The 137,770-nt window shown below is 40.7% G+C and overlaps 3 protein-coding genes and 1 long non-coding RNA gene across 6 annotated transcripts; 3 read left to right on the top strand and 1 right to left on the bottom strand.

The window, feature by feature from the left end:
* The first annotated feature begins 13,075 nt into the window (after positions 1–13,075).
* On the top strand, positions 13,076–53,699 carry FAM124A (family with sequence similarity 124 member A). Its single transcript, XM_066177446.1, has 4 exons — positions 13,076–13,134; positions 23,930–23,961; positions 39,984–40,723; positions 49,944–53,699. The coding sequence occupies exons 1-4, from the start codon at positions 13,076–13,078 to the stop codon at positions 50,739–50,741; spliced, it is 1,629 nt and encodes a 542-aa protein (XP_066033543.1). The 3' UTR covers positions 50,742–53,699.
* An 18,450-nt stretch (positions 53,700–72,149) lies between these two features.
* Positions 72,150–89,070, top strand: SERPINE3 (serpin family E member 3). Its single transcript, XM_066177445.1, has 9 exons — positions 72,150–72,231; positions 73,078–73,372; positions 76,038–76,265; positions 76,921–77,118; positions 81,456–81,654; positions 82,716–82,816; positions 84,888–84,974; positions 86,940–87,023; positions 89,030–89,070. Exons 2-9 carry the CDS (start codon positions 73,114–73,116, stop codon positions 89,068–89,070), a joined length of 1,197 nt encoding a protein of 398 aa, XP_066033542.1. The 5' UTR covers positions 72,150–72,231; positions 73,078–73,113.
* Positions 89,071–90,590: 1,520 nt separating this feature from the next.
* INTS6 (integrator complex subunit 6) lies at positions 90,591–129,820 on the bottom strand. Of its 3 annotated transcripts, XM_066176117.1 has the most exons (19): positions 129,769–129,820; positions 129,295–129,455; positions 128,980–129,057; positions 128,105–128,254; positions 112,744–112,833; positions 105,579–105,762; positions 104,491–104,616; positions 103,496–103,650; positions 100,545–100,697; positions 100,278–100,410; positions 99,685–99,779; positions 99,181–99,291; positions 97,363–97,578; positions 97,128–97,254; positions 95,748–95,890; positions 94,950–95,184; positions 93,861–94,232; positions 93,318–93,411; positions 90,591–91,165 (listed from the first exon to the last, which is right to left on the bottom strand). In XM_066176117.1, exons 2-19 carry the CDS (start codon positions 129,403–129,405, stop codon positions 91,072–91,074), a joined length of 2,667 nt encoding a protein of 888 aa, XP_066032214.1. In that variant the 5' UTR covers positions 129,406–129,455; positions 129,769–129,820; the 3' UTR covers positions 90,591–91,071. The 3 variants fall into 3 exon arrangements, with proteins under 3 accessions (XP_066032214.1, XP_066032213.1, XP_066032215.1); XM_066176116.1 differs by lacking the exon at positions 129,769–129,820 and having other exon boundaries at positions 129,295–129,738; XM_066176118.1 differs by lacking the exons at positions 97,363–97,578; positions 129,769–129,820 and having other exon boundaries at positions 129,295–129,738.
* On the top strand, positions 129,779–132,275 carry LOC136285216 (uncharacterized). The gene is made up of 2 exons (XR_010719393.1): positions 129,779–129,944; positions 131,124–132,275. It is a non-coding gene; the product is annotated as an uncharacterized lncRNA (long non-coding RNA).
* Positions 132,276–137,770: the final 5,495 nt, after the last annotated feature.

Here is a 137,770-nt window from a genome sequence, read left to right as displayed (position 1 = left end):
CAGAGGGATACATGTCTCATCCTGGGTGTCTAAACTTCCTCACATGGACAGCTTGCTCATGAATCTTCTCCAAGAACCTCTGCTACACGGGAGAGAGGGAGTTCTCCCAACACACAGACACTCTGGTGCTGTTCAGGGCAGCAGATAGGCAGCCCACAGCCAAGGGTCCAGCTGCAACAGCCACAGAGATGGTCCATCCCTTGTTCCCTGGGCAGGGCACTCAGGATCAGGGGAGCTCCTTTCTGTGCAAGGGGTTTTTGCCAAGCTGTGATGCAGAGGAGTGAGGGCTGGACTTCAGACATTTCTTAATTGAATGGAAAAAGAAAAGAAAGCCAAGTTGTAACTGAGAAGCAGTTCTAAAATTAGTTCAAATAGCAGTATGATGAATATTGTGGAAAGGTTTCCTCTTATAACCAGACCTGCACAAATACTAAGAAAAGCAAATTACAGTCTCTCTTGCTATAGACTAAGTGAATATCTGCTACTGAAGATGCTGTAGAAAGCTGAGGGCCTCTTTTTTCAAATAAAAATATCAGATTAGCAGCAGGATTCATACTCTTCTAGATTTCAGTAACATATGCAAAACAACAAAGACAACATTCTTGCAACTCTTCATATCTTCTTAGTACTGTGTAAATTTTTTAATATGGCTTCAACAAAGCCATCGACTCTCTCAATGCCCCGGAAAATTTAAATTTTAATGAAGCACATGCTCTATGGGAAGGTTGGCTTCCCTATGTCCAGCCTTTTGCCTCCCCTACAAAGTAAATAGATACGCCTGTGAGCTTTGGTCACTCACAGTAGAAGAGGAACTACAGCAGATAAAACCACAATAAAGTTACTGGACAGTAAACCACTGCTATTTTTTTTTATTGGCTGGACAAATATTCCAGAGCTCACACTTGGTTCCCTGAGCCATCTACTACACTTTCCACAGCCATTGGAAAATTAGTCACAAGCTACACTATAAGCTTCCACCATTATCACCCATTAAAATTCTTCCTTACTTACAGAATGTTTAAACACATGTTATTATATCATGGCTGATATAATCATGGCTGACAATGTGGGTGAGGAGGTGAATATGACTTTTTTGGTCCATTTACCTCTTCCACTGCCCAAAAACTTTGCCAAAAACACAGGAAAGGAAGCAATCACTCAAACAATCCAATAAACATTTTCTTCATGTGGGTGATCTCATGATACTGCAACCACAGTAACTATAGTAGTTACTAAATGAAACTTTTCTTCCTCAGATAAATTATCTTATCCCACAAGAAATGTTTATCTAGCAGAAGTAGGCAGTATCCTGAGGTAGCTACATTCACTGGAGTTTTTAGGTAGTATTATAAGGGTCCTTCAAGAATAAGGAATTTTGAAGTATCTGTAGAGAATACTATCATAAGCCTGGACACAGTTTCCCTACCACCCACGTGTAGGTCTCTTCTTTAATTATTATGAGAGCCACCGTACAATGCAAATCACCCTGAAAGTGCCTGTCTTTCGCCATTAACTAAGGCAGGCAGATGTCCGGGTCTGCTTAGCTCCTTCACGTAAAAGTGCTCAGAAAATGTCTATTATTAAGCAAAATTCCTTCTGTCCAATACTTGTTCGGTAAGGTCGCTGCTTACCTTGTGTGCAAAATGGAGCTGCACACACACCTTCACTCAGAGAATGGCTCCCTGCTTTCACAGACAGAAAACTTCTCTTCTTCTCTTTCAAATCTTCTTTCAGAAAAGTCATTTCCTTTAAATATTCTCAAAATGTAGCCTACTCCATTATCTTGTGCTTGTCCTCTGGGCTGGTGATTCATGCCTCTCATTTTTACCTAGAAGTTAACACTATTTGGTTCTTTGGGCAAAACCTGCCTGTCTGTCTCATGTGTTCAGCACAGATTTGTGTAGAGGGAGAATGGAAGAAGAAGAAGAAGGTGACACAGCCTTTGCTTATAGAAGTACAGATTGTCCCCTTCTCCAGCACTGCCTTATGCTCAATATTCTCTAAACTTCAACTGACTTTATGAGGACAACATGCAGATGCTGGAACTCTCAGTAAGAAGTAATTCTGCTGTGCCTTCCTGAGAGCACCAAAAAAACAGTGGAGTTTTGAGGAAGATGAACAAATAGGGTAGAAACACTGAAGACGAGATAAAGGAGGCAAAGGTGTGGCAGTTTAAAAAAAGGGATATTTGTAAAAAAAAGTAATCTTCTTAGGGCCACAAGTTAATATAAAGAAGAGAAGATAGAAATCTATGTGAAAACTGGAGGAAGATAGAGGAATGGTGAAACCTTTGATGGTATAAGAGCATTCTCTGCTTTTCTATCAAGCACTCCATCCCTTTCTCACATGCTCAATAGCTTCCTTGTCCACTGCAACCGACATTTGAACTAAAGGCTCATATTGCTCATAACTATATGAGCAATAAAAGAGATGCAGATTTTGAAGACTACTGAGCGTCTACATTGTCTGTGGACAGCAAGCACTGAACATCCAATCAGTTTTATGTGGGAACCTAAACCCAGATGTAGACACCTAACTTTAAATGGATGAGACTGAAAGTGATTGTCTAAATGTAGGATGAGATTTTACTTGATAAATCCCAGATGAGTAAACTTGGCATCTTTATCATTACTCTATGAACAGAATTGCTGAAGAGTGTGTATGAGAACAACTTCTGGACAAGCTGAAATAACTTGTAAAACTTATTTTCACATCCTTTAAGCAAAGGCAAGGGCTTAAAATTATCTACTTGACTTTTTCCTTTGGCAGACTTGGAATAAAATATTTATAAGTTCTTGGACCTTTTTAGTCTTAAAAAAAAAACTTAAGACTTTTTGTAGTCTTCATATCTACAGCATTATCATGGAAAATATCTGGAAAATAAGTGTTTATGAGATCAGTCCTACAAACACAGAATGCTGTTCATACTACACAGCAGTACTATTTTCTGAACAGATAAAAGTAATGAATAGCTTTGCCTTAGAGTTGAGATCAATGTTACATTTTCAGACAATGAACGTTAACTGTTCCACTGGTTTAATGAAACTCTGTTTCGTCCAGAATCCATATCTAAACCATTTCATGGAAGTCACACACCATTTATTTGGGTATAAACAACATTCCTCAGAATGGGACATGCTGATCAGCTTCCTTGAATATCAAGTTAAAGAGAGATGATGAATTCATTCCCTATTCTCCATGGAGTGGCATTTTTTTTACATGCTGACATGCTGTGATGACTACTTTATGATGCATAGCAGACTGGCTCTAATACCACTTGATCCTTCATAAATTAAGAGGCAAGAGGCAGCAGCCTATCATGTAACTCCATTACTGGGGTTTAGATTAAGAGTGTCTTGCACATGTTATTGTCCTTCTTTCAGCTGCTACATGTTCAGTGCCTTGAGAATAACTTTTGGAAACCTTTTCCCAAGTCATCTTTTTACTGCCCATCTGGGCTCTCTGAAAGGATCTATTTGCCACTGAGCTCCATGGGCCCAAGCCTGGGGGGAAATCCAGGAATCAGCAGAGAAAAGGACTAAGTTCAGAAAGAAACTTTCCTATTTCATGTCCATCTGCATTGCAAAACCTGATCCTGACTAGTAAAGTAAATGCTTTTATTTGCATCATTTTTCTAAGTTCACCTGTAAAGATTTTACCTGTTATACTCTGGCAGTGTCTGTTTTCACAGGAGATCTGTTACAGTAGGTATAGCAGCGGGCACAATTACAGTCAGACCTTTCCCTTTCATCCCTGAGAGTTGGTGTGTTTTAAAAGCTTGAATGCAGTTTGCATTCTCCTGAGCTGTGGAGGCTTCCTCTGGGTTCTGGAGGCTTTCTGTGGGTTATGGGGCTTTCTGTGTCAGCACACCCCTCCCAGCTTGGGTCACACAGCCGCTGCACATCTGGCACACTGGCCATGTGAAACTTTATAGAAACCAGTAAAATAACTGGTGACCAGGGAAATGAGTGTTTAGCCCTCCTCCTCCTTTCTGCCACAACAGAGGAGCCAGACTGATACTGTTATTGCAGCTGTGGCCCCAAGGGAAACCAGGCAGAGGGCCAGTGGGACCAGACGGGCTGTGCAGAGCCAGGCCAAATCCTATAGCATGGTGGGGAGAGGACACATTTCAATCTTACTGTCATGAACAGGACCTTCTTCTTCCTGAAAGACAGAACATTTAAATACAGATGCATTTCCTTTCACTTTGATTTGTGCATCGAACAGCTTGGAGATGAGAGGTGCAATCAGCAGCTTTGATAGTTGGATGTTGCCTCTGATGTCTTTTCTGTGATGATCTGTGTACAGGATGATACCTATAAATCACTGGAGGACAGCTCCAGGCAGCAGCAGTGCCAGTCATTGGTGTGGAGGTTTTGGCAGATTCACCAACAAATTTTGCTACATCAAAACCCCTGACTAAGGCACATCAGAGCTGAGGACAGCAGCCATTAAGTGCTCCATCACCTACACAGTGCAGAATTCCATGGGGAGTGAAACCACAGTGTAACTGCTACCAAGACACCTTTCTTGCTTCATTAGGATTTTTTTTCTCACCACTAGTTACGTGATGCCCCTAGAATGCTGCTAGGATGCATAGTAATCATAAAATCAGTCCCATTTTCTCATAGGCAAACTGCTGGATGGTAAGAAGTAGGATAAGTTCTAATCCACTTTGTACATTCCTATGATCCCAACATATCAAAGGGGCATCTGGAGATAAATCACAGAAGTGCCATTAGAAGTGTGTCCTGTCCTTATGCTTTTCTCAAATGCCTGCTTCTGACTACTAGATGAGATAGATGCTGGGCTAGATGGATCTTGGATATGACCTAGGACAACTATTCCAATGGTCTCTAATAAAAGAAGATTGCAGAGCAGCCAGGGAATACAGGAGGCACTGCAGTTTGAAGGAAAGGCACTCATGTGCTTCAGCGATGGGCAGCCATCCAAAGCACTAAGGTAGATGGAAGGCAATAAACTCTGGAGATAAGCAGATGGCTCTCAGGCTACAGAATGAGTTTACAACCAATACTAATGGTCTTAAGCTTTTTTATGAACTTCTTGCAAAATACCAGAGCCAGCTATTACATGTCTGAGCTTCTTAAACATCAAAGATTATTTTTTTAAAGTTGATTTACACAAGCCAAAAAAACTTATGTAATTTTCAGTTAAAACTTGCAGACCACAGAAATAGCATCCAAATTTCTTTCCTAATAATCCTTTATGGCTAATGGGTTTTTGGGCTAAGTTTCTGCCCTTTATACTTTTATTGGGCCCAGTTGCAATTCTGAAAATCTTTCAGTGCAGTTTGAGAGCAGCAGCTGAAATAAAATTGAATCTGGGCTGCTGGGGTCCTGTCCTCTACCTTGGAGGAGCCATGCACTGCCAGCCATGCTTCTTTGTCCCTCTCTTTTGTCTTGCTGCTGGACTTCGTGCAAGGAGAAGTTGAGTCTGTCCAGGAAAGTGTTGTGTCTGAGGATAAACCATTTCTTTCTCTTGCTAGGCTGGTTTTTAGTCAGATCAGCTGCTTCAAATTCTCCAGGTGGTGTGGAGATGAGAAGGTGCACATGCACAGCCAGGGACAGAAGAGAAGGGCAGATGTGCATCCTCCCTTTATCTGAGCGTTAGCTCCTGAGTGGCTTTGCTGCACAAGAATGAGAACTCCTGGCTCTGTGGATCATTGGATGATGCAGCTTGGAGGTTTGGTTGAGACCTTTAATATGACCCATAAACTCTCAGAAAAGACCATCCTGATACAAATGGATAAACCAGAAAACTGGGAAAGTTTATTCTTTCAATGATTTACTGGCTCTGATAAGACATTGACAAAATTGCCTGGCCCATATTTTGGGGCAGAGTGTTTCTATTTCAGTCCCAATGATTTTCTTCCTAGGGTTCCTGCACAAGACCCTGCTTTCATTCCTTGACAGGTTTTGGTAGAATCATTGAAATCTTTGGGTTGGAAAGGACCTTAAAGATCATTTAGCTCCAACCCCTCTGCCATGGGCAGGGAAAACTGCCACTGCACTAGGTTGCTCAAAGCCCCATCCAACCCAGCCCTGAACATTCCATCATTGTCTTCTAATATTCTCAGCACAGGCAGAGAGATCACATACTCAAGGCTTTTTTCAGCATGAGAGAAGGGATATAGCAGTCACAGCCTCAGTCTAAAGTGGGAGGGGAAAGGAAGGCTGCACAAAGCCACTGGACACAGGAGCTCCTACACCAGCCAGAGCAAGTGGGACTTTAACATCTCCCTCTACACCAGTAAATCTACTCCTGCTTACAGATCTCAGAAGTAGAAATAGAATCAAATATCTTCTAGCAAAAATTGCTTACCTTTTATTTCAGTGATCTACTTCAGTGTGTTTACCATTGTGTAGATTATGCATAAACCAGGCATTCTTCATGTTGGTTTGATAAGTCAGTGGCTAAAATTCACAGCTACTGGATGAAAGGTTTTAGTAAAAACATTTAAACCTAGTAGAACCATCTGACTGCCAATCTTACAATTAAAAATTTGTATTATGGGTAATTCAAAACTTATTTTCGTAAAATGTGGTAGAGCAATTAGGAAATAAAATCTCCCTTGGAGATCCAACAGTGTTTTAAATGTAGCTGCTTTCCAGAGTAAAAAGTTTTACTGTCATGAGCAGCTGCAAAGGAAAAAAACCCTGAAGATCATTTTCAGTTACAGAAGAGTCTACATGTAAAAGCTGCTGTAATATTTACTGCTGCTACCATAGGGGCTTAATCTTTCCTCTTTGAACATCAATGGGTACAGGATTGGTCCTTGAAAATAAATGTTTTCTCTGCCTTGTAAATCACACAGTTTCATGAAAAAAACTTCATTTAATAGGAGTTGTCATGGTTACCAATATAGGAGTGCTTTTCTGAATATAATAATCATTCACTGAGTATGTGCGACAGGTTCAGGACACTCACCAGAAGCCAGAACTGTCTCACTGACCTGATAAAAGTGACAGCGAGTCCATTGCTGCTTTCCTGGTATACTTTTCACACATGTGGCACCTCATGACGCTGGCTAGCACTTCTTTAAATGTGTCAACTGAAACATTTCCACTGTGCTTTAGTAGTGGATGTGTGTCAGTACACTCTTAACACTTCCAACAACAGAGACACAAGGCAAACACTCAAGCATCACCAGACTCATACTCTGGCTCAAGCATTGCCTCCCTACCTCAGCAAGTCCACAGAAGTCATCTCCATACTCTGTCAGCCAGCACAGATCAGAGTGGTCTCTGGCCAAATGGGCTAAGAGTACCTGGAAATGTGCACATTTTTTAGGCCTTCATCCGTCCACTGATATCTTGATAGCACCTCTCTAGTCGTGGAGAAGGTGGAGATGGCTTTGTTTGGATTGTGTTGGTGCTCTCTCTTCTTGCAGAGCACCAAAGAAAAGGTGCAGAGTAACACTATCAGCAGGTGACCAGCAAAAGTGGAATTCAAACGCATGACCTCCACCTGCCTTCACACAACCATGGCACATAGCTCTTGTGTACTGAGATTTCCACCTTCAGGGCTGCCCAAACTGGTGCTAAGCCCTTCTAAGTTCCCTCACGCCAGTAAGGGCTGGGTCCGAGTTTACGGTAAAGGTTAACCTCTCATGCTTTATCTAGGATATCAGGACTGGTCAGTGCACTCGCCGAGCTTGGGGACTGATTCAACATTGCCTGGCACAGAGCCACTGCCCTAAGGTCCAGTCCTGAGTTCTGATCCTGGCATCCACAAACAACAAACCGCTGATTTCATCCACCGGAAGGATCTGCTTGAATGGGATGGTTGCAGTGTGAGGGCAAGATTAATTCCTAATGTCCATAATACAGTGTCACCTCGACTCTGTCCATAATACAGAGTCACCTTTCCCCTGGAAAGGGCTTTTTATCACCCGCATTGGTCAAACCTCCAGCCAGAAGCCTGAGCAGGGATGGGGTGCAGCTCCACTTCCTTTTGTATTCCCATAGAGTTCTGGGCTTAGGGATGATACTGAAAAGGACTCCAAATAGTCAAGTTTTTATAGCAGCCGTTGCTGAGTGCTAGAAGTTTTCCATAAAAAAAATTAATATACTAGAATTCAAGTTAAAAAGAGCAATTTGCTTATAAAATGAGTATTTGTTGTACTGTACCATGAATTTGGGTAGGAGTGTGTGTGCTACAGTTTTTAAATGAAACTTAAAAGAGTGGGACCAGGGAACCAGGCCCCCTTAAACTTCACTGAAAACCCTTGCCTTGGTGCTTTGAAGAAATAACTTTCTATTACATAGTTGTAAGTTCCCTCAAAATTGTAGAATTTTAGGAGGTTGGGTGTCTGGCTTGAGACCTACCACAAATGAAACTGACCTTATCATAACCTTTAAAAATCCAAACAACCCAACAGTCTATGTGAGAAACTGCCACAACTATTTTGGCAACATCTACCAGTCTAAAAGTCAGCCTTTTAAGGCTGACCTAGCATGAAGAGTGAGCCACATGCCAAGCCATAATTTTCCTCCTCCTTCCAAAACTGCAATTGTCTCATTTTTTTTCAAACCACAACCCAGTGTCCTAAGTCCAGCAGTGAATGTTAACAAAGCCTTGACCTGCAGAGGGCTAATTTCCATGGGGACCATTAAAGGAGAAAAACTTTTCTATAAATGCCAGATTCTGTAAACTGAGAAGTTCATCACCACAATACCTAGAGTAGAAAGCGCCAGGAATGGAATCCAGAACCCCTTATTAGAGGGTGAGATTTTGCCTCCAGAGTCAGGTAGCAGAGGGTGGAGACAACACGATTTGAAAGGTTTTAGTTGGGAATGAAAAATCCCATCCTTTAGCGTCTTTGTTATTTCTTTGTCTATGGTAGTAAATACTCTGCTAGGCTAGGTTCTTGGTCTGTCCCTCAAAAGCTAAGAGGACTCTCTAATTTATAGCATAATGCCAGAAGGAACTGCAGTGGCATCTGTCCCCTTTTGCTTTGGAAATGCACAGAAAAAGGGAGAGATCACAAATGCTGCATGAAAAGAAAATAATTGAGTGCTCTTTCCCCCAACAGAACACCCCTGTCACTGGAATTTCAGTTCCAATTAAAAGGGACACATTTTTCTCCTCTCTCCCTACCCTGCTACACTCTTTTGCTTGCCTTCCATCCTCCCGGCTGGTGACAGAAAGATGATACCCCAGCAGACAGAACTCAGGGAGCAGAAAAGATATTGAAATTTGAATCCAAGTGAGGATTCATCAGGGAAATGGATGCTTTTCCTTCCCCTTCTTTTAGTCCCTGTATGATCCAATGTCGTTCATCTTTCAGCTTTCCAATGTGCCTTTCCTTGGCTGGAGGCTGCAGCTATTGCTCTCCTGCACCGTGCTCTCAGTTACTGAGACCACTGTGTGATGGAGGAGGATCTGCTGTCTGTATTTTCTTCTGCGAGGACAGAGATTATAGCAGATGGAGGTTGCAGTTAGGTGGTGCTTAACTTTGCTGATACAAGCTAAAATGGTTAACCTTGGGCAATTTGCACATATAGCCCCAGATATGCTGCAAGTGTCCTTTGGAAGGTAGACACCTCCTAATTACCCACAGTGTGGGACTTACCATGATAACAGATTTGAACACAGTCATAAAAATTGGCTTTACATCCTCTTTTATGTACCATAGGTCCTATTTTAGGATCTAGGCAAGTAGGAGCAAGAGAACTTCCTGCAGAACTAATGTTCATTTCGCATCCTCAGTGTTTGGTCTTGACAACAGAATGCTTTGATTTTTTGGGATCTTTAAAGATCCAAGGTCTCCTGTTACTTTTGTGTCTGGGTTCTTAACCACCACTGCTATTAAATGAAAGGTTTGAAATTTGAGGAAATTTATATTAGAAATATTTTCACTAATATCTTTTTCTTTAAACTGATATCACAGCATCATAAGTATAATAAAGTAATTAAAACTTAACTTCTCTTTTTTCAAGAAATAGTAGAGAGGACAAAATGTGAAGTACAGGTAACAGAGAAAACCTAATTAAGGGGCAGGAGTTAACACCTCATTCATTAAAATCTTTTAAATGCTCGGAATTTAATGCAGAGAAGTCTCCTTTTCACCATAATTATGTGAAAGACCAGAATAAAACAGAGTTAAATGGGGCAAATATATAAATAAGAGAACCTACAGTTTGTGGTAGCTTTACTTACTATCTTAATTATATATTTCCTTTGAATGTTTCTTTTTTCCCTCCCTGGGACAGATGGAATAAATTAATTTTAAATGCAGCATAAAATCTATTCCAGATCCCCTCATATGCCAGTGTTTAAACAAAACTAACTAGAATAATAAAAGTCAGAAATGGAAAAGATCTATTAGCTGACCACCTAAAATTTTATATACAGAAATGTATCAATTTAACTAAACCTATTTCTAAATATTTAAGGAGGTTTGGTTACGTCTTAAATCAGTTCAACGGTGGCTGGAGTAAGTTTATTTCACTTTGAAACCACTCCTAAGAGCAAATAAAATTGACCTGCTTTTAAGCACAGTTGCACTAGCTAAATAAATGCATGTGTGTAGGCTAAGAACCAGAGAGACAAGCAGGCCTGTCCAATCCTGGTAAGAGAGACTGCCAATACCACTTTTGTGGGGCTCAGGGTCGTCTGTGGCCATTGCAATGATGGAGAATAAAATATTTACCCAAAACAGAGCCCTGAGCTGGGAATCAAGAATTGTTGTCTCAGTTTTGCCTCTGTCTAGCCTTGGGGGAATCTCCTAATGACATGGTTTATCTGAAAATATTAATGCCTCCTACCTGAATGTGGTGATTCAAATTTTAGCAAGCTAGAAACCAAACAAGCACAGCATTTTGGTCCCAGGCCTAAAAGAAATTGTATTAATTTCATTTTGTGAGTAAATTGTTTTGGATGGCAGTTTACCAGTCACAAAGCATAGAGAGGTTGTTTCCATATGTTCTGAATTACTGTGTAGGTGCCTGCACAGGACTGTTCTGTATGAGTCCCATTTATAGGATTTTGTCCAAACTAGCTTTTAACAACTTGCTGGGGGGAGGATGGAAGAGGTATTATTAAGGGGGCTTATTCCATACCTAAATCCTTATATTTATGGTAATGTTAATGTGAAATCCTCCACATAAAATGAGAAATCATTTAACCACTTTCAAAATGACATGCAGCCTTTACCAGATAGTCAAAACAGATCAAACACTGACTTTCCTGTACCACATTTTTTCCCCTAATTCTTGATGAATAGTAGATGCTGAAAGTTTCCTCTAAAAATCTTTGAAGACGCTCAGTGGGTTGACCTTTTGTGATGCTGGGAGGGAGTCCACAGGATAGCACTTGAGTTCAGCGTCTCTCCAAGGTGGAGCAATGGGAATTCACCAGTTTCATAATAGGCATTTTGGGGTTTGGTACCGACTTGTTGTTCCTTCAGCATGGCAACACCACCCTGACAACTCTCCCCAAGGTGTTCTCCTCTTCTTTTATTTTGCAAGAGTCCTATCCACACCCAGATTATTTTAGAGAACCGGGACCATGTGCTATTGGAGACAATAGTAGCTTGAAATACACGCAGCCTGTTGAACCATGCTAGGTGTCATTATTAATTTGTGCTGCCACATACAACTTGAGAGACCACTGGCAGGCTTGAAATCAGGGACAGCAGTGCCATGCAATGTAGAGATGGATAGATATAAAAGTATTGGTGGAAAACTAAACCAGTTTAGCATTTCTTAGACTGACGGAAAGTTGTTTTGTGGGGTATGTTTTTACATTCTGTTCAGTTTTATGTCTTTAATGTCAAGATTTTCACTATTTTTCTTCTTTCTTGTAAGACAAATATGAAAAGGTATAAGAAAATAATTTTTTATTGAAAACCTTTCTTTTAAATTAAATTATTTTTTTATTAAAAAAACCTTTTTTACTTCCGATCATTTCCGGCAGCTGATAGAAATTTGGTGATTGTTAGAGATTTTTGAAGAGAAAATTCCAACTCTTCAAAGCATTTTCCACAAAATATTAAAGGAAGAGGCCTCCAGCGATGGGATAGGTTTAATTATCTCACAATATCTAAATTGTGGGGAACACAGAGCACACCATCCCAGTTTTGTGCTTGAACTTGATTCAGAAGAGACAAAGAGCTGGTCTCCCAGGTTAGAGAGCTGAGCTAACAAATCAGTTTTGCCCCCTCCTCTGGTAAAATCTGCCACAGACTGAATGGACTCAGTGGGTTGAGGGAAGACTTGGGTTTGTTTGGTTTTTTGTTGTCGTTGTTTGGGGGTGTTTTTTGGATGGGCAAGATCTTGGTTTACACCTACATGGGTGGATATTTGTATTTCTGTAAGTGATGGAGAAAGAGAGAGGTGTTCAATTCCAAATACAAAATAAGTAGGCATGCATGACATGATACAGGAGCGCACCCACAACTTTTCCCTTCACTCTCACCTTATAGACACTACCACTCAGCTGTCCTACATCAGCATTTCCTCACTGGTAGCATTCAAAATGCTTCTAATGCTCCTTTTGCATCATTATAGAAATTCTCATCAGGTTGGAAATCACCCCTTGCCCGTTTCTGTGCGTAATTTCAAAGTTATTGTATTCGATGTAATGAACAAGTTCCAGGCAGCTCTGAGGGAGGCTGGAGAAAGCCCAGCACAGTGAAAGACTTCAAATACAAGGCTGTAACAGCGGATGTTCCAAGACCGGATGGATAGTGAGGACGTCCACACATCCAGCAGTCTCTCTTAACTTCCACTGGACATGGGGCGCTGCATGCACCTTTAGCCCTGGAAACGCTGAAGTGCCCCGGCGAAGGTGCTGAAGCGGTTTCTGAGCCAGCAGCCGCCGCTCTGGGTGTCCCGCACGGCGGGCAGGTTGTGCCGGGCGCGCTGGAGGCAGCGGGCGGTGCCTCCCCCGGCGCGGGGCGGGGGCCGGGCCGGGCCGGCCGAGCGGGCGCTGCTCTCGCTGCTGTCGCTGTCGCCGCTGTCGCCGCGGCACACGGCGGGCGGCAGAGGCGGCAGCGCCGTTCCCAGCGGGCGGCAGGGCGGGCGCGGAGCCCCGCAGCCCCGCCGCCGCCATGGAGAAGCAGCCCGGCGGCGAGGACGAGTGCGTGGACTCGGGAGCGGAGACGGGCGGGTGAGTGCGGGCGGCTCTCCCGGGCCGGCGGCGCAGCTCCCGCCCGCCCCGCGGGGCTGCACTTGTTGCCGGCGGCCGCCGCCGAGCGCGTCCCGGCCGCGGCGGGGCTGGGGCTGGGGCTGGGGCTGGGCTGAGGCGGCGGCTTCGTGTCCCGGGCAGGGCTTCCCTCCGGCAGCGAGTACCGGCGCCCCGGCAGCATCCCACTCAGCGCCGAGTCTCCTTGCCTTTCCCGTCCTGTCCTCCTGCCGTCCTGGGACTCGGTCCGGCGTGACCCCCGGAGTGGCATCACCCTGCTCCGACTGGCCCGGGGAGTTCGCGTTCGCCTTGGGTAAAGCGGTCCCCACCGTCCTCCTGCTACGCGCGGGGAGGGACACAGGGAGAGGTCGTGTCTGTGGCTTTAGGTTCGAGCTCCGAAGCGAGCAGTGATGGCTCGGCGGTGGCGCCCGCGCTCAGCTCCGTGGGCTGTAGATGCGCTGGTCAGGGCTTGGTGCCGCACCAACCCTGTATCCCAAGAATTGTGCGGCTTAGGATAGTCTGCAAGCGTGTCCAGGACCTATCCTCTCCTTCTGGCAGTGACACCCAGACAGCATCAGGCAGAGAGAGCTGATTCCTTAAAAGGACCATGGAGAGCCATCTACAAAAGCAAGTTAGATTTGTAAGCACCCTACAAGTGGGGTTGCTGCTGTCATGGTTCTCATTGTGATACTCACCACGCTAGCCTGTGAACGAACTGCTGTAAACTTTGCTGGTAGTGTCACCTCAGTCAAGGAGACGTTTTTCCCCCTGACTTCATGACCCTGCCGCCAGAGGCATGCTGTGTTTGTTAGCTGGATGACTTCTCCTAAGTTAATGGAGCTGCAAGGATGATCCATGGGATCTCCCACCTTTAGCCCATCTCTGTGGGAGAGAAAGGGAAGTGCTTTCATGCCTGTCCTACATGCTGCTGCCATGGTACCTTGTCAGGAGTGGCAGTGACCCTCTGCTCCTCCTCTGGCTCCAAAAAGGCAAAAGGAGGTTGCATACTCCTGCTAAGGCTGTTCTTTCCTCAATCTTCCTTGTTCTCACTCCTTCCTCCTCCAGCTATTTCTCTCCAAGCTCCTTGCCTGGTGCATCTCCTTTGGCCTCTAGTCTGACTCTCAGAAAACTGTAAAGCTAATTCTTTGCACAGTGGTGTCAGGTGAACAATACCGAAACTGAAGTAGCAATATTACAAATAAAAATCTAAAACGTGAAAATGGCATATGGTATTCTTTTTCACACATCCAGCTAGTAATTCAAATGATTTTTTTAATCTCTTCTGTAGTCTGAGAAGTTAAGGACTTTTCCCATTACCCTATATTGTGGGTACACCTAACAGTAAAGGCTTTAAAATATTTTATGTGACATAAGTTCAAAGGAAAAAAATCCAGGCCTCTTTTCCAGATACAGGTTAGTCCCCATTAGGGATGTGGGTAAAAGGAAGACGAAGTAATCGGTGAACTCATTCCTGGTTCAAAGCTCAAAAACCCCTTGATTGGTCAAGTCACTCTTAATTTGCTGTATTTATCTGGAATGGAAAAACCTGTGTTTCCTTGGGACAGGCACTTGGAAGGATTTGACCCAGCTGGTGACATTAGCCTTTAGACCTCAGGGACCGCGTGACAGCTGCTTGTGTCTGGTGTTGATGAGGTGCTAAAGCTGATGATTTTATGAAGCATCTCTGTCCCATGCATGACACAGGAAAGTATAGATTAGTGGAAGAGTCTGTCTGAGGAATTTGAACAATGCCATATGGCAATTAATAACTGCAGTGCTTTGCACTGACGTTTATTTTGAAAAGCAATGGGTCTCTGCATTTCAATTATTATTTTTAGTTTTGTTTAGCAGCTATTTCATTCTGATAAACATGTTGCGTATGTCTCTTTCACAATGTTTATATTTCAGCTTTCTCACCAAACCAACTGTTCACAGCACTTGCTTTCCCCTGTTACTAAAAGATCTGCTATTTGCTTTGTCTCAGGCCCATCACAGCTATTGCTAAATTGAACTGTATTCCTTTTTCTCCAATTACTCAATGAAAAAAAACAAAAACTATTCTGAGCTTCAGCAATCGTCCTCTGAAAGAATAAGGAGGAACAACTGTCAGAGTGATTCAGTAACAGTTTTGCATGGAGTAGTCCCTTTCTGTCACTCAGGGAACAATAGTGGATAGTGACTGTAGTAAATCCAGGCACTGCACACCCTTGTCATCTCAATGATTGTATGTAATGATGTGTGAGCTCTTACATGGAGCCTGGGCTGCTGAAGCTGTTTAGAGCAGCTAACAAATTGAACACATCAAGTACTCTACAGGGCATATGTTGCTTAAGGTTTTGTTGTGGCTGCCAGCTACAAAAGCAGGCAAAACTCTCTGCTAAAGGCAAGATCAATTACAATTCAAACCCTTCATTTTCCTAATCCTTTGGAAAATATGTTCCTCTTACTAAATTTGCCTTGGTAAATAGGGTTGGCAAAGAGTCTGCTGAACAAAAATAGCATATTTGGAGTTCCCGAATCCAATAAGAATGGATTGAGCTGGTGCTGTCAAGTACCTAAATAAAGGGTGTAGAACATATAAGCCAATTAGTTTATATTGGCTGTTTATTAGTGGGATTTGAAATAGTTTGACCATCCTTGATCTGAGAGACTTTGCCTATAGAAGTTGTATCTTCTCAGGAAACATATTTTGGGATTTTTAGTATAAAAAAACTAAAACTAAAACCTTGTTTTATCTGCTACTGAAAACTTTTAGTCCAGAAATATGGGACACAGAGCTTTCTCTGGTAATAGTTATAGTAATGGACTTGTACTATAAACCTGACATTTTAGGAAGAATAAAATAGTCTTTCTTTGGTCTTTTGTTAGAAAGAAAACAGAGAGGAAAAACAAGCAGAAGAAAGACTGAAGGGAGGAGAAATGTGTACGTTTACAGAACTGTAGTTAAATGGCAAAGAAAAACAAAAAAAAAAGTGAGAAAAACAACAGTTACTTAAAATGAATAGTGGAACTATTAATTTTAACACTTTCTTCATTTTACAAGCCTGTTTACAAACTTGTCTTCATTTTACAAATGCTGTTATTTCACTGTCTTTCAACAGCAGAGCAAAGATGACAGACTAAGACAATTTTGGAAGTTGTTGGGCATGCCTGATTTTAAGGCAACATGACAGATTGGCTACCACTGATATCAAGGACGAAGCATCAGCTTAATTCACTGCATTCAGGGCTGATATCCCAAGTGAATGTGGAAAAACAGGTAGTTTCTCAGTTCTAAACATCAATATTCTAAACACTCCAACATCTATGACAGTTCCCGGCAGAAGTTTACTTGTTCACTTAGACAGCTGTAAGAGCCCATTCTTAAAAGGTTCACACTTCATTCATTAACTTATTGTCTCAAAGTTTGCCTAAACATGTAGGTTTTTTTCCATGATTTGAAGTCATTTAAAGTTTTGAGAAGTTCTAACATTTAATTTATTTGAATTTGCCATTTATCCACTTATATTTCAAATAAATCATTAATCTTTTTAGAGAAAGTGGGGAGATGTTGCTGAAGTACCAGGTGGGAAGGGGTTTTTTGTATAAAAAGCTTAAATTGTAAATATTGATGATGCAAACTGAATTAAACAGTAGTTAATTTTTGAGTATTGGATGAATTTTAGGAACGAAAGGTATAGTATTTTTTGATAGTAGGCAACTCCAACAAAACAGCTCAACAAGATTGAGAGAAATCCATTGCAAAACAGAGAATCAAGATGTTTGACGTTTATGACACTACCATGCAGCAGCTATTTGTAACATATATTAGCAAAATCCATTGCTGTTTGGTTACAGTTAATTTTCATGGTGCTTATTGCCTCCTTTACATTTTCTCCTGTCTCTCATTCCTCAAATTAATTTTGCAGAGTTTATGTTCATTTTCAGAGTGTGCTGTACTTGTTTGTTGGTTTTCCTTTTGGCTGCCTGTGTGATCTTAACTAAATCACAAATTACTTGAGCCTCTGTTAACTTATCTCTTAAGCAGATCAAAAAAGCCTTTATTTAATTGTTGCAGTTCAGTAAAAAGCGTGAGGTTCTAAAGCAGGAAATACTGTTGTTAATAGAAGATAAGGCAGCCTGTATATTTATATATATATATAATTGTACCCCACTTAGAGGTAAAATATCAAGAACACTGTAATCCATTTGTGTCCTCAGTCAGAGTAGGTCACTTAAATTATCAAATGAATAGTTGAATGGTTTATTGGGGTGAGAGGTTGCTTTCATGTCTCATGCTTCTGGCTTTAAGGAATTTAACACTGACGACTATGTATGGCAGTCCTTCAAGCTGACATGTCAGTCTCTTGTCACATATTTCATCCATCTGTGAGAAACTCTCAGGAACAAAAAACACTGATGTTGAAAGCTGTTTTAGGGCCTATTTTTACCTTGGGGCTGTTTTGTTTTGTTTTGTTTTGGCGTTCTGGGGGTTGTTTTGCTGTGGTTTGTATTTTGTTTTGTTTTGTGGGGGTTTTTTGTTGTTGTTTTGGTTTTGGTTTTTTGGGTTTTTTGGTTTTGTTTTGGTTTTTTTTGGTGGGGTTTGTTTTGGTTTTTTTTCCCCTGACACTTTCACTTCATATAGAGACCCATCAGTCCAGATATGTCATGATACTCAGGTTGTCTCTGATTTGACATTCCAATAATGTAAAGTTGAGCAGTTTGTCTCAAACTGGGGTTGAGGCACCATTTCCAACCAGATTTACTCAGTGAAGCAAAGCTGTTTGGTTGAACATCAGGGTGGGCAAGACCTGCAAGTGCCAGGCACTGGAGCAAGGCACGGAAAGCAAGGTTGAAAGAGACTTTAATTCACATTCTGGAGGCCATGAGCTCTGTGCTGATATCCGTAATTTTTAGGTCCCAGCAAGCAGCGAGGTTCACCTCAGCTAAATGTAGCTGTGTGAAGGTTTGATATTTGGTATAAGTCAGGCTTCTTCTGTTGTTAATTAAGAGAACCAGGACCTCAGGAGAATAAGTCAGCCCCTGGCCTGGGATGGGTGGATACGTGACACCTGATATGTCCCTTTGGGAGTGCTCTGTGAGGGAGTGGTGAGCGGGGTGTGCAGCCAGGTGTGCTCACTGGAGCACAAGGTGGTCCTTCCTCATCAGGTGCTTTCTGGAAGATGACAAACAACTCTTCAAAGCTTATACAACAATCGTGTCTCTCACGTGGGGTCTCAAACGTTGCTGTTGGTAATAAGCTCTGGAGTGTAGTGGTTAGAGCTGCCTAATGGGGTTCCGTCATCTGTCCTTGTCACTCTCCTAGAAATCCAGAGCAAGGAGTTTAGAGACAAGTTGCTGTGAGTAATTCCATTTCAATCATCTTGACTGCACTAGCAGAAGTACCACGAGGGTAACAGATCTGTGCTATACTGGTACTAGTGAAGCAGATTGTAATCTGACCTGTAGGAATTTGGTAAGAAGAAACCCAGGATGGAGCTATAAAGCCAAATTTTCTAATTCGTGCCCGGGGCTTTATCTGCTATAAAATGCTCCCCGTGCCCTGTGGAGCATTTTCTGAGGGAGGGAAGTAAAAGAAGTTGTTAAATACAGTACTTAATATGAAACAGTGAAATGTGCTACAGCTCTAGGTAGGGAAGGTGTGGGAAATGTGAATCCACCAGGTTCCATTCCATCAGTCCTAGGCAAGCAAGGGATGCAGAGAACAGAAGAGATTATATACTTTCCACTATTTAATTTTGGGGAGTGGGATTAAGAGCCCTTGCAATGGAGACCACAGGCATATTGGGGTATGGTATTATGTTAGAATTACTTGAGGTATGTTTGGTTTACACACCAGGCTGCCTTTGGAGATGTTGCACAGCTCAGAGACCTTGGTTCCAGCTATGCCAGTGCATTAAACAGCACATAGGGATATCCCTGAGCACAGGAAAGAGTTGTCCATATTGTTGAATCCTTAAAATGGTTTGATGGCATCAGTTTGAATGGGGCCAATCTAGCTCTATCCCATGTCTTTCCTGGATATGTTTTACCACGGGCCAGGAACTTGTTTGGCCACGTTGTCATGGTTCAGGCATTCCCAGCAGACCACTTGCCATGATGTTTTGGAAGGCGAGAGGTTTTACTGGTACAGGTGCAGACTATTCCACGGCACTTGGCCTCAGTCCCAGGCAAGTTCTTTTGGGAGTGTTTGTTTATGGCTGCAGCTGTCAGTGCTGTGTTAACCTGGTGCTGTGCCACAGCTGATCAGTGTGCCCAAGGAACCCAAGCACTGTGATGCTGGAGTAGCTTCATTGCTTGTGTGAGCCAGAGCTTTAAAACAGCCATGTTCTTACCCAAAGAAACAGGCTTACTGTGTTTTTATGGACCTCATTCAGCAACTTCAAGTTGCGCTAGCAGCTTCTTGCTGGTATTCAGTGGAATGCTTCCCTCTCTTGGATATTTTGAGGCTCTGTATCGCTAATCAGCAGTGAGAGGAGTGCACAGATCTGAGAGGATTGTTCAATATCTTTTGTGCACCTGATGCTCTTACCATGTCTAATAATGTACAAGTCTGATCCTTCAAAGGTGGTAGTGGGAACTGAGGTCCCACCTTTATCGCGGGCTTCTACATTCCTAAAAAATAGGAGCTTTTGACATCTTCACAGCTCCTCTTTGCTGGCGGGCTGACCATTGAGCGCACATTCTTTGCAGACTGATATGTCTTTTGACTGAGCTACAAGCCTTTCTTTTCAGTACCTTACACTGTTTCAATACCCTGTTTGATGATTTTTCTTCTCATTATGTGCCTATAAAGGGAACAGTCCTCTATTTGTTCACTTTCTGTGGTGGATTTTTTCCCCTTTTATCTATAATCTAACATCTAGCAGAGGAAATAGCTTGCTGCAAGACCACGTAATAGGCCTGGAACCTCTGAGCCCCAGTGTGGTCCCAGGTGTCACCATTAAAGCACATGAGTGCTTTACTGTTGAGTTATCCTATTGGGAAAATCCTCTCCCAAGGGAAATTATAGAAGCCAATACTCAGGATGTTTAAAATGGGAATGAAAAGAACAGAAAGGAACGGAGTTACTTGATGTCCACAGAGCTTGTATGCCCCGGGAGATGTTTATTTCAGTACCTGATTTTTCTAATACATGATTTTGTCAAAGGAAATGTTGTGTGTGCCAGTCTAAAAAGCTTAAAAGACTTATACTAACTTCAGAATTTAGTGTCCTAAATAGCTGACTGTTTAGAAAAGAAATTTAATTTATAAGCCACTTACCAATGCATGCCATGAATCTGAATGGTTTCTTCTAATATGTTGAGAACAATAATGATTTTGCTAGCACTGGTTTTTTTGTTCTCAAGGACTAGATTCAAGACAAAGAAAGGAGCTGGAGGGAGAACAAAAGGTAATTCAGGTTGTCCCTGAGAGCACACAGAGAGACTCATATTCGTCCCGTTTGGTTTTAGACACGTGGTCTAGGGTTCTACATTAGAAATGTGGTTTTTGTAGGTTTCTTTTCTAGACAAGGACTGGGGAGAGATACTTCATACCTCTCTTTTAATTGACAATAGAGAGAGCTTAGGGAGGGTACAGCCCTCATTTCGGTATCTGAGGTTGACATAAGCCTTTGAGCTTAATTACTCTTTTTTTAATTTGTGGATGTCAGTTATGCAACAAACATGAATTAAATATTAGCTTGAACCATATTGGAACTACAAAAAAACTCCTGCAATACAATTCTAAAGCCTATTAAAATGTGTCTGTGCAATTAGTCTCCAAGCACACTGTTGTCTCCTCCTTTCTCACCCCCATCTTTTTATTTTTCCTCTTGTTTCATTTTTAAAGTCCTGCATGTACTCCTTCATTCAGGACTCATTAATTCTCCATGTCCTATAATGTGCCTGCAGCACTCTGGCATAATAAAATAACAGTGTGAAGTAATAGAATGCTGTTCCAACTTGCAGTAAGCAAAAGGCAAAATGTTGTCTCACTTCCATCCGAAATACAAGCAGTGCAGATTCATTTTGAATTAGCTGCCAACTGCTGAACACAGATACATTGAAGGACAGCCCCAGGCTGTTTTCAAACAGAAGTGCAGACTAAATGAATCCTTGCTTGGGATGCTTGGAGGCAGCTGGATGTATATTGCTTGCTCCTAGGCTTATGAAGAGTGACATGTTACACAGTTTTCACGCCCTTTCAAATATACATGGTGGCAAGTGACACTGATGTGACTTGCTGCTGAAAATACTGTGTGTTTTTATGGCCTGCATAGCACCTTAGCCAGCCCCTGGTATCACTTCCTCTTGGTCCCTGCCCAGAGCCAGACCAGTGGTGTGTACATTGCCCAGCAGCAGGAACAAGAAGGTCTCCTTCTCTGCTCATGTTGATGTCCAGGAGTTAGAAAGAGAAATTAAAATTTATCAGTCAGTAGAATTGCCTGTTAGGGCTTGATGTTATTCAGCGGTCTCAGATCTAGGGGGAGGTTAGCAAAGCTTGGGGAGAGGGATGTGCTGCTGATAGTGGGCACAAAGAACACAGAATTCACGGGCCACAAGGACATTTGGCAGAACTCACAAGATAAGGAAGAAACTAACAAAGCCAACTAATTTCAGCAACTGTGCTGAAGTCAGCTCTAACTGGGTAGAAAGCAGTTTTGTCAGGGGAGACCATGACCATCAGCTCCCAGCCCACAGACTCAAGGAACCCAGTGACTCAGGAGGCAGGCTGATCATTGGCATGGGAAGGAAGAGAATCATGTAGCCAGTCAAAGGTAGAATACTGCTCAGTAGCAGAACTCTGTGGCTGCTAGCCAATGAACCCTGATTCCTTTGCTTGCTAAAAGATATGAGTGCTGTGGAGCTTTGATGATCAGGGAGTCAGCCTGCTCTGGCCCATGCCAGCTCTCTGCTTTGCACAAACTAGACAAAAGAAATGGGAATACTTCATCTTGGTGTGTGAATTGGTGCTGCACAGGGGGCAGTGAGCCCACATTCAGGACAACAGTGTCATTACTGCCTCTGCCCTTCCCAGCTGCATAAGTGTCCTGGAGGTGACTGGTCGAGGGGTAGCACTTGATTCATGGGGGAGATGCTGTGGAGCAGCTCTGTATGGGTGCCTGAGAGTGGCTGCTAATGACCTAAACCTGTGGTCTCTGCCAGTGAGACAAAGATGTTTCCTTGCTCCTTGGCCTTATCAAAGTGGCTGGGAGTACAGGACTAGCAAAGAAGAGTGAGTGAGGAAGAGCTTCAAGCCCCCACCAGCAACTCTTTCCCCAGCATTGCCCAGATCTTTTCCAAAAACTATGAAAACCTCGTGGCTCTTGATGTTATTGGTGAATCCTTTTTCATGAAAAATATGAAAAATTCAGGTTGTGTCATCTTTCATTAGTCCAGCAGGATTGGCAAGAGCTGGGAGTCGCTCCTCATTATCTTCTCACCTAACCAGTAGTTTTGGCATCTGATCTGCAGAGTACTGAATGCAAAGCTGTGAAATATGGGGGTGACTGTAATGGCTTTTTTCTTCTGCAGAGATATGTCCATATTAAAATCAAAAACAGATACTATAGATATGTGGGGTTGTTGTCCTTTATTCCCTTGGTTGCCTGAGAGCCTAGAGTATGGGGGTATCCTGAGAATATGCTTAGATGGTATCTACTTCCACACAAATCTCTTGAGAGTCAAGGCTCATGCAGTTTCTTTAATTTAAAGCAATGTTGCAAACTTGCTGCAACTATTATGTAAAACAAGCATTTAGGTTTGAGTCCAAGAGCTGTGTCAGGGCTCCCCAAGCACTTTGCCTGCTCAGGGCACTGCAGGGCACACATGCCATGTGTTTATGGTGGCAAAGTGCCCTGGTGCATGGGGTCTGTTTTGGGAACCCCAGTAAGTGTGAGGGTAGAGGTTGCGTAGCTGTGACCTCCAGACCCAAAGACTCAAAGATCATAGGTAGGATAGGACCTCAACAGTGGAAATTATTTTTTTTCCTTAAATACTAAGTGATGGCAAGTTTGTTTTATCTTATTATTTCTGAATCTTCAGGACATAAATGGGCTATGTTTTAATCATCTTAGAATGGAATTTTCAGGAGATTGGGTTACATGCAGCCCAAAAAATTAATTTCAGTGTTGCTCAAAATACTTACCTGCTCTGATTTTCTCATAGATAATCCAGTATGCACTGAACTAGAACCAATGGCTGTATAGTTTTATTGAGATGTCTTCAAGAGGAAAAAGGTCTACTAAAGCAAAAAGCTTTGTCATCTAAATGTTTAAATTTTGACATTCTTTTTTTTCTTTTCTGACAGTCATGACTATAGAATTATAAAAATTCTGCTCATCAAATAGAGTTCTCTTAAAAAGAACTCCAAAAAACATAATCTGCAAAGCAACATAATCTGCAAAGCAGCATTTAGAGGACATAAAGTGAGGAAGGAGAGGAATTGAGTCAGTCTAGTAGACTTCTACTCCTAACCTGTGTCTGAAGCAGACAGTTTCTTCCTTATAGAGAGCCTTCTGAGCTTTTAATTTCACACCTAGTTAGGTAGCATGAATAATCCCTAGTTAAAACCATAGTTACTTTACTCATTCTACTTATATATTTTAAAAATTCACATGAGATGCTAGTGTTTCAGAAGCAGCATTCAAAACCTGTTCTAGTTATTCTTTTAGCATAAAAATAGTGCTAAATGGGCATTAAATTATTTCAATAAGCACAAAGTGTGTTCGTTTTGGTAAAATTTTCATTATGTCTTTTAGATTTAATACATTCTAATTAAAATTTTTGTCTTGCAGGTCTGAGTACAGCCGTATGTCCTCTACCAGCAGTGAGTATAACTTTGAGATTCTTTTTTAAAATGGATTATTGTATTTTCTTTTGTTCTGCTTGCTAATATTTATTAACCTGGTGTTATTGACAGAGTTCACTTTGACACATTAAAGCCCCCATTCCTTCTCTTCTTAGATCTATGTCTAGAAACAGTGTAGAAAATTAAACTGTTTAAGTGTTTATGACCAAAATACAAACCATGTGTAAAGTCCTAAACATTGGCGCTCACAAGGACACAAGGCAAAATGAGAACAAAATCTATAGACACTGTGTGCCAATGTGAATGGGCCCTCAGGCCAGAGGAGTTTGCAGTGATGAATGTCATTAGAGCTGGGAATGCAGGAATAATTGAATGTTTATTGTAAGCTGATGCCAACAAAGCACTTCAGAGCAATTCTAGTGAAGTTGGTTTTTTTTATTTCAGAGATGGTAGATGCTCTAGTAAGTGCCACAGTCTTTCTAGATATTTACAATGCCAGTTGATTTTCAGGTTATCCAAATGATAGAAGACTAATTCCTGTGTCTGTATTATTTTTTTCTTTATTTTACACCAATGCAAAATGATGATTTTTTTTAAGCAACAAGGAACACATTTTCACTCTATCTACTTCCTTAGTTGTAGAACACACTGCATCCACAGCACTTTGAAATGCAATAATGCTTATTCATGCATGACTGCTGGTGTCTCTCCTTGTCCAAGTGCAAAGTGATGTCTGTCTTCCTGATTCACACATAGGCGTGAGCTTTATTTATGCCAAGCAAGCACATCAAAAATTCCTAGATGACAAGTTGTGTTTTATAATCTGGATCTTTACGCACCATGAAAATAAGAGGGGAAGAAAGCTGTCAGTTTTTTTCTCACTCACACATTCTGGCTGAAGTGTGGAGAGGGTTATTTTCCATCTCCTGCGGTCTTCACTGAAGGGCTTTAATTGATTTCAACAAGAGCTGGATGAGACAGCATTCGTAATGTCTGACTCCTGAGCTGATGTGACTAGCAAGGAACTCAATGTCTTTCCTCCATCTGCTCAGTGTGTGTGTGTGTGTGTCTGAGAAAGAGAGAATTTAGTGCAGCTTTTTCCTAAAATTCTGTTGTTTAAATAGATTTCTGGATTCTCACCATCAGGCATAATTTTTGAAATGATTGGGAGGCAAAATCCAGGCAAATCAGCTTCTCTGTGATAGTGAAAGCATATTGGATTTGCCTGGTTACGCCACATGTGTGGCGTGCCACCCTCTCAGCTGACAATTTCAGATGATGGCTTGGGGAATATGCTGCCAACTTCCTCCACTTTTTGGGTGGTGTCTCATAGTTACTTGCTTAATGGAGGAAGATTACTTCAAAAGACAAGGTGCAAGTAGAGTATTTCTCATTTAAAAATTTGGTTTGGATCCCTTAAAAACTTGGCGTGACTGCTGCACATTTTACAAATAAAGGTACCAAATTATATTTGTAAGCCTTGGTTTAAATGAGATGTTTCTAAGGGGAATGAATCTTTTGTTACGTGGCAACTGCAGTGTGTCATGTTAACTTTGGTCTCCTCAGTGTCTTGCTGGCCACTGCTGTCCAGCATATGTGGCCACTGCAGTTGTGTTTCAACACCAGTAATTTGTCAGTACAAGGAGGTATTATCATTCCAGCAAAGACACACAAGTTCAAGAGACAGAAAAGGCTCCTTTCTCTCTTCTCCTTCCAAGGCAAATTATAGTGATACAGCTTCACAAGTAACAGTATTTAGCTTCACTTTTTGAGGGGTTTGTGTGGTTGGTTTGGTCAGACACTGCAACAGTAACAGAAGCAGTTACATAAAAGAATTTTGGTAAAATAGAAATACTTCCTTATCAGAGGCTGGTAGTGGGTATGTAATGCATTTTAAAAAAAAAAGATTGTTTGAGAAAAGAGATTGGAAAAAAAGGTGATTTTGACCTTTTAATTGCTTTGAGGAAAAGATTCAGTAAGTGGTATCATTCACAGTACAGAAAGCAGTCTAGTCAATGATGCTGTTAGGCCCTTGTGTAGCACAAAGTAAATGTTGTAAATTAAGAAGGAAAGAATCTCCACTACCTGCAGCTGCTTCGCCTGAAGCTCCTGTTTTAATGGAGTTTATCTAAACCAGAAGGATTACAGGCTAATTTGGTTTTACAGGGGTCTTATTTGGTGGTACCAGTGAGGCTCCAATTTCAGTGTTTAACAAATTAATGATCTTTTCACTTTCTGGATTAACTCCACTGGACAACAATTTTCCACAGACATGCCAAGAAAACGTTAATAAAGACTTAGCAGGTGAATCAACTGCAGCTTCTATCACAGCAGCTGAGCAAACTGCAGGACTTGGTACCAATGCAAAGTTGTGCAGGAATTCCAGACCCCCCAAGTCGGAAGTAAAACCTCATTGGCTGCTAAATGGCAGTGGCAAGATCATTCTGTGTTTATTTCTAGTACTTTTTTTCCCTGAGCACATGGCAGCAGCTATTGCGGTCAGTGTACTGCTTCAGCAGTTCAAAGCCCTGCCTGGTGGATTGGTTGGACCTTGGGTTTTAGGCAGCCTCTCACTTCTTTTCTTCTTTGCCCTTGTGTCCCAGCTTCAGACAACCAAAAACGCTTTTTACTGGCAGCATTCATCAAACATTTGTGGTTTTGTATAGCGGGTAATTTGGAGAAAAATACCAAAGTTTGCAGAGCATGTGTATTTCGGCAGGAAAATGCAGCAGATGCCTGCTGTGCGGGCTCTGGCTGTTGTCAGGGTGACTATGTGCCACTTTGCCTTGTCTTATTGAGTTGAGTAAAAAGGTCACAGAAACCTGTCTACAGGATGGTGCATCTGGAGGTATTACAGCTTTCAAAGGTTCAGCAGTGTGATTTCAGTGAGGAGAAATGCTTTTTTTTCTTTTTTACCTGAATGCTGGTGTGTGTAGTTACTTTTTCCTTTGTGCTTTCAGAGAAAGAGTACTTTGTCTTGTTGGGATGTTTTGCATATTGGCGTGCCCTTCATTAATCTAGGAAATGTATTTACCTTCTTTTCCCTCATATTTTCAATTACCTTTTCAATTATAGTTTTCATTTACCATTAGGGATCTCTAATTCTATATGGAAGAGAATTATGCTAGGCACTTTACACCCACAAAAGGGACCTTTACCTGAAGTACATAATGCCAAAATATAAAGACCATAAGTGGCATATGGATACAGACAGTCAGAATCACAAAGAAATAATTAATTAGTGTTGGTTGGCACAATAAACAACAGTCTCTGTACATCATAATTTTAATTATCTTCAGATTGCTTTGAGCTATGTGTTTCAGGGATGATTTTCAACTAGGGAGGAGGAGTTTTGATGGGGGCTGCTTATTGCTTCTTCTGCTTAATCTTTGCATTGATGATAATGGCTCTTCAGAAAGACCCAAGCCAGAAATGGACGTTTTGAAATATGATTTTTATCATTTGTAACTTTCACAAAGGATGAGAGGAAATGGCCTCAAATTGCACCAAGGGAAGTTTATAGTAGATATTAGGAAAAATTGCTTCACTGAAAATGTGGTCAGGCATTGGAACAGGCTGCCCGGGGAAGTGGTGGGGTCACCATCCCTGGAACTGTGTGGATGTAGCACTTGAGGATGTGATTTAGTGGTGAACAGGGTAGTGCTGGGTTAATGATTGGATTCAATAATCTTAGAGGTATTTTCCAACCTTAATGATTCTATGATTTGAATTATTCCACACCTAGTCAGCTGTGGAGCCAACATAACTAGGTTGTCTTAGAAATAATTGTGGAAGTGAATGATTTTTTTTTTTCTTAACCATTTTTAGACTGGTAGTCAGGTAGCTACGTGGATACACATTTGTACTGGTCCAGCTAAGTTGCTAAATGAAATATAAAACCGGTCCTATGGGATAAGTTGCACGTTTCTGGAAGATTTTAGAGCATTTGAAGTTGTAGAACCCTGTAGCTGGCAGCAGTTCAGGCTGTGCTTCTCAGTGAGGTAAAGGGCTTGTCACTCACCTGCTTTGCAGTTGGAAAGCTGATAATGTACCTTCCCCTGGTCCCCTGCCTTTCCTTTAGCAGCTAGGAAACAATTGAGTCCTTCATATTCATGTGAGGGTGTTCATATTCTTTTGTGTCAAACCTGAGAGCTGCGGTATTAAAATTTTTATTTCTATGTTGCACATACCCCCGTTCCTGACCCATGGAATTTCGCCCACTTTCTGGTTCTAGAAATTGAGCATAAGAAAGCTTGTTTTGGCAGATATAAAATATGTGGGTTACTGCACGTGTTTCTTTTTAATAAATGCTCTGAGATTCTGTTCCTATGTTGGTATAAATTCAGATCTTTGTTTGGGGATTTGGTGAAGCTTTGGTCAACATTTTGTCAGTGTCATCTGCATCAGCTCCCCAGGCTTGTGACCCTGTGGGAAGCCCACACTGGAGTAGGCTCCTGCCAGAACCTGCAGAGACTTGCAGAGAGGAGCCCATGCTGGGGCAGGTTTGCTGGCAGGGCTTGTGAGCCCTTGGGGGGCCCATACTGGAGCCTGCTTCTGAAAGCCTGCACCCCACTGAAGGAACCCATGCTGGAGCAGTTTGTGAAGAACTGCAGCCTGTGGGAAGGACTCATGTTAGAGAAGTTCATGGAGGACTCTCCCCCATGGGAGGGACCCCACCCTGGAGCAGGGGTAGGACTCCTCTCCCTGAGAAGGAAGAAGCAGCAGAAACACTTATGAACTGACTGTAACCCCCATTTCCCATCCCTATGTGCCACTGCAGGGAAGGAGGTGGAGAAGTGGGAGTCAATTCCAGGAAGGAGGGAGGGGTGGGGGGAAGCAGTTTTTAAGATTTGTTTTACTTCTCATTATCCTACTTTGATTCTGATTGATTAAATTTGGAAATTTAACTAATTTCCCAAAATCACGTCTGTTTTACTCATTACAGTAGTTGGTGACTGGTCTCTCCCTGTCCTCATGAACCTTTCATTAAATTTTCTCTCCCCTGCCCAGCTGAGGAAGGGAGCAATAATGTGGTTTTGGTGGGTACCTGGTGTCCAGCCAAGGTCAACCTGTCACAAGATGCCTTGTAACAAAAGCACAGGGAGAAATGGCTTCCTGTTACTTGTGTATCATTTCAAAATCTGTCTTCAGTGAACTGTTAAAGGTGATGAAAACTAACCAGCAGCAGGAAGGGGAGTGGGTCTAGTTTTGGCTTTGAAAAATCTGTCACGAAGCTTGAATTTCATAATATAGTTGCCTGCTTTAAGTTAGGTTAGTTCTAACTGATTCTGACCCAGGCACTGCTGGACTGGCTATCTTTAAAGTCTATTTCTCCAAACAATGTAATTTAATAAGTGTAAGGATATAATTATATATTTTATTGCTATACAAAGATACACTGTGGTATATTGTTTCTTATTTCCATAGAGAACAGAGGTGCTTTTGCAATGGCTGGCAATAAGCTGTATTAAATATAATTATAAAAACAATTTACAGCAGGCTTGCCAGCATCATACTGCATTTCCAGAAGGTGTTATTATAAAAGGAAGACTAATTAAGGTATGAGGAAAAATGCAAGAGGAAATTGGACTCGAACCATGTAGAGTCTTCGCCTGCAGCATCTGTCAGTGTTGCAAATTCAGGTGTTTTACATGGTAATGATATCTGAAGTGTCAGCTCCTGTGGAAAATAAAGCTGTGGAAAATATAATACATCTTCTGCATATCTTTCCTGGCTCATGTTAGGATGCCAGGGGTAAAATGCAATGCTGCTTCCTACTGTGGCACGGTGAAGAAGGAAAATGTCACTGGTACGTGCAACCTAGCAGTCTTTGGCTGTGCAAAACATTAATGTAGCTGCTTGTCATCAGATTCCACTGTGATGAAGGACCAAATGCTTGCATACAGGATAGAAAAGTACAGTACTGATCCACAGAGAGTTGAGCTTGGAAGGCACCTCTAGAGATGAGGCACAACCATGTGTAAGGACATGCACAAAAGAGTGCGTGAAGTTTGAAATCAAACCTAGATTTGATTTTTGCATTCCAAGTGGCATTGGCCACAAACATAGCATTGCCCTTGCTAAGACTGAAGTTCCTGTTCAAGTTTGTCTGGCTTGGAGTAACTTGTGTATCTCTGGTTTTTGTTAAAATTCAGAGTTTCACTCTTCAGGATCATTTAGCATGCACCAAGCTGTATGTCCCATGGCTTAATTACCTTCTACTGGCGTGGTGCTAGCTTGGGATTTCTGTATCAAGGATGTGCAAGTGTACCCTAAACAGTTACTGGACCAGAGTTATCCAAACATTGTTTGCAGTTGTTTTGTATACTCTTTTCTGACCACATCCATTAAGGTTTTTATTTTTTTTCTTGTCATACTGATACAGCAGATGAAAACTGGACTAGTTATTAAAAAAGAATAATGTGTATGGATGACAATGTAAATGTTTTTCTAGCTCCTTTTTTTAAGCCCACATGGTCATAATCAAAACCATGTAACCAAACACATCCTCATTTTTAATAATCCAAGCATATTTCAGAAGCATAGGGAATCTTTGGTAGACACTGAGCTATCGAGTGCCATACAGTTGTAGTAAAATCTTACAGGAAATATGTCAGAGAAAGTTAAATTGGATTATTTGGTGATGTGGGTTAAATTTCCCCCTGTGGAAGTGTTACTGCTGCTGTCCCAGAAAACCACAAGGAGCTAGGTAACCATTTAGTGGGCGTTTTAACCCTGAGAAATGTGTTGCTGGAAAGATTTTGGCACTCTAAGTTCAGCTGGTACAATGATGAGAATGATCTGGAAATTGTTGCTATGTCTGTCTGAACTGTTAAAGCCCAAAGAGGGAAGCTAAAAAAATAAATCTGTCCCATGGCAACTCCTGACTCTGAGGCACTAGTTGGGGTAGAACCGGAAAAGCCATCTGAGTCACTGAGTCAAATAACAAAACACTTGTGAAGGCTGAAGCTATTAAGGCAGTTTCTACTAAATGTTGCCAATGCCAACAGTTACTTTCCTCATGGCCACGGTACATTATCATAGGATACTTTCTTTCATATGAACTTTTAAAAACAAATAAATGGCATTTGTTTATGCATGCTTAGTGGAAACTGGGTCATTTGGTAATAGTGCATGCCATATTCTAAAGCAGTAGATGTCCTCTGCTGCCTTGTTTTTGTTGGTACAACACTTGTTGTTTCGTAGTTTAGGGAAAAGAAATTGTATCTACAGTTTATGAAACATAAATGAAATGTTTACCATGTGACTCCTGGCTGCCATCATAAGGGACCAGGATGGAGCACGGACAACAAAGCATGTTTTCTATTCCTGCCTCCCTTTTCCATCAGCTGGTAGGGGGTAGATCTTTTGAGCCACACACTACTGTCAGCTGGAAGGATTATGAGATTCAAACTAATTTTCCACTACTGCCAAGTCCAAATGGCTCCTTTGCTGTGATGCTGGTATTGTTCATTGTCTACAGAGACACAAACATGGCAATGCTCAGCCATGCCTCAGGGTTTGATCCCATATTGTCTTGGTTGTGTCTTTAGTGTAGATGTTTTGGTGTGACTTCTGCCTCCTCTCTGACTGGCTTTCCTTGCCACATCTTTGTGATACCAGGAAGATTTGTGCAAAAGCACAGACTGATTAAAAAAGATCTGTCTGAAAATTAGCAATTTTAGCCAAACTAGTTTTCTGACTGCCACCAGAAGACACAATCCTTATTATTCCTGAACTCTGAGAGTTTCTTTTCAGTATGTTCAGCATGCTCTTTCAACTTGCATCTAGACCTGACACATGGGAAGCACTGGAAACACTTAGCTGAGAATAGTAGGGGGAAGAGTGCCAGCAGTAAAGTCTTAAATTGTCTTAAGCCCATTATAAAATCACACTTTCAGTTAACTAAAGTACATTGTGTGTGGTATGGAGCTCATTGTTGGACTGAATTTTTTAGCTGCTCAAGTGTGCGGTGTTTTTTTGGTTTTGTTTAAGGCAGTGTTCTTTCTGCCCTTTTATAAAAATATTTTTGAGAATCTCAGCTTTTCACAGGAGTGGAATTTTAAAAAAACACAATGCCTGTAATCAGAGGACTTTGGAAATCATGGTGTTGGATGCAGGTTTTTTACAGCTTTGGATTTACTAGTGGTTGCTGATGGGAGTTTTATTATGTAGTAATTTATTTATGTAGTAATTGAATTGCACACACAACTTGTAATTGAATTACACATTGCTGCTCTCTACAGAATCTAGTATTTATACCAAATATCAGTGTCTGGGCTCTTGCCAAGAACTATGATCTTTATCTGTGGTTGAGGAGAGTATTGAAGACTTCAGTGCTCTTCAGAGGATAAGTAGATGATAAGGCTGTTGGGTTTTTAAATTGAAATTTGGATTATTTCTAATGATGTAACATAATGTTCAGCGTATTTTGAGGGAGGAGGACACTAGGCAGCCAAAATAAAGAGCTCATTGAGAAGCCCAGAGCATTGGCAGAAAAATCACTATCTTACAGGTTGTCTGTAAGGAATTGCCAAGCAGCTTACTTACTTGTAACCATCAGTTACATCAGGGTGTGAAAGCACCCACTGTAGGTTCCTAAGTTTGTTTGCATGAAGACCCCATACACTTTCTTCTCAGAGCTGGGAGTCCTTTTTTCATTGGATGCTTAATATACAATAAGCACAGCCTCTGCTTTGAAATGCCTCCAGGCTCCATAAAGCCTGGGTGGAATACACGCACCCAGTGAAAAGTGTCAGGGACATGGGATTACGCATCGAGAAACACAATATGGCATTCTCATCCTTTTTTTTTTCAGCCTGTTTCTGAAGGGAAACATGATGTGAACTTGTGCCATCTTTCTTCACAAAGACTCTAACTTCCCACATTCCTCAGGTTTCATTGGAACTGAATGAAATACACCGGGACAAGAGGAAGAAAAAATACTAATATGAGCTAGTTAGAACCCCTTTTCTTAACCTACAGCTGGACAGTCAGCCCACAGGCAGGCAACACACACATCCTTTTATACCAAGCATGAACTGTTCCTTAGCTACCAGGTAGTGAGGGAATAAGTGAGAAATTTGCAGTAATGTGAATGAAGAGATGAGGGAAATGGGGGCTGAGAACGTATCTGTGACCTAAGGGGTGACTGACTCTGTGCCTTGGTATGAACAGTTAGCAGCCTGACTAAAGCAGTCAGAGAAATTTCCTGTAGAGGATATAATGGAAGACGTGATAATCATGCAGTTCAAAATGTTTTCTTCCATAACGCTTACCACAAAACTACTTCTCTTTTGTGGTCAAGGAGTACAGCAGGATAATGCACTAGAACAAGGTAATGCATGTAGGCCCACACAGATGAGGCACCCAAGGTGGGAGTGCATACATTGCAGAGTGATGGACCTTACCTGAGGTTTGACTCTGCTTCTCACCTTGGGCCACAAAAGGAGCCCAGGACAGCCAGACGTGTTCTGGAGGGACATCCATCAGGTCCATAACCTTCCATGGGAGGACTCTGTGCCACAAAAGTTGTGATTCCCATGAAGGAGAGGATGGTCACGTGGCTCTGAAGAGGCCTGAGATGGCACCACAGACCATCTGATTGCAAATGGAAGAGGGAGTGCCAGGGATTGTTACATTATCATTTTAAGAAATGTAGCTGCTCAAGCACCCAGGCCAACTAAAGGGAAGGCAGCAGGAGTGCATGGAGAGGTGAAGGATGTGAGATGACCCCTTTCAAGAGCAGCTTAAACTGATCATGAAAATTATCCTTAGGCAGGTCAGGAGAAGATAAGTCCTCCCAGGTGAGGGAGGGATGAAAGTTCACTGGAGCTGGAGCACAGTGGGGAGTTTCAGCAAGAGTTTTACCATCTAACAGCAAAGGTACCACGTTTAGATCTGCCATTGCCTTTGCTTGATCATGCAGGGCCTCTGTGGGCATTGAGTGTTGGTTGTTGACACGATTCATTCCCTCAGGATTGGCTGCAGTGCTGTACACTAAGGGTAATAATGACTTCTCTTAAGACTGTTCATATTAATGTACCAGAGAAGGCTTTTTATCTCCATCAGAGAGATAATGGGCCTAATTTTGTGTGCTTTTTTTAGCTCAGGGTTTTTTTGTTACTGTTCTACAGCTACTGGAGGACCAGATTGACCATTTTGCTGTGCTTGTCTGCGTGCTGGTCTTCTGTGCATTGTCTATGCTTCCTTAGTACAGATGGAGGAGTGAGAATTGTAGAACATTCAACTGCAATTCCTTAGGAAAATGATGCTCTGAGAGGAGTGTGAAAGAGGTTTCTCCTCTTGGCACTGTGCTGCACCCCTTTCTTCTTGCTTCTGAACATCCTTCCTGAGTTTGAGGAGGTGTGCAAAGCAGGGCATGCTGAGAAGCACATAATCCAGCAGCCCTGCATTTGTCAGATGCTATTAAACAGCAGGGAAAGAGAATGGAGGAGTTGGTGAATCTGTCACATCCTGCTTGTTCAAAAGGTTATTGATGCTGCATAACTCATCAAAGCATGACCGACCTGGCGATGGGTTCTGCTGCCAGAGGTGTCCAGTTACTGCTTCTGTTGCAGCTGCCCATAAAGTGATGATCCTTGTTTATGAAAATAGCCTCTTGACTTTGTGTCTGGCCGTGAGCCTTTCCATTAGTACACGCCAAAGGATCACTCTCGCCTTGGACTCAGATAAAATGTGAAGGTCCTCTTCAATGAGAAATGCTACCGTTTTGACATTTCCTTGTGTTTTCAATGTGATTGAAGTAGAAAAGTACTGATACTTTCTGTGCAATAGTAATCCTGTGAAATTTTAATTGAAATATTATCATGCCTTTTCTTCTGCCATTATTTATACAGTGTTTGGGATTATTTTACATTCCCACAGTTGAAATATTTTGATTGATTAACAGTGAAAAAATACGCTGTTTTGTAATGTTTTGTTTTGAATTATTTCATTACTTCCTAATAGCAGTAATTTCTTGATAATTAAGTACTGCTTGATGAGAGTTGCAGTTCAGAACTTGGCAAATTCACTCTGAACCTGTCCCGTTGCCCAATTTACATCTCTGGTACTGCATCATGCAGTTTGGTCAAATGAAATTTGAAGTCTTGCTGCCTGTTGTAGCGATAGAGGAATCTGGTCTGTATGGCATAAGACATGTTCAGGTGTTGATTCTCATGAAGCAGCATGCTGCAGTGGAAAAAATGGAAGTTTCTGTTCCAGTGTTCTAATTCTCAATGCAATATTGATCGTCAGCAAAAAAAACAAACAAAAAATTATCAAGTATTTTTAGGTTGGCTATTTCCTCTGTGTTTCCTGGATAGAAGATTGAAAATGTACGTGGCTAGAAAATTGAAAATATCTGTCATAGTTTGGAAATGCTCTTTCACGTACCCAAACTAGGATCAGGAACCAGTCTGCCTAAAATCTTGCTTCATTATAAATTCAATTCTCTCTTACAAAACGCACCAGGTTTCCTTGGCCCTGTAGGTAACTCTTCATTAAATAACTCCTGGTAAGTCTGAGAGGTCTTTAGGTTCACCCTTTCATCAGCACAGGGTGAGAAGAGACATTTTTGGGAGACAGGTATTTATATCCTTCCTAAGCTCTGCTGTGGGAATAGTTTAGTCCACTGGAGAAACATGGAAAATCAGATCTAATCAAGACTGCTGAAGGCAGTGACTTCTGAAATAAAATAGTTGGAACACTGGCTTGGGAAGGAATGGCTCTTTGCCCACGCCATCTCCAGAGGAAATGCAGCCTAGGTATGCCATGGTTTTAAAGAGGGACCAGACTGCCAGGTCATTTTGCTTGAGCAAGGTGTGCAAGAGACCTAGGGCCCAAAAGCAAATGAAAGAGGGAGACTTCTCTAACCTAGGATTATCCAGGTGGTGTAGAAGAAAACTCTAGGGACATTTTGCCTCTTGTGTGGGTTAAAGTTAAATGCGTTCATACTGTAGGGAGAAGGAGTGTTAGATCCAGTTCTCCATATCTGCAGATGAGTCTGGCTGCTTCCCAGCTGCTGGGGTTGCTATCCTCACTTTACACCCACTTGAGCCTGCCTTGGGTCAGGAGCCCTGCTTTCCCAGCCCGCAAGAGTGATACCTGAGTCCTTATGTCACCTCTCAGGGGTGGTGGCTGCCCCTCCAGCCACTTAACTCATTGCTATCCACTTCACCCATGGGTATTTGTGTCACTAGATTATAGAATCATAAGGTTATTTAAGTTGGAAAAGACCTCTAAGATCATCAAGTCCAACCATTAACCAATCACTGTCAAATTCACTGCTAAGCCATGTCACCACATGCCACATCTACCTGTCCTTCAAATACCTCCAGGGATGGGAACTCCACCACTTCCATGGGCAGCCTGTTCCAAAGCCTGACAACACTTTTGGTGAAGAGATTGTTCCTGATATCCATTCTGAGCCTCCTCTGGTGCAACTTAAGGCCATTTCCTCTTGTCTGATCACTTGTCATTTCTGAGGAGAGACCGACCCCCACCTGGCTACACCCTCCTTTCAGGCAGTTGTCAAGGTCAACCCTGAGGCTCCTTTTCTCCAGGCTAAACATCCCCAGCTCCCTCAGCTGCTTCTCATCAGATCTCTTCCCTACACCTTTCACCAGCCCTGGTTCTCATAGCCACCCACCCAGGCAGCTCTGGATGCCAAGAGGGTTGTCCTCTGCAGGTGCTGCTGTTCCCTACAGAGTGAGAGTGCATGAAAAAAATGAGGAAGGCAAGTTCATTCTCCACAGGTTTTTCAGAGGTGGATACCTCTCCCCATGCACACAGCAGGGGATGTAGACAACTGGGATAGACAGGTAGATACCTGTCCTGTTTGTCCCCAAGCCCAGGCAGCTTCAGTTTCAGAGAAGTCACCAAAATGAGGTAGTTGGCACAGGCAGACTTGACAGGATGCACTGCTTTCTTTCAGATTGTCTTACTGATGAAAATGTCCTGGTTTCTTGGAAAAAAAAGGAGGGCAGGAAGTACCACAGTGCTGGACTGCCATTCTGCTTTGCAGGACTTCCTTTTATCTCTGTTCAGCAATATTGCATCAGCAAAAATGTAAAAACAGTATGTAGACAAGGACCTATACAATCATAAAATATCAGGGCAACCTTCCATTCCCAGCTTTAAGAAGTGTAACAGCTCCACAGCATTTGGACTGACTGCTTTAACCTCTCATGGGTGGTTAATACTGCCTAGCAGAGGAGTAAAAAGTTTAGAACTGTAAAATACTCTTTCAATCCTAGTAGTAATTACCTCTTAGCAAAGTTAGTGCTTTGCCAACTCTAAGGGACCTAATCCCCTTCTGTCACAGGAAGAGAAAAAATGTAATAGCTGTGAGAACTGTGATGCTTATTTTCAAATTGATGCCTCAGCATTTTGATATTTTCTGTGGGATTAACTAGTAACAGAGGAAGGCTAATACATATGCAGAGTTTTCACTTGCTTCTGTAACAGTTTGCCCCGGGACAAATTGAACTGTGTCATGAGAAATGGTGTTGTTTCCCCTTCTTCTTTGTCAGATGAAGGAAAAAGACTAGTTTGCAACATAGAAACAATTTGCAACTTATTGTCATTTCAGGGAACGTTTCTCCTTGCCTCATATTTCTGCTTAAGTTTCTCTTCTTCTTACCCAAGCATACAGGGCTGCCATTTTAGAAGCACAGAAGCCACATAATGAAACATGAAAAAGCATCTGTGCTAACATAAAATAGAACTGAAGCTCTTTCTGTACTGATCTGTTGCATTCACATAGTTACTGCTAGCTCAAAAATAAGAGATGATTTTCTCTGCTCTGTATAACTCTGGCTCCTAAGGATGGCTTTGTGCTGTGCCTCTGAGGCTGGTTCTGCAAGCATCTGGTGCTGATGGGCACAGGCAGCGACGGCTGCAGAATACTAATGCTGCCACTGGCTCCCGGAAGGCTCCACTTCTGAAAAATGCTTTAGCCATTCAGTGTCCATGCACCATGCTGAGCAACAGGAGGGTAGGAAAGCCGGGCTCAGGGACTTTTTTTTTTTTTCATGCAGAGAAAGAAGCTGACAGCAACGATGGCTCTGTGCTTCACATTGTTTTGCCCAGGCTTCTTTCAGAGCTGCAGTCATTTATATGCATAAATATCAAGCCTGTCGCTTGTTGCAGCCTTTGATAGCGTTTGTGTAACAAAGGAATCAGAGGGAAAAAAGCTGAACATCTTCTATTCCAGTCTTAGAAAATGAATGACTGCATAGTTATCAGGGTTCAGGTTTTATTAAATCACTATCCTCTGCAATTTGTTTTCCTTCCTGTTCTGCTGTCTGATGTATAGGACCACAGGAGGACCTCCCCCCACACCCCTTTTGTCTGTCTCCCACACTGTGACTACCCACAGGGGGTATCTCAAAGAATTACCTACCAGTAATGATTGCCACAGCAAAGCCTGTTGCCACATACTGATACCGTTTTTTTTTTTGCTTCAATTTTTTTTCTTCCATTAGCCATCTGACAAAGTCACTTCATTTCACCCATTTTATGCAAAGATACAAGAACTCTGCTGTAATTTTATTTTTGATTACTTACTTGGTTTTTCTTTATCTCCCCTAGGCAAGATGCATGCTTGCTATTTGCTCTGCATACCGTATCTTTCTGCAGCTACTAAATTGATGCCGACATTGTGTTTACCAGTCATCTCTGTCTGCAAAGCTATGCAGTTGCATCTAAATTTTCTCTGGGTCTTGCAGCTATTCTGTATTGAAAGACAACTAAAATATACTACTCGCAAAAAGCTGCTTTTCCATTAAAGCAATTGGTGAAGTATCACAAGAATGTTGTTCTGATGCCAGGAGGGAGGAGGGAGAGGTTTGTACTGATTGCTAATAGGAGGGGGAATAGCCTTTGAGACAATCCCCTTATTAAATGTGGTCTGCACAATGAAAAGCTTGAGAAGCCTTTCTAAGGCTTCTCACATTTAGGCTTTGTGCCCAAGCACAGGGTCTCAGACATGGAGGTGATTTCAGAATACCACACAAGGGGAGCCATTTCAGCAAAAATATCAAGGTTACTTGATTAATTTATTAAACTGTCTTGGATCACCATGCCTCTTTATTGGCATGTAACTCCAGCAGAACAGAAGTAACAATTTCTCCCTAGACTTCTCACCAGCCATTGCTCTGCTGGGCTATCAAAGAAGTTTCAGGGACAAACAAGAGATAGGACACGAACTTTGCCAAGGTTAACATTGCCCTGTGAACATTGCCAAAGTTAACTAGAGGTTTCTTTTTCCCCCTGAGTAAATGTAATTTTTTGTGCCTCCTCCCTTTACAAGTCTTCCCTAATCTTAAGAAAACCTTGAAGCAATAGTATTATAGTCTTGATAGTATGAAGATAAAAACAGTGCAGGATTTGTAGGGCCAAGTAATATATTTTCCTAAAGAAGGACCTGTGTGCCTGGTGAAGGCTTGTCTGCTTTTTTTTTTTTTCCTCAGCTGTATCAGTTGGTCGAATAAAAGATATTACCTTTCCCTACAAATGTTGCCTTACTTATTAGAACAGTTGCCCCCAGGACGTAAAACAAATGTGTGTAGAACTCCAGTGTCAGGGTGATAGAGTTCAATGGTGTGATTTCCGTGCCCTGAGCCAATTGGCAAAAATGAAAATGAGGTGGGATGAACACTCTCCACTTTTACCATTCTGCACATCATTAATGTCCCTTACACCCCCACTCTACATCAGTATTTTTGTCTTTCTTACCTCTCAACTGTATGAGAACTAACACAGAAATGCATGTTGAGTAGCATCTTTTGGATGCTGTCTCAGAGGACCAACAACTCTTATGGAATGCTTGACGAAAATTTTCTCTGCCTTCTGATTATTTTCTTGGTTGCTATATCTCTGTACTTTTTTGTTGTTGTTTATTACAAGTGAGATTCTGAGAGATGAAGAAAAAGAAAATCCCACTGTGACTAAGTAGACTGTTTCTCTTTTAAGGATCACGTAAGTGTTATCGACTTGGTTGCAAATCTTAAAGGACTTTTTTTTTAATATTTCAGGTGAACTTTCTGTGGAAGGCATACAAGATCCATTCCTTGTTAGTGTACATATTATCACAGATCCAGGTGAATCCAAGACTCTTCAGCAGGCCATTGATAAGCTTCTAGCCTGGATCCATCCAGACCTCCAGCTGTTTCGGGTCTCAGAAAGACGAGTGCCCAGGAAGCGCAGGAAGCCGGTCAAGGCTGGTGTTTCTCAGCCAGCCCTTGCTGTCATTCTGTTCCTGCAGGAGGAGTATGGAGAAGAGCCCATCTTGCAGCTCCATGAAACTTTTCAGCGGCCACCTTGGCATTACCATCACACAGAGCTAATGCATGGGAAATTCCTCCCTTACATGCCATGCAGCCAAGACTTTTACACTTTGGCTCCAGAGACTCCTCTGTGGGCCATTCGCCCAGTGCACTACGGGAAAGAAATGATCCGCTTCACCATATACTGCAGGAACGAAAATTTTGTGGACATTTTGAAACTGTATGAGTTAATACTGAAAAGGCCAATGTGTCAGAAAAAAGCAGACTTTTGTGTTTTTCCCGTCTATTCTAACATGGAAATAGACATTCAGTTTTCTTTAAAAAAACTCCCAAAGGGACAAGTTCCAGTGAGGACAGAATCAGCCGTGCTGGAGTTCAGAGTAAAAGATGTGGGGCAGCTTGTACCTCTCTTGCCCAACCCTTGCAGCCCCATCAGTGAAGGCAGGTGGCAGACAGAAGACCACGATGGAAATAGGATCCTTTTGCAGGTAAGCTCAGCGAAATAAAAGGACATTTCTTGGCTTTGTGCAGGAAAGTTTAACCTGCATTAACAGTTGCTGACTGGTTAGTTGGTTTTTTGCTCTCTCCTTGGAGCAAGAGCCAGGACAGTAGCGCTGAAGAAGGAATTTGAAATCCCTTGCTGTGTTGTGTAACTGATCACAAAAGCAGTGAATGATGTTATCCAACTCTCAGTCAACCTTGGTTTATGCTAAGAGTGATGTGAGATGAGACAGCTGTTTAAAAAAATGAGGAGAGAAGGAATTATGAGCCCAAGTGGAGAAATCATGGCTGGTGAGTGAATTTTTATAAGAAATATGGGCACAGATCTGACAGGGAGTTTTAAAATAGCCCTCAGTTATGAGACTTTTATGGAACACAAGCAGAGGTTCTAATGGTACTCATTATTTTCTAGCATCACTGGGTGACAAACTACATCTCTCTTTTGTGCAGTAATTATCAGAATGAAGAGAGGGGTGATGAAGGAAAAGAAATGCACCCTGAAGAGCAGCCTGAGACATTCCCACAGACTCTTATTGAGCTAATCTCAAGTGCTCATAACCGAATCCTGAGAGTTTTGTTTGTTAGGGCATCTGTAGGTACCATATCTGGCCAATATATCAGCATGCTCTGCTCCATTACACCACATCCAAGGGACATTAAAGGATAAGCAGCAAACTCTTAATAGCTGCCTGCCCTGCAGAGGGTTATCTGTGGCAATCCACAGCCAGGTTAATGTGCATTCTTGCACTGCAGAGGTATTTATTGCTGCTTACATTCAAATCAAGGAGCACAGTCCCTCACATTTATAAGGCTGTTTTTCGATTTCAAAGGGTGTTCTTTTGGAGTGAATTTCATTCATGTGGCTCGTCCAGTTGTCTGACCTTGTTTCTGAGGAAGATGCCTTGTGGGTGCCATCCTTTCACCATACAGACCTGCCAGCACACAGAGAGCTGTGTACAACCCTCTGTAGCACAGTGCCTCTGGGTTTGTAGTTCCTGGGTCTGAAATTCCAGGTACAGAGGATATCTCTGCTCTGCTGAGTCACATCCAGGTGGTAGTGGAACCTTTAGATTCTGCTTTGCAGATGCTACCCTCAGAGAAATCCCATGCCAGAGCTGAGCAACAGTGGTGAAGGGCTGAGAAGGGCACCTCCCTTGCCCGTCTGGCAAGACAGTAACCAGTCTTTCAGGGTTACTGATTGCACTTTAGGCAGATCTGTGTTAGCCTGAGAAAAGTTGCAAACTGAAGCAAGTCATCGCCAAACTTACAACAACCACAGTCACTTCTGTACTCTTTTCCCTGTTCTTTCGCAGGAGGTTTTTGCTATGTGATATAACTTTGGTTTATGGGACCTTAACTGGTTTCAAGCAAATTGAAGGGAGGGGTAAAAACAACAACAACAACAGCAACAACAACAACAACAACAACAACAAAAAATGGGGCTTCTAAATACAGCTTTTGGTTTGAACCCAGCAAATTTTCAGAAGTAACAAATGCTAGGCAGTACAGAGGTAAAGTGAAACTTGCTGAGCAAAGAAAATCAGATTAAGGTTTGAGCCATATGAACCAAAAGAGAAGAGCAGAAACCTGCCTAAATATGGCCTTCAAGTACAGTTGATTTTCATTTCTATTTCCAGTGAGGAGGATGATTCTGAACAGGAGAACAAAATGGCAAATGAGAATGAAGTTACAGAAATGGAATTTATCACTCTGGAAGTCTGGTGAAGCAGAAGTTTATGCAAAGTGGAAGGAAAACAGAGTCTTTGGATCTAACTTATGCCATTTTAAAGTCATGAGAACTAGGTCCTGGTTATATGGATTTTAAGCAAGTCTGTACAATAAAAAGTGGAGCTCTACAGCTAAATCAAAGGGAAAATTTCCTGTTACTCAGATACCTACACCACCAGTGCAACATGACCGTGAAAACAAAATTACAGTGTCTGGGTGTACCAGAGTTACTATGCCATAGGAAGCATGGGAAGTTGAACAACGTCCCAAGGGCCACACCTGTCTTCAGCTGTGGACTCCAGAGAGGTGACCTCAGAAAGGTGCAGGGACAGGGAAGGGCTCTCACCCCATGCAGAGGGATGGAGAGAAAGCCTGCAAAGGGAAACTGGAAGAGTAGGGTCACCTGAGCCCAACCAAGGGAAGTCTGAAGGGGGCTCTGACTGGAAGACAGACCACAAGATAAACAGCAGGAACATGAAAAGGCTGGTTCAGTCAATGTCTGTTTTGATATAGGAACAAGAACCTGGCAATAAATAGATTTTAGTACATATTCATAGCTAACTACATAACAGCCACCCAGCAGGTGAAAGCAGGTTAATACCTTAATTTAAGGCAGGATGGTCAGCTAGGGAGAGGAAGTGATGATGGAGCATATGGGTTACAGGAAACATCGGATTTGGTGATCTGTGGACTCCTTACATTCATTTAACTCATTCTAAGTTCAAAGCAATTATAATATCTACCTTTGAAAGAAACAAGACTACATTTTGACTTCTCACAGAGGGTTGCTATTAGCAATATTATCCACGCCACAGCATTGATGATAACTTCTTCCCAGTTATATTAAATTAAACAGCGATCTCTCAGTATTTTTCTGCCTCCATATCAATTGATAGTAATCATCGGAATAGTTTTGTTTACTTTATACAGATACTGCGCCTTTTTAAAATTATAATTTTACCACAAATGGTAGATTAAAATCCCTGTTAAATTTCAGGCAGTGTTTAAATTTTGAGTATACTTCCATGTTTAAGCTAACAAAATGTGACCTCTTGCTTGTCCTGACAGAGACTTGGATACTTGCCAGCCAGATTGATCCATGTTCTTAATCCATTTTGCAAATGCAATTATCAAGGGGCTTAGATAAAGTCAGTTCAAGAGACAACAAAGTTATTCATGGGTAAGATAAATCTGTTTAATGCCAAGAAACTATTCCTTCATTTGCAAGGAAGTCCTTCAGAATTATTTTGTCACAGTAGCTTTTACACATTGGCAAATTGCTCCAAGGGTGCAGCTATAAAACTGCTGAGGCAAAGGGTTCAGTTGGCTGGAGCAGGAGCAAGGCTTAGGAACACAATTGCATCCTATGGGAAGATACCCACACTGCTTCACCAGAGCTAAGCCCAGAAGCAGGAGCTCTGGGGAGCTTTTTTCAGAGCAGTGGGAAGATATATGTAAATAATGTAGCTAAGAATATACCATATACTGGTATATACTGAGTATACTGCTGGATTTATAGGTCTTGCCCAGATTCTTGGCTGCTTCTGGTTGTGATCCACAGAGAGACAGAAGAAGTGCTAATCAACTTGCACTCCTGGCAGTGCAATGTGGGAAGCAGGAAAGGTTAATAACTGATGGACTGACTTAGCCATGTATGTTTGGAAAGCAAGGATAGCAAGCAGAGAGGAAAAAGTGCACCAATGGCTTCTTTAAATTACGATAACATCTCTGGATGGAGTGGGAAAAGTAAAATAATATTTTGGCAGGACTTCCTAGCCACTCTGCATGAGATGGAACATGCAGACATACCCAGGAGGAAGGTGGACACCAGAAAGATGAATATCTTACCTAGGTAGAGACTCAGCACTTAAGCATAAGACCTGCTGCTGTTTTACATGCCAGAGAGTCCCTGTGCAGTTTATGAGACGGCTATTTTTTGCCTAGTGTTGCTTTATAAGGCATCCTTGAAATAACACTGCGAATGTTGACAGATCACGGCTTATGAGGAGGTAAAGGGATTCTTTTTTTAGCTGATTTGCTGAATTAATCGGCCAGTGTTCTTATCTGTGTGGGGCAACTGTAATCTTGAGTTGAGAAGTGGTATCATGTTTTTTCAGGAGCAGAGGTAATGGCCATAACTGATGCAACGGGCTGGGACAAGAGGACTCAGTTAGGCACAAGTGGAAAAGAGAAAGAAGGGCAGCTAAACCATGGTCAGAGAAGGCAAAAAGACAAAAACAGGCAAAGAAAGGGCACTTCTGCAGAGAACAGTTTAGCCTGCAGGAAGGAAAATGGAGGTGAGAAAAGACCTTCAAGCCTGCTGAATTATTATACTAAATAGTGCAGATAGAGCAGAATTGAACAAAAAGAGGAAGAAAGGAAAGAAAAACATCCACTGGCACAGGCTGCCTAGAGAAGCTGTGAATGGCCAATCCCTGGAAGTGTTCAAGACCAGGCTGGATTGGGCTTTGAGCAACCTGGTCTCATGGAAGTTGTCCCAGCTCATGGCAGGGGGTTGGAGCTATACAATCTTTAAAGTCTCTTCCAACCCAAACCATTCTATGGCTTATGACAGGCAAGGATGTGTACAGGGCACCTTTACAAAAATTATATTTATTTTCTTCTGAAACTGGTGAAAAGAACACACTTTCAGAGCAAAAATTGACTCAGTCAAGGGGAGGTGCCATGAACTGATCTAATAATCTGCAAATCTAATACTACCCTCCTGTTTTTCAAAATATTTTAATCTATTTTTTCTTTCCTTTTTGTGACATAAGTATTTGGTTGTCCTTAATGCAAATGGCTGGGTTTTGGGGGAGCACAGAGAATCAGTCACTAACTCGTATAAGAGATTTTTACTTGTATTTCTTCAGCCTAAGGTACTTTATCCAGTTAAGTTCCGTGGCGTACTAGGATCTCTTATGAATCTATACACCCCGCAAAAATTCTTAAGAGTGCATACATTTGGTGTTACAAAGCACTCAACTTTTCTATTTCTGTAAACACATTACAAGTCACTTTTCTAAGAGGTTCAATTTTAATTCAAATCTGTGCGTTTTGCCTTTTTGAAATGCTGTGCTTCTGACTATTTGCCTTTCAAGTAAGACTTATGATGATACTGAGGACTAATCTCTGCCACTTTTTCTTGTGTTGATTTTTTTTTCCCCTGGATCAATTCCACCGGTTTTAATGCAATTAAATAAACACCATCACACTCCTGTTGAGCAAGGCAGCCAAAATCTGGGCTCGAGATGGTGATGTCATTGCTGTGCTGGCTGGATCCTGACCTCAGCAAAGCCTTGCTGGCAGTTCTTAATGCAGATAATGCTTAAGGAGATCTCCATCTGCTTTCTTAAAAAGCAGATAACTTAAAATAGACTGCAGCAACACTCATGGATTTTTTTTTTTCTGTTAGGTCCTGGCAGCCCAAGTTGAAAGTGCATTTCTGGGAGGTTCACCCCAAGTTGTTTATGGCATTCCCGGATATTCATCATGAAATTCTTCTGCAGCCCATTGTAAAACACAAAGGCTCTAAATCCCTCCAGGCTTGACAAAGATTTGTGCAGAGATTATAAATGAGCAGCAGATTAGCTCCAGATGAAAAAATCTGTTCTGTTAGAGGGCTAATCTGTTCAGTCAGTGGCCGGGTTTGCTGCACATCTTTGTAGCAAGGTCTGACAACTCTACCTCCCTGCATCTGGAATTTCGGTCAAAATCAACGTGTCGCTTTGCATTGTGTCTTTGTCCTCTCAGATGGCTGACGCCCTCTCTGGCATCTCTCTGGTGCTTGTGCCTGTTGCAGGCAGCATGGCTGTACCAGGCAGGGCTCTGCCAGGCTGCAGGGAGGCAGCAGGCAATGCTGGGAGCGTTAGCAAGCCGTGAGAAGGCTGATGATGAGGACTTGGAAAAGAAAAGAGCTCAGAAAAGATGCAACTGTTTTCAAAGCCGGTGGCAGGATTAAGGAGGCAGAGAAGCCTCCTCCGAAAACTGAAGAGGAGCAGTCACATAAGCACACAGGCTGCCGAGCCAAGGTGGCGCAGGGGAGCTCAGTCAATGGCCTTGGCACAGGACAAGGAGCTAGTTTTGCCTGACTTTTAATCCTGGCTAAATCATTGAATCTCCTCTGTGATCTCTGACAAGTTAGAGAATGTAGATATAGGAAAGTCCTATTAGTCCAGGTAATGCAGTTCTCTACAATACAGGATTAGCCTGTAATCTTTATTTACTAGTATTTCATGGGATGAAGCTTCTGACACACTACCTGTGGTACAGTGTTCTACCTGTAGTACACTACTGCTGCTTGTACTGTCTGGTGTTCTCACAGCCAAGAAAGTCTTCGATTACTTTGCTTTAAGATGAAAGTATTAAAATAATATCTCTCCATTATTTCCCATTTCCCCATTATTGCCCATATAATGAAGAGTAGCATTGGAAAATAGGTCTTCTAAATCTTAACTCATCTAAAAAAAATTATCAAGGTGAGCAGTTCCTTTTATAAACAGCTGTTCAGAAATAAGTTGTCTTAGTGATGCGTCTTGACCTGCCCTGCAGGCAGCCATTCTGGGAGCAGGCTGTGCTTGCCCCCTTCTCCTCACCATCCACCCTTGCCTCCTGCCAGGCCAGCTGGGCTTGACCAGGAGCTGTGACCCAGGAGCAAAATTAACAGCAAATACTTGTGTAAAATGAAATGCCTCTATCTGTCTGCAGGAACATTAAAAGAACTAGGGGAAAAAAGTTTTAAAATAGCAAAATCCTAAAACTAATGTCTTACCTAAAGTAGGTTGTCAGCTACAGTCTGTGTTGTCACTGTAGTCGATAGGTGTGTACTCAGTACAGCCCAAGGACGTAGAAAGCAATTCAGCTAACCAACCAGACACAAAAATGTTTTCAGGGAAAGCTGAATTTCTCTCCAGACACCACTGGCTGTATTAACTAGACAGATGAATCTTATTCATGATGTCTGTGGGCTCTGCCTGACATAGACAGGTGGTGTGGCCTGCAAGGCTTTTGTCTGGAATCCAGAACTCTCTGCAGTGTTAGGATAGATCTGTTCCCAAAAGCCTTGTGTTTTCAGCTCCAGTTTTGTCCAAGATGCTACCAGTGGTCCCATCTTTTTCACAAATAAGAAGACAGCACTTGCATGGATCCTTGGTTTCCATGAATGCTTGATCTGCCAAATTGTCAGCTTAAATCTCCAAAAACATAAGTATAGCATAATAAAAAGATGTGGTGAGGCAATACGTTATTTTCTTTCTGAGAAGCAGAAGTACTCTGAAAGCACTTCAGTTGATTCACTGAGCATGGTGGTTGAGTTCATGTAGTGTATCTCATAACAGGACTACTGCAGAGAAAAAAAAAAAAAGAGATACCTTTTGTTAATGCTAACAAAATACAATGAGGAGTGTTTTCTTGGTCAAACACATCAGGAGTGCAGTGATCTGATTGTGGACTTTCAGCATGTCAGATTCTTATTTCTGGGTTATCCAAAAATGTCTTCAGTTAAGAAACAGCTGGTATTTTCTTCATGGGCGGGCTTTCTATCTTGCAGAGTAATTTTTAAACAAATTGGCTCACATATTGCATTTATAAAGTAATGCCATTTGTAGAGGTCTAATGTGATTTCTGGCTACTGTTTTGTTGACAACTGACTCATAATGTTTGGCTCTATTTTTCTCAATTTCTTCATTCATACAATTCTTTATGACATTATGGGAAACAGCTTACTATATGTCTACTATATTACTCAGAAATAGGTTATGAATTAACACAACTTATTACAGATCTAGATAGATAGATAGATAGATAGATAGATAGATAGATAGATAGATAGATAGATAGTATATTTACTTGTCTACAGCGTCTAAATGAACTTCTATGGTTTGGCTGTTCTGTAGTCTCCAGTAAGAGATCATGAAAGAACCAAGCATTTTTTGCAGATGTGAAAATCCTTTTTTTGCCTATAAAAACACTTCAATAAAAAGCAGAAGATCACTATGACAGATCTGGGTCACTAAGACAATGTGATGTGTACTAGCAAGATGTTAGAAGCAGCAAAGTATGGAGCTCTTTTAGAGACTGGGTACAAAGAACCAGGTCTCAGCTCTTTCTGTCATGGCATATAATCTGTTTGGTAAAATGAACAAGCTCTGTCTTCATCCATTACTCACCCCAGAAGATTCTTCTTCTGTTGTTATTAGAAATCTTTTATTAGTTTGTGGTTCTGTTATTTAATGGATAGTTAATATTTTCTTTTCTGTGGCCCCATCTTTTTCAGTAAAAATTTATTCTTTTTTACATAAGTGTGATTGGAATCATATGCAGTATTCCAGATGAGGCCATAACACTGTTGTCCACTGTGCTTTTTCAACTCGTTTGAGTCTGCCCAATGCTGTGTTGTCACAGTCTTGTTGCTTTAATAGCAGAAAGAGATCAGGATACCCAGTTCTGTCTCCTCTCCTGTTTCCAACTGACAAGTCCCATAGCTGAGATTATTGTTTATTCTCAAGGCTATGGTCTTGCACTTTGTCCCATTAGTTCCTGTCCCTTTTGGAGCAGAGATCAAGCGTTTTGTATTACACAAGAAATTCAATGCAGAAGACTTTAAACTTTTTGAAAGGATAATTTCTAAAAGCCTCACTGAAATAAGGGGAAAGGTGAAAAAACTTATGATTGCTCAAACACAGTTCAGTTACCCAGACATCAGTGTCTAGTTCCATAGGAAAGCCACCTGGCTCCAGCTCCTTCTTGAGAAGGATGTTGGCTCATCATTTGTCACAGCTGCTTTCTCTGTTCAGATGCTTGAGTATCTCATGGGTAGGCAACTGAATCCTGCCCTGGGACTGAGATTCAGGTCCAGATTTGGATCATAACCATGAGTTTGGGTCTTCAGTCTAGGTGTCTACTAGCAAACTGAATGTTTCTGTCACTGTGAGCTAGTTAATAGAGCTAACTAGGAAGGAAAGAAAGAAAATGTGAAAGAATTGAAAGAAGTAGTAGATTCCCATTGAGAAGACAGAATAAGCTTGCTTGCTGAAGGCTTTCTGATGTTTTAAAGGAGGATAAAACAACAACAAAAAAAAAAGTAAGGAAGAAATGAGACATTGTAATTATATAATATACTTCTTCCATTTTTAAATTTTTTTCTTAAGCTGTCCACTAAGTAGCAATATTGGAAGACAGAATATGAATGAATCTGAGTAAGTCAATAGGAAGCGAGAAATTCAAGCCAATGTAATTCAGCCCACAAGGCAAGTCTTCTCTACCATTTATTCTTTGTTGTCTTTGAGGCTCCTTATGTAAATATTTGGGATTTTGGCAGGGTGGTTTGTCTTTGTTATTGCAGTGAAAAATTTGCTGCAAGTATACTGACTGAAGTCTGCTTCGTAATTATTTGCAGTAACAACTCAGCAATGGAGAGTTAGGGTTGTAAAGCTGCCAATTCTGTATTAATGTGATCTTCTCTTCCTCTCCTGACTGCAGCAAGCACACAGTTGGTGTAGGAAGTCTGCAAGGCAGAACAAGCAACCATATCCATCTGTGTCAACAGATTCCCACCTCACCACTCTGCCAGCCTTTCTTCCTCAGAGCCACCAATCTGTCTCTGAACAGCCGCAAGAAATGAGTCAAAAAAAGGTACATCACACAAATGGCCTTGGTCATTATCTTGGTTTCTCCCAGCAGGACTTGAGACACAGTGATCAAGGAGACTTCACACGCAGATCCAGGAGTGCCTCCGGCATTTCTTGGTCGTTCCAGCGAAGCAAGTCTCTGTTCTGCTTGCCCACAGTGAACTCCTCTTCAGCATCAGAGACATTTCGTTTCAGTGAACCATTTCAAGTTTTAAACACTGAGTCACCTGCAACCAGGTTAAAAACATGGAAATGCAGCCCCAAGCTTAACATTGATGACTTGGAGAGTGCCCAAGAGACCGATGTGGACACAGGCAAGAAGCTGTCCTTCTCAGACCTGTCTGTGGTTTCTGCATACTCTGCCCTTAATGGATTTTGCAGTGAGTTGGAAGACTCTCTTCCGTCACAGAAACAAACTGTCAGTAGGGCTAAACAGGCAGCCACCAGTGGAAGGCCTGTATCAACCCTGTGCAATACTTTTGAGTCAGTTGATGGTTCATTGCCTTCTCTTTCAGAATGGTCTTCCAACTCTTTCATGTCAGCATCTCTCTCCAAGCAACACAATCAGCCCTTGAGAGCAGCTCCCTGTTCTCTGAATGATCATGTCTGCCCAGCTTCACCAGTTAATGAAGAAGAATTTTACATCTGAGGTTTCTCTGTCTTTTACCTTCCAGAGCAAACGTGTTCTACTTGTGAATGACAGCAGTGGGTCCACCCTGAGCTTACAGAAGGTTCCTTGCTGAGGAGAAGGTGATGCAGAAGTGTGTTAAATATTTGAAGAAAATACTCAGAACCCTCTGAGATTGGCATTCCCAAACCGGGTACAGTAAAGCAGTCTGAGATTGCACCCTGTATCTTTGTACTGGAGGATATGATCAGCACAGAGGCTTTTGCACAGCAGCACAAGGTGGATGTTTTGTGACCAGCCCTTGTACTGGTGGTCAATACTCTCAGGTGCATCACATCAGGACACATAGATGTGTGTCTAGTTGGGACAGAAGGTCATTAACCCTTTCCTCAGGGATTATGGAGACTTCACTCAGCTCCTCATCCCTAACTTCCAGCTCTCATTGCTGGGTATCCTGGGTTCAGCTGGCTTTGGTGTTAAACACTGAGGCAAAAAAAGGCATTAGGTACCTCAGCATTCTCCCCCTCTCTTGACACTGTGCTAACCTGTGCATCCAGCAAAGAATGGAGGCTCCTTAGCCCACCTTTTGCTGCCAATGTATTTACAGAAACTTCTTTGGAAGAAGGGTCACTCCTTCCTCAGAGAAGAGGAAATTCCACAGTATCTTTGACAGATCAGGATGCAGAAAGTGCCAAAAGGGAAACCTTAGAGAACATTTTCAGCCCTCTCACCCAGAAAAAAGCCCATCCTTTCCAGCAAGAAGGGAGCCATCTGGACTGTTATCTGAACCACTTGTACAGACAGTGGTAATCTGAGTCAACCATGTTTGCTACTTCTAACTCAGGCAATACAACTTACCTTTTTGGAATACAAACCAAGAAAGATAACACAGCATTTTTATATATTGCTACACCATTAGATCCAAATAAAAGACAGCTTCCTGCTTTTTAAGGAGTTGTTATTTTTCTGTTTAAAAGAAAGAATAATGCAGAAACTTATTCTTTGTATTTCAGTGCAAGCATACTTCTTTCTGGATAAAACTTGTTTCTCCTTGAATACCTCTCCTCAAAGGGAAAACAAGTCAAATTATCTGGCTTTCAGAAGATGTTTTTAAAATATGCATTTTTGATAACCTGTTTTGCTTTAAATGAGTGTTTAAAAAAAATAAGTGAAAAGCTGCTAGTATGACAGCTAAGGATCTTCACCAGGATTTAAGTAATATAAACAGATTTTATAATGCATGTTCTGAAAAATTACATTTTTGGCTTACAAGTGTCACTGATTATGACTCTGGTCGAGCCACTGGGGAAATGATCAGTTAAAAGGTGTGTGTATAATGCTGGGTGTAACCTGTATACAGATGTAAATGCTGAAGACCCACCGTGATGGCATTTGTGGTGTGTGAAATAAAAAGGGTGGGAAAGCACACACATACTGTAAATAATAGTTACAAGAAGTGGAACAGCTCCCCTGGCCCATTTAGGTAAGTGCATGGTTTTTAGAAACTATTCTGGAAGAAAGTCTAGAGGAAAATGAGTACAGGTTTTTAAGGAAGGAACCTGCAGCTCAAGTCCAGAAGAGGCCAGAGGGATAGTCAAGGCTTTTTCCTTTTGCTGTTGTTTTCTTCACACAGGAAAAGAGGCAACAAATTGAAGTCCAAGTCTCTTCTCTGTGAGATGATGTCGTAGCATTTACGAGGGGTAGGCTTTTTCTTTTGTGCTAAACACAATGAATGAATAGGAAAATCTATTCAAGGCAAAGAGCACAGAAGATTAACAGCCTTCTTCTGCCCTCTAAAACTGTTTAGGCTTACTGCAGTTTTGGGTAAACTATTCTCTTTCTGGGACCAAAAATAGCACTGATGAAGAATTTGTCATGGTGTCTGTGTTTACCTGCTCTGTGCTCCTTCAGACCCGGCAAAATCATTTCTCTGACTGTTGTGACCTTTAGATCAAATCCCCCCGTGGAACATGTGAACCTGATTTATCTAAATTTGTATTTCCATGTTACTGTTTGTACCCTGCCAAAATATATATAAAACATTATGAAGTCAGACTAGCCGCTTTTTCCATCAGCTTGCATTTCACCATACAAACAGTGATGCCTAGGACAGTCAGCATCTATGGGTTTCAATTTATGCTTCATCATTTTCATGGTATTTTCACAGTATTTTAATAATACAGATAACATTTGATCTGGACATGAAATAAAAAACTTGTTTGAGCTGATGTAGCTGTCTGATCCTGTCATCATGCCAACACTGAGACTTCTGACAAAAGCTGATTGGGGATTTTAATGAAGAGGAGGCTCTGAACCATCTTTCTGCAAAGGCATGCCTCTAGAAGGAGTCCGTCACATCTGGGGGCTGTCACCTGCTGTGGCAGGAAGCACTGGTACTGGAGATCCACAGGGAAGCGCAAGACAGCTCAAGTGTCAGTCATGAAGTTTGTTACTGTGTTATTAGTTGTGTGTGTTATTAACCAGCAGCTCCACAAGCATCTCAGCTCCAGATTTGCCATATTAATCCTGATGGGAAGAGAGCCAAATGAGTGTCCACAGACTCTGCATTTGTAGTGTTCCTACTGGTTCTGTCTCTGTTCTGTTTACTGATACCTAACTAGAGATTAAAGTTTTAATTGTTTACATTGATGGTGCTTGTAACCAAATCTTGTAAAAAACTGAGTGTACTACTGTCAGGAAAAACAGAGGTGATAGTGTACAGAAAATTTTCTGTCTATAAAAAGAAAGCCAGATTATGAAGCATGTTTTACTGAAGGTAGGCTTCATTAATTCTTTTCCCATTATTTAAGAAGGGGCTTATCTCTTCAGAGACTTGAATATGCACGAGTTTCAAGGCATTTACTTATTGATTTGGTTAAATTATCAACAATGTATTTTGAGAACTGCAAGATTTTTCTGAACTTTCTCTCCTTCTTACCCCAGAATACTTCTGTGAAATAAAATAGAGATGAGAACTCAGTTGTACATAACCTCCTCTGTGTTCATTTATGAAGTATTGCAGACTTACAGAGTATTTTAACTAGGCTTCCAAAATTACTGCCGTGCCACAAGCTCTACAGTTTTTGGCGGTGTGTGTTGATGGGATAATTACAAAATAAACACAGCAAAAATATATTTTGTTGGACTCAGTTTTGCCTCTGCAAACTGGGTCTTTTGATTCTCACTGTGGTGTTGTAAATAATTTTCTCTAGTAAAGATGACTGATAAAATAAGAGCTGTGACACATATTGGTAATCTTGCATGCATAAATCCCATCTGAGTTTGTTTGATGTACATTGGTCTTCATAATCATTATTTCCTCTTATTTTCATCAGTGTGTGGTGTTACCTATTATGCATTTCTTCATTTTCCCCATGGGACACATCTGCATGTCAACATTACATTGTACATTCAAAACTGTGTAGGACTGGCTTTGTTTGGTTTTTATGGTTTTATGGTTTACCATTGTGGGGTTTATATATATTTTTATGGCACTTACAGAGCTGTAGAAACATCAGGAGTTGGAAGAGGCCTCTGGAGGTCGGCTAGTCCAAAGCATCTGCTGAAAACAGGTACAAACTGCTCAAGCCTCAAGCTTTGGAGTTAAATCAAGTTGTTCAGGACCTTGTCAGGTCAGATTTGAAAGTATCTAAAGGTGACAATTTCAGTGTCTCTGGGTAATGTGTGCCAGTGCTTACCCACTGTAATGGTGAAGAATTGCTTCCTAATCTGCAGTGAGAATTTCCCATGTCCAAAACTCTGATCTTTCACTCTTGTTTTACTGAGCACCTTAGAGAAATCTGGGCTCTGTCTTCTCTATAATCTCACTTTAGGTGCTGGAAGTTGCTCCTACAGCCGTGGTCTTCTCACTCCCTGACCCTCTGAACTCTCTCAGATTTGTCACTGTCACACTTGTACTGACGATCCCAAAACTCTACACAGATGTGTGGATGTGGATGACGAGTGCTCAGCTGGCAGGAAGAAGAATTTCTGTCAACCTGATGGCAGCTCCCTTGCTTAAACCACCCAGTATCCTGTTGGCGTTATCGCTGCAATGGTGCCCTCCTTAATCATGTTCAGCTTGCTGTTTACTGGGACCCCAAGGTCTCTTTCTTCAGAGCTGCTCCCTAGCCAGGAGTTTCTTCCTCCTGTGCTGGTCATACCAGGTTAGTCCATGCCAGGTGCAGGGCTTGCATTTGCTTTTATTAAACTTGGTGAGGTTCTCATGGGCACTTTTCTCCAGCCAGTGAAGATGTCTGTGAGTGGTAGTCCTACCCTTCAGTGTATCGGTCATGGCTGTCACATTGGCCAGTTTCTATTACATAGTCAGTGGTAGCCCATCTAGCCCCATGGACTTGTGTTATGTGCAGCTTTCTGCATCCCTGACTCAGTCCTCTGATTAGTAATTTTCTCCTCAAAACTTTGCTAGATACAGACACGTGGCAGGCCTAACAGAATATCTTGTGAGTGATGACCTTGTGACTGCAGGCAGAGGTTTTTCCAATTGGCAGATTTTTCCAGTTACAGAAGACAGGAATTTTTCTAGTCTGTCCTGAATGACTCCTGAGTTGTTTAACAAGGTTCTATCTGTCTATCCCTCTTGATTGATTGGGCTGTGGGATATGTCCACAATAATATCCCTTTTGTTAGCTTCTTCTGACCTGTGAGCTCTTGAGTTTCTCACCCTCTGCTCCCTCACAAACATGCACAAATTTGTGCCACTCGGCTGCTTAGAGCACAAACCTCATCATGATCTTCCACCCTTCCATAAAGAATTTCTATCCAGCCATGAGAGCTCTGGACCCAACTGCCTCATCCTATCCCTAAATCATCTGCTCTTACATCTTGAGAGTGCTGAGGTCTTCCAGAAGTGATTTTCAGGTTCAGCAGCCTGAACTTTGGTACTGGCCATCCCATCTGCCCAACAAAATGGAGCTACCTAGGTGTTGGGAAGACAGTCCCACCTCACAAAGGGCTTAGGAAGCAGTTTCAAACAGTGCATGTGTTAACTACTACAGAAATCAGATTACTGTTTTTCCTATCAAGCTGAGAAGTCTTAACCCAGAAACTCATTCTTCATAGGAAAATCATTCCACGCTTTTGTTTGTTCTTGTTACCCTTCTGTTACCTTTCTGTGCTGCGTGCTTTTTGAACTAGAGGGTCCATAAACATGCATAGTTTTTGGAGATTTAGATGCACTGTATGAATATACAGAACAGCTTGAAGGTGTTTTCCATTTTACTGTCTGTTTCTCTCTTAGTAATGGAACTTGCTGATTTGGCTGCAGCTGAGCACTGAGCTACCCTTTTCATAGATATTTACATAGCCGTAAAGTCCAATTCCCAAGCAGAAAAAGTCAGTTGAGACCTTGCTATCATGTGTGTAAAATCACATATTTTTTAAATGTAATTAATTTTAGAATTAGCTACATTGAATCTCATCTGCCTTTTTATTGCCCAATTGCTGTCTATTGTGATATTTTTCTGCAGCTTCCCCAGTTGTTCATCATCTTTACTGTCCTGGATGCTTAATAACATCAACAAACTCCCATCTCACAAAGCCCCCCTTTTTCCAGGTTTAAGTCATGCTGAGCAATGTAAGCTTGAGTACAAATCCCTGCATGACTTCACTGCCAACCTCTTTCCACTGTCAGAGCTGGCTATTTATTTCTACCTTCTGTTTCCTGCCTTTTAATCAGCCCTTTATCCACATAACCTTACCTCTTAAACCATCACAGCAGGATTTCTTGTAAAGGCTTTGATGAAGGGCTGTGGAAGAGTGTTCTTAGCTCTACACCTATTTGTTGTTGCCTTCTGAAGCCCCAAATAGATTTAAGAGGTGTGATTTCCTTTCATAAAACCATGTTGACTCTTCCCCAAAAAAATCCTCAAAATCCTGTTTGGATAATGACTTGTCTCTCTTCTGAGCCCAAGTGTCATTTGAGTACAGAGCAATCCTCCCTGTGGCATTCTTTCCCAGTTTCCAGGATTCGGCATAGTGCAAATTGCTAAATTTATACAGAGTTCAGACTTCCCGAGCCAAAAACTGCTCAGATCACTGTGTGACCAACTGCTACATTGTGCTACCAATGGATTTATCCTCCCTCAATTTGTCAGATTTCTTGTTGAATCTCTTCTAATTCCTTGGGTTTCCACAGCAGCTCAGGGCAGTGAGCAGCACTGAATTCATTCACTGTATGAGAAGAGAGGCACATTTATTTGCAGCCTTCTCCCAGACAGTTTCACTGAGCACTTTCTGTTCCAGAAGTCAATGCAGGCTTCTGGGCCGTGTTGCCTCAGTAGCTGGGAAGCATTGTGTCCCCCTGACCTCAGGAACCAATGGGTTGTAAGACAGCTGTGGAGGAATCCAACTGCTTGCTTTGGAAAGCCTTGCAGCTTTCCAAGGCATAAATCCTGTTGTGGAATATGTCTTCAGTAGTAAATGGAAGTGGGACAGGGAGAGCAGGTTCAGATACTGGATTGTTTGATTGCTTCTTGTCGCCGTTTTGGACCGCTTCAAGCAGCTTTCACCAAGACGCTTCCTGGTGGTGCCCTTCACCCCTAGGACTGTTCCACCATGGAAGAGGCTGCATCATGGTCTGGCCTCTCTATCTCCAGCACTCTCCCAACCAGGCTTTTTGCATCTTCCTGTCGTCCCATGTTCTCTTGGACATCCCACAGCATGAAACTCAGCCTCTCAGGGACATGCTCTAAAGAACACCTCTCAGCTGGGCTGCACTGCAGTGCTCACTTCAGTTCAGATAACCACCCCTGGGCACTGTGGGCTGGTTGTGCTCAAGAGCTGAAGGGATCCTGCAGCAACCCAGGAGGGAAGCCAGGTCAGCTGCTGTGTGGTGGGCCTAGTGACTCGTGGGGCATCTCTGAAGCATGTGGACCCAACTCAAACAGTGCTGGGCTGGCCTTGGAGCTCAAGAACAGTATTCAAACTGCTGCTATTTTTTTTTTTTGGGGGGGGGGTAGCAATTTGCAGATAGTGTTGCTTCAATTTGGCCACAGAAAGGGAGTCTTAGAGGGCTTCACAGCTGTGCATCCTGCCCCTACTGTGGCTCCTGCATTAAGGCATGGCTGATGTTTTAATCAGATGTCCTTTTTAATCCCTTTCCGCCTGAATATATGGTGCATAAAATGGAAAAATAGCTTGGTAGGTGGAGGCCATTAATCCAATCTGCCTGTCATAAATGAAAACTGCCGACTTAATGGTACATAAAGAAATGGCGATGGAAACGGATATGGCCCAAGCTGCCCGCTCGGTCAGAGAATTAGCCCGTTCCCGGCTGCGGGACTGCGGAGTGCTGTGCCCTGTGACGGGATGGCAGCGACGCGGGGTCGGTGTGCCCCGCCGCGAAGCCACCAGCCTGCGCAAGTGTCTGGTGCCATCTCGTGGTCCCGGCGCACACGGGTGACAGCGCCCGGAGCTGCCAGTGCCGGCGAGCACCGTGGGGATCCTCGGGCTCCGGCTCAGTGCCCTGCTGCCCTCGCAGCCTCCGTGCCCCGTATTTCAGCCCCAGCTGCTCGCAGGGTCCGCGCTGCGCTCCCACCCCGCTGCTCTGCCTCTCTGCCCTCCCTTCCAGCACGAAGCTGGGGAGCAGAATAACCCACCGAGTGGCTCCACGACCCCAAGGGCTCTGCCGTGTGCTTTCCCTGCGCCGGAGCCAAGGGCGAGGAAGTAGCCACAGTCCACGGGGTTGCTCTTGGGATGGAGCCGAGCATCCGCTGTGAGCGAGCCCTTGAGCACGGCACGGTAAGCCGGCTGCCTGTCACGAATTCCTCTGTTTACTTTGATGAAAATTTCAGCCCTCCTGGTACGGAGATAATCTGCTAAGTATGACCCAACTCCTGCCAAGACAATGCTTCTTGTGAGGTTAGCAGTGCTACTGGAGAGCTCCTGCTCCTTAGGTGTAATGAACCTGGGGACAGGGCTGCCCGGAACAGATACTCTTTAAGAATGCAACACATAATACCAATTTTATAATTCCTCTTGCTTCCAAGAATTAACAGCCTATTTGTTGTTTGGTTTTTTTGTTTCTGTTTTTGTTTTGTTTTGGTTTTGTTTTTGGGTTTTTTTGCAGCTCACATGTGCAGTTGCATGGACATATTTTAATTTAAACTGGGCTGCGATTAGGAGCAAGGGCGTTTTTTCACATGGTTTACTGTGACATGGTAGTGAGTGGCACTTTTTCCTACTTTTGGGGTTGGGTTTTTTTTGTGGCAAGAAAGCAAAGCTTTAACTAATTATTCTGTGCCCTTGCTTATGGAATTTGACTAGATGCCAGTGTTCCCCTGTTGTGCCATGTAAGGCCACAGAAATGTAGCCTCTACCCTTCAAGTTTCTCTCCCTGATACTTTGCTGCCTTGCTTTCTTTCAAGAGCTGATTGCCCTGTGGTTTTCCCACAGGATGGGTACGGATGCTATTTGCCACCCATCACGTGTGTAAAGACTCTGCAGAAGTTTTGAAGAAAGGACTTCTGGGGCTGCCTGAGGCAGCAGCAGATACAACCACTGCCAGGTCTGCCACTACCAGAGAGCTGGCCATGAGGTCAGGGTAGTGCAGGGACAAGCCAGAGGGCAGGAGAGGAGCAGAACGATGGAAATCATCTGTGATTCTCCTCCAATTTTCTAGCCCCAGATGGCAGCTTCAGGCATGTGGGGCTGTGCAATATCCCACTCTTTGAGGGATTAGGATGAGATAGGGAAAGTGGAGGGAAACCATCAGCCCTGGGGGGTAAGGATGCTGAAGCTGTCAGGTTGCCAGCAGAACGAAGTGCACAGTGTTTTCCAGGTTTCCAGGATAATCTTTGGTCCAGGCTAGTTTGCTTTTCAAACCACTTTCTTTGCAGATGAATTCTTTCCTTCCTTCCTTCCTTCCTTCCTTCCTTCCTTCCTTCCTTCCTTCCTTCCTTCCTTCCTTCCTTCCTTCCTTCCTTCCTTCCTTCCTTCCTTCCTTCCTTCCTTCCTTCCTTCCTTCCTTCCTTCCTTCCTTCCTTCCTTCCTTCCTTCCTTCCTTCCTTCCTTCCTTCCTTCCTTCCTTCCTTCCTTCCTTCCTTCCTTCCTTCCTTCCTTCCTTCCTTCCTTCCTTCCTTCCTTCCTTCCTTCCTTCCCTTAATCTTCCCTTTTCTTCTACAGTACAGCACTATCTCCTCCATGAGCCTGGAGATGTTCCCACTCTGGCAGCTCCACCAGCAGCTCCCTGACACAGGCCTTGTCTTACCCTGTCAGACAGGTCTCAAGTCTGAGGCTGCACTTGCAGCTCCATGTCCAGAATGAAGCAGAACGGGACCCAGGGCTCCTTTCTTTTCCTGCCCACTCCTCTCTTTAGCACCTCCTCACTAAATTCATGGGATTTGGTACTTACCTTGTCCCTAGAAGACTGCAAGGGGCAAAACTCTGCTTTCAGCATACCCAGGAGTCATTCAGTGTCATCACAGGGATGCAGCTGCTGGTGTGCTCTGCTCTCTGCAGTGGAGGTTCGTTGTCTCTTAGACATGTCAGGTCACCAGAACATTTTCTGATGATGTCATTTTTTGGTAGATGGCCCAAAGAAAAATTGGCTGCTCTCTGGAGTGACAGCTAGATTGCAGCCTGACATGAATGAAGAGCATAGCAAGATGGAACAGATTTTGCTCCAAGCCTTCTCTGCTGATGTGTTAACTTTGGCAGCATCATTTGGAGAAAAAAGTGAGTTAATATTATTGGAGTTGTGTACAAAAGAGACTGGGGGAAGGAACACGGGGGAAAAAAAAAAAAAAAGGATGTGTGAATCTATGTTGATAATTTTGAAGCCATAAACAAGTGGCATCAGAAAAGATTTTGACAACCATATGGACTTTCAGAAGTGTGAAATCTTCTGAAAATGATGTGCAATCATGTTAGGGCTGGGATAAAAAAATGAAAAGAAGACAAGATATGGGTGGATGAGATGTACAGACAGGGGACTGCAATCTGTGATACAGGAGTTAGGATTCTGGGTACAGGGAAAAATGTTACCTAGAAAAAAATTTATATAAATTAAATTAAATTAAATTACATAAGATAATTCTCCCAAAGGTAATAGAAATAACAGTCAATCCTATTTCTTGTTGCTGGTTTTCAGAACTAGACTCTGGGGAACAGCAGTCTCAGGGATTGAGGAAAAGCTTTCCACTGAAATAATTACTGTTTTTCTGGGAAGCTTCACTGGATATGCCACATGCAATCTGGATTTTACACGGGGCAAAAACCACGTGTACAAGAGTGCAGGTCCTGCTGCAGGCATCAGCTGCTCTGGCTGGGGCCGGGAACTGCCGTGGCAGTGCAAGGTATCTCTCCTGATCTTCACCAAGGGGACACTTTTATCCCAGAGCTTGGGAAGGGCTGCCTGAGAGGCAAGTAGGATGACAAGAAAGCAGATTTGCAAATTTTGTAGCTTTGGTGTAGCACGTTTCCACACAAGCTGTGCATGCATGTGGCAGGGACATCCCCGTGGCCACAGGGAGGTGTGTGATGTGAGACACACCAGAGGAATTAAGTGCTGCTCTGCTGTCCTAGGCAAGCAGGGCTATTGGCAGGGGCAACTCATCAGATCTGGATAAGGGCCACCAAGCTGCCTGAGGTCTTACCTGCTAGGAGGAGAGAAACTTGAGAGGTCTGGGCTCTCTCTGAGGACTATGTTTAAATGCCAGCACTCTGAGCCTTTTAACAACCTGAGCATTTGATGCCTTTTCCCTTTTAAGTTATCACAGTGTACAATAATGTGAGACACAAATTGCAGCAAAATATTTTTCACATTTGATTTATAAATGGCTCTAATTTGCTTCTGATTTCAGCTTCCCCTGTGGCAGCATTCCAGGTATTTCTTGTTGCATCACGAGATTCTGGTTTGTATTTCTTGTTGCATCACGAGAGAATGGGAAAAGCAGATGAAAGCTGAAAAACTGAAAATGGAAAACAAACCAGCTATGCCATCCTAAAGAAGCAGGAACAAAAGTAGGCTGAACTCTCAGATGAGAAATGATTTTCCATGGGAAAACATGGATCAGGGCAAGAGTTGGCTTTTATGTATCAGTAGGGGTATATAATGGGAAGAAATAGATGATGCATATGAAATGAATGTCTACATAGTTTGAACATTGAAAAAGTACAGCATCTGTGCACTGTATATAATATACATTATCCCATAGTCTGACACTTTGAGTCCCCTTCCCATTCTGCCATATTTCCATTAGACTTCAATTTTTAAGAAGTCAGTACACACCCAACAATGTTCACACACGTCTTAAATTCTTTGATATATGTCTTCTAAATATACCCTTCCTTTCCTTCCCTTTGCCTTTCACCCAGCAATCCTTTGTTGTTTGGTAACATTAGCACAGTCACCACTAAATTTAGTATCTCAAGGTCCCTTTCCACCACTGAAGGTGGTACTTGGAGTTAATCCTAAGAGGTTCCAGCAAGAAAGTGTCACTGAAGAGAATATGATGAACTGTATAGAGAAACATTTTTTTCCTATTTGAAAAGAAAACTGAGAATACTTTAAGATGCCATGATCTGTATTTTCAGACTCTGGAGTGACAGGCCTAAAGAAAAGCATATCAAGACGCCCCCTTATTTCTTTATTTAATGAGGTATGGGGTTTAGCTGAGGAATTTAAATGATTGACTGGGAAGTATTTGAAATTCTTGAGGGTCATAAAGATCAAGGCAAATGGATCAATCCAAAATAATTAATTTTGACACTGTGACAACTGCCAGCACTTTTTTTTCTCCTCAAACAATCTATGAATATTTTTTTTCTTCTTGAAATGCTGAAATAGAGTCTTATTTTCCAAGGAACTGCAACATTAAACATCCCCATATTTGACAAGAGCACTTAAAGAAGGCTGTAGCTGTTCACTTTTTAAAAGAAAGGAAAATTTGAAAAAGAAAAATGTCTTAATTCAGGATCCATTCATTCATTCATTCATTCATTCATTCATTCATTAGCTGGTCCTTTGACACTTTTTCCTAATTAATAGAGTTGTTATGAGACCAAGCAGCAACAAATAGACATTAAGCATGGGGGAAAAAAAGCACTAAGAAATGAATGTTTTACATTTAATTACAACAGTCATGCAGAGATCAGACGTGCTGTGCCACATCTCAAGCAGAATCAGTGTGCTGTTGTGCCCTTGAAGAAGCAACCTTCACCAGGCCAATTAGCTTTTTAACACTTTTTCTTCTCTGTTATTGTAGTGTGTCTGATGAAACAAGATAGTTTAACAGTGTAATTTTGTTTTATTCCAGAAAACAGATTTGGAAAGCAAAAAAAAACTACACTGGAACAGCACTTGTTCATGTGAGTAGGTGCTTGCTTACTCCCATGGCCTGAGCTGGCTTTTGGCTCTACTCTTTGCCGCAGTCTGAACAAAAGTAAACCCCAAGCAGTGAATCCCACTATGCTCAGAGGACTGCAGATGCCCTGGTCACCACTTTATCTGAAGAAATTCCATGTAGCTCCTTTGTGAACTTGTCTTGTGTTAGCTACATCAGGATCAGCAAGTTAACTTTTCAGGATCCCATTTCTGGGACATTCTTCTCCCCTGATTTTTTTTCTCCTATTTCCTTGTTCTTGATATCTGTATGAACATTTGCAGCAATACAGAATGAAAAATTCAATTTTAAATTTGTTTCCCTGAGCTGTAAGGTGATTCTGTCAGCCTGCCTTGAGCTGATGCCTAGGGCCTGGGTCACCATCACAAAAAAAGACAATTCAAAAGCCATGGTCCTGCAGAGCTGAGGGTCTGTGAAGAGCCTACAGACAGCAAATCCTGTTCTGTCCTTCCCAGAAAAATTTTATTTTTAGTCACTTGGATCCCTATTCAAATGCTGGGCTGGCCATGCCACTGTTAGGGAGATCAAGAGCCTGAGCTGTTAGCACCCAGAATTAAAATGAGTAGGAGTTCTTTTCGCTCTGCAGCAATGTTTCCATGCCACTTCATGTCCCCAGTTTTCTCTGTTGCCATAACAGAGGATGGGTCAACCCTGGCAGGGTGGAGCACCATCACCTCTCAACATCAGTGACTCAGAGGGGGCAACTCTTCCCATGGGACTGAAATCCCACTTTTTAATGGCAGGCACATCTAATATATCCCTTCTAGGAGTGTGTGTGGAGACTCCTCCCTTGACTGGGGACTCCTCTCAAGGCTGAGCAGAATAGATTTGCCCGCAGTTGTTGGTATGGGTGAGTGACTTCAATCTCTACTTAATTGTTTTGCTATCTTTAATATTGCTGTTTCAATATTGCTTCAATAGTGTACTCCATTAGTAGTTGTAACTATCTGTACTGTGTAGTAAATCATTCTGATTAAGGTCTTTTAGTCTAATCATTATAATTATCACCATCAATAAAATAAATAATTTATTTTATTCATATAAATATATTTGGTTTTCCTTTCTTAATCTTGTGGTCCAAATTCTTACAAAGATTCAGTTACACCTTTATAATCTTTTAAACATAAAATCTGGGGCAAAGACTGGATCCATCTGCACCTAGATTCCTCTCTGAGGAGGAGTTTACAAAGCAAGGGGGTTCTTTATGCACCTCGTGACTCAATGAGAGCACTTCTCAAATAAACTTTGTCTAAAGCTTCTGTTCTGCTTGCCACACCTGCATCAAGAGAGGGTGGAGAGCAGGGGTCTGGTCTGGGAGGGTGCCACACCAACAAATGCCATCTCTGAGGATGAAATCTTGATAGAAAGCCATTAAGAATAGGCCTTCTAATTGGTGCTTTCCCCTTTCCTTGCAGCTGTAGCTTTGCACAGCAGCCTCCCAGCTGCATGTTTGAAGCTGTATCTGCCCATAGCTCACCCGCAGCACGGAGCACAGACCTCCCTCCGTGGAGCACATACACCGGCAGATAATCCAGATCAGTTTACCTCTGTGTACCTGGCAGCATGCTACTGTACACTGACCAAGTATCAGAAGAGTTTGTGGTTAATTAGGATCAGATTAATCCCTGCTGACTGCCTGTCTCTGTGTAAAAAGGGCACTAGAGGTTAGAAAGTATTAAGTACCTTAAATGTCTACTTGCATAATGTGAAAACCTACTGAAGATCCAGACTTTGTGCTTGGAAGTGTTGATGTGAAATAATTTACTCCTAGAGGCATTTAAATGTGCTTCTTATCCTATCAAAGCAAAAGAATCCATTAAAAAAATTCCAGGATAAAATGTAATAAATACTTGACCATGGAAAAAAATAAACCTGCAGAGCAGTGGAGACAAGACATCTACAAAAAAATGCCTTAGAGATTTTGAACATTATTTCCAACTTCAAAGAATTTAGCTCAGCATATAAAGTATCATCTTTATAGCTGCAATAAAGCTTTTCTGTGATACAACTGCACGTAGTTTTCAATTGTATTAGTTCCTATTTATCATGAGAATACAGCAGGTAATAATTAGATAGTTTCAGATATACACCCATCCTATGGTACTCCCCATGGAGCCCAGAGGACTTCATAGGCAAGACACATTTCCATGTTCTTAACACATTCATGACACTAAAATGTAGATTATATTTGGTTGAGATGCTTTGCTATGACTAAGCATGTATGTGATTATTTGACATGTCAAAATATGGAGAACTTTTGTGCTTTTCTCTTTAAATAAGGAAAGATTCTGAGGTTGATTTTAAAACCTGAGCTGATGGTGGGAAGATTTTTAGAAGCAAGACACATTAATAAAGAATCTGTGGGTCTGTGAGAAATGTCAAGTTTATCTGCATCTTCACATACCCTGATTGACCATTGGGCCTTTTTTCTTTCTTATTTTTTGTTACTGGCACATTCATTTAAGTATTTGGAACACTTATATAATAACAGGATATTAGCTTATTTTGAGGTCATTTGTTCTTGTGACTTACTCCCCATTTACAGTCATAAGCTTCTCATTGTGACATCACCTTGGCGGCCTCAGCAGTACCTGTGATGTCACCAAAAGGGATTACAGCCTCAAGCTGTGAGAACAGATCAGCTCATGAAGAATAAAGGATTTTTGTTTTGCCCTGCTTGCAGAGGGACATGGAAACACCCACCCACCCTTTCTGCCCCACCTGTCATGGTGGAGCAGGGCCATTTTACCACAGGCTGGTAATGCAAGAGTGGGGCTGCCTGGGTAGGAGGGTTTGCTTAGTCTGGGTGACCTAGTGTGCAGTGAAGTGCATGCAGAAGGAATTACGTGCAACATGTGAAACACACACAACTGTGCAAAGCCATGTTCTTCCACGTTATTCACTCTATAAATTCCCATTTCATCTCAACCATCTTACCAACTCAACCACACCCCTCTTTCTGAAAACCAGACTTCTTGTAGGAAGTGAGCACTGCAACTTCATAAACATCTTTATGTTTTCATCTTCTGTTTGGTTCCCTGTCATTTCGGTCAGATCAGCAGCAGAAACCTCAGCTGGCAATGTGCTCATATGAGGACCTCTTCCTATGTCATTTACTTGGCATCATTCACTTGGCACTGTAAAAAGCCTGTGATAGACAGTTAGACAAGCATTTGGAGGTATCAGCTTTTAACTTACTTTGTATTCCATGTCAGCAAATGCATTTAATTTGTTGGTTCATGGAGCTGTCTGGGAGGAAAATATGCTGTTGCAGTGCTGCTCCCCACTCCTGCTTTGGCTCACTGGTGTGTCTTGTCTGAGTGTGAATCCCCACCAGGCCCCATGCAGGGTACTGACTCTATCTCAGAAACATTTTAAATCTGCAGATACCAAAAGGGTGATGTACCTGAGGGCAAAGGTGGCATTTCACAGGCTGGGAGGTCAACTCTGATCATGATGATACAGCAACTCTGAGCCACTGAAGTCAGCTAAGCAGCTGATCTGTGACAGCAGCCCTCACAGGTCAGCTGTGCAGAGAGACAGGCTCTTATCATATATTCAGAGTCCAGAGGGAAGAGGCTTTACTGCTAAGATCTTCATGCAACACTGCAGAAAAGATGTACACAGTGAGATTATCTCGTTGGACCTCATGCATTATTTTCCTGGTGTTCCTAGAGCCGTCTTTCCTATGAAACATGCATAGGACAACTATTGCTTTACAACAAGGATAAGCAAAATCTTTAGTCTTTCTTCAATCAGATTTTCTTCCTTATTTCTTTTTCTTTTCTTTTTTTTTATTCAAATAAATTTCATTAACCTGAGAGAAAAAAAAAAAAAAAGAAGCGGTCATATTCTCATAGTTTCTCAGCCCTTTTAAATTTTGTCTATTAAAAATATATTTAATGAGAACAGTCACTGTCAGTAAGAAAACGGCTTGATTTGGGCTCTTATGCAACCTACACTTCTGAGTGTGGAAATACCTGTCACTTCATCAGTGTTATGGCATTAACCTTATCCAGTGGAGGTGGAACTCCTGTTTGCTTTGCTCTGCTTCACACTGGGGAAAGGCACCATTCTTTCCACTGCAGAAGGCATCAAAGAACACGTTAGAAACACCTGCCCTGCAAACTTGAACTTAACCCCAGCACCAATTTCTCACACCACTTAGTAACTTACTGCCTGGCTCAGTTTTTGGTTGCTGTCACTAGCTGTCTTCAAAATTTCTCCAGGGAAAAGTCCAGGTCTTGTTCATTCCCAGATTCAACTCAAAAGCTCCCGTGGCATAGCCTCGCCCAAACCTGGGTCCCACACAATCCTCCATCACCAACCCATCCTCCAAGGGTGACCTTGGGGCATCTCTCAGGGCAGGAAACACTGATTCCCAGGATGATGCTGTGAAACCACTATTCTGTTATTTCACTAGGAGTATTAAAGAAAGAAGAAAATTAATCTGTCAAAATGTAACATTCATGTTTTAGATCCACAGGGGCTGAAGAGGACAGGGAACCATGTGCTGCACAGTTTGAGCATAGCCAGCCTGTGCCACTGCTCCTCTGCTGCCCAGCTTATAGCTGTGGACAGGGAGACTACCTCCTCCTGTGGAGGTACCAAGAAGTCTTCATTGCTGCTAAAATAACTTTTCTTTTCACCTGGAGAAGACCAGGAAGGCATGAGGGAAGTGATCTGAGGGTTCCAGCAGAATGGAGCTCCATTGTGGGATTCTACACTGTATGACCTCTTCAGAAGGTCTAGGCTGGCACCAAGTTCATCTGCTCAAACCATGACACCTCTCTGGGCAGCTGGATTTCTCCTTTGGAAGCAACCCTCTAAAGTGGTCCCCCTTTGAAGAGCCAGATTTTGTCCTCACACCCTGGTGGGAGGCAGAGGCAGTGGTGGTTTTTACATGGCATGGGAACAGCAATAAACAAATTCACTTGAATTTGCGCATCTGGGTGTTTTGTGGCTCCACAGCCATCTGCCTCCCCACAGAATAAGCTCTGTATGAAATGATGGTGCCAATTTTTCTTATCCTGAAATTCAGTAGAACCACCTTCCTGACTGAGCAAATGTGCTGGCATCTTGCAGTGCAGGCTTGCTCTTGGAGGAGAGGTGTAAGCAGGAAGGAAGCTGGTTTGGATCCAATTTAATTTCTCTAGGGTTATTCGTTATGTTAAGGAGAGCTAGCACACAAAAGTCAGATGCAAATAGAAGGTTAAATTCTCTTGTGAAGGGGTACATGCACAGTAGCCCTGCTGACAACAGGGTTGTGCTGGAGTGGAAGGAAGACTGCAGGAGATTGACCTGATGCAGAAAAGCTAACAGGAGAGTTCTGAAGAGGAAAACCTGCTTCCTACTGGTTCTCTCATCTTTTTCTCTTTTCTTCAGCCTTTCCCCGGGCCAAATTTTGCTCCAGATCACTGTGTAAAGTGCATGCAACAGAAGCACAAACTGACCAGAGCCCAAAGCAGAACAGCTCTCCCTTTCCTCTCAGCAGCCACACCAAACTAGGGCTCAGTTTTCTTAGAAAACTGATAAATCAGAGAAAACTTCAGTCTCCTGTGAGAAAAAATTGGTTGTGGGGAATGGTTTACAAGGAAATCTTTCTTTGCCCATAGTGCCAGTGCAGGCTTTGCCATTCTCTCTCTGGTTTCTCATTTCAGTCCTGTGACTTCTGGCTGTTTCCAGGGCTAACAAGTTCCTGACCTTCCTCCCTATTGCCACCACCACGGAGGCTCAACCCTGAGTCTGTTTTCCACAGTAATGGAGCACCCTGTCCCCAGAGGGGTCTCCCAGCCCATAGCCCCCCAGCAGCTCTTAATTTGCTCAAGGACCCAAGTTTGTGTCAATGGTTTGCACTTACACTCCCACACCTGAGAACACAATGTGGCCCATGAAGACCTTGAAGATATAATTCTGGAGGACAGCTGTCTCTGTTTCTTTTTCCCTCATCTTTCTTTTCCACTTCTGCACATTTTTCACACCGCACATTGCAGAGCTGCCTGTGATGGCATCTGTCAGTGCTGAGCAGCAGGGGATGTTTCAGCAGTCTGTCCCCTTGCACACCACCATGGTCACACAGGAGGACACTATGGGGCTGTGCAGTAACAGCACTGGCACACTGCAGGCACAGAAAGGATCTAATCCATTATGGAAAGCAGCCACCACTTATGGCTTCCCTTCTAGTGCTTTCCACCAGTTTGGCTCCCTGTGTGGGGAGGTGTTCACACATCAGGAAGTTCTTTGCTGTCTTCCTTCTCAAAGAGTGGTGATTTTCTCTGCTTAGTGAGGAAACAAAGAGGTTGGGCTGTGAAGCTCTCAGAACTGCTCCTGTAGAAGCTCAGAGGACCTCCACAGAGACAGAGTACTGTGTGCTCCAGAATGCTACCCACACACTCCTGTGCTGTTTTCTCCAGATATCCTTGGTTTGTGTCTTTCCTCACTTCCCTCACAGTCAGTCTGTTATCTCAGTGTGAAGAAGCACTTCTCAAAATACAGATGCTACTTCTGCCCCTTCCTGACTCTGAAGTGTTATCTTGGGGACCAGTCAATTGCATGCCTTTTAAAATGCATTTTCAGCATCTTAAAAACAAAATTATTGCCAGAAAGTTTGTCAGTACTTCCCTCAGTACCTTGTGATGCAGAGCCAGATTAAGACTCAAAGGCTGTGATGCCTAAACTGGGACACAAGCAGGTATGAAAGCTCTAAGAAAAAGTCCTTAAAGGAGGCAAAGACTCCCTTTCTCCATAGCAGCCCAGCTCCAGCACTTCAGTAGGTCCAAGACCTCTCTCTTTCTAACACGGAATTTCTGTAATTGGCCTATTTAATTTGCAGCCCCCCTGAACTACCCTCACTTGGACAGCTCAGTTTCTGGCTGCCTGGGCTCACTTGGCAACCTGAGTTTTCAGACCCACCCTGATGTGGCACTGGCTTCTGCTTGGACACACAGTTCTCAATTGTGGATCCCAGTCTGGCGCAGAGAAACTTTGAACTTAGGCTGCTAAACTAAACAGGTATGAGAATTTTGCTTCTGACCTTGATAAGACATTGAACATTTGTTCAATGAACATTCATATGAACATTTGTTCATAACCTTCTCCCAGGCTTCTACACTTATTTTTTAGCCACAGCTAGTTTCACTGACCCTTACTTCTTTCTTACTCCAACGCCTCCTATCTTTGTCATCATTCACCAGTGGATTTCTTTCCTATTCACTATATGTAAAGTATGTTTCTTATTCCCCATGGTGGCTTTGAACAATGTTGATCCAGTTTTTGTTTCCTTAAGTCCTCTCTGCTTGTCTGCAAACACTGGTTTTGCTGCAAAGATTCCTCCACAGATTTCCTTTCCTAAAACAGTTGCAGATAGGGAAGATTTGAAACAAACACTCCAATTGACAAGTCTCCTCTGTGACGAGACAAGACCCAGAACACTTTTTTTCCCTTTCCCACTGAAACTATGCTGTCTTACACAACATTTTTACCAGGTCTAGTTTTCAATTATGTCTTCCATAAATACATCCCCCAAATCTGAATAGCAGTATTTTTGCAAAGTGGGAAGTGAATGTTATTTTTAGACAGTAATGCCTAAAACCTTCAGGGGCTCCCCACCTTTCATTTTAATATTAATAAATCCACAGAAGAGTATCAAGAAGGGCACAGAAGAAGTGCCTTGTCAGGTCCAGAGCCTTTGGGAACACCACATCAAATCCAGTGTACAGTCCTCCCCAGCGACCAGAGCTAATTCATCTATTGGCAGCCCTAAGCCCTTCGAGAAATCACTTGACAGCCTCTGTTTCATTCCCTCTGAATGCATCTCCACTCCAGTGGAAACTGTTAATGATAACTTCAGCAGAGAGGTCTTCATTCAGCCAAACCCCTAAGCCCGAATGTAATTTTCGGTGTGAAGACACTGCCATTGAATTTATGGCAAAGTTACGTTTCTACCTGTTGTATTAGACTGTGACTGACCAAGCTCCTGTGCTTCATCAGTCCTTGCAGGAATGTGCTCTAAATCCCGGGATCCTGAAACAGACCCCAACGTCTGCAGCTCTTCTGGATTATTCTCCAAACAGCAGAAAGAGAGGAACAACACAAGAACAGAGTAAGAGAGGCCCATTGCTTCATTCTCACTTGGGCCCTAATTCCACTGTGTGGCTGTTCCTTCCCTGCTAAGAGTGAAACAGCAACACCTGAATTATTGCTTGATTGTAATGCCCTTTTTCCCAATGTCTTCTTTCCCACTTGCAATACGAATGTATATTGTGAAATAGCCAAGTGTATAACATCAAACTCTGGGAAGATCGATAAGCTGCAGTTTTATGTTAATTTTTAGGCCAAATCTTGCTCGTCTTACGTGGCATTATAAAACTGTGAGGCTGAACCTGTGAATACGATGGGCAGGATTTGATCCCATCATAAAAAGAAAGCCATGAACAGCTGCAACTGCTTTTAAAGCAGTCACAACCACAGCTCTTCTGCTTCTGGTCCATTCAAAGTGGCCCCTTCTTCATTTGCTCTCCTTCAAATGCAGCACTTTGTTGTTTCTTTCCTTCTGGAAACTAAAGAGTAAAAGAAAATCTCGCTATTTTGGATGGCATTAATTAAAAAAAAAAAAAGGGAAATAAAGACATTTATTTTAATTGCATGGGATTTCTGAATAAGGTTTCAAAGTGGGGGTAAAAAAATTGCTGTGTGCCTGGTACACAGAGAGCCCTTTCTCTTCCCTTTTGTGGCAGAGGAATCAATGGAATTCATATAAAAGAAGGAGGGGGGTGGGAAGAGGGATAGGAGATGCCTTGCTCGGTACCAGCAGGTCACAAGTCTCATGAGACTCGAGCAGGGCCTGCAAGGAAGTAGCTGACTCTATCTCCATGTGTACCTTTTTGTTCCTTGCCTTGGATTTGCTGGTCAGTGGCATGCTGCTTTGCCTGGCTCTCCATAGAGCTTGTAGCCTACAGGAATTTGGACAGAGTGGTACAGACATCGCCGACAGAGACTCTGATCACTGACTATCCCTTTAAATGCAGTCTCATGACTTAGTCCTTGCTCCACTACCTATTAAAGAAGGAGACAAGACGTTCATAGGCAGCTTCCATTCAGGCACCCTGAAGGACACAGAAAGGCAAGACAATTTAACAGAGCTAACTGTGAGTAAATACAAAGCATTAGAGGTGCTCTCTAGAGCAAAGGGCATGGAGAAAGATTTGTAGGAAATCCTGAGGTGAAAGAAGGTGCAGTAATTTTTAAAATATACTTGTATACAATTTTCAAAAGGTGAAATTCTGTAAGGAAAACTATTCTCTCATTTTAGCATTATTTTTTTAAATATGAATCTAAGTGTCTCTTAATATAACATTGACCAATCAATGCTTGATTTCCCATAAAATTCCAATGTGGTGATTTTTTGCTGCAAGAACTGGAGCCTTTTGCAAATATAAGTTTTTCTTTCACTGGCATAAATTTCATAGAAGGAATATCTGGTGGGGGGGGAAATCTGAAGCCAGCCTTTTGCAAACTTGGATCCAAAGCCCAGACTGGACCCTCCAATTAGATTTCTGCACCTCACAAGGGGTGGCCATCCTTCTGGGAGTGCTGGGTGTGATCCCCTTTATTCTGGGAACAGAAAGGAGATGTGGGTGCTCAGCAGCATGGAGACTTTACTAAGGTATACCATCATGTGTGCAGGTAGCTAATTTTTAACCAAGAAGAGGTGTGTCTCAACGGTCTGTGATGGCCAAATATCTTACATGCTATAGTATTCTGGAAAATTCAGTTCTTGTTAGTCAAAAGAGTCATCAGCATGTCCATACTTTTTTTTTTTTTTTTTTTTTTTTTTTTTTTTTTTTTTTTATGACAGTAGCTACTGAGTAGACCTGGACAAGTATTTTAACAGCAATCATTACTATTGCAAGTGGTATCTCAACACTGATGGAAAGTTCCTCTGCCAGCTCAGCCTATTTTTTTTCTAAATATATCCATGTCATTAATTGCAGGTATTAACTGGTGGAGACTGTTCTCAACTTGTCTTCATGCTGCCCATTTTATTCTCCGCATTTATCCTGTCTGCTTGCTGCTTAACCAAAGGGAACTGCATCTCCTATGATGAGCTGAAAGAGCTGAAGACTGAATTTGCCATCAGTCTCTACCGGCACATCTCTGAAGCAGAGAACAGGACCAATCTGGTAATCTCCCCAGCAAGTGTGGCTGTTTCTTTGGAGCTGCTGCAGTTTGGAGCTCAAGGAAATACCTTTACGGAGCTGCAAGATGCCCTAGGATACAGCATTCATGGTAATGTACTTAAAAAATACTTATTGTCTTACATTTTGTAATAAATTCACAGCTTTATAAAGGGGACAGAAATTTCACACATCATACTAAACTTCTGCTTTCTCTCTCACTGCAAGATGTAGTTTTCTCCATCTTTGACAAGCAGGTATCAGATGGACAAAGGAAACTCAAGGGAGTAGTTGCACACAGGTTATTATTCCTTTTTTCTGAATCAGTACTTACTCTCTTATGACACAAAATACAGCTACATCTAGACAAGCTATTTCCATAAACAGCAAAATTGCTCCAGGTTTGACAGAGATCCATCTTGTCCACTGTCTCCTGGTCTCCTTCATGTGCTCTGCAAAGAACTGCCAGGCAGGGAATAGTGGTTTTCTCTCCTATCCTGCAAACAAATTTTATGAAACCTGTAGATGCTGAATTATCTTTAAGACTTTTCTAATGCTATTACAACTGGCCAAAAAGATGAAAAGTTATCAGAAGTAGACTTGCAGACAGAGGTATACATTGACGGATGGTGCAATTGCATCTTTCCCTGAAAACAGGCTAAAATATAAAACTCATTGAGAATTTGGAAGGGATATGGGAAAGACAGATGTCTTTAAATCCAGCATTAAGTCAGCTGAATTTATGGATGCTGTTTTCATTTTAGCTCTAGATTATCCTACCATCTCAAATCGCATGTCAAAAACTATTTTACATTATGGGCAGAATGTTTATGAAAAGCAGATGACTGCCTCATCTTCAAAATTTGCAGCTTACATACAGTACTTATGTATAGAGATAACACTGCTATTTCTCAGCATAAAATTCACCTTCAGTGTATGAAGACCAAAACCCACAGTAATTTCATTGTCCCGTGGTGTAACCAGCCTCAGACACCACTACCATTCTGCACTGCATTGATATTCAACCTCACCACAGCAGTAAGAGCTAACTCTGGCTGATCCACACAGATATAGCGACATGTACTGACACAGGGACAGTGCCTCTAAATTATGAGCAGCTGATATAATGAAGTCTTGCCTACAAGAGTCCTATTTCTGTAAATTCAATTCCTAAACAACATTAATTCATACAAGGATTATAACTTGCTTGACATTTCTGGTCATTATCGGCTCAGTTATTATGAAAGGACCTTACAAAATAACTTTTCAAAGTGAAATTCAAGCACAGATCTCCACAGAAAATATAACAGAGAAGTGCAGGGGTTGTTAATGACCTGCTAACTCTTTTATGCTCCCTTCTTCTCATGTGGCACATCATGGCAAGCAGACGTTTTCTCTCTATTTTAGCTGTCTGTGGCATAAACCACATCAGCGTTGGCTTTCTAGTTATATTAATGCATGAATGTGAAAATAAAGTAGGATGGGATCTATTGTTCTTGGTATACAGCACATTTCCAGTAACAGGGAAGGAAACCACTTCCTCAAGTGGTCTAAATCAAATAAATAAATTAAATACTTAGATGAAATTTCCTATAAAATGAATAAACCCATATTGTATATGTATGCATATATGATAAAATTCCTTTCTTCCAGTAGACATTTGCATTAATTGCCCTAAACAATAATGAAGAATATGGTTAAAACCTTAGCAGACTGAAAACAATGAAAACATTGATGGTTCATTCACTGCTCACAGAGAATCTGCTCTTACCTGCACTTGTAAACTTCTTTCAATGTTTGGAAAATTTGTTCACTGTTATTCTAGTACTAACAAAGACAACGTATAATGGGATGTATCTCTAGACAGCACAGGCAAAAAGACATGCTTTAAAATAATTTCTCCTTGCCGTTTTATTAAAGAAATTTTGACGTGTTGTCTGAGTAAGAATTTGGGACTTTGGTTAGCTAAGCACTTGGGGGAAGCCACAAGCTTAGGATACCACTCCTCACATTCATCTCTGCTTCTAATTTACCACCTTTGACTTCTCACATCTTCCAGAGAGCTCACCAAGTGCTTCCATACTAATGCAAAACACACAAGAATAATACTTTACATCTACCATGTCAGTTTTCTTAAAAAAAGAAAAAAGCCCACTGTTGTGGACTGTATAAATAAAAGAGTCACTTGTAACATATGAAACAACATATGGGCTCAGTTTAGGATTGCCAGGGCTCATCAGCAATACTGGGACAGTTTGGGACACCATCCTTCAAGAAATCAAAAAACAGCTAAGGGCCAAGGGTGGCAGCGAGTCTGTCAGGGACATGCCTTTCCTGGAATAGGTGGATAACATCAGAAAAAGGAGATTGTGGTGTTTTGGCATTGGCAGCTCAGCCAGTCGTGGCCAGAGGCACTAGACCTCACTGGTGGGAACTCAGAGTGCCCAAGAAAGAATAACTACCTTATGAGTTGTTAAGAACTGTGTCTTGCAGAGCTGTGAGCCTGACATGAGATCAGCCACTTGACATATCTGCACTAGAGTGATTTCTACAGACACATGACGAGAGCTTTCTAACACCCAGTGCATCACTGCCCATGGCAGCAGTGCTTGACGGTAATACTCCATAAAGTCAAGGGTGCTCCTGTTGTTACAGGGCTTTAACAGCCAGAGGACACCAGTGTCAGCACTGGAGCTGAGAGCTACAGAGCCCTGAGGCAATCTCAGCTACCCTCAGTCTCAGCACAACAACTGCACTTTCTCTCTCTTGCCTGGCAGATCAAAGCGTGCAGGATTTTATGCACACAGTGGATGAGGCAGTGCCTGACTCCAGCCAGGGCATAGTGGTACAGCTGGGATGTTCCCTCTTTGTGGACGCGGGTGTGCAGCTCTTGCCCGACTTCGCCGAGCGCGCCGCGCACTGGGCCAACAGCAGCCTGCTGCAAACCAACCTCACTGACCCCAACACCACCCACGCAGAGGAATGGATCACCTCTGATCTTGCAGGTATCGTAGGGACTCACAAGAATGGTTGCATGTGAATGAAATGTAAAATAAAAGTAAAGGAAAAAATTGCATTTAACCAAGCATAAAGTCTTTTGCCACACTCCATGTTGCCCAAATCAAGGCTGAAAGACAGGAAACCTAATTCCTGTGCTAACAATCATTTGTAATATGGAGAAAGAGCTGGAATAGGTCTGAATCTGTAAGTAGTGCCAAGCTGGTAACCACTTGACCTTTTTCCCTTAATTTTTAAAGAGGCAGTCCTTTCGCAGTGTTCTTAGTTTTAATTAGGAACAGCCAAATTCCCTTTGGACCATATTCACGGCACTGAATGCTTTCATGGTGCTACGAGGGACACAGAGGGGCATAAGCTCAGTTTGCAGACTGTGAGTTTAAAAAGTCAAAATGGGGAATGAAAACACTGACCAGCTCAATCTCAGCTCTGGGGAGAGCATGACCAACAGGCAACCCTGGTGAGGACCATGTGTAGGTGGGGAGGGGAAGGTGGAGGGTGAGCAGTGCCTTGTGAGTTGTGCCTCTTGGCCTTAGGGATGGAGAGTGGTCTCAGCTTGCTTTATTTAGTCACATGGACCTGGCCTTTGGGCCTGGGCATGTAAGACTGCATGTGTTCCCTCTCCCTTGTCTCTTTTCCCTGCAGATGGGGATGTGCGTGGGATGACATTGGAGAGCACTGGGTCGTCTCTCAGCCAGCTCACCCTGGTGAGCACTCTGTACTTCAGAAGCATGTGGCAAAAAAAGTTTTCCCTTATGGATTCCCAGATGTTGCCTTTTACCACGCCAGACGGCTCGACCCTGAAAGTGCCTACCATGCACCACACAGCTGAAGTTAACTACGGTAACTGTCCTTGATCCGTATCTGATCTACTGTGCAATATGGGACAGATTTATTAAATTTCCACAGATACCACTGTCAGGCATGTTGTTTTCCCAGCCTGGAGAAGTCTCAGAAGTCGTCCCATCAAATGAAGAGATTACCCAGGTGACCAAATTGACTCCTCATAATTCCAGACAATCATGAAACAGATGTTAGGTTCAGAATGGCTCCTAAAATATCTTCTGTGCCTGTTCCATCCCTCACAGACCAACACCTCCCAGTACTCCAGAACAAACTTGCCGGCTGTAGGAAACAACCAAAAGGCACCAATATATCATGCCAGGAGAAAGAAAGATGAGAGACTGAGGGTACTGCAATATACGAAGTCCTTTACAATAGCGTGGAGCTGGTTAAATAAAGCCGGCTAGGAAGGGGCTACAGTAGGAAGAACATCTGACCCCATGACAGAGAGGCAATTAAGACTAAAATTATATCAAGCCCCTACCAACTTGATTTGTTGGGTAAGAAAATTCCTGGCCCCTCAGCCAAATCACTACCCCTTGAATGTGTGAGCACCAGAGGGAGTAGAGTATAACCAGGAGCAACAGCACTGCAGACCTGTAGATCTGGTCACAGCCTATCTCCAAGGCTTTGGGGAAAAACTGCAGATCTTCAGGGACAAATTCCAGAAAAAGGAGAGAAATCCTTATGTCATTTATACCAAATCAGTGGATGATCTCAGCATGGGCTTAAAACAGTACAAATATAGGTCAAGGTTTTATTTGTATAATATATGAATACAGTGTAGGCTACTTTCAAGGGCTTGATGTATGTGGGTTGCTGACAGAAGGACTCATGCTGCAGGCTTTATTTTCTGCCACCAGGAATTATGCCAGTTAGCTATACAATCTCTTTCAAAATATAAAAAGATCTTTCCCCTCCTACTCTAAATTTCAGAACTGCACTTGGGTAAAAAGCTTTCAAATTCCAAATCTAAATTTTTTCAAGTCAGATTAATATTACTTAACATCCTGCCTGCTTTATCCTTTATGTTAAATAGTTTCTCTTCAGCTTTGATATTTACTCCCAAATATAATTGTAAGTCACCAAGTTTGCTCTCAATTTCCTCATATCTAGGATGAAGATGCCAGGCTCTTCTAAACTATTCAAAACCCAAATTCTCAACTAGTTCTCTTTCTTTGCATTTTTCCAATTTAAATTAATCTTTCTTGAAAATAAATAACCAGGCATGTACACGAAACTTCCAATGAGAGCACACACATGCTTGATAAAATGCTTTCTCAATTTCTATGTCTTGATAAAAATACTTTGCATAGCGTATTGCAGAACTGGCTCAGGGTCGTTACTCAAGGTTGAGTAAGACTTTCCTTTTCACACTTCCTAGGTAAATCAAGGGGAGGGAAATCTCCAGAGGGATATAACTTCTTTGTGTTTTTAAAGCGCCATTTTGTTTCCACCACTGCAGTCTTCATGGCAATCTCACTGTTTGTCTTTGATAAAAGTCTTGAGCACTGACAATACTTTGGAAAGCTACTAGTGACCCTTTTCAACCTCTTGTACATTTGCTTATTGTAGTTTCCTCTTCAAGTGGCTGCTTGCTGCCTTTTCTTTCTGGTTCTAAGTGCCACCACTTCTACCTGTAAATAGTGGCACAGTGAAACAAAGTTCAATGTTTTACCTAGAACTAGATGGCTGGATCTATGACTTTTTATCAAATTAGTTAACAGGTAAAAACGTTTATAGTTTTGTTTGCCAGTCTATATGACATTGTAATTAATCTCACTTTCTATTTCTCTCCATGACCTGATTATTCTTTTCTCCAGAGTATGTCCTAAAACTCCTCAAATACCTAAAGTTCCCCAGATTGCCTTCTTTTCTTCCAAACATACTCCCGTTTCCTAGTCATGGGAAACAACTGAACCCTCAGGCAATTAAAAATCTTTGCTGACTCATTTGCAATTCCACATCCAAATTCTTCTCATATTCATTCAGGCCCCAGATTATTAAATGACAGAAGGCAGGGGGCTGCTGCTGCTTGTATGAGTAGAGATCTCAGGTAAAGCCAAATACCAGGAATTCCACAGCTGAGATGTATTGTCTGGCCACATATTTGCCTCAGAGTCCTGGCAAAGTTGATGTGAAATAATTTGTTGTGCTCTTCTGACCACTTGCCTAAACACAAGAAACTCCATTCTATCATCCTTAAGTAGGTAGCTAAAGCACTAAATTTTTGCACAGAAAATGAAAGACAAAATATTTGGATTATCTTTCACCCAGCCTGAAATATGTGCCCTCTCTGCAGCTGGAGAGACTTTTGAGGAAGGCCAAAATAGAGGGGATCATTTAAAATTTGCAAGTTGTCAGATTTGGTTTGGCCTATTCAATCTTTGTCACTAAAAAATCCAGAAACATTTCTAACAAATCAGTTTGAAATAAATGCAAAAGACTGGCTCAGTACAACTAAATAGAGGACTGAGATGACTTTTCTTCATTATTAAATGATAGCAGCTGTGTCCCACCAGGATCCAAACACAGAGTGAGAAAGATAAGCTGCAGCCTGTTATCAATTGCAGCATTTACAACGTTGTTTATCCTTCTAACATTGCCAGGCAGAACAAACCAGCCTGGGGACAAGTAAGACTGCTCTAAAAAAATGTCAACATGACTGTTCACACACACTTCTTAAATGCCACGACTATCTTACATATTCATTTTTCCAAGCATGTTAACGATGTTTGAATTCTAATTTAGCATATGTGTGCTCCTTATGGGATGCTCAAAATTAGTTCAAGCAATGAACGCTAAATGTTCTGACTCAATAACCTAAAGTCTTTGATTCTCTTTCTAATTAATAAATAAGGACTGTATAACCTTTGTGCAGAATGTGCTGACTTCAAAGTATCAGCATGCCCACAAATTATACCACTCATGTCCAACACACTGCAAATATAAATCTTCCTTGCCTGCCCATTAGAAACCAGAACATCTTTTCCCAGCAAATGATCTACATGCTGGGAGTTGGTTTTAACAGAGCAATACTCTCTCCAGATTGCAAGGCAGGAGGGCTGATCTAAGAGCCTAAAATTTAATCTAGCAGAACAATCAACACTTAATGAATCCTATCTAGGCCATATCTGCAAAACTAACAAACACTGTACACTAAATATTTGAGACATCCTATAGCTATGTATTTATTGCCAAATATCTAGGTATTATGAACATGAGCTACCTATATGCAGTTATTTAGAACCACTGACTCAAACAGTGTGAGCATCTACCCCTTGAAGATCCAACTGCTACAGCTGGGTGAAGGAGGTGTAGATTCAGTATTTTGGATGTTCTGCAGTAAAGGCAGTAAGACTTTCACTTGTGCCTTGTAATTAATGCCTTGTGTTTAACTCCTGGCCTGCTAACTATTGCTGAGTGTTCCTGACATGCTACATACTGGATTCTCAGATAAAAAAATAAGGAAGCAAAATTGTGACAGCCAAATCTGTTCTACTTTATAAGAGTCCATTAGAAATGCCTGGATTTATTGTTTGTGGAACATGGGATGAAAATGGTACTTTTAAATGGCTGTTACAAAATGCTGTAAAACTAATTGCAAGTTTGGAAGCTCTCCAGCTTTTACTTTTGAGACTACTTTTTATAACCTTCATCGGACTGTGATAGGCCCCAGTGCCTAGATTTTCAAAAATTACAAATTTGATGCTTAAATACAAAATAAATAAATAGTTAATGTTTAAACAAGCATATACTAGCTCTAGTTTAATAGAACTTTTTTTCTTGAAATAAGTTTTAAAGTGATTTTTAAAGGGAGTAAAGATGGAAACATGAGTCAAAGTCGGTTTCAATTAATCAAGTAGGACACTGCATTTTTTTTTTTAATTCGTATCTGTTGTAGTAAAATTTTAGTGAAAAATACCCTAAAATTGTAAGTTTATTCTAAGAACATACATTGTGAGAAGAGTCATCATAATTGCTGTCATTGCCTCGATAGTTTTGGGTTTTTTGTCACCAAACTGAGGAAAGACGACAGCTGTTATATGGAAAAGAAATAAAATAACCATGCTCTATTGAGGTGGATCTTCAGGTACTATCAGCAGCCTTGGCACTGCTCTGCCAAGATATCTCTGACAGAGACAGCTCTGTTCAGATGAGATTGCTGTGAGCTAGCAGCAACCTGAGCTGGCTACAGGAGCCCAAGTGCTGGGGACCACTCCTTACAGCCCACCACAGCTGCTCTGAGCTGTCTGCTAACCCCAGCAAGGATTGTGGGTTTGGAGTTTTCTTCCCACTTGAATGATGAAATAGGATCTCTCTTTGCCCACCCACAGGCCAGTTCCAGACTGCATCTCCGGAGGCTTTCAGCGTGGTTGAGTTACCCTACCTGGGGGAGAAACTCAGCATGTTTCTAGTGCTTCCCAGCCACAAAAGAACACCTTTGTCCCAGATTGAGTCTCACCTTTCTGCCAAAACCATAACCCTCTGGGCCAACAGCTTGAAGAGAACAAAGATGGACATTTTTCTGCCTAGGTAAGCAATGTCAGTGCAATAGATTCACTACTTCAGCTGTCAGAATTCCATGTGACAGTGCTGACACAAGCAGTGTGTGAGCAAAATCAAATTACATGCTCTTGGTTTCATTATTCATCACATGATCAGAGATGCTCTAACCCTTTCTTAAACCACAAAGAGGTGAGCCACGAATGACAAGACTTTCTGGTTACACTCTATACTGTTTAAAAAAAAAAACAAACAAAACTAAGTATTTCAGTTGATCCTACTACTTTTACTTACAATTTGTTTGAGGTATAAATCCTTTAAGGATCTAAACCAGAGAAATTATGCTGGACCTTTCCCACACTTATTTTTCTCTTTGTTTAAGGAAGAATAAGCATACAACCTCCTAAATATACACTATTTTGTATTTTTGAAATTTGCCAGAGTACTAAAAAGGCACTGGACAAAGAGCTTGGTCCCCCTCCAGCAGCCATAACCATCTTCCCATGAATAAAGCAGGTTTCACTCATCTATTTTCCACTTTAGCCAGTTTTTTTAGTGAACACCTATGCTGGAGGTATTTTCTATCATCTACTCCACTGAAACTGCATAGCAGTAAGAAGTAGGCACAGAAGGCTTTATTTGGCTGTATCTATTGTATGGATTAGCATGGAAGGGCTTCATTACACACCTCTCACAACAATTCATCACATTAATGAAGCACTGAAAACCGGTGTGTACATTAATATTTGCTTTCTGCAAACTAATTTTTGGGAAATGCTTCCAAGGGCCATTTGCTATAACCAAAAACAATGTTAGAGACCGAACACTTTGGGAAAATACAGAATGCGCATGTCAAGAGTAGTAGCAATCTGAATGCAACAGAGGGTGGCAAGGGATTCCTTCTGTTAATGTCTTCAGGTGAAGGTGAGCTACTTTCTGCAAATACACTTAATCAGACAATGCACTGGGCTCATACAGGAAGAGATGGATGAAATGCAAAGGCTTGAAATAATTGTATCTCTTTATGCCTTTTAATTCTACAAAACTCTACAAAACCTGCATTTAAATAAAGTCTATCATACTAATTTCAGGTTCAGTATTCAAAGCCTTTTTGACCTGAAGACAGTTCTTTCTGCCTTGGGAATTAGAGATGCATTTGATCCCATCACTGCTAATTTTAAAGGCATTTCAGGTAAGAGGCTTAACTGAATACAGAATGATCCCTGACCCAATAGTTGTAGACTCTTACATGTGAATGATTTGTTAGACCTGGGTCTTCTGATTTGATTGTACTTCTTTATCAGTGAAACTCTAAAGCACAATTCACACTCAAGTGCAATTGTATTTTGAGCTGTTTTGTAGGAAAGAGGAACTGGAAAAGAACAGGTTTGGTTTTGGTATTGAACTTACTTTTTTCTAGTCTTTAAGATTAAAACTGTCAAGACAGTGTAGGCCTGGAAAATGGTTATTTATTCAGAAATTTAGGATGCTTTAGTAATACTTGCAATCTTATTTGTAAATGTCTTTAAATAGTTATTTAACAGTGAGGGATGCTGGTCCAACAAGTCTATATTCCAACTCCTCACACTGCTAACAATACTGATTTATGCCCAGGCTATATTGTCTTGCTGATCCAGTAATCAGTAGACAATGTTATACTTTCCTTTTGCTGAAATACTGTTGTTATGATTAAATTCTTGGGTTTGGAACACTGAAATTCTTCTGCTCCTTGAAAAATTTGTCCCCCTTTAACATTAAATAAATAATTTTAAAAAAAGAGGAAAAAAAAAGAATCCAAATTATCCATTCTTTTTCTTTTGACTCCTTCCAGCAACAAAATATTTCAACTTAGTAATTTCTGCTCACAGTAAAGACTTGGGAGGTGTAGCTGCCCAGCAAGCAGCTCAGATTCTTGTGCATGTGAGTGAATAAATGAAATTGCTCCACTTCAGACAAACCTGCTTTGATAGAAAAGTTGCTTTCCTGGGATGAACCTCAAAAGGCACGTTACACATGGAGTTTTTTATGCTGCTTTTAAAATTGAACATAGCAATGTTCTACTGCAATATAGATCTCAGACTGCACATAGATGCACATTAAAATAATTTGTTACTGCTCACTGCCACTTTGCTTATTGCTATAACAAATGTTAATATACTGATGAACTACACAAGGATGTACTTCATAAAGTTAATATCTGTTTAAATAAGATAAATACTTTGGGGAAATTAATTCCATAAACAATATAATTTAGCAGCTTCCTTTTGCATACAGGAAACATCTACAGCTTGTAGAAGTATTTGATCCTGCCCTGGCAGGGTTATAGAATAAAGGATATGTTGAGGCCCTTTCTAGTTCTACTCTTACACCACTGTCTCATAGCAGTAGGGTTCTTTGTGGTCTAAGAGTAAGGCAGAGTTTACAAGGAAAATCCATCTTTTACTTAACCAACAGCTAAAAAAAAATAGGTAAATTTTCATTTCTTCTTCCATACAAAGCAGAAGGATAATCTTCGGAATATTTACTCTCAGATCACATTTAGCAAACAAATGTGTTACTTCATGTCAGACCTGAAATACTTTTTTTTTATATCTGAAAGCCTGCATTTACCCTCCCCCTCCCCCCCCCCCAAAAAATGTGTAAGATTTATCTACTTTTTAAAATTTTTCCTCTCCCTAGTTTTGTGCTGCTTGTTTCCATCCCAGTTTTTCTGACTGGACAAAATTAAGACAGAAATAGATAAAATGCTCTTTTAGCATGTCTTTGATTTCACCTACATGGTAGGACTTGATCCTTGAATTCAGACAAGAAAAAAAAACTTCTCAACCTTCCCTGCTTTCTGCCACTTGCAGGTAGCTAGAGAAAAGCAGACTTGTAACTCTCTTCAATGTCTTTCTGAAATTAATTATTTTCCAAAATTCATTTTATGTCACAATCCCATTGTTTCTTCCTGAAGAGCATTTTTTCTACATCTTCCTTCCCAAGGGTTCGTTGGTTCTTTCATTATCTTCACTCTGTTTAAGTTTCTATCTTCACCATGTATCTTGCCTTCCACCACAACCTGGAGACCTATCAAACTAGTAACTCCCATTCAGCATTCGATCCACTGTTTGTGGGAAAACAGTCAAAAGTTGAAATACTTAATAGTTATGTGATCCTTAGATTCAGCAGGGGAAAAAAAAGGTAAAAGCATTCTAATTATTTTTAAAATATGTTTGTAATGAAATGCAGAAAATAACTTACTAATTTTGGGGGTTTTGCAGAGCAAGATAGTCTTTATATTTCAGAAGCTATTCACAAAGCAGAGACTGAAGTAACAGAAGATGGTACAAAGGCATCAGGAGTTACAGGTAAATCAAATATTCAGATAAACTTCTGACTTCTGGAGCTTATCACTATAAAAACAACTCCTAGTCCTTTATTTAAAACAAAACAAGCACAGTAGAATTCACATGTGTGCCTAACAAACTTCTGCATTTAACACACTTCCATTTTACCTTCGTAGTTGTTCACAAGAAACTTCATTTTTTGATGTCCCACCAAGGTGTAATGGCTCAAATGAAAAAAACAACTTTGCCAGTTCAAGGAAAATCCAGTTTGAGAAAATATATCACTTATTTTTCTGCTGGTTAAATATCTATTTGCTCAGATCATAAGAACAAAAAATGAAAACAGGCTAGTAATATTTTATTTACAACTTCTGAACTATTAAGGGATTTGAGAATGATCTCTTTGATAGCATTAATGGTAATGACAGGCAAGTTTTATGCAGACAAGCTTGACTCTTACATACTTTAAAGTGTGGTCTTCATGTGCAGTAGCTCCTGCTAACAGATCACTTCCACATGAGCAGATGGGACTGCCTGAGTGGCAGACTCAGAGTAAAATCTCAGCTACGGACTACCCAGTCAATAAATGACTCATTCACCATTAACCACATCTTGCCTTTCTGCTTCCCTGGGCTGTGCCAAGGATAGATGGGCTCACAAATGCTGGTGGTCCTTGGCTGGGGATCAGGGCACTCCACCACTTCTCCTTGCTCCCAGGAAGGAATTCAAGAGGCATGCAGAGAGCATGGCAGTGCATCTCACTGTGGTGTCCAACCTGTTGCACATCCTCTCATTCCAACATCCCACAGCTGCAATGCCAAAATTGCAGCTTGAACTGATGTATTCAGTATTCCTCTAGAAACAACCCTGAATAAGACACACGTACACATGAGGGTGTACAGAGAACATCTGGCATAACTAAGTTAAAACTGTACAGCTCTGCAGAAAAGTTAAGTTTTGTAACAGTCTTTATCTCTATCAGGGCAGTAGTATTTTTAATAACTTTGTGGTAAGCCCCACACAAAAAAAAAGCTTTTAGGTGACTTCAATTACATACCAAAGACTAAGGGGAATAGACCTTTATGCCCTTGAAATCAATGCCAAAACATCCCTTTACTCCAGTCAGCTTGGTCTGACAAGCAGATTTTAAAAAGTGCAATTACATTTATGGTTTACTTTAAAAGTTTTGGATCTAGTCACATGATGACTTGAAACCAGGCACATTTTTTTTTACAAGCACTAAAATAATGCCTTATCAAACTAGTTTTACTGTGTCTTACTTGAATTTTCAAACTAAATCCATTGTTTCAACTGTTCAAAAAATAATCCAGATCTGAAGGTTTAGTTTTGGGGGGGTGGGGGTGTTGACAATGTATACTTAACACCATATAGCTAAAAGAATTCATTTAAACAAGATGTGTTTTAATAATAGCTGAGACATCATAATCCTTAAAAACTCTTTATTTAATCTAATAATTAACCCACAACCACAGAGAAAAAGACAGTCATAAATTGAGTTGAGGATACTTAAGATTTTGTTGAGAGCTCTGACGAGAAATTCCAAGATGATGCAGGTATTTCTCTGCTGCTTGCCTCCCAGCTGGATAAGGAACCACCCTTGTGCCCTGCTTATCATTTTTACCAGAACAGCATAGCTAGGAATTGGCTAACAGGTAAGACAATAGCATGGTACAACTTCAGCAGAGTTAGGGATGCAATGACAACAAAAACTGCCTTTGAGATCCAACACCAGGCAGATGCCCTTCAGCATCGAAATATGCACAAATCACCTGCATGTAGTCTCACAACTCCTGACTTGTTAATTCTGCCAGACTTCTGCTTTCACTGCTGGATAAAATTGTTGTTTTAGTCTTAAAGCAGAGGAGTAACTCAAAAGTCAAGGTACTAACCAGAGTTTGAGGGCACTGTATGGAAGACTGAAAGAAAGCAGATGCATTTTACTGATGTTTCTTTGTTACATTACAGCAATGGTCTTACTAAAAAGATCTCGAACACCTATTTTCAAAGCAGATCGACCTTTCACATTTTTCTTGAAACAAGCTAATACAGGTATGCATGCCCTGCCTTTCAGGAGCAGAATCCCTCACAAGTAGCACTGAAATCAATACAATTAGCATGCCATTGTTTGGTCCAGGCAACTTCAAACAACCATGGAAACAGTGGGGTTTGGGGTTTTAAAGCATAGATTTTAATTTCCTTTAAAAGAATGTATAACAGTCATGAAAAGTCTAGGAAGCCAGATTAGCCTCTTCTTTGGACATGCAGTATGTGCTGAAAAAATTTCTATCAAAATTACAGGCACTAGAGAGATCTCACAGATGCTGAACACTCCAGCATCAGGAACTGATCTCTACAGGGCAATTCAAATCACAATGGGCTGGACCAGCTAGATTAACATCTGAAGTAGTTAAAATAGAAGCCTTTCCCTATAAAGGAAACTTATCCATGCTTATACTGATAGCAAACAGACTTCTGCCAAAAAACGTTTCTTTGCAACTGTTAACTCTTTTCTTGCAAATGACCTCCCGTAGCCCCCAAACCACCAAAAAAACCCAAACAGAACTGCAAAGTATGTCTTAGAGTGAAGCATCACAGTGCTCCTTTACCTTCAGTAGTGGATTGTAAGTTTTTTTCAGACGTCCAATCACATTAAGTTAGTCCAGAATGTCTGCCAAAAGAAAACACTCGATAGCTTGTTGGCAATAATAAAGGATTGCATTATGCACCATTTAGCAGGTATTTGCCACTGAAGCATCAGGCCAACCTCCAACAACTCTAATTGTTCTTAATGCAGCAATTTTGCACCTGAAGTATTTCTCTAAGAAATCGTTGGAATCACATTTCTCTCATAACTGGGGTTACAGCCATTTAGATTTTCAAGGAACATACAGACATTTATAGGGTTCAGTAAAACACTGGGGCCTAGCACAAACTGAGGAATCATTTCCCTTATCTGCTTCCAAGCAACACACACTGTTCTCTTAGTCAGTGATTACCTGTGTATGTAACATTTTGTTTTAAAAACTCATACCCAAATTTTGACCACAGTGCAAGCACCCGAAGAGAAAATTACCGTCTTGGTTGGAATTTTGTTTTAAATATGCTTTGGCAATCACTACCAGTCAATGAATAAAAGTATTTTACTTGGCAAATGCAGAATTTTAAAATAAAAAGGCATTAATAAACTCACCTATGAAACATGAACCACAGACTCTTCAGGATTAAGAACAGACTTACTTTGGTGAATAAAATGGTCAGTTTACAGTATATAAATATATATGAATTATACTGAGGAAGGAAATCAGATTGTTAAATAGAATTTTTATGTGAAGCATAAAATACATACCTCCCAATCAACTCAAAATCAAAAATATATCTCAATAATTCAAGTTTCTTAATGCAAAAAGTGAAAACACTCAGTTGTTTTGTTTGCTCACTTTGTGATTCAAGTTTTTGAGTTATAGAGAACTTGAACAGGTAAACAAGATCTATTTTTCATCTACCTGTCTAGAAGGACTTAAAACTTCTATGTTCATAATAAATCTTTATGTAGACCGAGAGTATTAATTGCATCAATTTTCTAATAATAGCAGAAATATGTTTTCCAATACTTAAAATACCGTATTTCTGCTCAAAATTACTGAAATTTATAGTTTTTTAATCTGAAATTCAGGTTTGAGCACATTCCCTTTGAAGGACAGGCAAGGTAACAGCAATACAAATAACCAAACAAATCCAATGAATCTGAGGCAGTCATTTCATTCTCTAACTAAAATATGAACACAAAGTAATGAACTTAGGTTCTGTTTTGCTCAGTATAAGTTTCAGATTTTGGCAGGTTCCTGATTTGGGCCACCGATTACTTGGAAAGGTGTTTTTAATACAGAAATGTTTAGATTATTTTAAGTCAAGCATGCAATTGCAATCAGTTTTTTCCATACAAGCAAAGAACAATTCTATGACCTGCCAATTCCAAGCCTATGTATGTAAACTGTACTACACTTTAAAAATGGGGCCCCAAACTGAAATAATGTTAATATTGTTTTCATTTACAGGTTCAGTACTTTTTATAGGAAGAGTTACAAATCCTTCATAATAAGCATTAAATGCATACATTGACTTCTATTCTTATGATGAGCTTTCTTCCAATGTAATTAAAGGCTACATTGTATGTATTCATTAAAACACAGTTTTAAGCATATCACTTTTCCAAGAATAAGCAAGAGTAAAAGCTCTCCACTACCTTATTACATTGTAGACACTGTTGAAACTCAGAGCTGTCCAGGAATCATCAGCACCACAACTACAGCAAAGACATTATCCAAATAAACATTTGCAAAAATTCAGAACAGGTTTAGCCTCTTAAGTATTTAGCACTATGAGCCAACAGCTTCTCTTCAACTTCATCATGGCCAAAGGCAGCTTGACTGTTGCTGAGTATATAGGTCATCTGAATGAAAGCAACTCACAAGAAATCTTCGTGATGTTGTTTTTCAGGCACAATTTTATTTCCCTGTCCTGAAGTTGAAAGCTTAAGAATAAACTGAAATTCAATCTGACCTCAGACAGTTACTATCCAGCTGATAGAGAAGGTAACAAGCAAGCAGTGAAACGCTGTGAAATCAAGTTGAAAGGCTGTTTCAAAACTGACACGATCACAGAATCATTAAGGTTGGAAAAGACCTCTCAGATCATAGACTCCAACTATTAACCCAGCACTGCCAAGTTCACCACTAAACCAAGCCCCTAAACACCACATCTACACACTTTCGAACACTTCCAGGGATGGTGATTCTACGACTTGGCAGGACAGCCTGTTCAGGCAGAGCAGGTAAGAAGCAGAAATACCCACTCAGGGACCAAACAAATATTGCCAAAAAAAAGTAGCAATACTACCTCTACTGCCTTTGAAGCATACACAACATAGAACTGACATTCCAGAAGAGTAATGAATGTGATTACTGGCAACAAGAAAAATGGGGGGGGAGGTTTCAGCATCCTGACAAAAGCTGGGATATGGCAAGTGTTCAGCAACTCATGGCACAAGCATCAGAAACCCAGGCCCATAAAGATTTTGGGTGAAGACTGCAAGCCACTGACTCCCAAGAAAAGCATCAGAGAACTGTTTTATTCAGCTCCCACTGAATCAAACAAAGCCTTCCAGATAACTCAGAGCATCCACCACAGCTAAAAGACATGGCTACTAAAGCAGTGATATGTTGTGTCCAGGCAGCAGCACCCTCTATATGCTCTTGCACTTGTAAACATATAAAATCTTCTGACACAGAAAACCTCTGTGCAGCCTTCCTTAAAGGCTACTGACCCCTGCTTTACTGCACTGTATCCCCTCAATAAAACTGCAGGGCTTGTCATGGCTGCAGATATGCATGCAAAACGTCACTTATGCTGTTCACCAACAGTGCAAAGTACACAAGATACCCTACTGCAGCTGCAATTCAGCATCAGCTCTTTCACTCATTCTTTGATTAAGAGCAGAATATCCAGTGATACAAAACCCCTCTTCATTCTTTAACAGATACCAGAACACAGAAGCTCTGGAAAGGAAAGGCAAAACAAATCATTCCAATAAAAACTGTACTCAAACCTACACCAAAATTAAAATAGAGATTTTATTGATGGAATAACAAAAGTGCTTTTCTTAAATATTTTTCAAAATACATTTATACAACTTACAATAATATATCCAAAATAACTGTATATACAAAACATTACCTTTTTTAATGTATGTGCTTTTCTTTTTGAAAATTACAAAGCAACTTTTTGGCAAAGTTCAACCTTAAGAGGTGATAGTTTTGAAGGTTAGATTAAGAAAAATAGAACCTGAGGGAAAGTGACACTTATGTCCATGACAAGCAAGAAGTTCTCAATTTAGTTAAATAAAAATGTTTTTGTATTATTTTTCACATTACAAAAATAACAGAAGTGAAGAAAGAAAAGGATGATGGATACTTCTCATCATTTTATTGAGCAGCTTCTCATTCTTTCAGGTACAGGAACTTGAGATAAGAGTGCATGTCGAAAATGAATGCAAGTAAGAACAGCAGTGCCCTGCTGTGGCTCTCTAATGTGCAGTTTCTTAGGTGCTGTTGATATGGTTGACCTGATTGGATCTGCGATGGATTTCTTCCAGAAAACTCTCAAGCTGTTCTATCAGCATTCTTTTTTTAAACCTAGATTTAAAAGAAAGCATTACAATGGATAATGGAGTAATACATAAGACATCATTGTCAAAACTTTTACTGAATGCTGGAAACATCAGTTATTACTTCAAGAGCAGTGTATGCTGAGGCTACACATACCTCATACATTTACATACGCTGTCTCCTAACATTCTGGTAAACCACCAACTTGCTTTTCCATTTGCTGAATACAAAACTACATTTACAAGAGTTTATTATAACACATTATTATAGCCAAACACCACTCAGCTCTCAGAAAGCCAGGAAAAACAGAGTTAAGTGTTTGCTGCTTCCAGAAGTAAAGTTCTGAAGTATGAAAATAAAATATACATCAAAATAACTATAATCCTAAAGTTGGCAAACAGCTTTTAGGGATTATTTGCATGCCTTCATGATGCATTCACTAAAGTTAACAAAGTTGGTAGTGGTGGAGGAACAGCCATCACACAGTGCAAGGCACATTTCCTGACAAACAACACAAATTAAAAACTTTGAGAAAGAAATTAAAGGAAAATACAGGCATCCAAACTCTATACTTCTGGAGTCTCTGCAGCTCTATTCCATATCAGTTGTATAAATTTCATCAACAGGTCATTCTGTCACCTCTGTTTACACCCCTACCTCAGGAAGTACAACTCCTTGTTGTTTGCAGCTAACTCCTCACCCTTGCAACATTTCTGCACCTCAGGAAAGCCACTTCTGACCAATGCTTTGGTAGCCGTATGTGTGTTTGAAGACAGGCAGCAATGAAAATATTTTGAACTATATCCCAAGTTCAGTCCTATGACTTCACTAAACCCCAGCAGACACCTCTAGTTCCAGTCAGGCAACCTGGTCAATGTCCTTGGCTTACAGAGACATGGTTCCTGCCCTTATTTCCAGATCACAAGCCTCCTCACAATCCCTGATGCATCCAAGAGTAACACTCAACCACTGCCAAATTTTTAGAAGTGTCAACTAAAAACAGCTAGAATAAAGAGACTCTGCAAGAGAAATGAGAGTAATAGGTGATCTTAAAAGCCTAATTTTACAGGCGCAAAAATTCCAACCCCACTAAGGGCAACCACAAACTCCAAGAGCAACAGAATTGTTTTGGTGTGCTGTGACAGTGAGGAAGAATGTGTAACTTACAACATAGAGAACAACTCTGACAGGCAAGGTAACAATCAAGCAAAACCACTATAAAGAAATTGTTGCTATAGGAAGAACACAATCCACATGAATTCACATGCCCCAGTGAGCTGGCAATAGAAGGCCTGAGGATCTGTATGGATGTTCAACATTCAGCATACCTTAAACTTTGTCCTAAAATTACTTTGGTTTTTTTTTATCATGAAATTTGCTTAATGCCACGGGAAAAGAACGACTACTACAAAACAGATTAGAGAGTAAGAAGCAACTATTTTTTGAGGTTTCTGAAGCAAGCCTCAAAGTTCTGGTTATATTTACAATCCATGCAAGACTCTGGAATTACTAGTTTCCTGCAACTCAAACACTATTGGTTCTAATACATTTCTCCTTTTTTTCCTCTCAGTAAGCATGTAGAAGGCTAAGCATGGACAATCCAAAAATACTGTAAGGAACAGTTTCTACCTGGATGAAAAACACAGGGTTTAAATCCTTATCAAGTCACTCTTCTCCAGAGAAAAGCCACTTCCATTTCCAAAGTCACAGACAGGACTACACTATCTCTGAATGAAGTATGCTGAAGAGTAGAGACATATCTTTATGAGTATACCTGAATTTAAAAGCTATTTTTAGGACAAGATTTTGAGCTGACGCTCTTTCTGAAAGCCTAATTCACCGTAGTTAGCATCTCCATTACATTTTCAAATTAGCACTACACTCACACCTAAACTTTTTAATTGGAATGATTTTAAAGTTTTCTCTTTCTATACCATTGTCCATCTACACTTACAGGGATTTGGCAGCTACAGTTGCTAACATCTTTAAGCCAAAAAATCTAAGGGAAAAAGGTAAGCCTTTACAAAAAGCACCTCAAGAACCTTATGCATTTCTGCTGTTTTATAGGGAATTATTTACTTGCAGTGCAAAGCATTGTTTTCAAACAACTGTGTGATTGTCCAGCAGTTATACACGACATGGTGCAGTTTTGTAAGAATAGTACAATTCTGCTACCTACCTTGAAGCTTCTTTTATAATATTCTGTAAAAATATCAGTCGAGTTTGTAAGCTTCCTTGTACATGCTTCAGTAAAAAGAAGATTCTTTCATATTCTCAAAGGTCAAGGGAAAAGAAACATCAGTTATTTAAAAGATGCCTACACAGATACACATTGTAGTAGATTTCAGTGAAATGCAATATTAAATTTTTGTCAACTTAAAAGCTGTATCTCCTATCAACTGGAGCAAGAACACCTTATTTAACGAGAACTAACATTAAAAACAACACAGGACATTGCAGCTTAGGATATTACTAACACCTATCAAGTTAATTCTAATATTGATATAAAAAAACATTACTTTCATGACCACTGATAGGTATAGCAATGTTTTAATCACTCCTACAGTAAGTTTTTAGCAGACGTTTTAAAACAAATCTTTTCAGCTTTAAATTTAATTTTGCTTCAATCTCATAGTCCACTACACTTCTAAAATAGTGATCTAACATGAATTCATTGTTTAACTCTCATGCCAATTATCTGAAAGAAATTCAGTATACTTACTCCTTCCTGGTTTTCGGATCTCTTTCATAATTTGTGCTCTTAGATCTATATTAATCTCTCTTGAACTTCTGCAGTGCACTGTTTTTTTCCCTTCGCTAGGTGAAGACATTGTCAAGGTCTCTTCTGCACTTTGATCTTTACTACCCGATTCCTCATGATTCTCCAAAAATCCATCAACATTCAAATTATTCCCTAAATGTTCATGGCCTACATCCTCTGTATGAGCTGTCGGACGATCCAATGAATTGAATGGTGAAGAGGACAATGAAAACTCTGAATCCACAGCATTTGGGAAAACATCTGGTGAAAGGGGGTCTGTAACATGATTCTCAATGACATCATCAACTCCAACTTCATTATTTGTTTCTGATGCTGAAAAAGAAGGATTACACTTGCCAGTTTCAAATTCCTGATCAACTGATACAAGTCAGTCAGATCAGTATTAGACTATTAAAACCATGCTCCAGCTCATACAGTGTACTGTACATGTCAGGCATAAGAAAACTTGTCTGTGGATTATAACACTGAGTCCATCACTATCTCCTGGCAATTAATGATTTTCAAAAAAATCACAGGTATATCTTTTGTATGAAAAGGGAAATTACTGTATGGACTACCAACAAAAGAAAAACAACCTGCAAAGAAAGTTATTTTATAACATAGTGTCTTTCCCCCTTTAAATCAAACTAACCAGGTTTACTTTAGTACTCTACAGTAAGAGAGTTACACAGCCCCTCAGCTTCACACCCAGGGAAGTGATTTCACTGAGCAAAATTCAAACTTCATGCTGTGATACTTCTAAAGTACCTAAATTTCCAAAGGAAGAAAACTCTTGTCATTGTCTACACTGTCTTCTCAAGAGAGAGGAAATACATTGTTTATACTTGGAGTTCATATGGAAGACTTCCATCTAAAGGACTATATGAACTCTGTAATTAACACCAGATGCACACTGAAGTACTTCATTTTCAAGGGGGAGGGATAAAATTACCAAATGTCACAAATCACCCAGCAGTTATTTTTTACACAAAAAAGATTTTTTCAGAAAAATTAAAAAACAAACTTCAAAGATTTTGAAGATTCACTTACTTTTGTGAACAGCAATGGGTTTAACAAGGTCAGGCTGTGCTTGTGCAATTGGTGTTGGTGGCCCTTTTCCTCCAATGTGGTTATTGACAACTGGAGGAGTCTGTGGTCGTCCTCTGAGCAGGGGGGACATACAGCGTCGCCTTTTCGGAATCCCTTGCATATTTGGTTCTCCAGGTCTTTTATGTTTATTTTGAGGTCCTGATACAAATTCATCTGCTTCATCTATCATCATTCCCTGTAATTAATTTAACAGGAAGAATTTTTAAGCTTCACACACATAATGTAAGGCACAATTAATACTCCAATATTACCATAACGTTTAGCATGTAATAAGAGTCACATACAACGTGCCATTACGTTCGGAATTCCAAATGGTCAGCCAGGACAAGATAAACGTGCTTAAGGCCCTGATCCAACAGTCTGCCAGGTTAGGTAAGGGAGTGGGCCATCAAACCTCCTTTTCAGTAATTGCAAAGATACTCATCTTTAATACAGGAGTTTTAAGTGACACTGGCAGTTTGGTCAATTCTAAGAGACTTGGGCAAAAGGGACAATCAAGACTCCCAAAGCTGAGACAGGTATTTCAGTTATAATACAGTTTAGAGACATAATACTGGTTTTCCAATAGACTGCCCTCCATAAGATACTGCTGATGGAATAACATCTGAGACACTTTCTTGTAACCATTTCTTTTAAAATTATTTGAAAGGGTTTCTCCAATAGACTACTCAAAGAACAATGTAGGCAGTAGTGCACGCACAACAGCACATTTTTAAAAAAGCTTTACAGAAAAGTCACCTTTTTGTCCAATTTGAATGGATTGCCAAATGTATGAAGCCTTCGTGGTTGATCAGGATCAAGTTCTCGGAGTGGAGAAGGGATTTGTTTCAGATACTCCTGGTAGTTTCCCATTTGTGCTATAGGTACACTGTGAACTTGATCTATTATAACAGAGGAGTTAATTAACACACAGTACTGCTGGCATTATGAGAATTTAGTCTATATCCATTTCATATCTCTAGTGTTCAGACTTTTATCATATACATTAACAAAACAGCTGTACAAAGCTCACCATTTTTCTTGCCTGACTGGTATTTATAAAACTTTTGACTTCAGGAGACTTGCTCAAACAAATAAGTAAATGTCTTGGGAATTTATCGTTTCGACAGGAAATAAGCAATAGGTGTCATGCACAGATGTTAGTTTTCCAATGTGTCCCAACTTTACAACAGAGCGATGGATGGAAAACAGACTAGAAACAAATTAGAACTAAAACATTACTAAAAAAAAAAATATATATTAAAGCAAGTAGTAATGCCATGCTGCACACAGCTTTGACGTAACTGTCCAATTTTAGCTACCCAAAACTTAATTGCCAAGACTAGCATTTTCCCAGAGCAACAGTGACTTTTGACCACTGTAAATGAACCAATTCTTAAAAAACCATGGCAGCTGATTTTAAACTTGTTCTAGAGTTGCCAAGCTTTTGATCAAAAAAAAAAAAACAAACCACTAGAAGAAACTGCAGAAAAAGAATCCTGAGTTAACGCTCCTCCCTGAAGAACAACTACTCTGACAAAGTGATAAAGTAATGTGAAATGTACAGCTGTTAATCTGACCTAAGTAGTGGCAGGACTAATGTAGCACAAGCTTTCACTTATATTGCCCTTCTCACTCTACGTATTTCAACATCTTCAGCTAAATGACACAGAGCAGTGCCAGAAAACACAGGAAGAAAGGTAAAGGAATAAATTAGCAGACTACTAAACCATTTGCTGTTGGCTCAACAGGCAAAACAATCACAGTGGCAGCACTCAGTAAGCTAGCTTACTTTTCCACTGCTGACAACCCACTTCTACTGAGAGAGATCATAACGTTCAGAACTGCCCTGTGATTTTATCAGATACATCTATGAGTTAGAAAAAACAGTGAACAAAGAATCTCCTGTAAAAGCCCAAGTCTCCTCATTTGGACTTAAAAGACAGAGCAGTGAATCAGTAATCTTCTGTCCTCACGATTTTTTTCTCCAATAAGATAAGGAAAAAGCATCAAAAAAATCCATGCAGTTTAATGGCAGTATCAGACATCCACCAAGTTTTAAAGAACTACATTATTTGTTACATTGTTTCTTAGCAATGATCATATCACAGGCAGACAAAATGTAAAATGTTGTCTAACCTTCATCTTGTCCTTTGAGGAACTTGCGAGTACTCTTCAGTAAATTAGACCTCATTCGTGTTAATTGATCCAAAAGATTTCTTCTGGGTATGTCATAAGCATTTCTAAATGTCTGAGGTTTCAAATCCTATGGTTCCAGTAAATGAAATTCCAATTAATGGCAGGTAAGAAACAATATCTAGCATTTCAATGGAAGTATATTGAAAATAACAACATTACACACAGTGGTGCTTACCTTATTCAGCAAAGCTATTTGGAACCCAGCATACTCCTTCATATTGAGGTCTAGAGGTCTATGAGGAATTTCCCCAGTAATCCCCTGTAGCAGATGTTGAAAATCGTTCCTATGTGCCATAGACAGGTTGTGTGATCTGCTTCTGACCTTAATTCCAGTCTCTTGCGCTACCTTTTTGCCTACAGAGCCAATGACTCTATCGGACTCTATTTTGGCCTTAATTTGAAATAAATAAATAAATAAAATTGACAATATGCTCTTAAAAGGATTAGTCAGACTTATTCATTTTAAATTCCTACCTACAAGATTCAACAACGTGCTAACACACTACGATGACCATAACCAGGCTGAGCGCTTAAGGAGTGCTTCATACATAACCCACTTAATGCCTACTACAGTTTTAAATATAGTGAACAATTTTCTGCCTAGGTCTTCTGCATATTTCTCCTCTGCTGCCCATTACAGTATCTAAGCACCAATATGCATGCAATGCTTTTATTTTCATAAAATGCCATAATTTGACTAGTAATTCTCTGTAGATCTATCTGTACTCATATAATGTTCAGCTGTTCCTGTAGAAAACAGTCAAACTCCCAGAAGACTGATTCTCCCACAACTGTAGTTGCAATCAGTCACCCAATGGTATCAACCTTTTTTAAAGCTCAATACAAATAGTCATAACATTAACAAATGTGGAATACATGAAAATAACCAACTGGTTGACCAGACAGACTTAGCCCCCAATATAATGTTAGATCTGTACCAAAATTAAATGTGTTCATAAATGCCAGCTTTTTTAATAGAATACAGTGAAAAGAGCCAAAAAAGAATTTAGTAATAACTGCCAATTGTGGTTTTGCAATTTCACATAAATTTACAGACTACTCAAAAATTTGAATATGTATTGAGAATGCTGAGTCTTTACTGGCAGGGCCTTTCAGAAGTTACAAAAGCTTTAAGTACAATTTGCAGTGCACATCATTACATCTTAGAGGAGTCCAAGATATCTAGGGTGAGACACCAGTTCACAGAATAGTGAGCAATATGACTATGATTTAACAGGATATGCTCTTTACTTTAAGAGGTTTGCTCCCTCAAATAATCACTTATATTCATGTTTTAAGAAAAAGCTGGTCCATAAAAACTCATTAGCTAAGTTACAAGGAAGTACTTAGCACTACTGTTTCTTGAAGTTTCAAGTTTACTTTTTTTATCTTGAACATAAAGCTTAACATGCACAGTTCAAAAGCGGAGGTAGCAGGGCAGAAATGCTTTAGCTGGTGCAGGAGCCTAGTCAAAGATTAGGGCACTATTCTGAACTCAGCAATTTCAAATGGTCACTTGTCATTTCTACATCTGTATCATTATTTGATATTCCCAGTTATGTCAGTTATCTTATTTACTGAACACTTTCCACTTCATGTCACAAGCCAAAGAACATTTTAATTCTGATGCATCAAGCACAAATCCCTATTTCCTGAAAAAATACTAAAACATCTTTAAAGACAATATGGGTTTTTTTGGATAAAAGTATGTTACTCTCTGCACAAGTGAAAAAGCTCCTTAAACAGAAAAAAAACCTCAACTTGTACTTTGGTATCTGTCTCTATATCTATATAGTTCAGTTTATAAAGTTTGAATTTAAGAGTTATATTTTCCTTCAATTCAAAAAACCAAAATTATTTTTTCTAATTGCTTATGGGAAAGCATTAACTTGATCTTTCTGCTCCTTCTTCCTACAAAGCCACTGAACTTGAGTATTTTAGGATTATCCTGCTATTAGAGTAAGTTTTTACTGCTCTTTTGCTTCAACATTACCTGCTGACTCAACTTTTTGAGATATGAAATGACACTGTAACTAAGTCCATATTCCACATTGTCAGCTATAAGGTTTGGTGCTCCCATCATTCTCACAGCTTTCTTCAAAGGCTGAAATATGGAATATATTGCATGGTCATATTTAACTTTATACATACTTGAACTAAGTGTACCCATTTCAAATAGAACCTGAGGTTCTGAAGGTTCAAAAAGAACAACAACAAAAAAGACTCTCAAGGCATCATTTTTTTTGTTGTTTTAAAACAGTTCCTTTTATACAGAATTAGTTAAAAAAATAATTTAAATACAAGCCCCAGTGTATTATGAAATTAAGAAAATTTCATAGCATTCAGGTCTCAGGCTTTCCAGAGCACTGCAGTGAAAACATTATGTATGAAGTTTAACTACTCTCTCTTAAATTAATACATATTCTACTTAAAATAAAAACCACATCCATAGTGGAAAGACAACTATAAAGCAGAAACTTTAACAGAGTCATCTTACCCCAAGATAATAAGGAGGCATTGTCTTCAAATAGCTCTCAAATGACTGACGCCATTTCAACGTTGGTTTTGCCTTGTGTACTTTAAACAAGTCATCTAATGGTCATAAAAAAGCAAAGCAACAAAATGAAAGGCCTGTCTAGATAGCATTGCATCTTTTTTTTTAAAAAAGAAAATTCTAGTAAAAGAAATTCTTGCAGAAATGCAAATGCAAAAATGTGATTAAATTAGTATCTACAAGTCAACATCCATACAACTAAACCAAACACACACACAAGATTAACCCTGCAGCCAAAAAAGGAACCTGATAAATTATCAAACTGAATTGGTATTGAGACAACAAGATTAGGAAAAATGGCTATTAAAACAATTAAAGTGAGACCAAAACATCTGAAAATGATGATTGAGTAAATCATCTTACACACTGAGTCTGAGCCACAAAGGCCAGACAAATGGAGACAAGTGAAACAAGTTACTGATTCTACCTTTCTTCAGGTGTTATTAATAGTGGCACTAATTGCAGTAATCTATTTAGATTACATCAATGTTTCACTTATCTACCACATAAGAAAATTTGTATGAAGTGGTATTTACCTAGGAGTGGAAGCAGGACTGGGTAATTGTAAGGCATCACAAATAAATTCACACAATTCAGCGCTGTACTAGCTTTCAAGTAACCAAAAGGATGACCAAGTTCACTGTATTTTGCACTATTGCTCACATACACCTGCAATAAAACATTACATCAGATTTACACACCAAGTATTGTGTTCTGAAATTTTACATCCTATTGTGATTATAAAGCAAGATTTATGAAAAACACCATTCCATAAACTTCAATTCAGCATGCATTCTACTTGCCTGCCAGCAGGTCTGAGGAGATTTTCTTTCCAGGATAAACTGGGTCAGTGGTGAAGGTTCTAATTCATATTTATCAAAAGGTAGTTTGTCAATGACCATTGGTTCACAGTCAGTACAGGAAAACTTCACCACAGGATGAGATGTGCGAGGTGGCTAAACAAAGGTATTCCACTGTTAATAAGGCTGCACAACAATTAAAATGCATTTGTGCTATGCCCCACTAACTATTTCAAGCTTCTTTGAAAACACGTTTTTAAGAAACCTACTCAACAAAGGATTCATTTACTGTTAATGAGTCCTAAGCAATTCATGATATCAGCAATGTCTTATTCTGAAGGAATCTTGTTTTCTAAATAAGTGCCAACTCCTTCACATAATAGTCTAGAGCAATATGCAACTAAGACTTCCTTCCATTTACCCAAAAGCTGTACAAATGGGAGTAAGTCCTAGTGGGGACAAAAAACATCATCAGTACTACTCTAGGACATATCCATTTTCATTCCCTACAGAAGCAGGTGCTGTACTTTTGCCTTTGCTAACTTTGCCAGGAGCTTCTCCTTCTTGGCAAATTTAATAGTTACAAAATTCAAACAATTATTCAAATTGTTTGAATGCGATTATTCAATTCAAATATAATTATTCAAAGATCAAGAGCAGCATGAATTCAAAAAAAAACCAGACTTTAAAAACTCGCATTTTAACTAGGCCTGAGAAAAAATTACTTCAATTCAAGGAATTTCAGTGTTTGGATTTTTAAAATCTTTTTATTAATTAAAGAGAAAGTCATTGCGTCTCAAGCTTCAACTGTAAGTTAACAACTTGAAATTTCTTTTGCCAAAAGGGAAAGCTGATTTGCAGTGTGATGAAAATAGGAGCTGTACACCTTCCACAGAAGGGAGGAATGCAAGCTCTTATACTTACTCTGAGCCTACCCTCAAGGCCACTAGAATCTGAGGAAGAGCTCAATTAGGAAGCCTACAAGTTACAAGAAGGTAACTTACATATACACAAGATGAAGTAGAGAAACAAGGTTTCTTGGACCATCTTCCCACTTCACCTTGAAAGCAATTCTTTTATGTCAAGGCTCTTCATTTTAGGATAAACCACCAAAACAAGTTATCCATCATGAGAGCTGGTCTTGCCTTGAGTGCCTGCACCCTGAGGAAGGTGGGCTCTCCAGCTGGATACCAAACAGGAAGCCCAACCAAACAGAGGAAAAACAACTCTCTTCAAAAAATATGACTAATTAATAGTTGTGGTGACTTTTTTGACCAAGCCACCAAAGTTATCCTAGGAATAAAAAGGCTGCAAAAGTAACTGACTACTCAGACGCAAGAAATCCAATAATCCTTTGCTGGACAGTGGAACTATTTTCACCTCTGAGCTGCTGAAGCAGCCATTTACATGTTGATCCGCCAACACAATTATTAGCAGGCTTACGCACATTTAAGAAAGCCTTGATGGTGTCATTAGCCACACTAGACAAGTTCCTGTGAAAGAACTGTTTGAGACAACTCCACTGTGGATCAGGTAACAGGCAGGAAAAGTCAACTATTTAACTATGAACTCATGAGCAGACAAGATATGCTACATAAATATACACTGATTACAACATATGCTGTGTTTGAACAGTACTGAAACACTATCAGCAACTTAGCTCCCCAACACTGCATGACGAAGGTATAATGCAGAGTTTCAAGTGATGCTGACAAGAATTTAGCTGTATATGACAGTGCTTTGTAGTTATAAGAGCTATATACACTGCAACAGAAAAAAAAAAAACCCCTCATCTTTGCCGTTTGAGTAAGTTAGCTTCAGGCTTTGATAAGATTTAATTCAACAACTCTTCACTCGGTAAGATCTATTTTATCAATCTTGATTAAGATCCAGAGTATCAAACTGTACAGACTTGACACGGCACATGGAGGCAGATACGCAACTGACAGTGATTACAAGGAATACACAGGATCAGCTCTCCTACAGAACAGCCTTTAAATACCCACTACATAATGACATCCTGCTATTTTTAAACTACAGAAAATTCACTTTTATTCATATAGGCCAGCTTGCTTGTAGTTCAGATGGACATCCACATCCTTTAATGAATGTGGCTACAGATGCCAAAAATATCAAACCTGTAAATATGGCTAAAATTTCATACTCAGTCACTCCTCAACAACCTGTATTTCAAAGGACTTAATCTGTTTTCTAACAGATATAAAATTTATGGGAAGTTCACTGAGTGTTAAGTCAGCACATCTGTTTCATACCAAAAAACCCACAAAAATTCAATTAAAATCATCATGAAATGTAGGTAACCATTAGACACTGCAAGAATTCTACTTTAATGATTTCAAATATAAACAAACACAAAAATGCATTACACTATACCAATGATTAGTTCTGAGACCAAAAGGCAGTGGCATACATTCTTTTTGTGAAAAAGAACAAATAAATTAATTCTTAATAAATTAATTTAAAAGCTGAGGTTTTCCCAGTTTAGATAAATTGAAGGTGTGACTACACTGCACAACAGCAGTTTAAATTATATTCACTTGCTAGAATGAAAGTAGAACTACCACAGGGATTCAAACTGTCAAGATCATACTATCTTTTATTAATAGCCTCTGAGAGGCAAGAGAACTCCCTAGGCTTTTACGAAGTGCCACCATTTGATATTTTACAGGGTTCAAACACTTATATGCATGTAGTGGGTCAAAAATCTGTTACAGGCAGCTTTCTAATGCTTCAAAGTTACCAAAAAAACCCCCCATGTTATTTGCTCATCAGTAATTGATAGGCTTGCAAGTGTCACCCCCTGGATCACACTGCTTCCACATTTGCTACAATGCAATATGTATGTCAAGACTTGAGGAAAAAAAAATCTGTGAATAGGAAATCGGGGAATAATCCTGCACGCACAAACCCTTTGATTTATCTTCAGTACATACCAGTGTTGGAGAATTTTGATCTGGCCAAAAGGATTCAGGAACAGGCCAGTGACCTATAGGAACCCCTGTTTTAGGGTTTGGTCTGACATAGATAAGTTTGTGACAGCTGTGCCAAGGTTGGGGTCCAAAGGGTCTGGATATCTCCACCTGCCCATCTACAGAAGAAAAAGGTTTTGAGTCAAAATAGTGTTAAAACTCAAGAACAGTATTAAATAACTTCTGTGATGAGTTAAAGACCTATAATCCCAGGGAAGCCCTTCCTGGGGTTAATATTATTTCTAAAAATAGCAGATAGTTGTCAGTAAGCATGTCTGCAAAAACACAAACTAAGAAACCAAATAAGCATTGAATGTTTACAGGATGAGAGCCCAGAAAGGCAGTTATCTGGAGTCTTTCATAATAATGTTTCTTTCTCCTCCACTGTCATTAACAGATAACCTTCAAATCCAAGCATTAAAGTAGTGATTGATATACAGGACTAATACTGCTGGACTTTTTATTGCAGCAAAGTAAAATTAAAAAAATCTCAAACTTCTCAGTGACATCCAAAGACAGACCCAGCTAAGCCATTTAGAAGGAGAAATTAATGCCACACAGGTGTATTTGCTATTTTAACTCCTAACACAGCCACTTTACTACATACATTAAAAAAAAAAAGATAAGCCCAGGTCTTTCCATACCATGTTATTTACATTTCTAGCTGGTTGAAAACTGCTTAAAACCCATAAATCCCTTTAACTATGCCTGACATGAACAAATGCATTTAAGACTACCTGAATGGTTTGGCCAAATGCAGAGATGTCTGGCAACTACAGCCAGTATTTTGAGACACTGTATAGAGCTTCAGAATTAACAGGTAGGTCACTTTTGTAGTTAAGTCTTTCAGTTGCAATAGTTTCCCTTTTGACTTGACAACTACTATATTAAGTTCACGAAGTTACACTGATGAGAGTCATCCCTGTTACTTGACATCACAGTTTAAAAGTTTCAAGTACCATCAATTGGTGAGGGATCTGGTCCAGCTTTTTCAAAATTTATTACCACTCCACTTTGCACTTTTTGCACCAATGACTCAAGACATTGATTCAGCATTCTTGGAGAGCACACACAATATGATCGACCTAGAATGAAAGAGTCAGGGTTAAAGCTCTTCAGTGTTTCTGCCCTTATTTTAACTTGGATCACTGAAAACTGTTCAACCACCACACACATTGATTTATGCGTGGATCCAGGATTTAAAACTTCTCCAGAACACTCTCGCTTTGTTAAAGCAGCAAGGCAGCCTAGCGAAGCACTGACAAGTGCCGCATTAGAAATGTTTGTATTTTAGACCCTTAATAACTAACTCAAAATCTTGGTTGCATTCACGGAAAATGGGCTCCCCCTTGTGACAGACATCAACACTTTAAACTGTCCACAAATTTCAGTCAAAGCATTTGCCAGTACAGCCTACCTATAGTCAGAAAGCAGTGGAATCAAATCCTTTCAGAACACTGTTCAAAGCCCTTTGTCCTCTCTATCACACCCCCTCTGATGTATCAGAAGAATCATCACATTTTTAAAATGTAATAAACGCAGTGGCTGGGTTTGATCTGGAATATAATTTCTAAGATATTAACACTATTATTTAAAACTGAGAGAAGTATCAATTTGGCAGAATTGTTATGCATTCTGAAAGGCATTCTGCATGCTCTGGAGGGAAAAACATGAAACAACTCATTTCCTTCACTTTGGCTTTTTTAGACCAGAGTATCACAGGAACTTAACTGTACTGCAGAACATACTCAATTATTACAATCTCTTATTGCAACACCAAGGTGTAGTAGAAAAAAAGTTAGTTCTCTTACAAAACATTTCTGGAGGAAGTAGATTCACTCTTCTAAGACAGGCTACATTTAATTGTCTGTATAGCTTTAAAGTAGTAAGAGTCTTTAGTTTCATATCAGTCTTGAGAGTTTTTACAAGTACTGTAAGAACTTAGAAGTCCTTCTTCCATACAGAAATCACACAATTAATTGAACTAAACTGAAAAATTTTATAGTTCAGAAAGTAATGACTTGTCAAAGGAAACAAGGGCGCTCACCTCCTGTGACTTCACACATAGGTGTAATAGCAGAGTCATCCACAGGTACCCCTGTCATCTGCTCTGATTCTGGTGCTGTAATACCAGGCAAACGAAGAACCAAAGCAAACAACCTCTGATCCCATCGAAAGGGTTCCTTAGTTAACTCACTTCCAGGTAAAGGGGAATTGAGAGGTAAATGGAGCTGGAAAGGAATGCAAACCTGTGAATACATAGCTTTTAAAAGAAACAAAAATTCAGGTTACATAGCAATGGCATTTCACTCTATACAAGCAGACTTCTCTCTCCACACCTATCTAATACCTCATTAACAAAAATGAGACAAGCCTCTAAAGGATAGCACAAGGCATCCAGAAGGTCCTAGATACTCTTCTTGCATCAGGATACTTCACAGAGATTAGTGGGAAAAAGAAAGTTTATCCAAACATTCAACTACAAAAGCCCTTAACAGACAGAATTGCAACAAGTAATTTCAAGTTTCAGAAAATTTGATACATCCCTGGCTGATGATACCACTGTCAGCAGAAGCAAAATTCTCATTTCACCTGGAGTACTGCAGCAACAAAAGGGGAAAAAATCTCCAAAGCAATGACTCAAGTACTGTGAATAATTCCATTAGCACACCAAATACAAGGGGGTTAAGCCCACATGCTGAATCAAACTCAACATGTCCTCATTTTCTTTTACGTAGCACTCAAAAAAATCCCAATTCTCAACCCTCAGCTCAATACTAGCAAGAAAGTACTAATCTGTTCCAAAATTTGATGCAAATCCACACAAGCACTCATATATTGCCTTCATTTCTAGTTCATAGTGGTTAGAGAATTTACAGAAAGCTATTAAAAAAGGTTTTTTGTTTGCTTGTTTTTAAGAGATAGCTTGAAAGCAATAAACCTGATTTGCAAAACCAGATACTGCAGTTATTTCTATTTACATAATTGCAGCATCTCATACTGGGAAAAGTACATAGCTTGATGTTTGAAAAGCAATCAATTTATTGATACAATCTCGAAGCTACAAACAAACATGACAAAACTACTCAAAATGTGGCCACGAATCAGAATATTTTTGACTTTTCAGCACACCTGATGATTTCTCCAGAATTTCTCTTTTTGGTTATGCAAGCACAGAGTACATGTAAGAACAAAACAATTTTCTTCAAATGTTTCAAGTTTTACACAAAACTGGTCAAAGGGAGCTCAGCTGGTTTATAAGGGCTTGACATGAATGTCTTTCCCCTCTAACACAAAGAGCCACAAAGACTGCCTGACAATGGAAACTCAGTTAAAAGAAGTTAAAAGAATAGCCACATTCTTAGTTAACAGCCTGGAATCCTGACAGTAAGAAGAATGAATTGCAAGCACCCCATCATCCTCACTTGGGGCTATCAAGGAATGCCATTCAAGCATTCCTATTTAGATCTGACTGAGGATACACTGTCTCCAAAGAGTATGTTTGATCTGCAAAACACACCTATGTAACAGCATTGTTTTCCTTCAGGCAGCATACATACATATTTTTTACTATGTATATTTAAATACATAAAGTATCCCACTAGACCCTGCACCAACAGTATCCTCAGTTCAGTTTATCTCAAGCTACACAGTATTTCATTGGCTCAGCTAGTTATACGGAGAGAACCCCAAAACCAAAAGAGTAGTCAGAAGCTGGCCATTGCATCATGCACATGTTACTATCAGAAAAGTTTTCAGACTGTAAGACAAAATGCAAAGCAATCATCAAATCACACCTTCCTTCCCTACAATTTAATTCCAGTTAATTTAACATCCTTTAACATTTATACTGGCAAAGTTATAGATTCAAAACACCTCATTCACAGACATTAGTAACTTGGTCTCGTCACCTCCAGTTACCTTGTTTTTAACTGGTATTGTATTACCATGGCAACTGCACACATAGCAGAAACTAAGATGAGCCTAGGATTCTACATCTTGCATTTCATTTCTTTCCCCACGCATATTTTAACATGAAGGCATGCACACATTTTCCTCTTTCTCAACAACCAGTATGAAAGATAAAGGTAGACTTAACTAATTAAGGGAAGGCTATTTACCAGCTGTGGTCTCCAAGATGTGACTGCACATAGACGCCAAGTGTCCTCCCAGCTTGGCACTAGAAACCAGCTGTTTTTCTCATCACTCGTTTGTAGGAGCACACAGAAGCCCTTCCATTCCCAAATGCCACAACGATAATGCTACTACACAATCAGTGTGTGCCTTATGCCACTCTTCTTACCTTTAAAACAACTAAAACATTCTAGAACTATGAGGAGGTGGAAGAGTGTTTTAGAAGATCTCTTCAGCACAAGGTTATTGGTGAGCAGGTTTGTTTATTCTCAGTCCTTGTTTCTACCTACATTTATGCATTCATGAGAAGCAGCACGGTCTAAAATCCTGGTAAAGAAAAAAAAAGAGGATCCTAGAGACCCTAGGATGAAAAAAGCTGTAAAAGCATTAGCACACTCTGCACTGGCAGGGCATTTTGAGAAAGACAGTAACAATCCTCTGGCAATGGCTGCACATACAGGCTTCACCCATTAGAAGAGGTACCAAGACCACTGCTGAAGTTTCAGTACCCACGTAATAACAGGCAGCTCCATCTTGGCAATTCTCACTGAAGGGTGTTAGAAGACTCGGCACTAAACAAGAATATGCCTACAATCAACTTCTCTTTCTGTACCAAAAAAACCAAACCAAAACAAAATCCATCGGCAAGTAACCTTCCTTGCATGTTCTTCTGGTACCCAAAAAAAGGACAACACATCTCACATTCCAAGAAAATATCACCTTTCATCATTAAAGGACTAAGGACAGGTAACCATTCAAGTCCAGCTGAGAACATCAGCTCTTGACAGACTGAGAAACTCTACTTACAGTTAACAACAATATTAGGTTTTTGCATCTTTTTCGATCCAATCTTATGCAGTTATAACACACAGAACGACACAAATTGTTCTTCTATGGGAGATAACTCAAGGAGATCCCAAAGACATCAAGGTCAAACTGACACACCGTGTCACAAGATATTTGGCCATTCCAAAGCCAAGATTAGCCACCACCAAGTACTCACTGAGCTGATAGTCACACATCAAGAATTCACACATCAAGAGCTCTGGAGCTCAGTGTCAAGTGCTGTGAACCCAAAAACTGCCGCTAACAGGAATAATAAGGATGAGAAAGAATGGGAACATACATTTAATGATATTTGTCAAAAAATTCTTGCAGAATTTGTTTAGAAATCAAAAGTTTTAACTAGAGGAACTACAATAAATGTAATAGAGCACTTAGAGTTCCTGATTATTCTTGACAGTAAGCAGAACCAGAAAAACCTTGCTGTGACACTTGTCACAGTTGTTACAAGTGCAATGCAAGGTGATCAGCTCTAGGGGGTTCAATGTGACAATGTCTAACAGCTGTGGGATGAAGTCTCACATTATCACAGATTTCTCCTGTAAGAGTCTCTCATAACTGGAAGATCAGAAGAATGGCAACATACAGAAACCAAGCAGTATTGCTCAGACTTTCTTCGCTTGTATAATCATTTATCAGACTGTATCAATATGCTAATAACTTCATTTCAGTCTTGCAGACAAGTTTAATGCTACTTAGAGGGTATGTAGAGGGAGGACAAGGGAACATAGCAGTTACAAAACTGGAAAAGTATGTTATTTCATAATATGAAGAGGAATAAGAAATCCCTTCAAGCATTTAAACATTTGCTTAATGAAAGACGAAGAAAGGGCTAAGACTGAATTTGGGGGATCAGGCCAGAAGCGAAAGTCACTCCACAAGGAACCCATAACATGAGACCAACTAATTAATGATGGTTTGCCAATAATATGAGCCCATCCCTTCCTCAAGTTCTGACTGAACTAGTGAGTCCAGGGAAGAGTCTGGTCAACAAGCCACACGGAACACAGAATTGATGCTGGCACTTTTCAGTACATTGGCACTGATGCATTAAAAAGCAATGCCAGAAGGGACAGAACTGAAAGTGTTACTGACTTTTGCAGGAGAAAACAGTATGGATGATATAATTTCTGTTTTCAGTCTGAGTTACCACACCCATGAGAGACAAAGCAGCACTCACTGAAGGGTAAGGCTCTATCTGCAACACCCATTTTAAAATCCACAAAGAAACAGGACATCTGAAGAATTCAGTAAGAGCTCTGAAACAGGGTTTAAGCTTGACTGCTTCACACCAAGGCAAATGACAGTGTTCCCATAGTGATAAACTGATTTCATTGGTAAGAATGCAAATGTTCATCTGAATGACAAAGCTTTGAGAAAACTTGCCTCCAGGTTCCATGCTGGCTTCCCAGACTTTCCAAAAAAAACCTCAACAAAACACCAAAGTCCAACATTGTTGGTTCTCTTTTACAGGTGTCTTAAAAGAACTAAAAATACACAGCATCAGTCGATGCTAAAAAGTAAAAACATTGTTGCCATAGCCAGTAGGATATAATCACTTCCAACACCAACTCTGAAAAGCTTCCCCAGAGTCAAACCCAAAGAACAGACAGATATTTGAGAGTGACTGAAAAAGCTTTGTTAGTGAACCAAAGAGGAGAATGAACTTCCGTATCTCCAGGGTCGTGTTCCTGTACTAATTCTAGTTCATTTCTGCATGTCAAACCTGAGAGGCAACTGTAAGCGACACTCAAGGTAGACTAAGAAAAATTCTGATGAATAGGACACACACTGACAACAGCAAAAGATCATCCCTGAAAGACACTAGCACTCTTCCATGCTTTGTTTCTCTTCTCTTTGATAGTGGTAAGAATATTCCTACCAGTACAACTATAGCAAAAAAGAGGAAAAAAAATCATATCCTTTGCTGGGAATGAAACACATACCCAGCACCCACATACAGAAAAACATTCAAGCTTGCATTTTGTCTTGCAGGAAGAACAGTGCTGACTTTGCCTTCTGGAGGAACTGAACACCTTTATATTGGCTTATTTGTAACAAAAACCCCTGCATTAATTCACTATTATTTGAGCAAATTCTGCACTTCTAGAATGTAACTTAATAATCACAAAACTGTAACACTGGGCCTGATTTGACACGATCACAACACAAACTCTGGTTGTGGCACACACTTATCAGTCAGCACTGCTCATGAGCCAAGTCTAAATTTAGTAGATTAAAGCAGTCATCAGAAAACCCTTTTTCCCAACCTAAATTATGACAGTTTAAAGATGCGAATGTATGACGAAATGGTTGCGCGACTAAGGAAAATGTCTTCTTGTGAAGACTAAGATGAAGCAGCTGTACTCACATTAAAAGGAAAAGGAACAATAAAAAAACCCCTGGCTGGCTATAAAAGTCCTGATACTTGTCCTAAGAGAAAGAGCTTTACTACTAATGTAGCTTTCTTACTTAAATCATTTTGAGTAACAAAGATGAAAGGAAATGTAACATAGAATCATACCACTGGGTACGCTAGAAGGAACACATCACAGTTATATATTCCAGAGCTTTCAACTGCTCAGGGCCTTGTCCAACGCAGCTTTTACCATCTCCACAAGCACTGGGCAACATGTCCAGTGTTCGATCACCCACACAGTTAAAGATTTTCTTGATATAAAATGAATTTCCCATGGGACAACTTGCAGCTGTTGCCTCCCATCTCAGCCCTGAGTACCTCCAGGAAAAGACAAGCTCTCTGTCCCATTCAGCTGTTGCCAAGGCTGGTAAAGCACTCCTCAGTCTTCTCTTCTGAAGACTGAACAAACCCAGTTCTCATCCTCTACCCAGAGGTTATTAGTTTCACCCTCTGAGCACCTTGGTGTTCCTCACTCCAGTACCGCAGCGCCAGATTTTACAAGTCATCTGACAACAGAGATTCTTCTCCTCAAGGAAGGACTTAGACAGATAAGAGATTACTCAAAAGAGTATTCTGCTGCTAACAGCACTGTATGATGCAGAAGATTTTAGAAAGTGCCACACTACTCTGTTGAACTCAGTATTCTAGACTGCACACAATCACAGAATCTGAAAATAGCTTACTGGGTAAAAAAAAAACTGTGACAGAAGTGAGGTTTCATACAGATAACCTACTTGGTACCATGGATCCAGGAATTCCCTTTCAGTTACTAGCTATGCTTGTTAGGAGTCCACACAAAATTATGTGATCATTCAACTCTCTGCAAGTCAGACATATTACAAAAACCACTCAAATACCACTTTTCATACAGACAAATTCTCTAAGTGCTGTAAGAATGCTATATAATACGTTATCAGGAGAAATCTGTGTAACTCATGAACAGCAAAGTAAAAAAGGTTAAACTGTACAGTCAAATGTGGTGCAGCACAGGGAAAAGTCTGAATTTTCCTCTTAAGTACTAAAATGGACATTTGGATACTAACCTTTTTTCTGAAAAGTGAACAAGCTTAGGGATTTGCTGTAGTTTGTTTGTTTTTTATACTACTGCATGGAAAGGGCACTGAGCTGGCCAGACCAATCCTAACCCTTGCAACCACTTCCATCTTTTCAAGAAAAGAATTCAAAATGGCCAGCAAGTTAAAACAGCTCAGTGCCTCGGAATTTGCTACACCTCTCAGTTTGCCAGATGTCTGAGTGGGTACTCCAGTATATTAAGATCTCAATTTTAAACTCCTCTACAGATTGAACTTGGAATATATTTCTTCAGTTCTTATCTTGAATTATAAAGACTACTGATTTGATTATCATCTTTTTAAGAACTGAGTGTGAGAGTAGCACATGTTTCACATGCTCCCTAGTGGCCACATCCTTTGGGAAATCACCACATTAAGTTGGGTATATACAAAAAGAACTTACATCAAGACTAATTAAAGACACATATGCTTTATAGAAATCAATTTCTTCTGCTAACATATTTGAAAAGCCATGAACTCCCTAGACAGAAAGAGCACACTCATCTACTCAACAGACCAACAATTGTACCACAGGTTTCTGTTACCTGAAGTAAGGAAAACTAGTTTTTTGGTTTTTTGTAGTGCTATTGCATAAAATTACTTGAAATTAAAATCAGGACACAAGCAAGTCTAAGTTATTAATGAGTATTCTTCTGAGGAGCCACTTATGCTCCTACTGTAAACAGCATCAATGTTTAAACAATATTTAGTACACATCACTGTAACCAGAGGTTAGATCTTACCTCTTCCTGTATCCCACTGGTAGTAGTTAATTTACTTCCATCAGTAACTGTTATAATTATGGCTGGCTCCAGAAAAAAAGGGTTTCGTCCCTAAGGGAAAAAAAAAAAACAGTTTTACTTAAAATGATTTAACAAACTCTGTTCAGTCATTAAACAGCCACAGATATCCACTAACAAAACAAAACTTGAGGTATTTATTCTCATGTACTGCATAGTACAGCACAATGGGTTTCTGAGCCTTTTTACAGTAACACCATGGAAAGCTAGAAACTTAGCACATCTGTATTCAATGAATGCATACAGAAACAGCAAAAATGGTTAACACAGGACTTCAAGAATAATGTGTGCTGACAAACTAGCAGCTGCTTAGAGAAGCAACCATCTCCTCAAAAGATACTTCCAATTCCCCCTATTCCAGGGCTGTTTGGGTATGATTTAATTACTGTGTGTCCAAGTGAAGTCTTTGCAGAGTATCTGGTGATCATGACCCCTCAGTCAAGAACTCATACTCTATGTATTAAGGCTAACATAAATAGCACCCATTCCATTCTGATCAAAGTTGTTCAACATGCATGCAAAATCTACTTCAGAAAGAAATACAGAAAGCTTATTTTTCAAGTATGTATCATTTAAGACAAACACATATGAGGCAAGATACTCTAGGACCCCAGAAAGACATGTAGCTAGCCTAGCTGTAGCAAAAACTTGAGGTCAGTTATTGGTGTTCCCTTATCTACTGCCAGTATTCTAGGAGCCTTCAGTGCCTTCTGAAAAAGAATTCCAAATTATTCCACAGACTTGTCAACTCCAAGCTAAGGTAACACATTTCACCCTACCGAGGGTTAAGAACAGACTGAATGAAAGTCACCACAAGATTTTGTTTAGTAGGTCCTGTTCTTCTCTTGCTAATCTCAAGGTCTTGTTTTTTCTTCCTCAGGAAACAAAGAAAAATTAACTAAACCCTAGTCCAGTTCTGCTTATAAAGAGAAACCATCTAATGAATACCTATGATTTACTCTAAAAATATGGAGAGAACTAACAGGTTTTAAAAGACCTCTTAAATCCATTTTTAGAGCCCACTAAACATAAAAGATCATCTACTGATTTTGTACTTCAAACAGAGCTATTATTTAACAGTCTGAAATGTATTTGGTGAAGGGTATCCAGTGTAACTACTGTGGCAGCACCACACTTATAGTGGTCAGTATTTTCACAAACCTGAGTAAAAAAAAGATTAAAGATTTCTTTTCAAATAACACACCATTACTAGAAAAAATAAACAGAAATCAAATTAAAACAAAGATCAATCTCTCCCATGAATGCCAAGCTACTTCATAATTTAAACCATTACTCAAAATAATTTAAGGACTCTCAAAACACTCAATTTTAATTAAAATAATTTCCTAAGAATATTTAGTCTTATTTATTTCTTAACAGTTACAGTACGTTTTTCTGCCAACTAATAGTTTACCACAACTGCAAAACAACAGCTGGAAGCTAATTACATTGCACTGAAATAATACAGAAAGCAGGGTTTGTAACTAGGTATTTTTCTCATGAACACTGACCATAAAAATACTTGAAATCTACTGCTAATAGATTATTGTAAAAAATGAATTGACAACTGATAAAAATAACAGATTTAGAATGTCATAACCAATCCTAAGTTAATATTCTGCTGCAATTTCAAATACAAGTAATAAAATTTTCATTTCTGACAACACCTTTCATCTGGATATGTGGATCTTTAATTTTTTTTATTCCTTAACTATATTTCATTTCAATTTCTCCCCATCTGAAGTTTAAGCCTTAAACAGTTTGGTCTTAGAATGATTAAGAAATTATAAGGAAGAAAACAAGAGTTGGTACGCTTGAGATCCCTATGAAACATGTCTGAGGGAGAAATGTCTTCATCCTCAGTCTACTCTTTATAATTTCACAAGCATTTTACATATACAAAGGACAGTCACTAACATACTAAGAATCAACTTGTTTTCAGACAGATAATTAAAATTAATAAATGGAAGAAGTTTGGTAAAAATGCCTATTTCTGAAGTGTATTTTTGACTAAAAATATCCATGCCATTAATTTTTAAAGATCACCAACTCTTCTGACCCTGCTCCTCACCTTAGTTATAAAAAGGCATTCAAAACCAGTATTAAGTCAAGTATTCCTCTAAGAAAACCCCCTCTTATTTATGTGAACTCTCAACAGTCAGACATCATAAAATTCAATTCCAGAAGACTTACCAATTCTTTTAACTAAACTGCAGCACCTCTGTCAACAATTGGTTGAAAACTTAATATCTATCTAATTAATCTAATTCTACAGTAATCAAATAACTTTCTATTTCTCTTCCCCTAGAAATACACTTTAAATAAAAACACTTCATATTTACACATCTTGGAAATATCCTTCTTCAAAATACATAGCAAACCCATTGACTGGAAACGCATAGGTAATTAATTCAGTCCGGCCCAATTACTTTGGATATGCAGAGGAACAGTGAGTGACAGTGTACACTACTACCAGCTCTTTCACAACTTACAGGTATGTTCCAATGCACTGGGGAAAGCATTTCAGAATAACAAGGTATAAATAATAAGCCTGCTTACAACTTCCTCTGATAACTAGCTAACCAGCATAAGGTTTTATTTCAGAAGCAAATCCTTTTCAACACACTGCTTTTCCTTCTGGAAGTTTGTAGCAGTGGTGAAAAAAGGAAGAAGCACCTACAGTTTTAATGGCTGATGGCCCTGCAACAAGGTACAAGGATTTTTTCATTCACCTGCAATCTGTGTTTTCAAGGACAGATGTGCACCAAGATAACAAAAAGCCCACAGACCTCTTTTGGAAACAAAGTTACTTAAAACTCAGATTCAATACCAGGGAAAGTTTGCTGGGCTAAAAAGGAGCAAGCAAGAGATTCAAAGCCTTAAAAGTAACTTATATTACACAGCACTTCCATTTGAACAGCTTGACAGCTTCATGACTGCTCCAACATACAAAGGATCTCAGCTGCATTGGTTGCCTTTTTCTTGGTCTCCAGCTGAAGCAGTTTTGTGCTCAGATAACAAGCAAATACAGAGCACCACCGAGCTCCACACCACACACAAGGGGTCACAGCAAGAGGCAACCCATGCCAACCCAGCTTGTGTGATGCTCTCAGAGGGAGCCTCACATCAAGCCAGGAGTGTATCAAATTATCAAGACACGTTATTGCCTGCTTAAGGCTCTCACAACTAGGAATTCACTCCCACTGGCAAGTAAGCTTAGCATCAAATTTCAACATGATTGATCAATACACACGATTTTTTTCCTCCCTCCAAGTGTACAGGTAAAGCAGTTCAAGAGCTATTGTGGCCTTTACATATGCAAGTACACAATAACATACACGCAGAAAGAGAAGATAAATTAAAGAACACTGATCTCAAAGAACACATTATAATTCAATATTCATTTCAGAGTCAGAAGTGTTACAAAACTGAAGAAATTGATGAGGTAGAAATGTGACCAAAACACACCAAATCACAGACTAAAAATGACACAACAAGCAGCTACTACAAAAACAAGTTTTTAGTAGTGCAGAAACTTCATGCCCAAGAAAGGCTGGAAGCTGAAAACAGACATTAACTGAACTTCAGTGCATATTTTTTTAACAGAACATATCACTAGGAAAGGGAAAAAATGCATTCTGAGATCATGACGAATGTCTAAAAGGTACACTTCCATTTCAGTAAATCACAAAACGCTACAAGCTGTATTGCACACCTATCTTCTATTATATTACCTCAGCAGAGCCTTTTCATTTTCAGAAGTATCAGCCCTAGCTCTCAGTAAATTTAGACATCTGACCAGGAAATACAAAATTGCAGTATCAATTTTTGAACTCAGTCTTAGGTTTTTTATAATTTAGAGGGTCAAGAGTCTCACCAATGCTCATGAGAATCTATAAGCCACCACTGTCCAAAAACAATAGATTAAAACAAAATCTGAAAGTCAGAATGACAAGAATTAGCTTTAAAGCTATTTTTAACTGATAAACAGCTTAAAAATATCAGAACACCAAACCTGACTTTCAAACTAAAACAGATGGTCCAAATCCATCATGGTTTTCACTTTTTGTTTCTTACAAACTTCAGTTACGCTTTAGCAAAATCATGAAATGTCTAAGACACCAACATGTATTAGAGACTTTCCCTTTCATTGCTCAAGGCAGAACACTATCAGTCAAGTACACAGAGATATTTAGCAACTGCTCTGATCATCAGTTACATAAGAACTGCAGCATCTTGTGCAACTTCTTACTTGTCCCACTCATTTTCAGCAGCTTTGGCTATTTTCTACTATCCCCACAGAATAAATCCATGTAGTTGGCAAGTCCTATAGAATCAATTGTATTTTATGCTTTCACACAATTGTTTCTCAAGTCACAAACACAGCTGAATACACTGGCATCACAACAGCATTTTAGTAATTTTAAACCTGGCAATTAAACTCTACAAAAATTACTTTGCCTTAAAGGATTTTCAAATATATGTAGACACACACCATAACCATACATATACATATAATGCACTATGGTACTAGGAAATGAATATGCTTTCAACTTTGGTAGATCAGTTAACTCTTTCCTATTACTTGGTAAGAAGCAAAATGTCTTTAAATGGGAAGTTTTCCCAGATGAAGCTACTCTATCACCTAATTAATATTTAGCACAAACACACTGTGAAACTTTGATCTATGAGAACACAAGGAAGAAAATGCTGGGGGTGAGGAAGTGCAAAAAGGGCAGTCCAATTCTACTACAACATTTGCTCTGATAAATCTGACTTCTCTCAGGATATGCCACAAGAGCACCATAATTTTGTGGCCAGACTGAAAAATACAGCACCCCTAAATTGCATCACAGTGTTATCTAAGTGACTGAACCAGCACAATAAAAATAACTTTGCAATTGTATTTATTTACTATGTCTGTTTTAGAACTGAAATTGAGTCCTTGAAGTGGAAGCACCTCAGTGTCAGAGAAACTTCTGTGCTTTCAGCCTGAATGAGTAAGAGCTGAAGAATATACAAATTCTGTACAGGCTTAAGACCTGACAAGATGGACTTCATGCACAAAGAAAGCTGCTAACTCATCTGCCCTGCTGTCCATGAAGATTTCAATATGTTCCCTTGATGCTGTTGATTATTCAATATATAATACAGTTTTGCAGTGGTAGCAGTTCTGTCTTAGTAGGAGAAGATCTGATAATTGTACACAGATGTATTTCAAGTTCACTTTCAAAAGTCACAGACGGAAGTTCAATGACAGCTACACCAACCAGTTTGAGTTTTACACAGGACAACTGTTTCAAAATATGTTAATATTGCAAGCCATTAAAAAAATTTAATACAAACCAGAAATCTCCACTGATGCCTGATTAATGACAAAGGCAACAACAGCAGTCACAAAGAGGAATCTCATGAAACAACCTAATGAAAGCCCCATTCCAGAAATTACATAATCTCCAAAAAAAAAGAAAGGTCCAGTGTTTTTTTGAAAGGGCTGTAGGATGAGCCTTGCTATTAAAGCTAGTACCCACATCTGCAGTTTAGACAGGTATCCTTTGTCATAATACTGAATTTTAGCTCTCCCTGCAGTACCCAGGATGGGAGGACTTGTGCTTTGCTTTTCTTTCACGCCAGGCAGTTGGGAATACTATCTCACCAACAGACAGGTTTCAGAAAGAACAGAGGAAAATTCATCAGCTGTTAAAAGATAATTTGAGAGATCACCTCACTACCAAAAGAAGAGAGCTCTAAATTTTAAAGGGAAAACAAAAGAAAGTTTAAAAGAAAGGTTTTCCTTTTTCCAAAAAAAGAAATGCAAGTGGTAGTAGCAGGTTTTAGAAGACACAGGTGTGGTCTCAAGAACAACAAAAATCTAGTTCCTCTGTATATACACACCCAAGGTGAGTAAAAAGATCACATCTCCTCAACTAAGGGATGAGGGAAAAAAACAGGTTTGACAAATGCTTAAGGAGTCTTCACTGAGCTCAAGACAGTAACTGTACTATGAAAACACCAGCTCTCAACACCACCACTGATTCTACCAAATTACAACTCCCACGGGTTTTGCCATAGTTTCAGCTGCATAAAAGCAACATTTATAAACTGGTACTTGGCCAAAATAGCCTATCGTAGAGTACCCCACCTACGTAAACTTGTATTTGACTTTGTAATTGGAACACCAGCCAGCAGAGGGGGCACAAGTTAATAAAATCCATCCTCATTTGAGGTGATTTGAGTAACAAGATAAACTTGAGTCATGCTCTGTTTGTATAGTACCTCAAAACACACGGGAACATGTTAACACCTCCTTTCTAAAACTATGTATCTAAACCCCTAAAGGTTCTTGTGTAAGTACAAATGAGAAGTAATCCATCACTGAACTCTAATTTCTTAACAAATCTTTAACCCAACAGCTGGTTCATGGTTTCTAGACACCATGGTAGCACATACCATCATCACTTCTTCCTTTTTTTGCTGCAGACTGCCCACTTTTGGAAGGCTCAACCACAAACATTAAACTGTGTTACAGACACAGTCTCTTTGCTTTTGAAGCTAACTTCCCCTTGACCCTCCCAGTATTCTATCTCAAATTATTTTATCTTTTGGAGAAGGCCTTAGAAACAGAGTTTTAAGAAGGCCCATGAGAATTTATCAAGGTCTGAACTCATGCTTCCATTAATATACCATCTCCCTCCCCCCAAAAAATAGAAAATGCTTTTCAAGCAGTAATGATTTCTCCTGCACTCAGTCATACACAAAGTCAACAAAATTGCAACAATTTTACAGTAAGGATGTCTACTAAAAAATATCTTTCTTCCATCAGGGGAGATTACAAAGTCTAAATTCAGCTGTCCCTCTCCATAGACTACAGCAAGGTTACTGTAGGCAAATAAATTTCCCACATTCTAGACAATTCTTCAGTTAACTACAGAATGAATACCTAAGAGGTACTACAATGCCCAAGACACGGGCTAGTCACAGTTTCTTAACTGGAATACCTATGTAGGATGACAAGGCAGTTACATGGTTTCAGATGCATTCCTTACTGGCACCACAGATCAGCATTGGATGAAACAAATTTTGCACACAGTGTTTGTACGTAGCACTACTTGGTGGTATGAAGCTTTCCGCATTTCAGGCAACCGGGAACAAATTAAGTTACAGACTTTAGAAATTTAAAGAAAAATCAGTTAGCAAAAGGCTTTCGAAGCAGAACAGAATTGTAACAGCAGACTTCTCCTAAAGCTGAGCCAGAGATCAAACTCCTCAGCACATCAGTTACAGAGCTAACAGAGAATGCCTGAAACAACCATCATGCCCATAACACAGGCTACCTGAGTTCCATTTAAGAAAAGGAAATGTAAGGTACTGAAGAAAGTAAATGGGATGCAAGCAAGTCATTTGCTCCTTGATATTTTGAACCTAAGCATTATCTCCAAAAATCTTTTTTAAAATAGCCATTTATGACTTCAATTGACTACTGAAACTTAAACTAGCCATATCCAATCAAAGCTGTACGCCAAAAATCAAAGATCCAGCCAGACATTCACTTCTATAATTAGAAATGGTAGAAACAAAACAGCTATCTGAATTGCACAAGGGACATCAGACCCATTTGGAAAAACAAAGTCACAGAAATATATCTAAGCATATCAGCTACTTGCTTTGCTAAAGCTTGCAAGTTTGTGTTCTATACCAAATGATTTCATTGCACATCCATCCTGAAACATACCACAAGGAAATTCACTGTGCTTAGTATCATTTTTATAGACACTCATAACTTTACACGTTCAGAGTTTCCAAGTCTGGCACTGAATGAACTACTTAAAGACTATTTAATTGCACAACTTCAGTCATTTTGGAACTCTCTCAAAAAGTTTGTGCCAAGACCAAAACCAAAGAAAAAAAAGGCAACTCAAGGCAGCCTGAAAATGGGTTTCTATGCAAGAACAGATCATTCTGGAATACAAAATCTCCATATTAAATAATACACACATGACAATGGAAGGTATGTTAAGGAAGCAGTTTAAGAATCTATTCCTGTTGAACAATAAAGGAATGATGAATACACAGATTTACTAAAACATCAAACCTAAAACCTCAAGATACTTTCATCCCTTCATGCCCCTAAATCAGAGGTTCCAACACTAGTAAGTCACAAAGTTTCAAAAATCACAGGTTAGTATATAGGTTTGTCCTGTTTCTTTCATTTAAGAACAGATTTAATTGAGTTTTAAATATCACATTATATAAGTGATAACTTCTTGATTAACATGTAAGTGCTCCAATTTAGATGAGGTCCTTGATAAGTTTCAAAAACAATTTGGTCCTTCAATCTTTCACAATTATGTGACAGCTAAAAAAAAATAGTAAAACATGCACAGAACAGGGATTTTATACATAATGAATACCAGCAAGTAACTAAACAGTGACAAACCACATTGAAATGAAGAACAAAAGGCCACTAACATTTGAAACATTTAAGTACTGATGCGACAGATATAAAATCCCAGAAGGGAAAAAACTTTAACTTTTTCTTAAATTGAATGAACTACCTAAGCAGCAAAATCAACTGCGATCACAACTTTTATCTTATTTTTAAGGTAACAGAAATTGTAACTTATAGAAGATGCACCTTATCAGTTAGTTACAGATTAATAAATGCACCACTGGAATCATCTGAAATTGGATAATCAGCCAGTAATTTACAGGAGTTTTCAAAGTTATTTGAGTGAACGTACCAAATGCAAGCTGCTAAAAATAGGCTCTATTTGAGCCTTTATAAACTTTTCCTAAGAAAAATAAAATAACACAATCCATACCAAACATAACTTTAAAGTCAGCTCCAAAGACTGTGAGTTTAAGATGATTTTGGTTGTATTTCCTAAAAATATTTCTGAATGTTTTATTCCAAAAATAACTGACCTTGCCAAGCCCTGGATCAAGTCCCTAATTACAGCAGCCTTTCTGCTTCACAGCAATGACTTTACATAGCTGGTTCTGGCTCAGTCAGTGCAATTCACAGTGCTAAGCCAGGCCTCTGTTCTCCATATGCTGGAGAAGGGTAATGAGTCCTACAGTTGCAAGCACATTAAGTAGAGGGAAAAAAAACCTAACCAAAAAACACATTACCAAGGAGAAAAGATAGACTTGTATACAAATATCTCCACACATTTAGGGGGCTAATAATGCAGAGTACTGCCAAGCACGCTAAAAGTAGCTTATTGACCTATGAACACAGAGCAATTCTTCATAATAACTTCCCAAAGACTCCCCCACAATTCATTCCTGGAGTTTACCACCACAACAGCAGGAGCAACTTAGCTGTTTTAAACCAATTTTGAACCACTACATCTCAGTCTAGTTTATTAATCTCACTGATCAATCACTGATTTATTTTACTACACTGAGTCACAACTTGAAGCAAGATTAGCACAACTATGAACCCATGAGAGGCCACAAGTTCCAGATCAGAGATCTTGGCTGAGTATGCCTTACAGACAGATGCATACAATCAAGCTGGCATTCTGAGATTCAAAGCTGGGAGGGCAGAACAGTTGCAAGAGAGATGGCCACTTTTCACTCACTCTGCATAGTGGGGATCAGAAAACACTACCAGTGCCCTACATGAGTCCAATGACATATTCTGTATTCGGTCAATGTATCTGGACAAAATGCACAGAATATGCAGATAATTTAGGAATGAACACGTTATGCCACTGCCCCTTCCAAATCAAATTCATTTGAAGTACCTTTTTTCTGCTGCTGGAACAGATTGATGAGATTGTTTTCATTGGTAAAAATAAAGTACTTCAGGTAAGGTTGTTTCAATTTCTTTAAAAACATACTGAACTGGAAGTGATTCGAGACAAGTGGTTTCAAAAACATTTAAGACTTTTGCTGAACTTTGTTGTGCTGGGAGGGCTAAAGGGCAAGCAGTTCTACCTCACAATGTGAAAAAACACTTTAAGAGTGCCTGCTGTAGCTCTCACTAGAGGGTATTCTAAAACAAAACTAATGAAAAATTTCAAAGACTGCATGTTTAAAGGTTATGGTCTAAAAGGTTTGAGTTCAAACCAATATGCTTAATTTCATCACACAGCAGAAGAGAATGATTTTTATCAGCACTTCGCATACAGATCTTTGACATCAGCAGGCATACAAGTTCCTGTCAAATCCATTGCTATCCCACAGAAAACAGGTGACTGTGAGAAAGTCTCTCATATCACTGTCATCATTACACTTGTGATGTTGTTTACTACTGTCTGAAATTCTCCCATTTGGTTTTTTTAGGGAAGGGGGGCAAAAGAAAGAGCCCTGGAGAGCGACTCTAGAAGTGCAAAGCTCTGCCTCTACCAACATGAGAAGCAAACTGCACGCACAACTGTGCCAGCATGACAAAGCAGGAAATGCTAAACCTAAACTTTGGTTCCAAATTTGGAGGTACATGCAGCACAGGCCATTTCAGTGCAGTGTGTTATGATCCCAAAATACCAAGACAAAAGCCATACTTCAAAAAGGATTTCAGTCAAAAGGATTTTGACTTTTGAGAGCAACAAAATCCAGTAACAACCAACCCTCAGATGCCTCTTGGGAAAATAAACCTGCTCTACAATTTAAAGAAAACAGAACATATCACTGCAAAAGCAAAATGTAGTCCATGTTGGGAACAGCACTTCTTTCACATATGACTGTTGCGGTTTTATAAGCTCAGGAGATCTTAGACAAGCACATAAGCAAGCAGTCACCCTAGAATGTGCGACTTAAAGCTGTCTTTTGCCTACAAGTATGATTAGACATTATCTCCTAGGTACTCTGTTTACCTGTAGCTGGAATGCCACAGTATTTAAGCCTTTATGGCAAAGCCCTGAACTCTACAGACCAAGGCCAAGTTTTACTGTGGGAACGCATCACCAATTCTGCTACTGTAGCTACAAATGGGCCTTAACATATACTCAGAGAGGACTATAAAGTAGCAGTTAACCAAAGATTGTGTTGTTTGATGGTCATACATGGCATGACCAAAACACTTGGAAAAAACTTAAGTTATTTAAAAACAATGCCATCACATGCAGGATACCTTCCAACTTCCAGGTAAGAAATAAATTATTCCAGCTCTGAGCATATTTTTAAGTTTCCAATACATTCTTTATCAGTTGAATTCCATTTGGACTTTAGTTTTTCCTCAAAAAAAATTAGTTATGCTTCAGTTCACATGTGAAACACACTACAGACTAAAAGGCTTTTCACTAAGACTGTACACAGCCTGGTAAGTTACCCAGTGTTTCTTGTGCTAATCTAAATCCACACAGCATCTTATTCATCACTGTGAATGAAAAATACCTATTCTAAATCCACTTGTATTAGACATGTTACAGTTGAGTTTTCTGTTTCAGAGCAACAAAGTTAGCATGTGCTTTTGATACATAAGATTAATTTAGAAGTGAAGCTCATTTCATTGCAATAGTAATACTGCTAAAAATGTGCAAGATAATCTAGTGAAATTTAAAAAAAATCATTAAAAGCTTGTATTTTTGAAAAGCACTTTCTATATGTAGTATTAAAGCAATTTCACCCTGAAAAAAATGTAACAATACTTTGAACTATCAATTCAGTCACTTAGAAATCCACTTAAGTGTTAAGTGTATTTTATCCTCTCAAACCTTATTCTATGCAATACTGCTGAAAAAACAGGAAAAGATTTTCATCATTTCACAAACAGCAGGCAACATGAAACACACAGGCTATCAATAAATCAGAGTTTTGGCTATTTCAAACATCCATCAGATTCCAGTTTTTGGTAGACCTATGTTGGTCCTTTGCACGTGAGTATGGAAACACCATTGATACATATTTTACCTACCTCAGATTCAGTGTTTAGTCTTAGAAACCTCACTACAAACCGCAAGTAACTGAAGGTTCATTTCAACCATTCTCACTCTATTGTTAAACAGCAGCTACATTTGGAATGTTTTCTGTTTCCACAGAAACATTTATCAATATTTAACCCTTCTATCAACTATAACAAGCTGCACATTTGCTACACTCAAAACTATTTGATTAAATTGTGACTAATGTCCTGCTGAACAAGCCATAGTTACAAGACCTAGAAGTGTATTTCAAGAGAACAAAAAAGCTGGCAGTAAAAGGCTTGGTATTTCAGACTACCTGAAATAATGGAAAAGCTGAACTGGAGAAACTAAGAAGTCAATTATCTAAGTGTAAACTAGGCTAATGAAGTACAATATTTTGTGTGATGTAACAGGAAACCCTTACTGAACTCAGTGTGTTTAAACTGATTTCTTCCTGGAGACATCCCAATGTTATATTTTTTCCTAAGCTCTCCATAAAAATGCAGAAGGTGAAAAGGATCACTGTTTTCAGTGAATGCTAAGAGCTGACACCCTATTTGAAGGTTTATTCTTCTGTCATAATCATCACAAAGCATACTAAGGGGGGAAAAAACTATTACTGGATCCAAGTAGTGTAATACTGAAATTATCAATCTGAAAGTGCAGCAAACGTTAAAGGAACAGCCACCTTAAAATGTGTGCTTTTCAAAACAAGCTTTTCTTGACGAAAGGCCCCAAAACAACTGGATCTAGCAACCCCTCAGTAAGGGGTATAAATATTTATAGTCATACCATAGCATTTGCATCAGAAATAGCTTACAAAAAAGCCTTCCAAGCTCTTGACAATCTAAGTGTGTTGACGGTGCCCTTTAAGATCTAAATGTGAGATCCTATGATCAGATGATTAAAAGGTAACTCAATATTTATGAGTAACAAAGCCAGTACTTATTTGCTTAAAGAGCAGTACAATAAACACTCATAATAAAAATCCAAACGTTAAAGTTGCAAGAAAATATGAAGCAGATTTTCCCCAACTCCAGAATGACCATTCAGCCATCACTCTTTTTCAGAAGGTCAGCTGATGGAGAACTCTGGTAAACTTTGAAAGAAATCGAGTACAGTAAGTCACTCTGCCATTTAAACGAACAGTTCACACTCAGCAGGGGTACAAGATATCACACTGGTGGAGACATAACCAGACAATCCCATCAAGCTTGCATCATGCCATTTGCATGTGTAAGAAAAGTGTGTTTTACAATTCATTTTTGTGTATTAAGTGGATCTTAGAAGTTTATCAATACACCAAAATACAAGCATGACAGTCAGAAGATTTTTAGCCCTAAAAATTACCCACAAATTTACAGAAGTTTGGTTTTTAATACATCATATAATACCACAACTAAGATGGTCTATATGTTGCTTTTCTCTTTTTTTGGTTAAATAATCTTCTCTTACTCTGACATACAGTGTACAGATATCTGCCCGCTAAATTTCAGTCAACAACTGGTTTATAATCATATTTGCAACTGCTTTAGAGAGAAGTTAATCAGCAATTTATGTTCTGAGTGAAAACTATTTCAAATGCAACTGAGCATCCTGACCACTTTTATTTTCCTGGATCTGTAAGTTTCTTATATCATGTACACTTAAACACCCATACATGTGGATTAAATTTTAGGTGGTAGACAACAATAACAAGAAGATGACAGGCCATCAAGACAGTCTTAAAGACCAATGTGAAGTTGAGGACAGTCAGCTGCCCTAGATCTCATCCTGCAAATACTGAAGGATCAGTTAAGTGTTGTGGAACTTCATTTTTAAAGAATTGCCAATTTGTTTAGAATAACCTAAATGGGAAACTTTGACTTCAGCAGCAGATGATCTGCCACCTGCAATATGTTAATCCATTTTTGCAGACATTAAAAAGAGTTATAATTTCTATTTAGTCACCTGACAACTGCACATATGAATACCTCCTCAACAGCCAGCTCCACATTTGGAATGGAGCAAAAATGTCCATAAGTGAGGGTGGGTTCAAGCCCAGAGAAACTTAGAACCAGAAGAGATCAGACAAAGAAAAAGCCATTGCTGCACAGGCAGAAAAGCAGCTATAGCAGTAATGAACACTACCAGTGAGTCAAAACAGTCATTACAACTCAACTGCCCACTTGAGTACTTGAGCACAGCTGGCTCACTTAGAGCAAATTATTTGACATGGGTTTAATTAGAATAATTATCAGTAGCAAGGGGAAAGAGCAAATATTTAGTGTATGGGCCTACAGGGGTTAAGTGTTCAAGAAAGATTCATATAGCTCCTGTAACTAAACAGAAACACCAGAAAAAAATGGGAAAATTACACACAGATGTATGAGGACAGCAGATGGCCATAGGAAAAAACCCCATGTGTGGAACTAGCACTTTTTTAAAGTTTCATCCCTAAGCAGGCATTTTAAAAATGTTTAGACTCACTTGATCATCTCATGGGGAAGCCACACAGTGCAGCATGACAAATTTACTTCACAAACAAACATGGTATCTTATCACAAACTCTGCTTAGACTGGAAAGAGAGGGGGAAGAAGGGAGACTTATGTTCACAACCACATTCCCATGTTAAATACCAAGAGCAGTACTAAGTACTAATCCTCAGACAGTGGACAAAGAATTACATGAGAATATCAAAAGAGGGAGATCCAAGTTAGTGTGCCCCACATGAAGAGCACATGATAAACTTTGCCCAACACTAGTAGCATCCTTCAAGGGAAACAAATCCAGGCTTTGATCCAGCACCAGAAAGAACTCTGTATGAGTCCTAATGCACATGTTTAACCTACAAGGTGTGTATTTTAGCAGCTCATACTAATGAGCACAAGAATGCTGACCGACACCAAAAACTTCCTGTTGTAAAGGGGGAGTTGCAATGGAGATTAAAAAAGCACAGCTCCTCAAGGCTCTGATACAACAGGCAGGTTTATAAATATACATGTATGCAGAGAAATGTTGCAGTAAACTCACTGGAAAGAAAGTGTTTTGAAAAAGTTGTGCTCCTTCCAGAACTTTTGGACATGCAGTGTTGTTAGAAAAATGGCTCATCTCCCAAACTGTTCAGCACTGTATAAAGAAAGCAAAGTTTTCATAGCCCTATCAGGCTCACCAGCTAAAGTACTGAACACAGACTTGACAAAAAAAATACTGAACTGAAAAGGTCAACTTGGAAGCTACATCACGGCTTAAAAACTGAGATATAACTGAAATTAAAGAACAAAAAAAGTAAGTGGGATACCAAACTACACTCACTGACCGTATTTCTTCAAGCTAGCTGAGCTCTGCTTACTTTTGAAGAAGCCCCCATACTGAATGTTCCATAAAGATGCCACTTTGGACAACTAGATAATTGCTGTCTCTGGGAAGTTTTGTGTTTTAAGATTTTTCCACCTAGTAAGAGTCAACCTACCTGCCCATAGTTGTCTATGCCAGTTACTAATCTATTTAAGTTTAATAAATCAAAAGCTGTCCTTAGGGACTGGCCAAGAGTCGTAAGTCCTTCAGCTTGAAGGTTTTTCAGCTCATTCATAAACGTTGCATGGTTTTCCTTCCAGCCAGCCTGCAAAGAGAAATGTGAGAAGATTCTACAGATACGAGTTTTGCTTTCCTATTAGGCTACAAAGAGCCTTCCCCGCTGCATGCAGCTCACTACAAAAGCTAGCAAAACACCTCACAAGTTAGTAGTACTTGATGTTGCCCCAAAAAGCCCGAAATGATAGACTTCTATTAATCCTTAGAACTCCCCATTTACCAAACGAGCATTTTTGATTCGTTCCACGGGACAAATTTATTTGAGGACACCGGTGCCCAAACCTTAAAGCTATTTACATCATCCTCCCAGAGCCCTGCCCAGATGGAGCCAACTGCGCTGTGAAGCGACCTCCAACAGGTTCACCGTCCTGTGTCATGTGGACCCACCGCCCCCTTCCCCCGCGCGGTGCGTCCCCCGCCCCCGCCGCGGCGGGGCCGGGAAGTGCCGTCCCCTTCCGAGTCCGGGACTCTCCGGGCTGAAGTCGGTCCTTCCCCCGGCTCGCCCCTTCCAAGCCGAACTCTCCTTGGAGTTGCTGTCACTTCTCCCAACTTGAATAAATATCCCCCACAGTTCATTGCTGCTCGCACACACCGCACAGGGGAAAAGCGTCGGCCATGTTGATGTCAGCGCCGCCGCCGCCGGAGCCCGTGTGTGTCGCGCTCCCCCGGACCGCCGGCAGCCGGGGCGAGGCGGGCGGGGGGCAGACGGGCCGGAAGGAGGCCGAGAAGGAGGGGGGGGTGAGCGGGGGTTACCTTGATAGCGTAGGGAGGCTCCTCGAAAGTGACCAGCATGTACCTGTCTCCCCTGCTGGCTGGGTCCCGGGCTCGGAGCTACGGCGCGGGGGACAAAGCAGAGGGTGAGCCGAGAGGCGGCGCCGCCGCCGGAGCCCCCCGGCTCGGCCCGGCCCTCCCTCCCTCCCTCCCTCCCCGCACACACACGCACTCTCCCGCCCTCGCCCCGCGCCCCCGGCCCAGGCAGCCCCCCGCTCCCTGCCGCCCCCTCCCCTCCCCGCGCAGTCACTCTCGCTCGCTTTCTCTCGCCTCCTCTCGCAAGGCAGAGCCCGGTACCTTCATGAAAGTCTCTACAGCGCCTTTGGCTATGTCCAGATAGGTGGTGCCCAGATGGGTGCGCTGGTTCATGGAGGCGGACGTGTCTATCAGGAAGAGTAAGATGGGCATAGTGCGGAGGGGCCAGCGGCCGGACGGCTACATGGAGAGCGGGCGGGGGGCTGAGGGGAGAACCGTGGGGGGAGGTGAGGGGAAGGGGGGAGAGAGAGAAGACGGGGGACGGGAGAGGAGTAAGTGGCTGTGAGTGCTGTGCACGGGGAAGGGCGCCTCCCCGCTGCCCCTCTGCCGAGGCGGGGGGAAGGGGGGGGCAGCCCTGCCTGCCCTGCCCTCCTTTGTGTGAGGGGCCTGCTCAGCCCAACACAGGCTGGTTTATGAGGGAGAGGCGGATAGGGCTGCGCTGCTGGCTAACCTTCCCCCCACCACCACCTTCCTCCTCCACCGCCACCCGCCCTCCCCTCCCCCTGTTGATGTTACTCAGAAGTTTCAGGCGGAGCAGCCGCGGCCCCGCCACCCCGGCACTTTCTCGCTCTGACTGAGGCGCTTCCTCGCTCGCCGCCCGCTTTTAAGGCAGCCTGGGTAGGTCGGCCCCGCCCCGCAAGGACACGTCCCCGCCCCACGTGATTGCCTCCTGGCTCCACCATAGGGCCCCGGTAAGCGCTCATTAGCGTATTCAAATCGGCGGGCGGCGGGGGCGCGGGGGGCGGCAGCGCGCAGGCGCAGCCGGGGGCTGGGGAGGGGGCGGCCGGGGGACACGGGGCAGGGCGGGGAGTGCCGCTGCTCGCAGGGACGCGCCGCGCGGACGCGCTCCAGGCTCCGGGGATGCGGAGGGCTAGCGCGGGCGGGACAGGAAGGACGGACGGACGGACGGGGGGAGGGATCTGTCGCCGCCGCCCCTCTTGCTGAGCTATTTCGAGGGCTGCGGGGTGACGCGTCCCTCGGGGGCAGCGCCCTGCCCGACCCGCCCGCTCGGGGAGGGCGGGGGGTGGCCCCTGGGGAGCGCCGGGCCGGGCTGGGGCGGTAACTCCGGCGCTGGCGGCTCGTCGCCGCCGGGAGCGGGGGGTGAGTCACGGGGGTGGGAGGGAAAGAAGGGAAGAGGGCGGGCGCTACCCCCGCCCCGTCTCCGGGCGCCGCCGCTCTCCTTCAGGCTGAGGGAAGATCCCCGCCTGCCCCCGCAGCGGGTCCTGTCCGCTGTCCGGGACGAGGGGAGTGCTTTAGGGGCTCTGGGTGACCTGTGCTGCAGCCAGATGCCAGCCCAGCCCCTCCGGCCTGGGGGGCGTCCTGAGAGCCCCGCCGGCCCCGGTGCCGAGGGAGCGGAGGGGTCGCTCCTCAAGGGAACTTCGGCTTCTGGCAGGGCTCGCCTGTCGTGACCACTGGGTTTAGAATGGAGAAGGCGGTCCGGTACCATTTTGATAACGAATTCCCAGAGACATGGTCTGGCCTTTCACTCGATCCTTAGGGGAAAGAAAAAAAAAAAAAAAAAAAAAAAAAAAAAAAAAAAAAAGAAAGGCTAGGCTTAGCTGTGACCTTTTGCCTTCCATACAGGCAGTGATCAACAGCTAAGGTTTCTTTCATCTGTGCTAAGGCACTCCGAATTTATTTCTTACAAATCTTGTAATTATGGAGTGTTCCTAACCAATTAATGACGAAGATCTCTGTTCTCAGGTTTTCTGGCGATTTGTTAGGGTTTAGGGGTTTTTTTCCACAGCAATTGAGCCTACTGTTTCTGCTCACAGCCTTGGAGCACTAACTACAGAACCATTTCTTAGCATGATCTGTTCAGGAGAATGCCCTGCTTCCTATCCGATTTTTGTTTTTTCTCCCTGATCCAGCTGATGTGCTCCCACAGCTACTGCTCTAGAAGGTTTAAAGTCACTGTGCTCCTTCCTTCTTCCAAGATAAAACTGGCAGTGTTCTGGCTTGGTTCATCTTGGTCTTCCAGGCAAGATTTCTGTCTTGTTATGCAAGAGCTTGATTGGACTTTTTTATTATCTTTTTTATATTTCAAGACTAATGGAAGATTAGCATTTCTAGGAAGAGAGAGGGATAGAATCATGTTTCCATTGCAAATTGGTATTGGCAATAAGGCATTCTTATGCCTTTAGCAGCTTACTTTGGCTTTCCTGTTGGTGCTGCACCTGTGACCTGTACCATCCTTTCTTAGGCTTTGGGGTGAAATCAAGGACACTTCCTTTCAGCCCAGTTTACCATTCAAGGCCATTGAAGTATCTCCAATCTTAAGGACCCTGGGAAAGCTGGGAAGGAATCTTGGGAGCTGGTGCAGACCAAAATACAGCAACTTTGGAAGTCACTTCTTTTTCTATGATTATTTCTCACTGTGGATCGTACATTGTGGTGAGAGTGGCCAAGTTCACGTGCACCCAGTGGCTCTTGGGCTGCTTGTATCTTTTCAGCAGTTCAGTATTAGAGCTCTAGCAGTGCTGCTGGGTCTCATGAGCTGCAGCAAGGCTGTTATTGTACAGGTTCTGCTGTTTAATCTGAATTGCTCCTGTCAGAGGGAGAAAACTAGCAGGTGCCACGGAAGCCCCATTGTTGGGTTACCCTAGAATCCAGCTGCATGCCAATCCCTATTACAGTAAAACATTTGGACTATCAGAGAGGCTTGGCTCACAGTCATTTTCTCTCCACAGAGGTATTTTGAGACACTTTCTGTCCCCACAGGTCCCCAAGAAAGTTAAAGGTATCTTCTGCAGCTCCTAAGGTCAGCAAGACTGGCTGCTGGAAGAGCAGTAATTGTCTCCCTAAGGTGGTGGGATTCAAGTTACAGGCTGCAGTGCTGCTTTAGCAAATCACGCCTTGGGATTAGTAATTCATTTGGGAGTAATGTGGACTGAGTGTATGACCTGTAATTGCTTCCTTTTAAATTTCTGAGATAGGCACATTGTTCAGACATGCCATATTCTCTCTATTTGTATGTTCCTGGTATTTCACTGACCATTCTAATAAAACCATCATCACTTTCATGTGTAAAACATCATGTATCTTCTTGGGGAACATCTGAAAAATGGGAATCTTCTGGAGTGGCATTTTTAGAGTCCTTGCTATACGAAGAAAATGTCATGGTGAAAGGCAGCCTGGGCCATGAAGACTTTGCATAAATCCTGGAAGACCATTTGAAATTTTTATCTTTTGTTGCCAGTAAATGAAGAGAGATCGGGGGAAAAGCCATGTTCATTCATGGTGGTAGAGTCTGTTATAAACCAGCATGGATTCTGAATCAACTTTGAAAATTGCAAGCTTCAGGCATGCTGTAACTGTCTTTCCAAAGCAAGAGGAAGGTGAGACCGAAGCAGCTGGCCCCACTCTACCCCTAGTTTCCTCAGCCCTGGTAATTATCACTGACGAAAGAATCCCACAGACAAAACTTATACACAGTTCCAATGGGATTTATACAAGGAAACTAATTTACTGTACTTTTCTGTATGCTTTTTGCTATTATCTTTGAGGCCATTTGGAGCATCCAGTCCTTCCCACTCTTATGCATCTTACATTAGATCTGTATTAGATCTGCTATAAGGCAGAATCACGGCTGGGTGTGTGGTGTCTGTTAGGCATTGGTACTTCGCTGCTGGAAGCTGGCCAATTTGATTAATATTGAGAAAGATTCTTTCAAAGACAGGTAATCAACCCAGGCCTTAAGTGTGCATCAGCCTCTTGATGTGAGAGTCATAATGGCTGGTACTACCATCAGAGTTGCATTTATAAGTCTGTGTGGGAGATTGACTGCAAAGGAACAAACCCCAGTGATATTAGTGCTTATGCTCATTACTGGCAGAGCTGACACAGCTGAGCAGGGAGAAAGAGTGAGGCTGTCGCAGAAAACAGATGCTTTTTTTTTTTTTTTAAATATGGTGGGCAAACTGACACCCCATGCACAGTCCAAATGAGCCAGCTGTACCTTTTCTCCTGAGTCAAGATGAATGATTTCAGCAAGCTTCTGGCTGGAGGAAAACTCTTGCTGTCCTCCTGATGCAAAAGACTCCACCTGCTTCCATACAGGTTTGTATTTCTTGTACGTCCATGAGGAAGCATGAATGTATATGCATGCCTAAGAATATTTGTTTTCTCATCTTCAGAGAATAGGTGTTGTCCATTTGGGGACAAAGAAGGTAGTATTGAAGGTGCAGATTTACTTTACATTTGAATGCTAAGTCAATCAACCAAAAATATAAGTGTGAAAATATACCTCAAAACCGCCATCATATGAAAAAAGCTGAAGAGTATTTTTCAATCATTTGCTGTTACTGTGTTTTTCCTTAAATAACTTTTTCTCCAAGTTGATGTTTTTGAGATTTTTGTTGTATTATCACATAGCGTTGGCCTTATTTTGTCCGAAACTTCAGGCTTAAATGGAAGATGCTGTGCTAATGACCTTCAAGCAGGTCTGAGAACTAAAACTGATAAAATTACTTTTTAAATTGTCTTTCTCCTCAGTATGGAATTATTTTCACAAAGGAAATTTCCAGATCTTAGTCAGTCCAGGTGCTATTGATACAGTGAAATTTTTCAGAGCTTCCTTTAAAATACAGTTCTGTAGCCTTTTAGATTGTCATTATTAAATGTTTCTATTTAACAGTTACATTTTCCATTTCCTAATTTAATTCTACTGCATATCATTAAAATATATCTCTTTATACAGCATTCTGAGTTTCAGTTCATCTTTTAATAATTTTTTTTAGTCTTCCTTCAGCCATGTTCTGTGCATTCAACTCGCTTTTTGCTACAAATAAAATGTTGTTGTTCACTTGTCTTGTATACATGGCAGCATATATTTGTGGGGGATTTTGTTTTGTCCTGTTGGGTTTTTTTACTAGTTTCAATGCAGTGGGGTCTGACCCCATTTTTTTTTCCTCTTCCTGAAATTCTTACCAAAGATAAACTGATTAAATCTTATAATTCAGGCAGCCTAGCTAAACAGAAAACTTTTTAAAGGTATATTCTCGGATTTGAATGAGGATGCCTCTTTTCCCAAGATTTGCAGAGGCAGCTGCCTTCCTTTGAAAATAGCACCTTTTAGAAGCCTGTACTTCAGGTTCCCTAGCACCAGAACACAGTGAAACTACATCTCTCTGCAGAACAATGACCTCTAAAAGAAGTGGCATTCTGGCTTCTCTTGGCCTATCTTCAAAGACAGCCTCTTTTTCATTGTCCATCCATTGGGAAACCCAGAGGATAGCCTTTGAAGCTTCCTAGGGATTTTTGTATTCCCCACCACCCCTCCAGTCATCCAAATCCCTTGCTGTTTCCTGGCTTGGGAGTTGGAACCACAGTGAAGAACATTGTACCATCCAGGGGAAGGACAGTTAATGTGGAAATGCAAGGAAGTGGGTACAACAGGAGTTTGATAAGAGTTTGTTTTCTGACTGTGCAGACTGAAGGTAGGTACTGGGAGACTTAAGTTCATGAGTATTTGTGAAGTACTTAAGTACTTCCAAATAAAGTTATGATGGAAGTGCACAGTAAGATTATTTTCAGAGAAAACATCTGATCTCTTTGAGGCCATATGGCCCTGACAGCAGAATTCAGTCAGTTAATGATGGAGAGGTTGCAAGGCATCTGAATAGAAGATAAAGAGGCTTTTGTCATGAAATAAACTGTATTTGATACATGCTTTTTCTTTACTATTGCTGGCCATAGATTGAAAGGTCTTCTAGACTATGCACTGTCTTCATATGTATTTAACAGTGTTTAACAGAGCAAGACCTCTTCTATTTGGGACCATGGGAATATTAAATATAATATGGAAAAAGCTACTTAAACTTTTCAAAATTACAGTTGCAATAAGGTAGCACACATGAGAATTCAAATAGAATTACAGTTCTTATTTATCCCTCCTGATGTGTTACATTTCTTCTTTCACTTAAGTTAGGGTTTTGGTCAAGAACAAAACCCTGTCTCAGCTTTGGACCTTTAAATGTATTCTGTGTCCTGAGTACCTAAGCTGCTGCATCAAGATCCAAAGGGAACAGAAAACACTCTAGCATAATCACCCTCTAGCATACAATAAGTCCTTCCTTCCTTCCTTCCTTCCTTCCTTCCTTCCTTCCTTCCTTCCTTCCTTCCTTCCTTCCTTCCTTCCTTCCTTCCTTCCTTCCTTCCTTCCTTCCTTCCTTCCTTCCTTCCTTCCTTCCTTCCTTCCTTCCTTCCTTCCTTCCTTCCTTCCTTCCTTCCTTCCTTCCTTCCTTCCTTCCTTCCTTCCTTCCCCCCTCCCCTCCCCTCCCCTCCCCTCCCCTCCCCTCCCCTCCCCTCCCCTCCCCTCCCCTCCCCTCCCCTCCCCTCCCCTCCCCTCCCCTCCCCTCCCCTCCCCTCCCCTCCCCTCCCCTCCCGTGGCAACAGACCATTTGATTACTGATACCACCAGAATGCCCAGGAAAATATCAGTACAGACTTCTCAGCTTCCCACCAGTCCCCAGGTCAGGAACACAGGAGTCTTCTGCATTCACTAAACCAGCAGGTTTGAGGAGACTTTTGCTTGTTATGCCAGGAAAAAAAAAAAAAAAAAAAAAAAAAAAAAAAAAAAAAAAACACCAAGAAAAAAACCACCCACCACCACCTCCTCTTGCCAAAATGGCCAGAGATAATAGTTAGGTCTATTGAAAATTTGAGAAAGATCATTTGTAGCAATCTGCCTGGTTTGGGGGCAATGCATCCTCCACACAAATACCTGTAAAAATGTTGCCATGCAGGCTTTCGTCAGGATGACAGGAACAGAATTGTTATACTTCTCTACAGCACCAGTTTCAAATGATCTTTGGGGTGGCTGTTACAGCCCTCCCAGGGTAACCTTCCTGGGGCATTGATGCCTTGCCTGTACCCAGTCACCTCAGCAGTACCCGTCACTGTTCCAGTGATTGCTTTTGTTCATTCCTCCAAGCATTCCTTCTTGCCTTCACTACCAAGTTTCATTAGCCCTGGAAATCATATCCTTCCTGAAGCGCTGGACCTTCCTGCACATTTCATAGCATAGCAACGTAACTCCATTACCATGGATCCCAGACACACGCGTGCAGAATTTATCTTAACTAATCAAGCAGCTAAGGGACACCAATTTCAGCTACAGTCAGCTTGGATTATAAAGCACTTACAGCTAAAAGGTAGCCTACAAGCACTTCCCAGGGAGTCAAAGCAATGAGTTGGGTTTTTTTGTTTGTGGTTTGTTTGGTTTGGGTTTTTTTAATGGCAAATGTAATGTGTATAGTCTTGATAAACAAAAAGAATTGTTCACTCATCCATAAGTTGTTTTCCACTGAAGTATCACACCTGCATGTGGTATTTGAGAGCTGGGAGTTCTTTCTTTAAAATATTGCCTCATTGTAGAGGTTTTTGTCCAGCTTTCACTCTGAATGTGATTATTATGCATTGCCATCTTTTGCCCAAAATTAAAATACACTCTAAAATAGAGATGCACTCAGTTGCTCCCTGAAAAGCAGCTGGCTGATGACTGACATTGAATGGAATATGGACCAGTTGATCTTTTTCCACTTAGCAGTTAATGAAAACTTAATCAAATCTCAACTAGTAGCTAATTGGAAATCTCTACAAAAGCCATCTATAAAGCACAGGCATAGGTCCTCCAGAATAAAATTAACCCGATAAAGCCTCTCATCCAGAGAGGAAATCTGTCATCTGCGTTTCATGCCTTTAAGGACCTATGTCAAGGTGTTTGGGACTGTTGCTGAGCATGTAATTCAAAAGATGCAATTAAAACGAAGTGAGAGGATTTTTTTTCATTTCTACTTTTACGTTCCCATTGAAGCCCTGATATAAAACCTATTTGTCACCAAAAAAAAAAAAAAAAAAAAGTGGGTGCCACAGTGGGCAAGTCTGTCCACCAGTTTTCAGAAAAATAGTGTCTTGTTTATAAATATTTCAAATGAGAAGGAAGGACACTTAAAACACAGCTTTGAAAACTGCAAAAGGATAATTCTTACCAAGTTAGATACTATAAAAGCTTTTCTCATTAGGAAAATTTTAGAATTGACTTGAGACCAGCTTATAGCAAACCCTGAATTACAAGTGTAACCTTTTTTCATAACAACAGCCTTCACCAAGCAGTGCTATTTTTGTCAGTGATGAGTTCTTTTGTTGTTGGAGATGGCTTTCAATTTCATGGTGTTGCAATCAGAAAGCCTTGAATGTTTCAGGATCAGTTCTAATATTTTCCTGTTGGTAAGCCATTTTTAAGGCAGCATACCATTTATGGTTATTTTCCAAATATGGAGCCAAAATAAAAAGTCCAAGAAAACCCATCCCATAATTCGTGTTGATAGTAAGTGTATGCTTCTCCAGCCCTGGCAGAGTGTGTGTGTGTACACCAGTCATGTGATAAGTGTAACATTTTCTCTGAGTTTCTCCTGGTCTTTTCCTCTTTTAAGGTATGTCTGTTTTTTGTCAGTCTGTTTCTTTGGAACTTGGCACTGATATATGCATTTCTGTTTTCTGTTTTGTGTGACTTGTG

This window comes from Chamaea fasciata, unplaced genomic scaffold, assembly GCF_029207755.1.
Source record: "Chamaea fasciata isolate MVZ Bird 193981 ecotype frontalis unplaced genomic scaffold, bChaFas1.0.hap1 SCAF_2, whole genome shotgun sequence".
NCBI classification, from domain to species: Eukaryota; Metazoa; Chordata; class Aves; order Passeriformes; family Sylviidae; genus Chamaea; species Chamaea fasciata.
The sequence above is the reverse complement of the archived record's forward strand: the minus strand, read 5'-3'. Positions and strand labels throughout refer to the sequence as shown.

Coding starts and splice junctions, on each gene's coding strand:
- FAM124A (XM_066177446.1), top strand. CDS start 13,076: ATGGAGAAGCAGCCCGGCGGCGAGGACGAGTGCGTGGACTCGGGAGCG. Junction 13,135..23,929: donor TCGGGAGCGGAGACGGGCGG/GTGAGTGCGGGC, acceptor TTTGTCTTGCAG/GTCTGAGTACAGCCGTATGT. Junction 23,962..39,983: donor CCGTATGTCCTCTACCAGCA/GTGAGTATAACT, acceptor TTAATATTTCAG/GTGAACTTTCTGTGGAAGGC.
- SERPINE3 (XM_066177445.1), top strand. CDS start 73,114: ATGCTGCCCATTTTATTCTCCGCATTTATCCTGTCTGCTTGCTGCTTA. Junction 84,975..86,939: donor AAAGGCATCAGGAGTTACAG/GTAAATCAAATA, acceptor GTTACATTACAG/CAATGGTCTTACTAAAAAGA. Junction 87,024..89,029: donor CTTGAAACAAGCTAATACAG/GTATGCATGCCC, acceptor TTTCATTTACAG/GTTCAGTACTTTTTATAGGA.
- INTS6 (XM_066176117.1), bottom strand. CDS start 129,405: ATGCCCATCTTACTCTTCCTGATAGACACGTCCGCCTCCATGAACCAG. Junction 104,617..105,578: donor TATGTGTGAAGTCACAGGAG/GTGAGCGCCCTT, acceptor CTTTCATTCTAG/GTCGATCATATTGTGTGTGC. Junction 103,651..104,490: donor AGATCCCTCACCAATTGATG/GTACTTGAAACT, acceptor TTTCTTCTGTAG/ATGGGCAGGTGGAGATATCC.